This window comes from Carcharhinus amblyrhynchos, chromosome 8, assembly GCF_965287045.1.
Source record: "Carcharhinus amblyrhynchos chromosome 8, sCarAmb.v2.hapA, whole genome shotgun sequence".
NCBI lineage: Eukaryota > Metazoa > Chordata > Chondrichthyes > Carcharhiniformes > Carcharhinidae > Carcharhinus > Carcharhinus amblyrhynchos.
In genome coordinates, this window is record NC_137331.1 from 84,371,131 (window position 1) to 84,515,309 (window position 144,179).

The 144,179-nt window shown below is 43.8% G+C and overlaps 1 protein-coding gene across 2 annotated transcripts; it reads left to right on the forward strand.

Moving 5' to 3' along the window:
- The first annotated feature begins 38,791 nt into the window (after positions 1-38,791).
- ripk2 (receptor-interacting serine-threonine kinase 2) lies at positions 38,792-86,737 on the forward strand. 2 transcript variants are annotated; one of them, XM_080194375.1, is made up of 11 exons: positions 38,792-39,639; positions 52,790-52,943; positions 54,608-54,763; positions 59,215-59,372; positions 66,292-66,341; positions 68,618-68,779; positions 72,946-73,031; positions 73,907-73,984; positions 77,725-77,872; positions 80,476-80,679; positions 83,415-86,737. In XM_080194375.1, the coding sequence occupies exons 1-11, from the start codon at positions 39,449-39,451 to the stop codon at positions 83,771-83,773; spliced, it is 1,746 nt and encodes a 581-aa protein (XP_080050501.1). In that variant the 5' UTR covers positions 38,792-39,448; the 3' UTR covers positions 83,774-86,737. The 2 variants fall into 2 exon arrangements, with proteins under 2 accessions (XP_080050501.1, XP_080050502.1); XM_080194376.1 differs by having other exon boundaries at positions 80,485-80,679.
- Positions 86,738-144,179: the final 57,442 nt, after the last annotated feature.

Sequence of the window (144,179 nt, forward strand, 5' to 3'; positions counted from 1 at the left end):
CTGGAGGTAACCATTGGCCAGAGACTGAACTGAGCTTTCCATAAAAATACTTTGGTTACAAGAGCAGTTCAGAGGCTGGGGATTCTGTGACAAGTAACTCACTTCCTGAGTCCCCAGAGCCCGTCCCTGGGTTGAAGGGCACAAGTCAGAAATGTGATGGAATTCTCTCCGCTTGCCTGGAGGAGTGCAATTTCAATAACACTCAAGAAACTCAATACCACCCAGGACAAAGCAGTTTGCTTGATTGGCACCTCATCCACCAGCTTCAATGTCCACTCCCTCCACCACTGGAGCAGAGTGGCAGCGTGTGCAGAACATATAACATACACTGCAGTAGCTCATCAAGGCTCCTTCAACAGCACCTTCTAAACCTATAACCTCTACCATCTAGGAGGACAAGGGCAGTAGATATATGGGAACACCACCATCTGGAAATTCCCCTCCAAGCCACATACCCATCCTGACTTGAACTATCTTGCCGTTCCATTACTGTCAAAACCCGGGAACGCCTTCTCTAACAGCGCTGTGGGTGCAGCCACTACGTGGACTGTAGCAGCACAACATCATCTTCCCAAGGGGAATTAAGGTTAGACCATCTTAGCCAGCAGCACCTACATCCCGTTAAGAACAAAATAAAATATCCTGATGAAGCATCTGAAGATGATTAGTCCTAGGGTCCTTCCCTCAGGAACTGCTGCACTAATATCCTGGAGGTGAGATGATTAATTTCCAACTATCAAAACCATCTTCATTTGTCTCAGGTATGATTCCAACTTGTGGAGAGTTTTTTGATCTCCTTTGGCTTCAGTTTACTAGGACTCCTTGATGCCACTCTATGCCTTGATACGAAAGGCAGTCTCACCTCACCTCTGGATTCAGCTATTTTGTCCATGTTTGGACTAAGCCTGTAATGAGGTCAAAAGTCAAGTGGTCCCAACAGAGCCCTGGGCCTTAATGAAATGGTTATTGATGAGTAAATGGCCTTTGATAACATACCAATGACACCTTCCATGAGGCCAGATTGCATAGTGCATACTTGGATAATTTTCCACATTGTCAGGTTGATGCCAGTGCTGTAGCTGTACTGGAATAAATTGTTTAGCGCCACCTGTTATTCTGGAACACAGATCGTCAGCATTAGAGTCAGAATATTGTCGGGCCCATTATGCTCAGTTATTTCTTGATGATCGAATCCATAGAATCCCTACAATGCAAAATGAGGCCCATCGGATCGGCACTGACTCTCCAAAAGAGCATCTTACCCAGGCTCGCATCACATCACCACGGGTTTGCATGGTCCATATCCTGCCCACTACGGGCGGGACAGGAAAATTCCAGCTGAAGTTTCCATGTGCTGGTGTGGGCTTCCCCTCGAAACATCTTTACAGCAAAGTCTCAAGTTTAAATTGTTGTGCTGCACTAGGGATCCTTTTATCACATAGCCTGTTTCCAATTCATTCCTTTAATCTTCCATCAATGACATGGAGATGCTGGCATCAGACTGGAGTAGGCACAGTAAGTAGTCTTACAACATCAGGTTAAAGTCCAACAGGGTTACTTAGTAGCACAAGCTTTCGGAGCGCTACTTCTTAATCAGGTGAGTGGAGAGTTGTGTTCACCATCAGAGTATATATAGACACAGACTCAATTACAAGATAATGGTTGGAATGCGAGTCTTAACAGGTAATTAAGTCTTTACAGGTGCAGACAATGCGAGTGGAGAGAGGGTTAAGCGCAAGTTAAAGAGGTGTGAATTGTCTCAAGCCAGGATGGTTAGTAAGGTTCCGCAATACCAGGCCAAATGGTTACAGATTGTGTGACATGAACCCAAGATCTCGGTTGAGGTCGTCCTCGTGTGTGGAACTTGGCTATCAGTTTCTGCTCAGCAATTCATGTCTTTTGAAGGCTGCCTTGGAGAACACTTACCCAAAGATCGGAGGCTGAATGCCCGTGACTGCTGCAGTGTTCCCTGACAGGAAGGGAACACTCCTGCCTGGCATCCACTCACCCATTGTTGTAGTGTCTGCATGGTCTTGCTGATGTCCCACGCCTTGGGACATCCTTTCCTGCAGGTAGACAACGTTGGCCGACTCACATGAGTAAATATCGTGTATCTGGTGGATGGTGTTCTCACCATGAGATGATGGCATCCATGTCAATGAACCAGCACATCTTGTAAAGGTTGCTGTGGCAGGGTTGTGTGGTGTGGTGGTCACTGGCCTCCTGAAGGCTGGGTAGTTTGTTGCGGTCAATGGTCTGTTTGAGGTTGTGCGATTGTTTGAATGCAAGAAGTGGGGGTGTGGGGATGGCCTTGGTGAGATGTTCATCTTCATCAATGAAGGCTCAGAAGAAGATGTTGTAGCTTCTCCGCTCCAGGGAAGTACTGGACGACAAAGGGTACTCTGTTGATCGTGTCCTGTGTTTGTCTTCTGAGGAGGTTGGTGCGGTTTTTCGCTGTGGCGCGTCGGAACTGTCGATCGATGAGTTGAAGGCTTTATCATGTTTTTACTAGGGTGTCTTTCAGTGCCTGTAGTTGTCTGCTGCATTCCTCCTCATCTGAACAGATCCTATTTATACAGAGGGCTTGTCCATTGGGGGTTGTCTTCTTTAATGCATTTAGGGTGAAAGCTGGAGAAGTGGAGCATCATGAGATTATACGTGGGCTTGTAGTGAAGTGCTGAGGTGACCATCCTTGATGAAGATGTGTGCGTCCAAAAACGCAACCGATTCTGGAAAGTAGTCCATGGTGAGTCTGATGATGGGATGGAACTTGTTGATGTCATCATGTAGTTGTTTCTGTAATTCTTTGCTGTGAGTCCAAAAGAAGAAAATGTCATCAATGTATCTAATCTATAGCATTGGTTGAAGGTCCTGTGCAGTGAAAAGGTCTTGTTTGAACCTGTGCATGAAGATGTTGGCACATTGAGGTGCGAATTTGGTCCCAATGGCTGTTACCTAGAACTGGTTGTTGAAGGTGAAGACATTGTGGTCCAGAATGAAGTGGATAAGTTGTAGAATTGTGTCTGGGGATTGACAGTTATCAGCGTGTGAGGACAGAGGCAGTTGCAGCAATGCCCATCATCTGGGGATGTTGGTGTAAAGTGCTGAGACATCTATTATGACAAAGAGTGTTCCTGTTTCAACTGCTCCATGCATGCTGAGTTTCTGTAAGAAGTCCATAGTGTCGCAACAGAAAATGGGGGTTCTTGTATGATTGGTTTCAGGATGCCCTTGACAAAGAAAAAGAGTTATCACACAGGGTCACATTGCCCAATGTGATGAGACGGCCGGGTGTGTTGGCCTTGTGTATCTTTGGGAGGCAACAGAGATCTCCAACGCAGGGAGTACGTGGGATGAGAGCACGGGGGATGCTCTGAAGGCCCGAATCAATCGTCTTGATCAATCTGTTGAGTTGATGGGTGTGTCCTTTGGTCGGATCTGCGGGTAACTGTCTGTAGTGTTCCCCATTGTTCAATTGGCAGTACACTTCTTTGCAGTAATTTGTTCTGTTCAGTATAACGATGGCCCCTTCTTTGTCTGCTGGTTTGATGACAATGTTGAGAACGCGGATGGTGTGGCATTGTGCTTGGGTGATGTTTGGGGCTGTCTTATGAGTGCGGATGATGAATCTGCCATTGACACATTGACCTCAGTCCAACGTCGACTTCATCAAGGGCATCCTGAAACCAATCATATAAGGAACCCTCAGCTACTGTTGTGACACTATGGACCTCTTATAGAAACTCAGCACATATGGAGCAGTTGAACCAGGAGCACTCCTCATCACAATGGATGGCTCAGAACTCCACACCAGCATCCCCCATGATGATGGCATTGCTGCAACTACCTCAGTACTCAACACAGACAACTGCCAATCTCCAGATGCAATTTTACAACTTACCTGCTTCATTCTGGACCACAATGTCTTCACCTTAAACAACCAGTTCTTCAGAGCAGCCATGGGGACCAAATTCGCACCTCAATATGCCAACATTTTCTTGCACAGGTTGGAACAAGATCTCTTTGCTACACAGGACCTTCAACCAATGAGATACACTAGATATATCGATGACATTTTTTCCCTTTGGACTATGGCAAAGGGTCACAGAAGCAACTACTTGATGACATCTACAAGTTCCATCCCACCATCAGACTATCTCCATTAAGGATGGTCACCTCAGCACTTCACTGTACCTCAAGCCCATGGATAATCTCACGATGCTCCATTTCTCCAACTTTCATCCTAAACAAGTGAGAGACGCCATCCCATATGGACAAGACCTCTATATACACAGGATCTGCTCAGATGAGGAGGAATGAAACAGATACCTACAGATGCTGAAAGACACACACGTAAGAACAGAATATTGCATTCAACTCATCGATCGACAATTCCAAGACACCACAGTGAAAAACTGCACCAACCTCCTCAGAAGACAAACACAAGACACAGTCGACAGAGTACACTTCATCATCCAGTGCTTCCCCAGAGCGGAGAAGCTATGACACCTTCTTCGGATCCTTCAACATGTCATCAATGAAGTCAAACATCTCGTCAAGGCAATCGCCACACCTCCACTACTTGCATTCAACCACGCAACCTCAAATGGACCACTGATCGCAGCAAACTACCCTGCCTTCAGGAGAACAGCAACCACGACACCACACAACCCTGCCGCAGCAACCTCTGCAAGATGCGCCAATCATCGACACGGATGCCATCATCTCACGTGAGAGCACCATCCACCAGGTACACAGTATATGCACGTACAAGTCGGCTAACATTGTCTACCTGACATGCTGCAGGAAAGGATGTCCCGAGGCATGGTACACTGGTGAGACCAAGCAGTTGTTACAACAAAGGATGAATGGACACCCCTCGCCAATCACCAGGCAGCCTCCGACCTTCAGGTAAGCATTCTCCAAGGCAGCCTTCAAGAAACACGACAACACAAAATCGCCAAGCAGAAACTAATAGCACACATGAGGATGGTCTCAACCGGGGTCTTGGATTCATGTCACACTACCTGTAATCCCCATGACTTGCCTGGGCTTGCGAAATCTTACTAACTGTCCTGGCTTGAGACAATTCATACCTCTTTAACCTGTACTTAACCCTCACTCCACTCATATTGTCTGTACCTGTAAAGACTTGATTACTTGTTAAGACTCACATTCCAACCATTATCTTGCAATTGAGTCTGTGTCTAATTATGCCCTGTTTGTGAACCCAACTCCCCACTCACCTGATGAAGGAGCTGCGCTCTGAAAGTTCGTGCTACCAAATAAACCTGTTGGACTTTAACCTGATGTTATGAGACTTCTTATTCTTCCATCAACATATTGGGAGTGGGAACACATTCACCTCTGATTCAGCGATTGTGGGTTCAAATCCCACTCCAGAGACTTGAGCACGCAATTTAGCCCAGCACTTCAATGGAGCATGACGAAGTGCTACAATGTCAGAGGTGCTGCCTTTAGATAAGTTGTTCATCCAAAATCTCATCCTCCCTCTCATGGGATTCTACCTGAAGAACACAGCGGACCTATCCGTGTGTCAACCAATACCTGAAAATGATGGTCTGATATTTAAGTTTGGGTATAAATTGTCCCCTGAAATAGTTTGAGATTAAACATCAGGGTGTCTATACATCTCTTGTTTGAATCCAATGCTATAACTGTAAGCAAACCTTTTAAAGTAAGTTGTCTCAATGCCAAGCAATCTATTTATTTGCATTACTTTTGCTGATCCACATTTATTTGATTCTAAAATAGTCTATCAATCTGCAAGTTATTTTAATTGATATTGATCAGCTAAATCAAATTAAATAGCAATGTTCTCCCACTGCTAATACAGTGGCTCTGCATAAATCAAAAGGTCTTCTCTGAAAACAAGCATTTTTTCTCGAAAAATCATTCTTTAAAATAAAGGCCACTGATACCTCCTTTCAAAGCTGCTCTGATTAATATAATTCATTTCCTGGCACATCATCTCTGTTAATCTTTTAAATGTTCTGCACAGCCACCACTGATGCAGGGATGGGCTTGGAAATTTAGATGTGCTGAGATGAGGATTGGCTTGATAAATGAAAGCTGAGGTTTTAGCCTTTACAGGATGTCCTAATTTAACAAAAAAAATTCTCAGTGTAAGTGCATAACTGCTGTTCAATCATCTCTTACTTGTCCTTCAACGTTTAACTTTGGCTAATACTCAAAACAACCAAGATCAGGGAGGTCAGAACAAGCTCATCTGATTAAATGCATTGTTGTGGCAGCAGTAGATGTTAGATCTTCTCAGATATGCTCTTCCTGCCATTGATGGAGATATTATGGATATTCCTATAAACAACAGCGTTTAGTTATTCATCTGGATATGGCTGAATGTAATGGAACTCTAGCCAATTCATTATGAAAATGCTACAATCTTCTTTATCTATGTTTCCCCTGTGTCCTGTCAACTTCTTGATCTGAAGTAATTTTTATGCAACCTCGCAAGACATTTCTCATGTACAGCGAGGTTGACTCTGCAGTAATTCAGATTTTGGCAAAGGTTCAACAAATTCCCAGTTGCATATCTGTAAAAAAAGGAGGGGAGAAAGCTGAAATCATTGTAGAAAATAATAGATTAAGGCACAAACAGTACCTTTATGGACCAGGGTATTATGTACACTACAGAGAAGTTGATAAATGGAGAGGGTGGTAATTAAGATTTTTTTTAAATGTTACATTGTAACTTAACATCAAGCATCCTAGAAATGTTCTGTCAAAAATTGCACAAAGTGTTGAGTGTTGGAGTGTTGAACTGTTGAACTGTAGGCAACAATAATTGAAACTGGGATCAATGAACCAGAATCAGCTCCAATGAAGAGTTGTCCAGATTCGAAACATCAGGTGGAATTTTCCCAAAACATTACTAAGGCCATGATTCTCCTGAACTGGGACTAAGTCCCCCATGTGGCAGGAAAATGGGAGTGTTTCCCACTGGCATTGTCATTGCCTTTCAGGTGAGATTCATCCCCCTGAAAGAACATAAGAACATAAGAAATAGGAGCAGGAGTAGGCCATCTAGCCCTTCGAGCCTGCCCCGCCATTCAATAAGATCATGGCTGATCTGTCGTGGCTCAGTTCCACATTCCCGAAAGATGCTACTAAGCTTATTTTGAACAACTGCTGTCCAGCCCATGTTGTGAGAACAGGCAGCCCAATCTCCGTGCTGAGAGACAGGACACCCCCATTCTATCTGACCAGGGCAACACCACCAATCCCTTACCAAATAGGACCATCTTATCCTCCACTCACAAATAATAGGGTCACATCTTCCCCCAGCATCACAGCACCCAGACATGAGCATGACCTGACCCACCTCCCTACCTTTCAGACTCCCCCCCCCCCCCTCACATCCCCTTCTTCCCCAGACTGCCACAGTCAACCCCCTTTGCCCCTCAGACATCCCACTCAGGTTCCCTTCAGGCTACGCTCCTTGTGAGTGCACTCTGGTACTGACACTCTAGCATAGCACCTTGTACACCTTGAAGAGATGAGTCCAATGGCCATTTAGCCCTCTGCTGCTGCCAGACTGCAGAGGACGGTCCCTCAATGGTCCTGGGGATCGGGAGGACTCAGGCTGGGCCTCACCACTTTCTGCCCAGATGGGAGTGCCATGGATGGACTGTCCCTTCTCGCCCTGGCAGACCTGAAATTCATCCCTGGCAGGAAGATCTGGCCTCAGCCAGATTCTGTATATTTAAATGCTGATTTAGATATGCTGACCTGGTTCCCACCCAGATTAGCTTCAGGAGCTGATACAGAATTCATTGAACCACTCAGCCCCGGTTCTCCAACCCTGCTCCACTCTGTTCTCACACTTTCTGCACTGAGCACCATGTGGCTGTGAAATCACAGCCACATCCATCATGGCTGCAGAGTTCACTCAGCACATTGCTGTCAGACCTAAGATTTTCCAGCATTTTCTGCTTTTGTTTCCAATTCTAGCATCTACAGTAATTTGTTCTTATCAATTTTAACCTGGTTTGCTGGATTGGAAACAGGGGGTACGAGTTGGCTGCCTGTTTCTACACCCTGTCCCCAGTGTTCCTCCCCATTGACATCTACATGCCACTGCACATTTGTTGCCCAATGTCAAAAGTTAAAATTTATGGTCAGTGAAGGTCCATCTTGTGTACCAATAATGAACGCAATGGTACTTGTATATAAAACTTCAAGGGCTGCCAGGGCCATATATAGCATCTTGTCAGTGGTAGTGTATGTGGGAAGGGGATTTGTTTGGAGGTTAGGGGTGGAGAGTAGGAGTTCAGGAGAGGGGTGAACAATCTTGTCCCCATTTCTCATTAGGGACATGATCTTACTGACTCGCCATGCTGAAAGATCATCAAGGCGGGCCGATAAAATAGGACGAGAAGTGAAAAATTGGGTTCACACCCCCAGTTTGTCGCCTCTTGTGATCTTGCCAGCCCCATTTTGCCTGCAAAATCAGCCTCGCAACCAAATGGTGTGTTTACATGTTTAATCTTGGTGGGAAGACTGGCTAAGGCTACTGGGGGGACTTTAAACTAGAAAGGATGGGGGGGAGGGAATTGTGATGGGGAGACTGGGACGGAGGAGGTTAGCTCCCAGGTAGGGGAGGACTGCAGGCAGTATGGGAGGGAGGTTAGACAGGGGGTGGAGAAGGGTAATGTCCAGACTGAGGGGCTGAAGTGTATCTATTTTAACACCAGGAGTGTAGTAAATAAGGTAGATGAGCTTAGGGCATGGATTTCTGCTTGGGAATGTGATGTGGTGGCCATTACGGAGACTTGGATGTCTCAGGGACAGGACTGGGTACTTCAGGTGCCAGGATTCAGATGCTTCAGGAGGGACAGGGAAGGAGGGAAAAGAGGTGGTGGAGTGGCACTGTTGATCAGGGACAGTGTCATGGCTGCAGAGAAGGAGGATGCCGTGGAGGGACTATCTACAGAGTCTCTGTGGGTGGAAGTTAGGAACAGCAAAGGGTTGAAAACTTTGCTGGGTGTATTCTATAGGCCGCCCAATAGTGACAGGGGAGTTGAGGTGCAGATAGAGAAACAGATTCTAGAGAGATGTAGTAATAACAGAGTTGTCATGATGGGAGACTTCAATTTCCCAAACATCGATTGGAATATCCCTAGGGTAAGGGGTTTGGATGGGGAGGAGTTTGTTAGGTGTGTTCAGGAAGGTTTCCTGACACAGTATGTGGATAAGCCTGCGAGAGGAGAGGCTGTACTTGACCTGGTAATGGCGAATGAACCAGGACAGGTGATGGATCTCTTGGTAGGAAAGCATCTTGGGAATGGTGATCATAATTCTCTCTCCTTCACAACTGCATTGGAACGAGATAGGATCAGGCAGGCTAGGAAGGTGTTTGTCTGGAGTAAGGGGAAATACGAAGACGTCAGGAAGTTAATTGGGCAAATAAACTGGAAGGAGGCGTTCTTAGGGAAAAGTACCGAAGGAAGGTGGCGGATATTCAAGGAATGTTTGTCTGGAGCTCTGCATGACAACATTCCGATGAGACAAGGAGGCTTTGGTAGGTCGCGGGAACCGTGGTGCACGAAGGCTGTGGTGAACCTAGTCAGGAGGAAAAGGAAGGTGTACAAAAGATTCAGGGAACTAGGAGATGTTAAGGATCTAGAGGAGTATAAGGATTGTAGAAAGGAGCTTAAAAGGGAAATTAGGAGAGCCAGAAGGGGTCATGAGAAGGCCTTGGCGGGTAAGATTAAGGAGAATCCCAAGGCCTTCTATAAATATGTGAAAAGTAAAAGGATGAGAAGAGAAGGGATAGGACCTATAAAAGGTGAAGGGGGAAAGGTCTGTGTGGAACCAGAAGAAATGGCAGAGGTGATTAATGAGTACTTTGCCTCAGTATTCACGGTAGAAACTGATCTGGGAGATTTTGCTACAGGTTTGCAGCAAATGGAAAGGATTGAGTATGTGGATATTAAGGAAGAGGACGTGTTAGAACTTTTGAATTCTATCAAGATAGATAAGTCGCCGGGACCAGATGGGATGTACCCCAGGATACTGTGGGAGGTGAGAGAAGTGATTGCAGAGCCCCTGGCGATGATCTTTGCGTCATCGATGGAGACGGGAGAGGTTCCGGAGGATTGGAGGATTGCGGATGTGGTTCCTATTTTCAAGAAAGGGAATAGGGATAGCCCGGGAAATTACCGACCGGTGAGTCTGACCTCAGTGGTTGGTAAGCTGATGGAGAGGCTTCTGAGGGACAAGATTTACGAGCATTTGGAGAGGTTTGGCATGATCAGAAATAGTCAGCACGGTTTTGTCAAGGGCAGGTCGTGCCTTATGAGCCTAGTTGAGTTCTTCGAAAATGTGACTGAACACATTGACGAAGGAAGTGCAGTGGACGTGGTGTACATGGACTTCAGCAAGGCGTTTGATAAGGTCCCCCATGCAAGACTTCTTGAGAAGGTGAGAGGGCATGGGATCCAAGGGGCTTTGGCCTTGTGGATCCAGAACTGGCTTGCCTGCAGAAGGCAGAGAGTGGTTGTGGATGGGTCTTTTTCGGCATGGAGGTCAGTCACCAGTGGAGTGCCCCAGGGATCTGTTCTAGGACCCTTGCTGTTTGTCATTTTCATAAATGACCTAGATGAGGAAGTGGAGGGATGGGTTAGTAAGTTCGCCAATGACACGAAGGTCGGTGGTGTTGTGGATGGTCTGGAAGGATGTAAGAAGTTGCAGCAGGACATAAATAGGATGCAGGACTGGGCGGAGAAGTGGCAGATGGACTTCAACGCGGATAAATGTGTAGTTGTCCATTTTGGCAGGACCAATGGGATGAACGAGTACACTATCAAGGGCAGGAGTCTTAGCAGTGTTGACGAGCAGAAGGATCTTGGGGTCCGGGTCCACAGGACTCTTAAATCGGCCTCGCAGGTGGAGGATGTGGTCAAGAAGGCGTATGGTGTACTGGCCTTCATTAATCGAGGGATTGAGTTTAGGAGTCGGGAGGTAATGCTGCAACTTTATAAGACCCTTGTCAGGCCTCACTTGGAGTACTGTGCGCAGTTCTGGTCGCCTCACTATAGGAAGGACGTAGAAGCTATTGAAAGGGTACAGAGGAGATTTACAAGGATGTTGCCTGGATTGGGAGACATGCCTTATGAAGATGGGTTGAGGGAGCTGGGACTCTTCTCCCTGGAGAGACGAAGGTTGAGAGGCGACCTGATAGAAGTTTATAAAATGTTGAGAGGAATAGATAGGGTGGATTCTCAGAGAATATTTCCCCGGGTTGAAATGGTCGCTACGAGAGGACACAGATTTAAGGTGCGGGGAGGCAAGTACAGAAGTGATGTTAGGGGTAAGTTTTTCACTCAGAGGGTGGTGAGTGAATGGAATCGGCTGCCGTCAGTGGTGGTGGAGGCAAACTCGCTGGGGTCTTTTAAAAGACTTCTGGACGAGTATATGGGATTTAATGGGATTGGGGATTATAGATAGGTCTATGGATTGGTAGGTATTGATGTGATTGGCGCAACTCGTGGGCCGAAGGGCCTGTTTGTGCTGTAGTGTTCTATGTTAGATTGTGGGGGTGGGAGTGGGAGTGAGTGAGGGGCACTCACAGTTGGTAAATCATTGAAAGTCATGAAGCAGTGCAATGAGGACATGCCAGTAGGATCAACAGCATATACTTTCCCAGTGCATATTGCAGCATAAATAATCCGGCAGAAATTTCAGTCTTAAAGGCTTTCGGTAATGGCAGACATGGCAAATCCTTCAGATACTCAAGTTTCAACTCCAGTGCCGCTCAAAATCCAGCATGTTAATTCTAATCGCAGAAATCTCAGTGAATAAACTGACTTCCTGGCCCACAGTGCCCAATTTAAATGTAGGTAAGAACTGTAACTATCAAAGTGCAGGTCAGCATGCATTCAGCAGGCAGGACAGACAGACTGTTTCCATTCCAATAGCTTTCTGAGGTTCGGTGACATGCCAGCCTTAGAACAGAGAAATACGATAGGACCTCAGACTGAGCACAACAGGGGTGCTCCAATTTTTAAAATGTATTGCACCCTGGAAATGGCCACTGTTAAAGTGAAAAATTCAAAAAATATCAACCTTCAGTTATTTTACTTTAAAATTGCAAATCATGACTGCTCCCTGGTGGCTTCTGGCATATCAACAAAGCATTGATTTTGAGCAGCTGTAATCATTGCTGTACTGATTTTATATGTGCCCTTTCATACAATAAAGAACCGTATGAACATTTGAAATCACTTTGGATAAATTGAGGGGAATTTTAACAGAGTTGCAGGGGTGGGTGAAATCCAGGAAAGATACAAATGCATCGGGTAGAGAGATCTGCCCCACTCATGTCCGCATTCCACTCCAGTCCATTGCACTGTACATGTGTGACTCTCTCAGGAAAAGTGAGATATCAATTACAATAGGTTAACTACTCATTTACAAGCAAAATAACCTGGGTTCTGCAGTGTAACTTTGACTTCACAGTTTCCTGTCTTTCTAGAACCCACCAAAGAAAACGAGTTAAAAATACATATGGCAATTAGGAAGTATTCTTATTCTTTCATGAGGTATGAGTGTCACTGACAGGTTAAGTATTTATTACCCATCCCTAATTACCCTTGAGTAGATTATGGTGAATCACCTTCTTGAATCTCTGCAATCCACCTTGTGTAGATACACCCATGCTGCTGTCAGGAAGGGAGTTCCATTTTTGCACCAGTAACAATGAAGAAACAGTGATGTAGAAAAGATGGTGGTTCAGTGGTAATGACATTGATCTAGTGATCCAGGTGCCCAGGCTAATGTTCCGGGGACATGAGTTCAAATTCCATCATGACTGCTGGCGGAATTTAAGTTCAATGAATAAAATCTGGAATTGAAAACTAGTTTTGGTAATGGTGACCACAAACACATTTGTTAATTGTAGTGAAAACCCATCTGGGAAGGAAGCTACCATACTTAGCTGGTCTGGCCTGCAGACACACAACAATGAGGTCACTGCCTTCTGAAATGGCCACTCAGTTCCAGGGCAATTAGAGAACAAATGTTGGCCTTGTCAACGACAACCACATCCCTTGAATTTTTTTTTAAAAAACCTACCGAAATGAAGTCATAGAATCATAAAATCCCTACAGCACAGAGCAGGCCATTTGGCCCACTGAGTCTGTACTGACCACAATCCCTCACAGGCCCTTTTCCTGTAATCCTCATTTACCCTGCTAATGCCCCTGACACTAGGGTCAACTTAGAATGGCCAAGCAACCTAACCCACACATCTTTGGACGGTGGGAGGAAACCAGAGCACCCAAAGAAACCCACACAGACATGGGGAGAATGTGTAACCTCCACACAGACAGTGACTCGAGGCTGGAATTGAACCTGGGTTGCTGGCACTGTGAGGCAGCAGTGCTAACCACTATGCCACCGTGCCACCCTGATAACAAAAACTTCTAAATGGAAATAAACTAAAGATGTGCATTGGTTTGCAGATGATGGAAAACCAGACAAGACATACAATATGTAACACAAATGATTTTTGTAGTTTGTATGGAAGGCTACCTCATATTTTGTTTGTCAGTGTCTGCTGCTCTCATCCTTCTAGGGTGGCAGAGGTTACAGGTTTGGAAGGTGCTGTTGAAGGAAGCTTGGAGAGTTGAAGCCTTAGGAGAGAAATACATGACTAAAATATTCTGCATATTTTCATACCTGCTTGTGTGAAAAGATTTTTTCAATGTACTCATGCTGAGAGCTCACTTTATGCTTTGGAGGTTTGTACAGCTGACCTGCACATTGACACTCCGTTGATTAACATGGCTGTCACCTACACTGTGTTACTTTGGACTTCAGATATGGACCAAGGTGGCCAACAACTAGCAGCATCAGGAATAGGGAGACACGCACTAGTAATAACCTGCTGCTCATTGACCTGTAACTCCACAGAACAGAGGGAATCATCAGAGTTACAACTGGCAGGAGGCTGTACTCAGTTTAGTTTGGTGAAAACAGATCATTATGCAGCTCCAAATTAATATTCTAACATTGCGCAACAAATCCACACACACCCCTGTGCAGCCTGAAAACTTTACTCTTTCTCCTCCTGGACATCCTGCAATCCCCAGGGTTTTAACAGTGTGAAGCAGCCACACAGACTCCTGCTCTGACTGCTGAGATGTTCTTGGGAACAGTTTCTAGATTTTGGAGCCTATAAGGGCCATGCAAAAGACTGCTCCGACTGGAGCTGTGAAGGGGCAGATGTGGCCATCAGGGCAGGAGGCAGAATATTGACTGAAGGGGAAAAAATTGGTGAGAAGTGGAAGCCCAAAAGAGAAAATGCTGGAAAATCTCAGCAGGTTCAGCAACCTCTATAAGGAGAGAAAAGAGCTGACGTTTCAAGTCCAGACGATCCTTTGTCAAAGCTGTCAGCTTTTGACAGAGGGTCACCTGGACTCAAAACATCAGTTCTTTTCTCTCCTTACAGATGCTGCCAGACCTGCTGAGATTTTCCAGCATTTTCTCTTTTGGTTTCAGATTCCAGCATCCACAGTCATTTGCTTTTATTTAGGAGTGGAAAACCTTTGGGATGATCCCCTACTTCCATGTATCCTTTCACCATTAGCCCTCTCATGGAGTGCCCACCATTTCCTGCTTACAATGCGATGGAAGGCACTTCACTGCAGATCAGTGGGGCAATGAATAGATAAGGCTAGGGTTTCATTCATCCTATTGAAGCAACTACGATGTAGCTGGACCACTTTGCAAGTATGTCGCACATCCTCTATTTCTACTGTGTTCAGTGGTGGGTCCTTAAGGTATAACATCCATGCTCAGCTGAGCAGAGCTCAGATTAGGTTATCATCCAACGTGGATTCTCTACTGTTGTCCATCTCTGCTCACTTGTAATAGCTGAGTGGCCACGTGAAAAAAAAAGCTTCCCTGCCTTATGGACCCAGACCCCAAGGTCCTTCTGATCCTCTACACTGCTAAGAGTCTTAACATTGATATTATACTCCTTCATCCAACTGACCTGCCAAAATGGACCACTACACATTTATCTGGGTTGAAGTCCATCTGCCACTTCTCCACCCAGTCTTGCATCCTATGTCACGCTGCAACTTCTGACTTCCCTCCAAACTATCCACAACACCACCAACCTTCATGTCGCCGGCAAACTTACCAACCCAACCCTCCACTCTGTCATCCAGGTCATTCATGAAAATTACAAGCAGCTAGGGTCCCAGAACAGATCCCTAGGGCACTCCACTGGTGACCAACCTCCTTGCAGAAAAAGACCCATCTACAACCACTCTCTGCCTTCTGCGGGCAAATTGGGTCTCCTGACTCCCTTTAAGGAGCATGCCATGGACCTATCGGGGAGACCAAGGAGAGAGCTATGACTGACAGCCAGATAGATGTATGTCACAAAAGTGAGGAGCCACAAAATCTTTCTGAAGTAAGTTGCAATCTGCCCAGATACGTGTCCCTCTCTTGCACCGAACCATGTGTCTTGTTTGCAGGAGATGACCCAAGGATATCAAACCATTTATTGTCAGGCGCCACCAGATTTTTAGCATCATACGCTATTTTCCCAGCTCATTGTGCTAATTGCCGAGCATGGTAAAGTGGTAAAATCACGCCTTGTGTGTCATTTTGGGTGAGAAAACCAGCGTGATTTGCGTCAGATATGCCAGCGAGAATCAGATTGCAATTTTCCCACATTCAGTCCATTTGTGGGAGAGCCCAAAGATGTGTGGATGGGCCATGCTTAATGTCAGGGGGACTAACTAGGGTAAATGCATGAGGTATGGGGATAGGGCCTGGGTGGAATTGTTGTCGGTGCAGATTCGATGGGCCAAATGGCCTCCTTCTGCACTATAGGGATTCTATGATTCTCGTAGTGTGTTTTGCACCAGTTCTGACAGGGAGTGGCGTCTGAACAGTTTGTTTACCTACCCTGCCGCAATAAAGTTCACTGACATTGGGGCCCTCCCAATTGGTCCCCCATCATGGCCATATTCATGATCACCACCCCCTCGCCCTTCCCCACCCCCCCCTCCCCCTGCTTGATGCCCCTTTCAGGACCACCCCCAGCACCCTTGTCCCTGACCCAGCACTGTGGCAGTGCACATCATGCCGGGTTCCATTTGTGCAGACCGGTAGTGATTCTCACTGGGTTCCCACTTCTCTCGGGGGTTGGAAAATCCCGCAAATGGGTTTCCGCCCAGGTTACATCTGGGAGCAGTGGGATGGGAAGATACTGATGAGGTTTTACGCCACTGCAGATCGCACTAAACCATTCAGCAGCGATTCTCCGCCCTTGCTCTGTTCCAACAAGTTCTGCGCCAGGTGCGACGTGGCTGGAAATTCTGCTTGAAGAACTTTGGGATGTTTTTGTGTTAGAGAAGTATTTAAATATCAGTTGCTGCTGTTGCTATAACACATCTGCCTACCTCATTTAAAAGGTATGTTTCTGATTTACTTATCCAATTTCTGTTTCATAGTTCCCTGTTATTAACAATTTTTATCATTGGAAAAAAAAATCATTTTACACGTGAAAAGTATTTGTTTCAGCTTTTTGGCCTTGGTTGTGTCACTGTATCCAGCTGTTTGCCAGACTGACCAAAATGGCATGCAACCCGAGTATCCTTTTGACCAGGGCTCCAAGCTCCACATCTGGTTTAATACCAAGATTTCTGCCAAATCCAACACCTCCATCTGCACCTCACCCCCAGTATTACTGAAACACTTACTCATGTAATCATTTGCAAACCCAAATTTTCTAATAGCCTTCTCATTTTATCTCACAATCCCACACAAAATCCAGCTCTTCCAAAGCTATGCTGCTTGAATCCTTTCCCGCATTAAATCCTAATCACCAATTACACCAGTCCTTGCTAGCTTTCACTGTCCTATTGTATTTATTTCAAAATGCTTTTTCCCTTTACAAAAGGAGCCTGCGGGAATTTTATCCGATTAAAGGTACTATCAAGGTACCCGATCACAAATCATTGTAGTGCAGAAGGAGTCTATTCTGCCCATCATGTCTGCACCAGCTCTCCAAATGTGTCACTTTGTGCCATTCTCCTGCCTCCTCTGCATGCTTTTCCTTTTCAGATAAGTCTAATTCCCTTCTGAATGCTTTGACTGAACCTGCCTCCACGACACACTCAGGCTGTGCATCCCAGACCTCAACCACTCAGTGTGTGAAAATGTCTTTCTCATGTAGGTTTTGCTTCTTTTGCCATAAACAAGATGGACTGCAGCAGCTTGCCAAACCTCCACCTTCCAAATCGCTACCGTGCAGCAGTGCAAACAGTAGTTATTGTTCCTTCCATCTACTGAGGCCCAGTAACATCAATGGAACAAATGGCTCAGGCTGTGTGATCAACGTCAAAGAGACTTCACCATTCATAAATCAGAAAAAAAATCATTCTGATCTTTCAGTAAATTGTAAATTTTTCACTTGTAAAACCAGGAATTTTCTGCTGCTGATGCACTATGCTCCTTCAACATGAGTCTCTAAATAGAGGCCAATCTGATATTCAGATTGAACTGATATTTAGTGAACATGCTTGAGGAATCTAAAGGTCAAATCTTTTATCCGCAGGCCATCCACGTCAAGTGCCTATCTCATGAACATCAAGCTGTAACAGGCAGCCAATTCCCAACTTCTTCAATACAATAACTGACTGAAGCCTGCTGAGTCTCACTGAACTTTGACTGTCATTCAGCCTAATAGAAAAGCAGCTTGAGATGCATTTGATTTAGCTAGATCAGCACCATTGCATTGCTGAGCTTGTGCTGTCTCGCTGAAAGCTGTCAGGCAGTTGCCAGTAAACAGCCTAGGGCCTGCTGTGAGCATTCTCAACTTGGATCATTGCTTCAGATGACTATTTCCAGGCTGGTACATGCTGCAGCTTTCCTACATTATAATGCCATTAAAGGTAATTGTCATTTTCTTCCCCCCATCTGCCTGAAGCTATTAGTGAAAGTTACATTCTCCAATGATCCCGTGTGATTGGCACGTGAAGGCGTTTACCTGTTGCGAGTGTGAATTTTGATATTTCTGCTGGCAAATCAGTGGTTGTGGAGAAAGGCTCACACTAGAAAGCAGATAAGTGACAAAAATAATTTTAGTTGCATGGTGTCAGAGCAGTAAGGTCCCATGCCAAATCGAGCTGGATGACGTTTATGGCTGTAAGTTCTCTGCCCCTACATCTAAGGCAAGTTGCCAATCTCAGCCAGACCATCTGGAAAGACTATTGTGTAGCAGGGAAGCAATTCCCCACAGGGGAAAGTGGAAAATCGGAGGACCAGTCAACCTGGGTCACATTTCTGTCACTCCAAATGGCCAATGACGGAAAAGCAACGACAAAGACGTAGGAACAGCTTGTCTACTCACCTGCTCAGCGGCTGACGATGGATGCCTGGTAAATTTAAAGAAAATTAACTCCTAAAATTGGGGTGGCTAAGGGGTAATAAAATATAATTTTATGTTAGTGACTGTTCTCAAGGCAATGCAAAATTTGCTATTGTTGTCCTTCACAATAATTCCTCACTAAAAAACAATAATCATCACACCTTATTCACAAGGTGTATTAACAATGTCAACTTGCTACAATAACTTCCCACCGTTTAACAAAATAACAGCCTAACTCTAAATACTGCTGTTCACATCAAAAATTGTTTCAAACTGCTTCACAGAAGAATAATTTAAAAAACACAATTAGATCCTGAGGCAGAGAAGGAAATATTAGGGAGCTGCAATCAAAGCTTCCTCAATTAAGTGGCTGTTGACGCTCTTAAAGGAGGAATAACATTAAAGAGATTGAAGGAGAAAATTCCAGAACATTAGTTCTAAACAGTTGACTGCAAAGCCTTCAGTGGTGGTGGCAAGCACACTGAGTGGGATGCACGATAAATTGGAAGCAATGAGGGCTTCACTTTGATTAGTAAGGAAACATTGGAACAGTTGGTTCTGGGAGCAACAGTAGTTATAAATTTATGGTACAAAAAAAAGGCCATTCGGTTCTTTATGTCTGCGAAGAACAAAAAGTACCATGCAGCCCTAATGCTAACTTTGCAGCTCTTGGTCCATAGCCTTGTAGATTTGGGCACTTAAAGTGCATAGGCAAGTAATTTTGAAATGTGATGAGGGTTTCTGCCTCTGCTCCCCTCTCTGGATAAAAGTAACCATACTTTTCTCGAATTGTTCTATCAATTACATTAAATTGATGTCTCCAGGTTATTGATCTCTCTACTAAAGGTATAAGTCCTTCATATACACTCTGTTGAAGCCCATCATAATTTCACACCTCTGAATTAAGTCTCCCTTTAACCTCCTCCATTCCAAAAATAAACCCAGTCTATCTAAATTAAAATCAAAATACTGCAGACGCTTGAAATCTGAAATGAAAGCAGAGCATGCTGGGAAGACTCAACAGTGAAATTTTACTGGTTTGCCCAATCTAGCAATGGGCAGGGCAAGCTGGTAAATTCACGCAAGAGCCAAAATATCAGGGTCACACTTGATTTCTCAACTCATGTGACCTTACAAGAGTCAGATTGATGGCAAGGTCATCCTCTTGCCAGAAATGGACGAGACGCTGAATAAATTATTCAAATACATTTTAATGAGGATTTACATGGCATTCACGAGCCTGGTGCTGAATCACCTGTGCTCGCTTGCCTTTATGGCTTCACCGGGACAGCTTCTCTCCAACAAGGAAAACACCTGCTCCCCATGAATAGGGAGGACATCGAGGCCCCCAGGGAGGCCGAGGACAAGGGGAAGTGCCCCTTAAGCACTGCCAGCTTAGAAGTGCCAGCCTGGCACTTCTGGCAAGGTTCCAGGCAGGCAATGCCAAGGTGCCAAGCTGGCACCTTAGTAATGCTCACCATGCACCTTGGTGTTGCCCTGCATCATAATCATTGCGGGGCTGGGTGCAATTGGTCTGGGTGGCAGTAAAGGCAGCAGAGACTGCATTTCAAGTGGTTTGGGACTCGCAATCGGCCATGAGGCCCTCATGATTGTTTGGGGGGGGGGGGCTAGTTTGTTGAAGCTGCCTGTGGCAGCAGGGGCCTACCAGTTCTCTCTCTCTCTGTTAGATCTCTGGTAGTGGAATTGTGCATGTGCAGAATCAGCGGTCTATGCATGTACAATAGCTCCCTCTGCAGGCTAGCAGGTGAATTAAGCCCAGCCCACTGCCTGTGGTAGCAAGAAATGTTCTAGACTATTTTTCCATGCATTATGTACACAAGATTGGTGTGAAAGGTTGTCCAAAAAACAGATCTGCAACTCTCCCATTTTCATGCTAGCTGGACACTTAGAATCACTTTCATAAAATTCTGCCCAGTAGGTCTGACCGCAGCAGAAGAATCAAATGGACTTGAACTGTTAACTTTGTCTTTCTCTCTACAGATACTGCCAGATCTTCGAGTCCATCATGGAATCATAAAATTCCTACAGTGCAGAAGGAGGTCCATTCAGCCCATTGAGCCTGCACCAACCACAATCCTGCCTAGACCCTATTCCCATAACCCCGCATATTTACCCTCCTGATCCCCTGATACTAGGATCAATTTAGCATGGCCAATCAACCTAACCCACACATTTTTGGACTGTGGGACAAAACCAGAGCAGACACAGGGAGAACATGCAAACTCCACACAGACAGTCACCCAAGGCCGAATTGAACCCGGGTGCCTGGCACTGTGAGGCAGCAATACTAACCACTGTGCCACCTTGCTGCCCTACCTCTGACAATCACATCCTTTCTGTAATGTCGTGTCTAGAATTGTTTGTAGTACTTCAGCTGTGGCCTAATAATAGTTAATTTTCTAGTATAATCTCCTAGCCCTTTTATGCCTTGACTAATAAAGGGAAGCTTACCTTCATAACACTATTAAGTACCTATCCTATTTATATGGGTTTATCTCCCCAAATGCATTACTTCCCACTTCTATAGATTGAATTCCATTTGCCTCTTGTTTGCCCACCTGAGCAGACCCAGATATCTTCCTGAAGTCCACACTCTTTGTTCTCACTATCCACCACATGGTCAATTTTTGCCATGCAAAATCAGCAAACTTCTTAATCAACCATTCAGTTAAAATGTAAATCATTGATATATATTACAAAAATCAAGAGACCCATTATTGAATCTTGTGGAACTTTGAGTCACTAAGCCATTTGACAACACTTTGCTTCCTACCACCAAGTCAAGTTTTGGATCCAACTTGCAATCTCATTGACTTTTAATTTTCAGACTACCCTGTGATGCGGGACTTCCTGAAAATCTCACTAATGTGCATATAAACTAGGATAAACACATTTCATTCTTTGCCCTTCCACATTCCCTCAAAAAATTCAATCAAGTTTATCAGACACAAGGTTCCCTTAATCGGTGCATGTTGACTGTTCATGATTAAACTGTATCTTTCCAAAAAATAATTAATATTTTCTCTCAGAATTATTTCCAATAATTGACCCACCACAAGGTTAGGCTGATTGGCCTGTAATTCCTTGTCTCTCCCTTCCTTCCTCTTTAGATATTGACATAAGTTTAACAGTCCACCAGTCCTTTGGCATCACACGTGTAGTCAGTGAAGATTGGAAAATGATGGCCAGAGCTTCTGCTGTTTTCTCCCTTGCTTCAAAATCACCTGGTGATTTATCTACTTTCAAAGATGCTAAACCCCTTAATATTTTCCCTCTTGTGCATTGTTTATCACATTCAATATTTCACACACCCCCAAAGCTATGCCCATATAACTGTTGTGAAGACAGACATCAAATATTAATTAAGAGCCCTGCCAAAACCTCGCATCTCCAAATTCAGTATGCCTTTTAGTTTCTAAATAGGCCATACTCCTGAGGTTTCCAAACTGTGGGTCATGCCCACAAGAGTCGTAAGCTGAACAGTTGAAGTCACAAGCCCTGAGGCAGTAATGGCAGCTGTGGAATGGAAAGCAAGATTTAACAGCTCCCTGTTCGGCTGCAAAGCCTCTTTAAATGGACATGATTGTTTTGCTAGTGGGCAGTCAAATCCAACATGCTCTGAGGACTAGTCGCTAACATAAACTGAGCCTGCACAATAGTAGGTCTCTTTTGTTGTTTTTTTTTGGTGCATGTTTCCCTACTTTTTGAGCCTGCATCCCACTGAACAATTCTGCCCCTGCACCCCACCAATTTGCACTTTGTGGTTGCACCAAAATGAAGCATGAAAATGCACAGTGAAAATAAGGGCTTGGGAAGCAATGCACTACTCATTCCTCAGGGATGGCTGTTTTAGACCGTAGCAGGACCAGGGACAGAGGTGGGCTGCCAGAGGATCTTCCTCACTTTCCTGCTATGGCATCCTGCTACTACTTGCAAACTAGAAGTCCCCTGATTGATCCTCCAAATTTCAGAGACTAATGCTGTCCTTAACTGGGCACTGAGTCCACCCAGATTGTTAATTGGTTGCTCCAGGAAGAATTCCATTGTTTCCTGCACTGCGTTGCTCCTGACCCCCATTTGACCCTGACAGTGGGATTGAGAAGGCTGCTGCATAAAGCCTGCCCTTAGTCTTTTACTTTTTACACATTTAGAAAGCCTCTGTTGGTTTACTTTGCTTTTGCTTGGCATTATTTTTACACCCTTTCTTTGCTTTCCCAATTTCCTATTTAGTTCCGCCCCTGTGCTTATTCCTCTCGGCTTTTCACTGTATTGAGCTCTGTGTCTGACGTAACCCTCCCTGTTTTTTCTTATCCACACTATATATGCCTTGACATCCAGGAGCCTGTAGACATGGGAGTTCTACCCTTTCCCTTTGTCAGACCTTATCTATTGTGAACTCTCACCGTGTCTTCCTTTGAATGCCTCTCACTGCTCTGACACTGATTTACCATCAAATAACTGTTTCCAGTCCACTGTTGTTAAATCGCCCTTCAGCTTGATAAAATTGTCCTTTCCCCAAATGAGAACTTCTATTCTGGTTTCTCTGTCCTTTTCCAGAACTATGCTAAATCAACCGGATTATAATCACTGCCACCTAAAGGCTGTCCGATTGACAGCCCTTCCACTCATCCAGCCTTTTTCCCTAATACTAAATCCAGAACAGCCCCTTCTCTTGTAGAGTTTGCTACATACTGGATACAAAAAGTTCTTCTGAATTAATTTTAAAATTCTGTGCCCTCTATAAATGATACTGATCAGTACCATTTACTGATTTCATCTCAGTTAATTTTTTTTAAATTATTCAGTCGCAAGACATGGGCGTCGCTGGTTGGCCTGCATTTATTGCCCATCCCTATTTATCTAAGGGCAATTGAGAGTCAACCACATTGCTGTGGCTCTGGGGTTACATGTAGGCCAGACCAGGTAAGGATGGCAGATTTCCTTCTCTAAAGGACATTAGTGAACCAGATGGGTTTTTCCAACAATCGACAATGGTTTTACTGATATCAATGGACTCTTAATTTCAGATTTTTTTTTGACTGAATTCAAATTCCACCATCTGCCATAGCAGGATTTAAAACCAGGTCCAAAACATTAGCTACATTTCTGGATTAGTAGTATATGGTAGTTAAAATTCCCTTTATTCCTGCCCTCTTGTTTTTTTATTCACTTCTCAGCAATTTACCACCACATTTCCTTTTCTATGTCTGACTGACTGTCTGGGGATTCATAGTAATTACGTTTTTTTGGTTCAACCTATATATAGTCTTATAGTCTTATTTGATGATACTTCTAGCATGTCATTTCTCTCTCCTTCACACACGGACATTCACCCCTCTCTTCCTCACGCACACCCAGGTCTTCCTCTCACACACACATTTCTCACACATGCACATTCGCACATCCCTTGCACACACACACACACCCCTCACATACAAGCCCCCCTCTCTTTTACACACACTCACACATGCCCCTTCTCATGCACACGGGGGGATTTTACCATTTTTATTCCAAGTGCTGGGCAGACTTGAAACTGGGAGAGTTTAACTTCTGACTTTTCAGCCTGCTTTTAGTCCCCCCCATATACACTCTGCCTGCAAAATTTTGAGTGTGTCAGAGTCGCGCTGCAGAAGCTGGTGGACGGGGCTTAATGCGTCCAAGGGAGATAGTGCGCATGTGCACACCTCTGATGCTGCACATGCGCATTAGCAGTAGCAAGGATCTGTTGGACAAGAGAGAGCTGTCAGGCCCCTGCTACTGCAGGCTAACTGAAGCAGCTCCTCAGCGAAATTGTGGGGGTCCACTGCCCAAAATGCAGCCCTGCCGACACCACCCCCCCACTTCCACTGTGCAGACTGATTGCAGAGCCCCCTCTTCATCACTGATCGTGGACCCACCGCCCTCTCCTGACTGATCACTAACCTACCGGCCACCTACCCCCCACCCCCCCACCTGTCTGTCTTATATTTCCCCAAGGGAATATGTAAAAATATGTAGATATAAATATAAAGATTAAGAGTTAGATCAGAAATCACAGGTGTGTTGCAAATGCCAAATTCAAGTATTTTGACAGGATTCGAGAATTTACATCAGCAGTTTTATGCTTGAGGAAATTGTAATCAATTGGAACAGGTAAGCAGTACTGCTCAATTGGAGGCAGCTGTACAAAATCTACTATTCCTTCTTTCACCACATAGTGGCACACATGGCTCATGACATTCTCAGAGACATTACTGTGTGCACAGAAAAAAAGTAACCAGTTATATTTAAGTCACATACGCAGCTTTCCTTTAAAAAAGTATCCCTTTGTGTGAAACAAGCTCAAAAAAAAGGACAGAAGTTACAGTTACACACACCTACACAACTTTACACAAGTTGGGCCTTGAGGATTCGGGATTTCCGCTATGAGGACAGGTTGGAAAAGTTGAGACTCTTGGAACAAAGACTAAGAGGTGACCTCATGGATCTTTCAACATTTTGAGAGATTTAGTTACAGTGGATCGAATTAAAAATTCTTCTGATGATGTGGGTCATTAGCTAAAATTAACTGATTCAAAATCATTGATGGAGGGGTGATGAGGGAAGTTATCTTCGCAAGTTGTCAGGTTCTGGAGCACCCTACCCGAGAAGATAGCGGAAGTTGATTCCATAACCAATTTTAAAATGGAGTTGGGAAGGTATTTGGAGATAAGGAACCCACATGGTATAAGAAAAGTGGAGATGTTGGATGAAGCTTGCCTAATCCAGCACAGAAAAGGCTAAATGGCCTCCCTCTGTGCTGAGAGGGCCCTTGTTTCTATGATTCGAAACCCCTTTTATTCACATGAATGGGACTTCTGACAAATTACACTATTGAGTGGCACTGACTTGAACAAATTTCCCAGCATAGCGTTTTGCTTTGGTTCCTCTCTGTTCCCTCAGATGGGGGTGAGGTGGGTGGGGTGGTGGGGGCAGTGCGGGAGGGAGTTGGGTGGGGGACGGCTCGGAGCATGAAGCTACAAAGCTATCTCTGTTGTAAATACAGCTTTGACTTAATACTTAATGAAAGCAATTTCATCTCTGAGTCCAAAGTTCAAGTGCCACTCCAGAGATGTGTGTGTGTAATCCAGGCCGACATTTAGTTTATCCCCTCTTTGCAGGTGGACGTTGAAGATCCATGATACTGTTTGATGAGGAACGAGGAAATCTTCTTAAAATACTTGCTGACATTGAACCGTCAACCAACGTTTAAAAAAAACAAGAACAAAAGCAAAATACTGCTTATTTATCATCTTTGTCCCGATGGACATAAAGCAGCTATGGGCTTAAAAATCATAGAATCTTACATTGCAGAAGGAGGCCATTCGGCCCATTGAGTCTGCGCCGACCACAATCCCACCCAGGCTCTATCCCCATAACCCCATGTATTTACCCTACTAGTCCCTCTGACACTAAGGGGCAATTTAGCATGGCCAATCAACCTAACTCGCCCATCTTTGGGCTGTGGGAGGAAACCAAAGCACTCAGAGGAAACCCACACAGACACGGGGAGAATGTGCAGACTCTGCACAGACAGTCACCCAAACCGGGAATCGAACCTGGCGCCATGAGGCAGCAGTGCTGACCACCGTGCCACCTTTGTCCATTTTTCAGGTGGAAGGTCCAACAAAGAGCCACCAACTGGTCCTCCAGGTTAGGGATCAGTCATGGGGTTAACTATCCCATTCTGTTAAAAAATAATATCAAGTTATGAAAGGCATGAAATACTGCAAATGAGGGAAATCAGAAATCAAAGCAGAGGTTTCTGGGCATGCCTAAGATATTGATTCTGTATCTCCCTCCTCAGATGTTGCCAAAGCTGCATTTTCTGTGTATCACTAAAACAGCTTATCTGAACATTACTTCATTGTTGTTTGAGAGGCCTGGGTGTGTGCAAATCAGCGGCCTCATTTCCTACACAATCTCTACACCAAAATAATGAATTGACTGCAAAGTACCTGAGGATATATTGAGGTTGTAAAAGGTACATTATTTATGCAAGTTCTCTTCTTTCTGTTCTAGTAGAAATAGTGACAGGAAATATTATAGGAAAAAACTAGTTGAACTGCTGGCTTCTGGTAATATTAGTTACCTACACATTACAAGCCTTTCCTAATGTCTCCATCAGAAACAATTATCTCAGTCCCAAGTAAGCTGGAAATGCCAGCTTGGGACTGGGGTGGGCACAGTAAGCGTTGCACAACACCAGGTTAAAGTCCAATGGGTTTATTTGGAATCACTAGCTTTCAGGGTGCTACTCTTTCACCAGGTGAGTGGAGGTAGGTTCACAAACTGGTCTTCCAGGTTAGTTCGCGTACATAGGCAAAGACACAATTGCAAGATAATTACAGATTGGAATGTGAAGAATGGTTGAAATGCGAGTCTTCACAGCTAATTACAGGTACAAACAGTGTGCGTGGAGAGAGGGAGACAGATTGAAGAGGTGTGAATTGTCAAGTCAGGACAGTTAGCAGGATTTTACAAGCCCAGGCAGTATGGTGGGGTTACAAATAGTGTGACATGAACCCAAGATCCTGTTTGAGGCCATCTTCATGTGTGCGGAACTTGGCTATCAGTTTCTGCTCAGTGATTCTGCTTTGTCGTGTGTCTTGAAGATCGCCTTGGAGAACACTTACCTGAAGTCCAGTCTCAAATAATATTTATAAAATTAAATCATTATTGGCTTCAGCACACCAAACAGCTTGTTTTCGCATAAGCTTCAAGTTTCAGACAAATTAATATGCCATTGTTCATTTTTGTCAACAGAATGTGTTTATATTTTTGATGAAGCTTTGGAATTTATGTTTAAGTCCTGACTTATTGCAGTTTCTGAGCAGCAGTTCTAACGTTGATTTAAATCATATTTTCCTCTGGCAAACTATAATTGATTCTCAATAAATTAACAGCTTTGTTTTATTGATATGAATATGATTGATCTATATTTTCCTCAACTGTTTAGTCATTTGCTGACACAGAAAATGAAGACTCAACTGATGTTGAAAGACTCTTAATGCTGCTGAGTCTATTGTATTTGCATGCTCTGCGCTAGTGGCTTGAACTTAGAATCATAGAATTTGTACAATGCAGAAGGAGGCCACTCAGCCCATCAAGCCTGCACCAATTATAATCCCACCCAGGCCCAATTCCAATAACCACATTTATTTACTCCGCTAATCCCGCTGACATTAAGGGCAATTTAGCACAGTCAATCCACTTAATCTGACATCATTGTTACATTAAGGCTTTCTTTTTATTTCTGAGTTTTGGGCTAATCTAAAAGAGCAAATAAAGAAGTGATCCATGTCCTCTTTACCTATCACTATGATGTGATTTACTTCATTAACCTGCCCTCAATGCCTGATGAATAAAGATATTCTGAAGCTGACCACTGATAAACTTCGATTAGACCAGAGAACGGAACCGTACTTTAGATATAAAATGGAATTATTTTCGAAAAAGAAATATGGTTTTGTTGCTAGTAATTTCCCGATAACCTCACGAACCTTGGTTGGGTCACTGGCCCAACAATGTCAGCGGGATTAGCGGAGTAAATAAATGTGGTTATCGGAATTGGGCCTGGGTGGGATTATAATTGGTGCAGGCTTGATGGGCTGAGCGGCATTGTACGAATTCTATGATTCTAAGTTCAAGCTACTAGTGCGGAACATGCAAATACAATAGACTCAGCAGTGTTAAGAGTCTTTCAACATCAGTTGAGCCTTCATTTTCTGTCAGCAAATGACTAAACAGTTAAGGAAAATATAGATCAATCATATGAATATCAATAAAACAAAGCTGTTAATTTACTGAGAATCAATTATAGTCTGGCATTGATATTCACCTCATTTTCAGGGCAAGCATCTTTAAGATCTGGCCTGACAACAGCTTTAAATTCCCAAGGTAACTGGTGAAGCAACAACAGTGCTGCAGGGCTGGACTTTCACCTATCATTTTGTAAAAGCAAGTAGATAGGAATGAGGAGTTGAAGTTACAATCAGCTCAGCCATGATCTTATTGAATGGCAGGGCAGGCTTGAGAGGCCCACGCCTGCTCCTAGTTTATACGTAAAGGCTTAATCCTTGCCAGAGATTATAGAGTCATCTCAGCTTAATATTCCATGATGTGTGGGCTGTGTAACTTCAGCTGGAAGTTTGGCTACACTAGGGAGCAGGTGGGGAGGGGTGAAAGAATGTGGGGAGGAAGAAATTAATCTAGAAATTCATTGTGAATAGTTGGAACAAGAGTTAGAATGGTGGGTGGAATGGAAAATAATGCTGGGCATTAATGGGAGTATTGGGAGTTCTGGTGCATCAGGGGGATAAAAAAACCGGCTGCTATTTAAAGAATTAATAGCAGCACTGAAAGAAGGAACCCATTGGAAGCAACATAAAACTTTCAACTTCAGGGCTTCTATAGTTAACTTCTTGCTGAGACAGACTAAAAGGCAGCACGGCAATTTGGGGTAGGGACAAAAGGGCCTTTATGAAAGGAATCTGAAACTGAGTGGATGGAAATTTCAACATCATCCACTGACTCAAGTACAGTCATAGACCATTGGTTTTCGCAGTTTTGAACCCCTAACGGTTATGCCGACACACTGGCCACAAAGGTCAGTTGTGAAGCAACTTCAATGTGATACAATCAGAATAGTTTATTAAATTTTCAGATGTGATGCGGGCTACATACTTTCCATATTAGGACTGGGTGGGAGAGCATGATTACTCCTCCTCTTCTAGCTTTTGGTCTTCAAGTTTCTCTACCCCACCCCCCAACCCTCACCTTGTCTTTTGTCCCATTTCTTGTTTCCAGATTTCTGTGCTATGCAGAAAACAATTGAAAGATCACTTTTATCCTAGCTCGTATCCATGTAATCCTTCCCTTTCCCCAATCATCCCCAGTCCTTTGGAAATCATATCCTGAACAGGCTTTCCTTGATTAACCAGCTACCTTTCATGTGCGTATCACACCATTACATAGTCTTAACATCCACAGAGACAGTGTTTGGCACTGCTGACTCATTGTCAGGAACCAGCTTAGGTCACTGTCTGTGTGGAGTTTACATGTTCTCCCTGTGTCTGAGTGGATTTCCTCCGGGTGCTCCGGTTTCCTCCCACAGGCTGAAAGACGTGCTGGATAGGTGCACTGACTAGAACAGGCGCCAGAGTGTGACGACTAAGGCAATTTCACAGTAACTTCGCTGCAATGTTAATGTAAGCCTTACTTGTGACTAATAAATAAACTTTACTTTTACTTTACTTTATCTATATTTGAATGTCTGTTATGTTAAGGCTCTAGGGTTGCTTCTTTTAGAGGAGCTTAGACATTCTAATTTTGCGCTTTCACATGCACAAACAGTTCTCTCAAGCTTCAAGGTCTCAGCTTAACAAGCTGTTTTTAAACAGGGCGGCATAGTGGTTATCAACACTCCTCACAGTGCCAGGGACTGAAGTTCGATTCTGGCCTTGTGTGCCTGTGAGAAGTCTGCATGTTCTCCCCGTGTCCATGTGGGTTTCCTCCGGCTGCTCCGATTTCCTCCCACAGCCCAAAGTTGTGCAGGTTAGGTAGACTGGCCATGCTAAATTGCTACTTTGGGTGAAATTTACCTGTCCCGCCCACCATGGGAATTGTAGTGGGTGGGGGCGGACCATGCAAGGGTCTGCTGACCTCAGGTGGGAATTTCCAGCCTTGGGGGCAACACAACTGGAAAAGCCCGCCCTTAGTGACCAAAGATATGTCAGTTAGATGGATTAACCATGGTGAATGTGTGGGGTTACTGGGATAGGTCAGGGGATGGAAGCCTTGGAACAATTCAGCACAGATTCAATGGGCTGAATGACCTCCTTCTGCACAGTAGGAATTCTACGGGGAAAACTTGAGATAAATGTCACAAATCCCTCTGCATTGGCATATTTTCTATAATGTGCTTAATTTATAAGTTTTGTCACTCTACTATACTACCAATACATGGACTAATGAAGTCAGATGTTGAATTCTAACAATGAAGTTCATTTTAATGATGAATATTCCTGTTAGTCACCTAATAATCTCACATTGGTCACATCCAGGATTCCTGTCCAGTACCATATGAAATGTAATGGCCTCATCAGAACAGCAAAGGTAAAGAAGAAGCAACTCATAACACTTCCCTGTCCTCAGTAGATTTGTTGGTGTCGGCCATATTGGACCACCGTATTCTGCATGCATAACGTGTCATATATCCATTACAATCAGCAGTTGTCAGAAATGTCAACACCACAAGTTTAACCAGCATTCCTGAAGTGACATGTATTTTCATGCTTCACCAAATGCCAATACTTCAGATGTGCAGATGTCAGCTCCTGTCTGAAGATGATGAAAGATGGTTCTTTCAGAAGATGTTACACAGCCCTGCCGCTAAAAAAAAAACTATTACATTTTGGAACATGAACAAGAAATGCTGGGAGCACTCAGTAGGTCAGTTAACATCTGTGGAGAAAACAGGCAAGTTAATATTTCAGGTGCAATCTCGCAACATAACAGCAATAATTTACAAGGTAAGGAAAATTTAAAAAGGCGAGAAGGGAGTAGTAAACGCACACACTACTCACACAATAGATGAAGTAGAGTGACCTGTAAAGTGATGGAAAGTTAAAGAGGGGTTGTTTGGATGTCTCAGAGACAATAACAAATGAAAGGCATTGGGAGTATGTAAACTGCTGTAGTGTTGGGCACAAGTCAGGTCTGAAAGTGCAACTGAATCCAACAACTTAAGAAGAAAAGTTCAGATTGGCACCCAGGATGCAGACAGCCCTGCCAGCCCAGTGTTTTGCCAGAGGGTTCCCTCCCGCTCAGAGATGCTAACACACTTAACCCATATTACAAGGAGCGCTGCATGAAAGAAAATGGGAGAGACAGGCCGCACAGTGGTTAGCACTGCTGCCTCACAATGCCAGGAACCGGGGTTCAATTCCCGGCTTGGGTCACTGTCTGTGTGGAGTTTACACATTCTCCTCGTGTTTACGTGGATTTCCTCCAGTTTCCTCCCACAGTCCAAAGATCTGTGGATTGGGTGGTTGGCCATGCTGAATTGTCACTTAGTGTTAGGGGGACGAGCAGGGTCAATAAATGGGGCTACAGGGATAGGGGCTGGGTGGGATTATAGTCAGTTCAGGCTCGATGGGCCAAATGGCCTCCTTCTGCACTGTAGGGATTCTACGATTCTATTCAGTAATTTTATGACATGGATGCCTAAGAATTCAAATTGCTGGGCAACGTACATATATTCATTCCTTGCGGAAAGGGCACCACCTAAGTTATTGGATTGGGTTCCTCAACAGGATCTACAGCATATGCTGGGGGTAATAAAATAAAGAAGCATTTAAATAAAGATGCCACACTTGTTTCCCTGAGCCTAACATTCTTTCTTATTTATTCAATGGGCATAAACTGGAAAGGCCAGAACTTATTTCCATGCCAAATTTCCTTTGAGAAGACGGCAGTGAGTTGTTTTCTTCATCATGTGGTGAAGGCATTCCCACAATACTGTCAGGGACTTTAAAAAATCAGTTATTGCATGAGCAATTAATCACTCAGTAATCACACATACCTCCTTGTTCTAATATTCCTTCATGCTCCTTTCCCTCAACCACTTATCTAGCCAACTCTGATGTATTGACATGGTCTCTATGTGAATCATTAACTCAAGTTGTGCATTCCACAGCTCCTTAGCCATCCATGCTAAAGAGTGAATCGATGCTATATCCTTCCATAATTCTGAATCCCAAAATAGCACGGCACAAAACAAATTCCTCTGGATTAAGATCTACATTTACACATATTTCCTCAATGTTTGCTAATACCTTGAATTGTTGTCTAATGAGGGGCATGCACACGGTGGGTCATGCGTGGGATGCTCTTGGATGTTTCGAGAGTGGCCTAGTACTTCGCGTCGTTTGTGTATGCTTAAAACTGGACCAGCAGATGGGCACCACAACAGCTCAGTGACTATTACTGCTAGCTGTGCAGATACGTGGATTTGGGCCAGTGCCTGTGGGAGTTTGCGCATTCTCCCTGTGGTTGCATGGGTTTCCTCCGGGTGCTCCGGTTTCCTCCCACACCCCAAAGATGTGCTCTTAGGCCAATTGGTGTAACAACTTGTCCCTAAATTATTCTCCGCTGAATCTGGTTTCCAATGGGGGTACCATAAGCATAGACACGGGTCAAGGGAGGTGTAGGAAAAATACATTGTTAAGATGGCGGCGCGGGCTCGTTGGGCCGAGGGGCCTGTTTCCTGTGCTGTATTGTTCTTTGTTTGAATGTTTCATCACCAGTGTCAAGGATGACATCTGTTATGTCTCTCTACATTGGATCATTTTCTCTAGCTTCAATTTTTGATATAATTCATGACAGACCACATTAGAATTTCTTCCTTCTTAAGGCTAAATAAAGAGGTTTCTTGGTGATCTGACTCAGCTGTTATATTTCAGATGCTTATCAAGTGTTTGGAATTTGTTGTTGTTTCCCTGAGAATGTTCAGTGGGTCATATGGCTCATTTAAGGGTGACAACTCTACCATTTATGCAACATATTGAAGATGGTTATTTTTTTACAACACAATACTCGTATACTTCTGATCCACTACCAGTATCATATTGTGGGTCTGACTCATCATTCTGGTAAGGATCACAGATTTCAGCTTCCTTAAGGACCTTGTACTTCTACTTGCAGGACTGGTTCTTCTTGTATTGTCACTCTCTGTCAACTTCTTGTCCTCTTGCTTGAGCCTCTTCATCCTCCCCGATTGCTGCCTGTCACTTTCTGTAGAGTTCCTGCCTTTTTGCCCTAGAGTCACTATCTTCTCTGGCTGTGTGCCATCTGTCAGTTTCCCTTACCAGCTAATAATGTGCATCAACAACGATTTGTTTGACGAGTCAGTCTCCACACCTGCATTGCGCACGTAGGGTGAGGCTTTTCCAGATATCAGCAAAGGCCGATGTCAAGCGGGAAAAGTGACGTCGAAAATGCCTGTGGCAACTTTCTCTGCCATTTAGTCCGGAACTTAAGAAAACAACTTCAAGGGAGGGGTCACATGATGTATTGCTGATGGGGTGGCCTTTGATTCGTTCACCCTTCCAGCATCTTAGAAATGCGAGGATTCTGGCACCATTTTTAAAAGGCTCCCCCGCCCCAGTGCCCAGCAAGCTAATCAGTTAACCCTAGAATTCCACCCTGATACTGCCCGGGCACTACCCTGCCACCCCAACAGACCAGTCACTATCAGGGTAATCTAGGAGTTGCCAAGCTATTATCCAGGCATTGTCCAGGCATGACTCTCTCCCCAGTGAGCATGGCACTGATCTGAGCTCCCCTGGGAGGTCTGTTCACCAGGTGCACACATTCAGAGACCAGTTGGACTTCACACTGTCCTGCCATCATGCCACCGTAGATGGATTTTTTTATGATGAGGGATGATTATGATATAACCACCTGGTAATTACATGTTAAACTATTCAAATGACATTGAATGGGAGCTTTCTCTGTCATATCGTCCAGGACTTAGAAAAAGTGCTTCAAGGGAGGGGTCCCATGACACATCACTAGCGGAGGGGCAGCCTCTGATCTGCCCACCCTGCCAGCAATTTAGAAACACGCGGATTGAACCGCCATTTCTAAAGGCCACCCCAACACACAGGATATGGCTTTGCACGTCTTCTGATATTTCCCACTGCTGTCACTGAACCCATCCAATACAAACGAGAGCAGAAAATTCTGGCAACTTTTATATCATGCAGGTTTCTTAATGGCATATGTTGTCATTGGATATTCATCTGAATGACGAACCCTAAACAGGTAATATCATCCCCATAATATTTGTTGCCGAGATCATTTTGTTGTTCCATTGCATTTGTTGGGGACTCATGTATTTCTCGGATTGCTGGTGGATCTATACTCTACAGCAAGTGAGATCCCTTCTCCCTGATTGGCCAACTGTCGTGAAGGAACAGCTTTGCTAGCTGACTGTATACGCCTATGGTTGCTTTGGTATATTTGATCATTCACTTCTACAGTGGTGACAATTTCGCTATGCGTGTCCCAAGTTTCCAGGTGGTCTGACTCCTGTTGAGAATGTTGAAGGTTTGTACCCTGACTGGATCTCCAGTATTCAGCTCTGGTAAAGGTTTGGCACTCCTGTCAAAATGAAATGTAGCTTGTTGTCATTTCACCTTGATTTTTTCATATGTTTGGTTCTACTTTTGTTTTAAGTAGTTTATTTTGATTTTGAAAGAATAGTTTGGGTACGCTGTGTTTGAACTACTTTCCATTGTTTTGGACTATTTTCCATGCCTTTAGTTGGTGTCTTTCTCTACTTGAGGGTTGCCTTGTATACATCTGTGCTAAATTTGCTCGAATTCTCGATTATTCCTTTGACGATTTTCACTGCTGTCTCAGCCTTTCCACTCAACTGGGAATACAGCTGGGATGATGTGTAGTGCTATACTCCTAATCCTTTGTGAAGCAGCTGAATTCTTCACTTGTGACAATGGCCCTCAGTTCACTAATTACAATGTCTGGAATGCTGTAATGATTGAAGCCCGTTTTCATGAACCCTACTATTTCTCCTCCTGTTGCAGTCAGCTGGTCTAACTCCCAGTCATCGGAATAATAGTTGTCAGTGCAAGATAACAGTTCCTGCTAGAGTGAAGAGGTCTACTCTCAGCTTCATTCTGGTCTGTCTGGGATGTTGCGCGTCATCAACAGCCTTCAAACTTGGTATATTTGTTACAAATACCACAGTGGACAATATTCCCTTTATTTCACTTGTTTGTATTTGGCCTGTAGAGCATTTCTCTTGCCTTTCTCAGAGTGATTCAATTCCTTCACAACAAAAACAGAAAATGCTGAAAAATCTCAGCAAGTTTGGCAGCATCTGTGGAGAGACAGCAGAGCTAATGTTTCATAAATGGATGATTCTTTGTCATTTCCTTGATGGTTGGCTATGCTTCAGCATATCTCCTCTCATCTCCTTTGGGATAGTGACTATCTCCTTTGTACAATGTGCATCTTGAGATATCAATTCACCTCAGTATGCCCAACATGCTCTTCTAACCACAGGTGTGTCCTTGGTGCTCTCAGACCAACCTTTCATCAATGCTTTTTGTAGCGTTTGGAAAGTCACATCGTATTGGGTAGTTTGATTGGTTTGAGCAAGGTGCTTGCCTGTCAGATTCAATGACTTTCTTGGGTTAATGGCTTCCCAATCATGTCTAGCTGCTGCTTCATGTTGAACCTAGAAAATGTCAATTTCTGTTGTAGCCTCCTCACCTTTCTCCATGGGGAGTGCTGCTCCGGATAGTATGTCTGTGATGTATATTTGTTTCCCTTGTTTGTACGCCACCTCCAGATGATGGGTGGATACTATGGCCTTGCTCGAGTGAAACTGGAAATTCCAGCTCGAGATCAACAGACATTTCTGTTACCTGTCCCTCGCCCACTCTGATTCCGTGGCGGGCTGGATGGTAGAATTTTGGCAGATATCTCTGCAAATTATGTAACATTCTTTGCGGACTCTTTGGAGCAGATATGGAGAAAATACTTTGAAATGGTTTGTGGTCAGACTCCACTGTTACTTTGTCTCTCAGGTATTGGTGAAAACACTCACAAGCAAACACAATAGCCAGGCATTCTTGCCCGACCTGAGCATGGCATTGTTCAGCTTGCGTTTGTGCCCTGGATGCAAATGTTACTGCTGTTTGTCCTTGCTGCATTAGGATTACTCCCAGACTTGTCTCACTGGCGTCACAACACAAGATAATTTCGTCATTGTATTTCATCACTGGAGTTACAATCACTAGTTGTTTGATTTTAGTGAATACTGCTTGTTGTTCCCCACTCCCACAGCACCTCCTTGGCAGTGAGCTGCCTCAGTGGTTCACACACCAATGTCAAATTGGGCAAAAACTTTGCTAAATCATTCACAAATCCACGCACTGCTTTCACATCTGTTTGAAGCTGCATCGCTGATTCAACTATCATCTTGTCAGGACTTGGGCAAAGACCTTTATTCATTAATAAAAGACATACGTATTTGACTTCTGCATCTTCAGTTGCAAGATTTTTCTTGTTCAGCTGGCTGGCTGTCACTAGCAGTCATACTGAATTCTGATCATGCTCAGTTATGGTCTCTCCAACTTGTAGATCACCCACTATGGCTTCAACTCTGGGAAGATCTGACTATCTCAGGCTGTTTATGTTGACAGTTCCCTGAAAATATCAAACCCAAACATTCCCCTTTTCATACCAAAGGTACAAACTGTGGCCGCTTCAAAAAAGTACTTCATTGGCTGTAAAGTGCTTTGAGTTGTCCAATGACTGTGAAAAACCTGATATAATTGTATTTTTTTTACTCTATTTAGTTGTAGATCTATCATAGACAGAGTACAGGAATGAAGTCGAGAATCTGGTGAACTGGTGCTGCAACAATAATCTCTCCCCTGACGTCAACAAAATGAAGGAGATTGTCATCGATTTCAGGAAACATAAAAGAAAACGTGCCTCTGTCTACATCAATGGAGACGAAGTAGAAAGGGTCGAGAGCTTCAAGTTTTTAGGTGTCCAGATCACCAACAATCTGTCCTGGTCCCCCTCCACGCTGACACTATAGTTAAGAAAGCCCACCAGTGCCTCTACTTTCTCAGAAGACTAAGGAAATTTGGCATGTCAGCTACGACTCTCACCAACTTTTATAGATGCACCATAGAAAGCATTCTTTCTGTTGTATCACAGCTTGCTGCACTGCCCAAGACCACAAGAAACTACAAAAGGTCATGAATGTAGCCCAATCCATCATAAGAACATAAGAAATAGGAGCAGGAGTAGGCCATCTAGCCCTTCGAGCCTGCCCCGCCATTCAATAAGATCATGGCTGATCTGTCGCGGCTCAGTTCCACTTTCCCGCCCTCTCCCCATAACCCTTAATCCTCTCTCTTATCAAAAACCCATCAACCCGCGTCTTAAAAATATTTAGCGAGGCAGCCTCCACCACTTCAACGGGCAGAGAATTCCAGAGATTCACCACCCTTTGAGTGAAGAAGTTCCTCCTCAACTCCGTTCTAAACCGCCCCCCTTTTATCTTGAGGCTGTACCCCCCAGTCCTACTGTCTTTTTTGAGCGGGAAGAGTCTCTCCACCTCTATCCTATCCATCCCATTCATCATCTTATACGTCTCAATGAGATCTCCCCTCATTCTTCTAAACTCTAATGAGTACAAGCCCAGTTTATTCAGCCTCGCCTCATAGCTCAACCCCCTCAACTCCGGTATCAGCCTAGTAAACCACCTCTGCACTCCCTCCAAGGCCAAAATATCTTTGCGCAGGTGCGGCGCCCAAAACTGCACACAGTACTCCAGCTGCGGCCTCACCAATGCCCTATACAGCTGCAGCAAGACCTCCCTACTTTTATATTCAATCCCCCTCGCTATGAAGGCCAGCATCCCATTCGCCTTCCTGACCACCTGCTGCACCTGCAAGCTGGGTTTTTGCGACTCATGCACAAGGACCCCAAGGTCCCTCTGCACCGTCGCAAACCAGCCTCCCATCCACTGACTCTGTCTACACCCTGCTGCCTCGGCAAAGCAGTCGGCATAACTAAGGACCCCAAGCACTCCGGACATTCTCTCTTCCACCTTCTTCCGTCTCGAAAACCATACAAAAATCTGAGGTCACGTACCAACCGACTCAAGAACAGCTTCTTCCCTGCTGCTGTCAGTCTTTTGAATGGACCTGCCTTGCTTTAAGTTGCTCTTTCGCTACACGCTAACTTTGACTGTAACACTACATTCTACACTCTCGTTTCCTTCTTTATGAATGATATGCTTTCTCTCTATAGCGCACAAGAAACAATACATTTCATTGTATGTTAATACATGTGACAATAATAAATCAAATCAAATCATTTTAATTTGAGATCTGGGCTGGAATTTCAGAGGTTCGCAGACCAGCATTCTCCACTGGCCCTGGCTGAGATCTGGTGATTTAAGATTATTCTCACTGCAAATGGCGACTTAGCAACATATGTAAAGAGTTGGAAGCTTGACTGGCAATCGCTGTAAGTGTAATAACACCAACTGCACAAATAGAACATACATGACTAATTCTTTTGCATAAACCTCTTTCACTATTGAGAATCAAATTCTCAATTATTTCACTATTGAGAAAGTGACCACGCCCTTAGTAAGTTCTAGCTGGAGAATAAGTTTGCCATGACTTGTGAGAGCCACAAGCATGAAAGTTGCGTCACATTTCTTCTTAAAGTGACTCTTTTATTTTCACTTGTAGTTTTTACTTTAACACAAATCACAATGAACATACATTAAACATGAATTGAGTGGAAAATTGCTACCGGTATAAACTATAAATGACACGTAGGATAGTAGAAACAGCAAAGAGTATTTCACAAAGTTACAATGTTCACATCACTCCCTGAACAAATATGCAATCTCATATTATTTCTACCATAGCCTCCAGTAAAGTTTAACGCTTATTTATTAGTGTCCAAGTAGGCTTACATTAACAATGCAATGGAGTTACAGTGAAAATCCCCTTCAGACTTCATTCAGATCTCTTCATTCAATGGATTCAGCCTTCCAGAAAAACGAGTGAAATCTCTACACACCAGATCGTCAGTTTTCCGTAAAAGGCGTGGTCACTTTCAGGCTGCGTAGTGGCTGGTCCTGAAGAGCGGAAGAGCCCTGAGTTTGGGGAATTCTTGTGAGGAAGTGAGCTCGGAATAAGCGCATTCGCTGTCGAATCATTCATATGTTTGGGAACACTGGGGGAAGGAGTGCTGCAGACCGGTTTAAACTATCCCGCGGAGTTATTCACTTGTTGAAAATGTGTAGTCACTCCAGCAGCCGTGCTGCCTTTCAGCGATGAGGAAGGACTGGAGACAGGGGCTGCAGTGAGAGAGAGAATAGGGATCTGTGTGTGCCTTTTGGAAATTATGGAGAGTTCCCGGGGCAGCAGTTTCTCCAGTATCTCGTCCATCCTGGATGTGGTTCCTTACCAGAAGTTGGTGGATCTGCATTATATCAGCAAAGGAAGCTATGGGGTGGTATTCAGAGCGCAGCACACTGACTGGAGGATGACAGTGGCAGTCAAATGTCTACAGTTCGACTCCCCAATGGGTGAAGGGTATGATATTGATGGTGCCATTACAATCATTGCTTTGTATAATCTATGAGTCTGTGACCCGGGATGCAGTCTCTTTTGAAATACCATGTGAATTTGCGCACGTTCTTTATCCTCTGGTATGCGTGACCACATGTATACACAATAGAGCTAATAGGAAAAATAACACCTCTTAATAACTTCAGTGTCGGAATCTGTCTAAGACACCAAGTGGAATCACTGCTGCAATCATTGCATCTGAAATTCTGAATATGATTATTAATTTCCAGTTCCTAACCAACAGTTGAGGACATAGCTATCTTAATTCAATAGTTTACCACACCTATAACGTGGGTGGTTAAGGTCAGTTAAATTTTGTAGAGTTGACTGATTTGGAAATGAATTTAGGGTTGTTGTGATTGTAATATAAGGGTCAGGCGCATACAGGATTTGTGCGGTGATGTAGGAAGCACATGACCCAGGGTAGGTGTGGCGTTGAGAAGATAGCTGTTTTGGATTTAAGCATAGAGACAGCTGCTGGCCTGTATCCTTTACTGTACAGTAGTTAGTAAAGATGTCCAGAAAACTGCAAGACACATTTAAAGTTTATTTATTAGTGTTACAAGTAGGCTTACATTAACACTGCAATGAAGTTACTGTGGAAATCTCCTAGTCACCACACACTGGCATCTGTTTAGGTAAACTGAGGGAGAATTTAGCATGGTGAATGTATCTAACCAGCGCATCTTGCAGACTGTGAGAGGAAACCAGAGCAGATTCCACTCAATGACCCAAGCCGGAAATCGAACCTGGGCCCCTGGTGCTGTGAGGCAGCAGTGCTAACCACAGCATCACTGTGCTGCCCCATCTTGGGAAGATGGTGGTGTGATGATAATGTCGTGGGACTAGTAGCCCCAAGGCCCAGACGAATGCACTGGGATCATGAGTTCAAATCCCCCCAATTACCTCGGGGACCTGGGGTGGAGGGTGCTGCACGCAGCAGTGCCGCACAACAGTAGGATTCACTGGTTCGCGGGCTCCCGAGACTGCACTTTCTGTGGCCTTGTGGAATCCGTGGACCACGTCTACGTTTTGTGTTATAGATTGCACTCCCTTTTTGATTTTCTGAAGATCCTTTTATTGATGTTCTGTTTGCATTTCAGTCCCATGCTCCTGATCAATGGACACCTGGTGCGGAGAGGGGAGGGTCGGGATGCTGATCTCCTCGTGAACCTGCTCCTGGGCCTGGCAAAACGCGCCATCAACAGGTCCAGGCAGCGGGCGATCAACGGGGTTGTCCGTCCCAACTGCCTGCCCCTCTACCGTGGCTACGTTTGCGGCCGGGTGTCCCTGGAGAGGAAGCACGCGGTGTCCGCGGGCACAATCGAGGCCTTCCACGCCCATTGGGCACCACAGCGGCTGAGGTGCCTTATAGACTCGGATAATCACATTTTGATTTCACTCATCTTAAGTTTCCTTTATACTTTTTGTTTCCATTCGGGCTGTTCCCCCTCCTTTTGGGGAGCCGCCCCCTTTTTCTTTGTCCGAACGTAATTTAAGTTTGTTTACTTGGTTCGACCCGCAAGAACAAGAACAACAAAATAAAAGGTTTTAAGTCGGTCCACCTTGTTGTCCGACGAGGGGCATACACGTGATGGGTTGTAAAAAAAAAGAGTTCAAATCCCACCTCTACAATTTGTGGAATCTGAATTCAGTTAGAAAATCTGGAATTAAAAAACTAGTTGTCAGTAATAGTGACTAGGAAACCATTGTCATAGAATCTATGGCATGGCGATAGGTCTTTTGCTCAAACTGGCCCATGCCAACCAAAATGCCCACCTAAGCTAGCCCCATTTGGCTAAGTAGAATCTTGAACATTTCCAAATTGTGCCCCAGGTTGGGAATTAAACCTTACTGTGTTTAAAGTGTAGAAATGGATTAAAGCTTCGAGTTTCATCACATCACTCAAAAAAAATGATTTTTAAGAAGATATGTGATGTCTGTTCCATGCGTTTCCCCAACCCTAAATGGTTATGCTGCAATTGTGGGCAGCACGGTAGTACAGTGGTTAAGGGTGGCACAGTGACACAGTGGTTAGCACTGCTGCTTCATAGCTCCAGGGACCCAGGTTCGATTCACAGCTTGGGTCATTCTGTGTTGAGTTTGCACATACTCCTCATGTCTGCGTGGGTTTCCGCTGGGTGCTCCAGTTTCCTCCCACAGTCCAAAGATGTGTGGGTTAGGTTGATTGGCCATGCTAAAATTGCCCCTTAGTGTCCTGAGATGCATAGGTTAGAGGGATTAGCAGGTAAATATGTAGGGATAAGGGGTAGGGCCTGGGTGGGATTGTGGTTAGTGCAGACTCAGTAGGCCAAATGGCCTCTTTCTGCGCTGTCAGGTTTCTGTGATTCTATGATTCTAACTTCCACTGTCTTTAGGCAGTTCTTTATGTTGATTAGATTCACAAGAAGCTTTGGGAAAAGTTGCCATCATCAAGAAGGTTGTAAAAACTGGGATAAATCAGATCGAGGAAATTCTAGTCATCTGCATTTTGAAAGAACAATAGTGTACCAAATTTACCATCTAGAATGAAATGTTGCATGGAGTCTACTGTCGATTTGTCATGAGAACCCATCTGGTTCAGTAATGTGTTTGAGAAGGAAATCTGCTGTCAATGAAGCTTTCTGACCTTGCAGAAGTGTTCAGTAGAAGCAGAGGCACAGCGGGAAAAAAAACATTTGAAGGCAGAGATTTGTACTGCATCAGAAGAATCCGCTGACTATCCTTTAGAAGTCTTGCTTCAGAGTGCTGAGTTGTCACAACCTACGATGGTGAGCTAAATCTTTTAAAATTCCACGTTGCGGCAACCCCGAGAACCCTTTTAAGTAATTCAGTGTTGGAAGTGAAAGAAACCTATCATTAAAACCCGTTCCGCAAGTTGGAGCCTGAAAATGTGACCTCTGCACGCTTGGGGAAAATGAAAAATGAATTTTGGCAATGTCACAACTGCCCAAATCAAAAAAGGAAAAAAGGCTTCGCAAACCACTGCTCATTCTCTTTCACCTCTTCAACTGAGAGCTCCATGGTTGTCTCTCGGGTGGTTCGCTGGTCTGACTATTAAAGGTTTTCTGGGTGCTGCAGCAAGGAAACCTACTCCATACAGAGAGGACAGTTCAGAGCTCAAGTCCCAGTAAGGGTATGCTTTTGGTCTGTGAGTATTCGCGATTGAGCGAGCGATTGGACTGTCTCATTAATTGGCAAAAGAAACATTGAACAAAAGAAGTCAGTAGATAGCCAGTCCAGGCAGCTATCATTTAAACAAATCTTTTTGTTAAGAAGCGCATCATCGCCATTTTGCAGAATCTGTCAGAACCAGCAAGCATGGGAAATCCCTTTGACCTGGAGTTACAGCAATGCCATCTTGAAATTCAGACAGCTCTTAAAGCTGAACATACATTTTTAACATGGATTGCAATTTCACACTTCAAGTCAAGGCCCAGACCAATCTCAAAATTGGGGACAGTCGGGGAGGAAAGATTGTTAAGATTCAGTATCCCTTTAGATTTAAGTAAAAGGTCAGAAGATCTGCGTGTAAAGGAAGATCTAACCCTGGAAAGGGAAATCCAATAGTTAGACAATCAGAATTTTGTGAGCAACACAGGATAATCTGAAGGGGAGAGAATGAAAACATGGAGCCAAGGCAAACCCACAGTCTTGGCACAAAGACAAAAGGACAATCCACGGCAGGGAGAGCAATTCCTGATCAGACCAGCAGAGTGACCATGCTGACGTTGTGCAGTGAAGCGCCCTCACAGCAACATCATGTCCTGCATGTGTAGCCCAATGGTCCCAATGAAAAAGTGTGCAAGGTAAAATCTCTGAAATATATGAAAAGCCCAAAGATGGGTAGCACAGTAGTTAGCACTGCTGCCTCACAGCACCAGGAACCTGGTTCAATTCCAGCGTTAAGTGACAGTTTTTGTGGAGTTTGCACGTTCTCCCGGGTCTGCATGGGTTTCCTCTGAGTGCTGCAGTTTCTGTCCACAGTCCAAAGATGTGCAGGTTAGGTGGATCAGCCATGCAAACTTGCCCCATAATGTCCCAATTTGTGTAGATAAGGTGGACTAGGTGTTGGATCATGCAGGTGGGGATGTGGACCTAGGTAAGATTCTAAGTCATGGAAAGTCACTCAATGGGCTGAATGGCCTCCTACTCTGTAGGGATTCTATGATGATTCACAAGATTGAAACATCAAACCCAGAAGAGACACGACCACGCTTCTTGAGTGAGGTCAAAGATCTTGGTTTCTCATTTTGGAATGCAGGTATCTTTGTCAAAGGCTATTTAACAAATTTTATATTAGATTCAGGAGCCAGCATAATAGTGCTGTCTTACAAAGAATCATAGCTGAAAGCTGCGGCTCAATAGAATACCACTTTATAGTCTCAGAGACTTCAACTTATAGTCATTGTTGTGATCCTGCAATCACAGAGGATGATGACAACAGATCTTCGAGTTGGTGCCTTATGTTTCCTGAGCAGGGATGAATAGCCTGGGACCTCCTCAAAACAGCAGATGATACCAAGATGATCACTGTTGTTAAACTAACAAAACTGCACAATCGCGAATACTCACAGACCAAAAGCATACCCTTACTGGGACTTGAGCTCTGAACTGTCCTCTCTGTATGGAGTAGGTTTCCTTGCTGCAGCACCCAGAAAACCTTTAATAGTCAGACCAGCGAACCACCCGAGAGACAACCATGGAGCTCTCAGTTGAAGAGGTGAAAGAGAGTGAGCAGTGGTTTGCGAAGCCTCTATCTTCTGCCCTGAACACAGTACAATAAGCACATATTGTACTGCCAAAGACACAATAGATGCCACAAGCGCAGAGGTTAGCACTGCTGCCTCACAGCACCAGGGACCTGGATTCAATTCCCAGCTTGAGCCACTGCACTGTTAGGTGCAGGGTCTGCATGTTCTCCCCATATTGGTGAGTTGCCTCTGGGTGCTGTGGTTTTCTCCCACAGTCAGGGAAAAAAAGTGCTGGTTAGGTGCATTGGTCATGCTAAATTCTCCATCAGTGTACCCGAACAGGCATCAGAGTGTGGTGACTCAGCGATTTGCAGTGTTAATGTAAGCCTACTTATGACACTGATAAATAAACTTTAAAAAAAAGTTGGAACTTGGTAGCTGAGTTGCTCCCTCCACGCAACCTTATTCTCGAGACAAAAACGCTCTTCATCAGCCACAGAGGGCATCAAGACTGTCTACCCAATGAAAGAAGCACTAAGGAGACCAAATACAGTGTTTGTCCAACCTACATGCGACATAGTATGGGTAAACTCTGATTCCATTAGTGCAAGTTAACTGTTAAATTGTGTTGGTCATGAGTGATGTTGACTTATAACATTTCAGGGTTGATGTGCTTAATAAACTTTTTCACTGCTGTGGATACATTGTGCTGTTAAATAATTCAGGTTGCACTTTCAAAAGTGATTGAAAATGGAGCGACCAAGGACGGAGTTTTAGTCTTCCAAAGAGACTGAACTTATTATCTGATCAGTTACTGATTGATAGGTTAAGGTGTTTAATCAATACAGCGGGAATTCCCTCCTTGCTTTCTCACCTGAAGAACCTTTTAGGTTTTCTCCAAATGTAAATCTTGGAAGGATGTCATTGAATCCTCAGCTTGAAGGTGATTATATATTAATTGGAAAAAACACCACAAAATTTGTACTTGGAGGGTAGGATTTTCTGGTCATGTTCACCCCAACATGGGAGAATCCCGTCGAGGTCAACGGACCTTTTGCGTTTTTTTTTAATTCATTTGCGGGACATTGGGGTTAACTGGCTGGCCAGCATTTGTTACCGAGGGCAGTTGCAAGTCAGCCGTATTGTTGTGGGTCTGGAGTCACATGTTGGCCAGACCAGGTAAGGACGGCAGATTTCCTTCCCTAAAGGTCTGCTCCAATTCCCGTGGCAGGCGGGATGGGAAAGTTCTCCCACCGCCAAAATCTCAGCTTTGAGAGTAAGATAGTGAGAAGGACCTGCAAATTTGATGTTTGAGGATTGTAAACTCATAAGATAGAGGAGCAGAATTAGGCCATTCGCCCATCAAGTTCCCTCTGCCATTCGATCATGGCTGATATGCTCGTCATCCACATTTTCCTACCTTCTCCCTATAACCCTTCAATATGTTACCACTTAAAAATCTGTTTAACTCCTCCTTAAATTTACTCTCAGTCCCAGCATCCATCACACTTTGGGCTAACGAATTTGACAGATTCATGCTTTGAGGAAGCAATTTCTCCTCAACTCTATTTTAAATTTGCTACCCAAAACTACACTGACTCCAGTGTAGGTGACAATCAATGCAGAAACTGTTAAGCATGATGGTTCTGGGAGCGAGGGACAAGGTGATGATTGGGTGGACCAGTGACACCTTGTGGCCCCAGAGGAGCACATCTTCTACATGCATTCCACAGAAGTAACGTTTTAAAAAAAACTTACCTGGATCTTTTCTAGTCATTATGTAAGTCACACTGTGGTTGCACTGTCAGGATTGACTTAATGTGCGGCTCGCAAACTCCTAGTCAGTTCCATTGTACAGTAATTGCACCATTTGGCCACAACTTTAGATTAAAATAATGCTTCATTAGCCTGCAGCAGGAACCCCAATCGACTTCACAATCAGTAACAGGCAGAAACATCCCTGGATTCAAATAAATTAACTTCCTCCAACAGGCCATTCCCAGACGTTGGGAAGACCAAGGCAAAGCAATGGGGAGAAACAGCAGGAGGCAGTGCACTGACAGTGGGATGTTCCATTCTCGCCGCTGTTAATGGGATTTCCCATTGACTGACTGTGTCCTACACTGGCAGGAAAGCCACGACAAGGATGCACCATTGGACAGGATCAAAAATCCCACCAGAATGAACAGCCGGAAATTCCAGCCAATGTCCTCTGTCCTTGCCATCATTGCCATCTCCTTCTTTTGCTATTGTTTAAGGCAATCTTGATATCCCTCTTAACTGTAAACTGATCTTTCAACCCAATATGGTCTTCATTGCATAGTCTCAGCACTGACAGTCATGCCTCTACCTGCTGAGGATTTGTGCTGAGGAATCCCCTCCCTCAATCCCTTTGTTTCTTCATCTTACCTTATTCTTTGAAACCTACCATGTTAACTACCTTTTCAGCACCATCACCACTGGTTTACTTGAAAGCAGGTTGTGCATAGGGAAGAAGCTGTAAGTTTGGGGCAATGGTAATGGTGGAGGATTTGAAAGTAATTGAGGTCAATTTGGGGAATTATGGTACCAATAGCAGAATCATAGTTTGGGACAAGATAAAGTAGTCAGCCTCCAGGTCAGGGAACATCTACCGTTCAAATCTATTGACAAAGAGGCTGCTGTTATTGATGATAATGTTGATATGAGACTTGAAGAAAGAGAATGCTGCAAGACTGGGCAGCGATTAAATCAGAGTGAATTACGGGAGTGAAGAAACTGAAGAGAAGAGAGGAGAGCTATGGCAAAGGGTTCAGAGTGGAAACTGAAGTCAAAAGAAATGGTCCAGCATGCAGGACAAGCTAAGTAGGCACAAAGGTGGTGTAGCAAGTGTTAAGCTTGGTATTCATTGAGGTGGGAGGATTCGAGAATGAGCTGGTGATCCCTGTTATGGACTGAATTTTCAGGGTTGCACAATGAAGGATCAAAGTTTTGTGAGAACGCAGCAGAGGTGAGACTGGGAGGAATAAATGGATTTGGGAGGAAGTGCAGAGAAAAAATGAATGGCATCCAAGAATTGTTGAGGCTTGTGGTAATTTTTGTCTGCAGAGAGGAAGAACCGTTTTGCTGTGGTCTGGACAAAGAATGGTATAGAACTGAAGGCTGAGACAGCCCTTAAATAAAGTTGCTGTTGTTGAGAGAGGCATTGCTACATGTATGTAGCAGCACATTATAGATGGATTGCAGCAAAGTATCAAATACAGATATTAGAGGAATTGGTGATCGTAGGTGGACCTAACAGAAAAAGTGTGAAATTTGAATGGAATCCATGTGCAGAGATTCAGAACTGGAGTCAGAAATCTGTTCATTTGCTTGTTCTGCCAAACATCAGCTTGTCAATAGTCAGATAATCAAACTTCCCAGTAGTGTTGCTGTCATCTTTAAGCCATGGAAAGGTAGAATTGCTACATCGGTAATTACTCAAATTATTCTTTCATTGTGCATTAATGGAGATACGCAGTGTAATTGGTGTATATAGCAGCCTCTAAGCATTCTGGAATTTCTGAAGTTTGGTGTTGTTATAAATTGGTTGTTGTTCATCTTCGGAACTAATCACAACAAGAATGTTGATCAGAAAGGCACATCCATGTGTTGCACCCTTCATCTGAAATACCCTTTAATCCCCCTTTCAAAAGCTGATATTTAAGACAATATAATTGCAGTTAAGGCATGTAATCTTCCTTATGAAAAAGGAAGACAATGAAAAGAAGAAATTAAATAAAGCTCTAGGGACTAAAGGATCAAGGGATATGGAGGAAAAGGGGGAATCAGGACATGACTTTGATGATCCGCCATGATCTAAATGAATGATGGAGCAGGCTTGAAGGGCTGAATGGCCTACTCCTGCTTCTAGTTTCTATGTTTCTAAAATGTTTCCACATTTTTGCTTGAGTGATCAGACGCATGCAAGTAGTTGCAGAGATAAAATTCAGTCTAATAGCCAAATATTTTATCAATATACCTGTTGAGCATAAAGCTACTTCTCTTCATATTTCTTCTTTCCACCCTTACCCTGCCAAAAAAAATGTAAGGGTGCACACCTCTGGGAGAAAAGTGTATTTGTGAAAATGATAAAATAGAACATCACTAAGATTTGGGTTGTACCACGTGTCTTGACGGAGGTCTTATGGTGCAGTGGGTAACATTTCTGCCTCTGAGCAGAAGCTTCAGGTTCGAGTCTCACCCCAGGATTTGATGGGCAAGGAAGGTGAATTCATAATGCAGTCAAATAGGTCGAGTATCAACCTGCAAAATTCTTCCAGTTCATCAATGACATAAGACGAGTGGGAGACACTCCTGACATCTCACATCAAGTTTGATGTGGATTGATGCTGTTCAAGCTATAAACCTCTGGTGACAGATGAGCTGCTTGTTTGGGACTAACTACCTGTAGAAACAGACGAAAGTGTGCATTAATACACTACTGTGTGTGGAAAAAGAAAAAAGATATTTCTTCGTGGGGTTTATGTAAATTGCTATGTAGTCCAAAGATATACGGGTTAGGTTGATTGGCCATGTTAAAGTAACCCTAGTGTCAGGGAGATTGGCAGGGTAAATATGTGGGGTTACTGGAATAGGGCCTGGGTGGGATTGTGGTCAGTGCAGACTCGATGGGCCAAATGGCCTCCATCTGCACTGTAGGGATTCTATGATAAGTGCATTGAGAAAATGTTTTCCGGCTGTTTCTAGCTTTTCAGTTCAGCCAAAACCAACTTGTAGTCACTTGGGATCTTATCTTGCTCTTCCAGAACTATTTACAAAATGTTAAAGTGTTGCCATTGTTGCAATACTGACAATATCACTGCTCTTTTCCATACAACAAATTGCTTTGCTGATTGCGAGAGGAATGTTGACCAAGCATTAATATTAGATCCTGCACATGATATTGTTGTGGGATTTATTGTTAAGATCACCTGAGTTTGGTTAAACATCTCATCAAAGGGATGACATCTACAACAGTACTATTCTAGCTATGATGCATTGCAGCATTTGCTGAGATTGTGCACACTCAAGATTGTAGTGGGGTTGAAATAAGAACCTTCTAGAATTTAGAACTTGAACACAACTTCCACCAAGTGAGTCAAGCTGAAAATAGTAATTGAATATTTTCAAAAGTGATTATGTCACTTATCTTTGTACATTGCTGACGTATCTGTATTAAATAAAAAGACAAAGCATACCATACATAGAAAAAGGAAAGGGTGCAGAACATAACGTTAGTCATACCTAGGGTGTAGAGAAAGATCAGCTTATTATGAGGTAGGTCCATTCAAAAGTCTGATGGCAGCAGGGAAGAAGCTGCTCTTGAATCAGTTGGTACGTGTCCTCAGACTTTTGTATCATTTTGCTGACAGAAGAAGCTGGAAGAGAGTAAGTCCAGGATGCATTATGCTAGTTGCTTTTCCGAGGCAGCGGGAAGTGTAGACAGAGTCAGTGGATGAGAGACTGGTTTGCATGATGGACTGGGCTTCATTCATGACCTTTGGTAGTTTTTTGGTGATCTGGCAGAGCAGGAGCCATGCCAAGCTGTGATGCAACCAGAAAGAATGCTTTCTATGCATCCATAAAAGTTGGTGAGAGTTGTAGCAGACATGCTAGGTTTGCTTAGCCTCCTGAGAAAGTAGGGGCGTTGGTGGGCTTTCTTAACTATAGCGTTGGCATGGGGGAACCACCACAGCTTGTTAGTGACAACCAGGAGCATCATCAGCAGTGGTCACACACTCACAGCTGTAGTGCTCTTTTGTCTGCATGACATGGCTGGCCCTTGCATTTGCACTCACATACTTAGACTAGCTTCTGACCTTCAGTCTGGGTGTCCCCTCCTTCAAACATGAGACCACTGGGGGCCTTTCGGAGGGGAGATGTCTTCAGTCATCATGACTGGTCGTGGACAACTGCACAGTGTGGAGTTCAACTGCTTTCGAATGGAGGTGGCTGGGGATGGGGAGAGGCAATGAAAAAACTTTATTTGCATGTGTTGGGGAGTCTGGGGTATGCTATCCCCTGGCAATTTATTCCCAACCAGCCAATCTGACAGCCCTGACACGTAAAGCTGAATTCTAGCCTTGTCTCTGAGACTATGGAGAGCTGATGATGCCTAAGGGATAACTCCTGAGGGTCAATTACATGAAACTCCAGATTCTAATTGGACACAACTGGCTAGAAGCAGAGCTAATGGTATCCTGCTTAGTCGGCTGGAGAATTCATGGAGCTAATTGATGGCATCCTTTCTTACTCGGGCCTAATGGGTTGCTAACCCTCTGGTGGACTGGCTTAGATTGTAAACTAAAGGCTCAAATGGCCTACTCCTTCTGTTTTCTATGTTTTAAAAAAATCACTCTTAATTTGTATCTTTGTTCTTTAATTCTCACAACACATAAAGTCCAACACCTCAGATTTGACAAGTTCGGAACCAATGCTTGTGGTTCAGAGAAATTTTGCAGGATCCAAAAACACACTGGGAAAATCCCCTTAATTTTCCCTTTTTTCCTGTTTCAGCTGAGATGAGTTATGTGGAAACTCCTGTGTTAATTGGAAAATATCCAATTGGTTAGATGTAGGAATTTTCATCTGATATCTCAATTGAAAAATATTTTGTATGGGAGGTTCTGGGCAATGCTTAGAGATCCCGGGATCAGCTCTGAGCTGGCTTTTTAGTGGCAACTCTGTTGGAGATTATAATTAGCCATGGTGCTCCCAGGCTAAAGTGGGAAACAGTCTTTGACCCTCACAGAAAAACACAGCAGTGTATTTGGCCTTGGATCATCCTGCAGCTGAATAAAGAACACACTGCTATTATATTATACTTTTTTCAACCTTCTAAAGTGTCCCCAAGCACTTTACTAGCAATTGATTATTTCTGAAGTGTAGTCACTTTGGTTACGTAGGTACAGTAAATGTGACTGCTAGTTTGCATTGAGCTAACATCCTGCAAATGTTATCAAAATGATTACAGTTAATTTTACACCCTGTTAGAAATTGATACAGATATTGCAATACTGGCCATTTACACTGATTCTTATCTTCATTTACCTAAACTTATCTGTCCCCTGTTGTCTCTAATTTAAAATCTGTCTCTTCATCATTAAGTTGGAGGAACTTCTTCACTCAAAGGGTGGTGAATCTCTGCCCGTTGAAGTGGTGGAGGCTACCTCGCTAAATATATTTAAGTCACGGGTAGATAAGTTTTTGACAGATAAGGGAATTAAGGGTTATGGGGAGAAAGCGGGTAAGTGGAACTGATCCACTTCAGATCAGCCATGATCTTATTGAATGGCAGGGCAGGCTCGAAGGGCTAGATGGCCTACTCCTCCTATTTCTTATGTTCTTAAGTTCCTCCACAGTTATGTTGTACCCAATTTCTGCAAGAATCCTTTAGTTTGGTGTCCCACTTCAACTCTCCATTCCAGTCTCATTCACTTTTCGCTCCTCCATGTTCATGCCATTGGTGGTGGGAAGTTTAGCCAAAGAAGTCCTGTGCCTGGATTTCATGTTGGTGGTGGGGTCCTGCTAACAGCCCCGAAAGCTAGGATATTGAGGCGACCAGTTTGGGCAACAGGACCCGGGGCTGTATTGTCAGCAGAAGCCAATTAGCTCACCTGGGTAGTCAGCCCCATTTGAGGACGGCCACCCAAGAGTTGGTGGCCAGTCAGAGGACTGACAGTAGCCACATCATTTATTATTATTTATTTATTAGACACAAGTAAGGCTTACATTAACACTGCAATGAAGTTACTGTGAAATTCCCCTAGTCGCCACAGTTCGGCACCTGTTCAGGCCAATGCAGTTAACCAGCATGTCTTTCAGAAGGTGGGAGGAAACCAGAACACCCAGAGGAAACGCAGACATGGGGAGAACGCGCAAACTCCACACAAACAGTGACCCAAGCTAGGAATCGAACCCAAGTCCCTTGCTCTGTGAAGTAGCAGTGTTTTACCACTGTGCCACCATGGTGGGTAGCATCAATAAACATAAGTCTCATAACCAGGTAAGTGGGATGAAGGGGCACTGGAGCCAGTCAGGCAGTCTCTGGTGAATGAGGGGGAGATGTTGGAGTCAGTTGTGTGAGCAGCCATTGCCATTAGAAGGCCCAAAAAGAGGGGATTCTCCTCATGTCAATCCCCTTTTTCTATATTTTGACATTGGCAGGGTACTGTGTGCTCTCATCCTTTTTGCTTGAAGAACATTTAAAATCAGTAAGTCTTTAAATGTCTGCATGTTTCAGTGCAGCCCCATAATTGTTAATGAAACATATCTTTGTGCTTGAGCATCATCTCAATGCAAGAGTGTTCGATACCTCATGGCTCTTCCCCCCCCCCTTCCCCCTCAATTTCTCTCTGCCAAAGAAAATGGTTTTGATATTTGGTTTTTGTTTCCCACAGGGAAAGGAACAGTCTGTTGAAGGAAGCAGAGGTCTTGCATAGAGCTAGATTTTCCCATATAATCCAAATTTATGGCATTTGCAATGAACCTGAATTTATGGGTATTGTGACAGAATACATGAACAATGGGTCTTTGGATCAACTCCTTTATCAGGTATGGTGATTGAGTGAAGACAGTCCTATCATAGTTATTCCGTGCACATTATTCACATGCAATTCCTTGGAAAGAAATAACAATTAAAACAGAAAGAAAGCCCTGGATTTATAATATGTCTTTCATGACCTCGGGAAGACCCAAAGCATTTAAAAACACAAACACATTTTCAGGTTTATGTTTTTGCTAATGTAGGATGTGTGAAAACCATAATATGCTAATCTATGAGGAAACTCTGACTTTAAACTGCACTGCATAATTATAAGACCATGAGACATAGGAGCAGAATTAGGCCACTTGGCCTATACAGTCTGCTCCACCATTCAATCATGGTTGATATTTTTCTCATCCCATTCTCTTGCCTTTTCTCCATAACCCCTAATCCCCTTATTAATCAGCAATCTATGTACCTCTGTCTTAAAGATACCCTCTCCACAGCCTTCCTCCTCATCTCTGTTTTAAAGGATCGTCCCTTTAGCCTGAGGTTGTGCCCTCTGGTTCTAGATTTTCCTACTAGTGGAAATATCCTCTCCATGTCCACTTGATCCAGGCCTCACAGTATCCTGTAAGCTTCAATAAGATCCCCCCTCATCCTTTTAAGCTCCAACGAGTATAGACCCAGAGAGATGAATTTCTATCTTGACTAGTGGAAATTTATATTTAATCCTTTTAACATGGTTACTGAACTATTATATGCATTGTTACCACAAATGAGTTACATCACATTATTCACATCAGATCACATTAATTTGATGTTTTACTGGAGAAGAACTTTCCTCTCCAGGTGATTTGTTTTTTTGATGTTTGTATAGATTTTAAGTTACATAGGAATGTTAAATAGAGGAGTCAGGTAAGAGTTGTTTTCTAAATGCAGACCTGTATTTCCATTGGAGTTTATCCTTTGGTTTTAAAACTCTTACACTAGACTAGCTATACCGTTAGATCTTTCGCTGTCAGCACATTGGGTGGGATTTTCTGGCTGCACTTACCCCAAGACCAGAAGTTCCCATCCAAGGTCAATGGACCTTTGCATGGTCCTGTCCCATAAATCACATGGCGGGATGGGAAAATTCCATCCATTATTTCATATGGTCCCAAAATTGCTCTCAATTATGTAGCGTTTTGTTTCCATTGCTTTAAGGTATAGGTATTACAGATTATGCATTGGAGTTACTGGGTATAGGATTGTGCTATACCCATCTCCACCACCAGTGTAGTACTATTATGACGTGTGTTAAAGTGTATGCTAGATATTTCCTCATAGAGGAAATGCATGTCCGTACCTCCGCCTCTCCAGTGCCTTTTGTGGTGGCTGCTTTCAGTCAGGCATTGATTGGAATGTGGAAGAAAATTGCACAGTCACTCCCATTGACACATGGAGGGTGAAAAATACTTTCAAACAACCCTGTGTACTAGCAAGAGGAAAAGTTGGTGGAGGTGGAACACATTCATTTGTTAGTCATTACCTGAAAACTGGATTCTTCAACTGAACATTTTCAATTAATGTTTTAAACATGAGATGCTCTGTGGCTGGGCTAACAATAAACCACTTCTCGGTTTAAACTACTTAGAAATATTAATTTCTGTGGAGCAGTCAGGTGCACAATGAATTATCTTCCCAGATGAATTATCTTCTTAACGCAGACCTGCTTTTTCTGATGCAGAAAGATACTTATCCAACACTGCCTTGGTCGTTGCGACTGCGCATATTGCACGAAATTGCACTGGGAGTGAATTTCCTTCATAACATGAACCCACCATTACTGCATCATGACCTGAAGGCACAGAATATTCTGCTAGATGGTGAATTTCACGTCAAGGTAAGAAATGGCCTGTTCAATCAGAATCCCACATTGTGTAATAACAGTTAAAGGATATTTTATTGGGTAATTTTAATAATCTTTAATGGTTAAGGGCTGGGAATTTCCCATCCCACCTGCCATGGGAATTGTAGAGGTAGATCATGTAAAGGTCTGTTGATCTTGGGTGGGAATTTCCGGAGTTTGAATGTGTGCAGCTGGAAAATCCCGCCCAGGATCTTTTCTCAGTTGTTCACTTCTGTCAACACTGGCAGAAATTTACCTTCTCTGGGGTAGCTCTTTTTTGATTGATTGTTTGTTTGTTTGTTTGTTTGTTTCTGGATGTCAACGTAACTCAAATGCATCACCCAATCAACAAGGCCACATTTGCCAAGACACTTGCATGCAATTTTGCGGCTGATGAGGCCAGTCAGAATGAGAGGACATTCAGGTTTGCTAATCTAGGTGGATTGCTATAGGTATAGGACAGAAAGTAATGGATTTATCTACATAATCTTCTAAAGTCCAGCGTTCACAACAATTAATAAACATGAATCTGAAATGTGACAATTTCAGTCTTAAACAATGGACTGAACACCCTCGTGTAATGACAAATCCCTTTGATTTCTTTTCCTATGACTGTGCTCCTCCATAATGCAATTCCAGAATATGATGTTTGCCTGACCTAGAGGCAGGCTGGTCTGACTGTTCAGATGCTCCTGTCCAATGTCATGTGGATTTTGCAGTGCATAGGAGCCCCACCAAAGACTGCCCACCGACACTTATGTAGCATGTTTGGCCATTGAGAAATGAGTCAGTATGTGGGGCTCTGACTGAGGGTAGAACTAGTGGTAAGGAGTGGAAGCACTCCTCACTTCCATCTGGTCTTTCTTTCTCTTCCATCTCATGGCCCACCTGCACTTTCCTGTCAACCAAGAGCATTGAATGGCCAACATGAAGCTTTCATCCTACTTTAAGCTGTTAGCCTGAGTTTACAAACCATTAGTGGAATGGAAGCAGTCATCAACTCAAAGGCCAGAGACAATATGACACTCATTTTAGAGATGGACGAGAGGGATCTCTCTGCAATCTTACACAGCCTTTCTGGAAAGGCAGACAGAAGTCACACAGTTACCACTGCTGCACCAAAGTAGCTCTCTTCAACGATGGCTTCCAAGGCCCAGCTAAACAGATGTAGGCGTACTTATTCTCCAGTACTGTCCAGGACTCCATCCCCTGCTCCTGCTCAGTTGTGATGTGGTCTTCACAATGTGACATCCCAGCTACCACTGTTGGTGAGGGATGTGTATGTGTGCAGGAGTCTTGGTTTCCTCAGAGTGAGTGATTTCCTCTGTGAAGAATTTCTCCTCCTCCAGCACCAACTCCTGTGACATGTTGGAAGAATTTGTGGGAGATCAGAGCTGACAGTGAGAGGACTCCAAGTCATCACTGTGCAGGTCATATTTCACTGGTCCCTGACATCAAGGGCCCGATTTTACCATCAAGTTGAACTCATTTGCACGAAAACTTGGCAAAGTCAGGCATGAGGCGAGTTGTGCTATCTGTGCCCATCTCCACGCCAGTTCCCCTTTAGCAAGGCCTGAAAATGGCCGTGATCAGGACCACGTCTGAAACAGGCACGACGACCATTTAAATGTACGTGCATGCATTTAAATTGACTTAATGGGCTGCACCCCCAACCTCACTGGCACTCCCCTCCCCCCCACTTTACCACTGCGTTCGCCAATCCATAATTGGCGTGAAACAAACATGCTCCATCAAATTCGGACGCTCCAGTTAATGAGGAGGTAAGTGTCGAGCATCCAACAGCTCTCTGCTTGAGATTGGTAGGGGGGGATGAGGAAGGAGGGGTCTGCTATCGCTCTGCCTGAAATCAGTGAGGGTGGAGATGGGTCCGCTGCCACTCTGTCCGAGATCAGTGTGAGTGAAAGGGGGGTCTGCCTGAGATCAGTGAGGAGGAAGTGAGGAAGGGGCCCACAATCGGTCTGGGTGGTGGGGGGGGATGAGGGGGACAATAATGTAGTGTGTCTGGGACATTAGTCAGCTTGGAGGAATTTGGGAGGGGAGCCATATTCTATCTTTTTTTTCTGAGCCGATCGGAGCTGCAGGGTTTTGGACACATTAAGCCCCCACCCGCAGGCTTCTGTGGCGCAATTCAGAATTGCCAATATTTTTTCAGACTATGTGTGTACGTGGTGGGGGGGGGGACACTTAAGAATGGGCCTAAAAGTCAGATCAAAAACAATCCCAATTTCAAGTCACCCAGCACTTAGAATCAAAATGGTAAAATAGGACCTCAAGTCTATTATTGGTGTGTGCTGTATGTTGTTTGATTATGTTATATTTAATTCTGTCACTAATGGAGCTGGGAGACCCCCATCTCTCCATATCCATGGCTGAGCACGTGGATACCTGGTTTATCTGGAGTACCTTCTCTTCTGCAGCTTGGGAATGCCTGGAAGGTCACCACATCTCGGTTCCCTGGCTTTCCCTACTGTTCTGTTCTCTCTAGTGCAAGGAAAAAGAAGGGCCCTATCACTGTGAGCTGTGGAATGTTTTCAGAGGATGGAAGAACTGCACTTGTGGAGGGCCAGAGTGAGCAATGGCTGTGACATTGCAATAAGACAGAGAGCTAAGTGCCAGTAGTGCATGATCCTCTTGTCATCTTCCACTGTTGGCACTGGTAGTCAATTCTTCAGAGGCAACTATACATCTGGTTATTCTTGGTGAGAGAAATGTGCCAGTGTCACACAATAAATACAGCATGATGGGATGACCCATCTTGGCCTCCTCTGTAGCGGGCACCAGCATAGATGCCAGACTTAAGCCAATTCGGTTTACACAACATGATCTTAAGCGGCTGAACACTGGATACCTCAAGGCTGTGGGCCTCAGTAACATCTTGTGTAGTGATAAAGATTTGTACTTTCAGCACTAGCCTTGCCTCTGTTCTGGCTGGTTCGGTACAGCTGCATCACCGGCAACCACTCAACAAAAGTGTAAAATTGCCCAGTTGTGTCTTGCCCCATAACAAGCACAACAAATCCAATCCGGCCATTTACCACCCCATCAGTCTGCTTTTGATCATCAGCAAAGTGATGGAAGGCATTATCATCAGTGCTCTCAAGAAGCACTTGCATACCAATAACCTGCTCGCCGATACTCAGTTTGGGTTCTGTAAAAACTACATGACTCCAGAACCTATTACAGCCTCAGTCCAAGCGTGAACAAGAAAACTGGATTCTGGAGGTAAAATGAGATGACAGTCTTTGACATTGTGTTAACTATGTGTGGTATTAAGGAATCTTAGTAAATTGCAGTTATTAGATATCGCAGGTGGGGGCGGGGTGGTTCTCCATTGTGCATGGTATGACTTCAGTCAATATTCAGTCACATTGCCATCGTCTAATCCCAACTGATAACTTCTTGGTAAGATCACCATTGACCAGACACTTAACATAAATACTGTGGCTACAAAGCGCAGATCAGAGACTGGAAATTCCGTGGAGAGTAACTCACCTTCTGACTCCCCAAAGCCTGCCCGCCATCTACAAGGCACACTCAAGAATTCAATAGAGTACTTTCCACTTTACAGGACGAGTGCAGCTCGAACAACACTGAAGAAGCTCAACACCATCCGGAGCAATCCAACTTGCTTGACAGGCTCAAAACATTCGCTGCTGATATGATTGTGGCTGAAGGGTGCAGAGTTTACAAGACAGACCACAGCAATTTGACATAACATCTTCAAAAGCACCTTCCAAACCTGGGACTCCCAAAACCTAGAAGAATAAATGCAGCTGCATAGGAGCACCGCTAATTTCAAACTCTCCTCAAGGTCACACCACCTTTTACTTGGAAATCTATCACTACTCTTCACTGTTGTTGATTCGATTTCCTAGAACGACCTCAGTTACAGCTCTGTAGGAGTAACTTTATCACACGGATTGTACCTGTTCAAGAAAGCAGCTTGAAATGAAAGTCGCTATAGACCCAGGGGACTGTAGGCTGTCCACTGCTTTGTGAGAGAGCTGACGGGTGGTAATTTACCCTGAGGATCACCGCATCTCAGGCAAGAGATAAAGCTGAGAAGGCAGGGCCTCCGCAGATAAACTCAACTGTTACGGGAATTAAACCTGAGTTGAAGGTGTCATTCTGCATCGCTAACCTAAAGCAGCTAACTGTCACCCTCTCGAAGATAATTAGGGATGGGTATTGAATGCTGGCCTTACCATCAAAACCAATGGATTTTAAAAAATATTCAATCAAATTGCATTTATTTCCATCATTTTCCTTTAAAGGATATTTGGGCGTTCTGAAGCCCCTGCATCCTTGTAATGTTAACAATGTGATTTTCTTTTGTTGAAACAAAAGACTGATTTATTTAACGATTGAAGTATCAGCATATTTGGCTAGCTGAGTTTAATAGTGGATTTTTGCTGTTTGTTTAGATTGCTGACTTTGGACTGTCAAAATGGCGCCGTTTGACGATGAGTAAATCATCAGGCCTTAAATCACCCACAGCAGGAGGCACAGTTATCTACATGGCTCCAGAACAGTATGAGCCTAACAAAGCAAAGCGTGCAGATGTAAAACATGACATGTACAGGTAAAAGTTAGATGATTTCTTAACACTGAGTGGAATAATTATTTTGAATGGTTTTTCATTATTATCCCTCCCATAAGATTAGCACATCATGAAATTTGATGCATTTCCCTGCTCAGATCAAAAAGATTTTCCAAGGCACCTAATATTAGTCTAACTTTGCAATGTGGTAACTAGTAGTTATTTTAATACCTCCATCTTCTAAGTTCTGAAACACCTATTTTCTTGTAAAGAATCTGCTGTGCCTTTAGAAAGCAAACCTTGTCTGCTATTCCGACTCTTAAGTTTGTGATTGCTTAAGTGCTGATAGTCACAACTTCAACTTGCCTAACTGCCCCACATTCAACATACAGGAAAAGGTGGCGAGAAGGGTTAAAACCTTAAGTTGAATTCTGATTCCAACCCACCACGTGCGCAATTCAGGCCATCATTTAAGTTCCTGCTTAACCTAGGCAGAAAGTGAGTTCTTGAGTTCAACAGCATCACAATGTATCATAGAATTCTACATTGCAGAAGGAGGCCATTCAGCCCATCAATTCTGCACTGACCACAATCCCACCCAGGCCTATCCCTGTAATCCCATGCATTTACCCTAGCTAGTCCCCCTGACACTAAGGGGCAGTTTGGCATGGCCAATCCAGCTAACCTGGACATCTTTGGACTTTGGGAGGAAACCCACACAGACATGGGGAGAACATGCAAACTCCAAGCTGGGAATCGAACCGGGATCCCTGGTGCTGAGAGGTAGCAGTGCTAACCACTGTGCCACCATGCTGCCCAATGTCAATGTCAAGCCATGTGGAGATGCTTACTGCTTAACAGCAAAACCACGGTAGAAAGGTCAAAGTAAGTATAAAAATGCCTTTCTCTTGACCCTTGGAGTAGGAGTGCTCCCCTCAGGCCCTCAATCAATGCATAGCGTCCTCTCACTCTGAGTGCGAGGAAATCGCCAGCCATCTTTACAAAGACTGCAAAGAAATCCAGTCATCCTCAATGAGCAGCCAGCCTCATCCACTACTCAACCTCCTGCTGACTGCCAGGGACTGCTCCAAAGGCTGCAGCATCCTGTAGGTAAATCCTCTTGCACACCCCCTAATCAGGTGAAGAATCTGATCAAGTGATGAATTTGGATAAGTGCAAGGTGGAACTCTGGGAAGGTTTATTTTAAATGAGGACCTGCCATTAAGGGTATCAAGGTAGCCTCATGCTGGACCTCTTTGGGTGTCCTGCCTGTTAGTGGATTCACGTGCAGCATTCCAACCCTTGTAAAAGCAGACTCGCCCTTGATGTTGTGTTAGTGTGGTGAGGAAGGAATTAATTTGGATATTTGGTATATGATAACAGATGGAGAAGGAATAACAGTTCAGCATGTAGAATAATTACAGTAGAGAGGAGTCATTTAGGCTGTGATAGAGTCTTAGAGGTTTACAGCATGGAAATAGGCCCTTCGGCCTAAATTATCCATGCTGCCCTTTTTCTTTTAAAACCCTTAAGGTAATCCCAATTGCCTGCATTTGGCCCATATCCCTCTGTACATCATATCCATGTAACTATCTAAATGTTTTTGAAAAGATAAAATTGTACCCACTTCTACAACACCCTCTGTGTGAAACAATTGTCCCTGTGGGCACTTTTGTGTCTCTCCCCTCACCTTAAACCTATACGCTCTTGTTTTAGACTCCCCTACCTTTGGGAAAAAATATTGACTATCTAGCTGATCTGTGGTCCTCATTATTTTATAGACCTCTATAAGATCAACCCTTGGCCTCCTACGCTCCAGAGAAAAAAGTCCCAGTCTATTCAGCCTCTCCTTATAACTCAATCCATCAAGTCCTGGTAGCATCCTAGTAAATCTTGTCTGCACTTTTTCTACTTTAATAATATTCTTTCTATAATAGGGTGACCAGAATTGCACACAGTATTCCAAGTGTGGCCTTACCAATGTCTTGTACAACTTCAACAAGACGTCCCAACTCCTGTATTCAGTGTTCTGACTGATGAAACCAAGCATGCCGAATACCTTCTTCACCACTCTGCCTGCGATTACACTTTTTCAAGGAGCTATGAACATGTACCCCTAGATCTCTTTGTTCTGTAACTCTCCCCAACGCCCTGCCATTAACTGAGTAAGTCCTGCCCTGGTTCAGCCTACCAAAATGCATCACCTTGCATTTGTCTAAGTTAAACTCCATCTGCCATTTGTCAGCCCACTGGCCCAATTGATCAAGATCCCGCTGCAATTGGAGATAACTTTCTTCACTGTCCACTATGCCACCCCCTGTCATTGGGAAATGACACGGAGATGAATAGCCCATTCAGAGAACTATCACAGACAAGATGGGCCAAATGGCCTCCTTCTGTGCTGTAAGAATTCTATAATTCTGTGAGTTGGTCAGCTTTCTGCTTCAGAGAGCTCATCCCATAAGACCATAAGACGTAGGAGCAAAATTAGGCTACTTGGCCATCGAGTTTGCTCCACCGTTCAATCTTGGTTGATATTTTTCTCATCCCCATTCTCCTGTCTTTTCCCCATAACCCCAATCCCCTTACCAATCAAGATCTATCTATCTCTGTCTTAAAGACATTCAATGATCTGGCCTCCACAGCCTTACCACTCTCTGGCTGAAGAAATTCCTCCTTATCTCTGTTTTAAAGGATTGTCCCTTTAGCCTGAGGTTGTGCCCTCTGGTTCCAGTTTTTCTACTAGTGGAAGCAGTATCCTGTAAATTTCAATGAGATCCTCCCTCATCCTTCTAAAGTCCAATGAGTACAGACCCAGAGTCCTCAACTGTTGAATGAAGCGCCTGTCAATACGACAAGATCTTCATTCCAGGGATCATTGTAGCGAATCTCCTCTGGACCCTTTCCAAGGCCAGCACATCATTTCTTAGATATGGGGTCCAAAACTGCTCACAGTATTCCAAATGGCGTCTTATACAGCCTCAGAAGTACATCCCTGCTCTTGTATTCTAGCCCTCTCGACATGAATGTTAACATTGCATTTGCCTTCGTAACTCCTGACTGAACCTGCACGTTAACTTTAAGAGAATCTCGAACAATGACTCCCAAAGTCCCTTTGTGTTTCTGATTTCCTAAGCTTATTCCTATTTAGAAAATAGCCTATGCCTTCTTTCGTCCTTCCGATGTGCATAACCTCACACTTTTCCACGTTGTATTCTATCTGCCACTTCTTTGCCCACTCTCCTAACCTGTCCAAGTCCTTCTGCAGCCCCCTTCCTCCTTCCTCAATACTACCTGTCCCTCTACATATTTGTGTACCATCTACAGACTTAGCAACAGTGACTTTAGTTCCTTCTTCCAAATCGTTAATGTATATTGTGAAAAGTTGTGGTCCCAGCACTGACCCCTGAGGCTTACCACGAGTCACCAGCTGCCATCCTGAGAAAGACTACTTTATTCCAACATTCTGCCTTCTGCCAGTCAACCAATCCTCTATCCATGCTAGGATCTTACCCTTAACACCGTGGGCACTTATTTAACTGTCTCCTGTGCAGCACCTTGTCAAAGGCCTTTTGGAAATTTAAATAAATCATGTTCACTGGCTCTCCTTTATCTAACTTCTTTGTTACCTCCTCAAATAATCACACAACCTCATTTTACCAGTAGCATTGCAAATTCTTCCTTCGGTGCATGCCCAATTATTATCTTTTTAAAAGGCCATGAATAAATTGGCACTCAACGCATTCTCAGGCAGTACGTCCCAGATCCAAACCATCTTTATTGGATCTGCATTTGAATGTGTAAACAAGGATGGGCAAAGATCAAGTGCCCCATTCTGTAAAATTCCTCATCCCTATCCCCACGGATGCTTCCACACAGCCATGCAACCTGCTGGGAGAGACAAGACAAAGAAGTGAAAAGGTTCGAAGTTTGAATTTGAGTTATATCAGACCAATGAATTCCAAAGGATAGCACAATGTGCCAGTCATGAATATTCTGTGCAATAGGTGCCTTTTTTTTGCAGTTTAATTTCCTCATCAGTACACCACTTCTTTTGAATGATTTCTGTAGTTTGTTTCCTTTGATAAGCTGAGACATTTAAACATTATGTTTTTCAAGAATTAATTTTATCACTTTAACTGTGATGTGACAGAACTTTCTGATCTGGTGTAACTGCTAATGTGCTCACAGTCAATATGTGTACCCATTAATCTGTAAATTAGAGCAATAGCTTAATCGTTAAATATATATCTTCATGTGTGCATGTGTATACGTGTGCTGTGGTATGAATGCTATATATATGTATGACTATCCAATCATAGATTAATTAGTTTGACACAGGGCCGTTTGACAGGCTTACATTGACGCACATGATGAAAATAAGCCACTCGAACCCATTGGCTAGGTGTATCCTAGAGAATTTGAAGATAGAATTAAGCCAGATCCTGGATCGCTGGTCATTGGGAATGGTTGGAACGATGTTCAAATTGTGTACCTTCTAACTCCATCACTAGCCAAAGGCTTGCTTCATTCTAGTGTAATGGTGGCTTCTAAAAACATAATCCCATTGTTTTGAGGCGAATCCTATCACCCCTAGGACAGATGGGGGAAGCATTGTGGGATTAATTCAATAAATATGTGGACCTAGGCCCAAAACATTCACAAACACACCTACGTCATGTTTAATCATGGCAGGTTTGGAGCGGTCTAAGTAATCTTATGAAGCAAGTCTGTAATTAAATGAGGTTTTGTTCCTCAAAAAAAACTTAGAAGCCATGTTAAAATTAGTGATTTAAGCTGGGTTACCCAATACTCGTGGGGGGTGGTGGTGGAACGACTAGCTGGAGGGAGACAGACGTTCCCAAATCCAGTTGGGGGTAAGTGCTTTTCCAACAATGCTTCAAGGCCAGGAGGAGCACAGATATATTTCTAAGCATGCACAGCTGGCCCATTGAGCAAATCTTCTGCTACAGCCTGTCACTTCCCATGATCAGCTGATGTTCCCCCCCTCCTTCCCCTCCATTTGCAGTGTCTTTTCCCCTCCCCCAATACCTTCCCTGGGATTGACAAGCACCCCCACCCCTCCTTTCCCTCATTATTTCCCGCTTTTAACTGTGGTTTGCCGAACCATGTTTCCCACATGGCATGAACTGTCCCCAAAAGGGTCCCCAACTGCAGCTTTCTGTCACCTATTTTCTCACCCAGCAGCAGGACAGGAAACAGAGTAAGAAAATGCTAATAATATGCTGTGGTAAAAATTTGGCAGAGCCTCCACACTTCTCACATTTCTGTATTTCCCAACTGCAAACAAGTGACCCTAACTCTCTGTAAATATTGGGGCACTCGTCCTTAAGCTGTAAAGATGGCAGTTGTCAATTGACAGTAAGCACTATAAATGCAGAGGTAGTGGAAACTGCGTTGGCAGAAGTAGACGTTATTGAACCAAGTGCAGCCAAGGTTGTGAGAAAGAGAAGAATCAATGGCTCCCGTTGAGCTCGCCCATGTAAGAATGATGCAGCAATGTACGCCACAACCACTTTAGAGAGGCAAAACAATTAGAGAAATGTACCTAAGACAAATTCCTATCCGACTGCCTAAAACAGGCAAGTAAGTCCACAGGACTGCTCCAGCTCAATGTTCAAACCCCTAACCACCTTTAAACTTGGCAAATATTGCTTTAAAAAGAGACTCGTTGAAGCCTTGTGTCTTGCATCATCAATGACGATAAGCTTCAGCACCGTGCCTCTTGTTTCATCAATATTCAAATTCTGTACTACTGAGCGGCTGTAATTTCTGTAACTGGAAATACACTCTTCGCTCAGAAGTGGTGAACTTCCTGTTTAAAAAGGACTGGCATTTGTTACATGCATGTTGTCCGGTTAAGTTTTTCAAAGTGCAGAATTGGTTGAGGGGGTTGGTGGGGGAGCGATTCTCCCGAAATAATTCTCCGTGTCAAATTTGCATGAAAACTGGAGCTCCTACTGTTTTTATTCAGTGGGAGTTCCAAAATGATTCTTCCACACTCTGTGCACTGCTGATCGCACTAGCGTAAATCTCATGAAAATTTAGTGGGCGAGGCCTGTTCCCGCTGCAGAGGTTGGCAGCATGGCGCTGTGGGGGCCACTGCGCATGCGCCGATCTGTCAGTGTCGAAATTGGTGTGTACGCAGTGGCCCCTGTATACTGGCCTCCCGATTGTTGGCCAGCCCCGTGAACCCTGCGACGGCCCTCCGCCTCCCCCCACAGCCTGATCACTGGCCCTCTAAGCATGCCCTGCCAGCCTCAACCCTCCGCAGCTCTAATCTTTCCCCGCCTCCCCCCCCCCCCCCCCCCCCACAGTTTTTTTTTTGTTTTTTTTTCTCCGCCGCTTCTCTCCCCCACCAATCCTGACTACAGAGGGGCACTGGCTGGCACTGCCAAGTTGTCAATGCCCAGGGGACACCAACTCCCCACCATCTGACTCTCTGGGGGAGGGGTCCGATTGCCCTCCTTCACTCTAGTGGAGTTGGACGGCCAGCTCCCCAAAAGTAGGGAGCTCCTGTGAACGCCGCTAGAGTGAAGTACTCCTGGCAGGGTCAGTCCCGGGGCCCGCTAATGACATTTAAATAATATTGGAATCCTTATCTACGGAATTTATGTGGCTCCCTGCCACATTTCTGGCACGGAGCAGATGCCGCCGGAAATCCGGTGCTGGGAAACGCTGTTGAGGTGGGACACCCAGTGCAGATCCTGCGCATTGGGCACCTCTGGAATCTTCCAATGTGAGAATCATCCCCAGTGTTTTTGAAGATATTTGATTGTAGAATTATTCCACTATCATTGTATGTTCTAAATTGCCTTGAGCAGAGCTCACGCGGAGTGCATTGTTACCTTAATAATTAAGTTAAATAACATTTGTGCTTGTTAATTGTTCCAGGTAGTTTATAAATCTTGTGTCTAAACATACTCTGTTCCCTTCATAGCTATTCAATCATAATGTGGGAAGTTCTTTCAAGAAAACAACCGTTTGAAGGTCAGTTCTATTCAGTTTTGACGTCAGACCTTCTGCTTCTTCATCCTGTATCAATGTCATTTATAAATTCTAATTCATCAAGTTCTAGGCATCATTCTCAAGATGTTTAATTATCAACGGTGGAGGGGGAGAGAAATCCAGGAGGTACAGGCCAGCCAGTCAGCCTGCCCTCAGTCATTGGGAAAATGCTGAAAACTATTAAAAAAAAATGCTGCTTTGGTCAGAGTCAGTGTGGTTTTAAGATAGGGAAATTATGTTCAACATTTATAGTTTTTTGCGGAAGTAACAAACAGGAGAAGGAGGAACCAGTAAAAATTTCAGAACATATCCATTAAAGTGCCAGACAAAAGGTCGTGGGTTGGAGCAATATGTTAACATAGTGGAGTCAGAGATGCCTGCATCCAAAGGTTAAAGGTCAGTAAACAGAGTAGTAGGAATAAACGTGCAATTTTCACGTTCTCAAGCTATAACCGGTGGAATGTCACAAGGGTTAGTGCAGGGAATAAACACTCTGTATTAATACAGAGGAAGGAGAAATTAAGTGGAATGTATCCAAGTTTGCTGATGAAACAAGACTGGGTGTGAGGCAAATGTGTGAAGAGTCTGCAAAAGGTGAAAGAAAGGTTAAGTGAGCAAGAAAATAGCAGGTGGAGCATTTTGTGGGGAAATGTAAGGCATTCATTTTGATAGAATAGAAAAACAGATTTTTGTTTTAAATGATGAGAAGTTAATGGGAGGCATGGTAGCACCAAGCGGTTAGCACTGCTGCTTCACAGCTCCAGCGCCCTGGGTTCGATTCCCGGCTTGGGTCTGTATGGAGTTTGCACGTTCTCCTGGTGTCTGCGTGGGTTTCCTCCTACAGTCCAAAGATGATTGGCCATGCTAAAAGTTGCCCCTGAAGAGTCCTGAGATGCGTAGGTTAGAGGGATTAACAGATAAATGTGCAGGCAGATAGGAGTAGGGCTTGGGTGGGATTGTGGTCGGTGCAGACTCGATGGGCCAAATGGCCGCCTCCTGCACTGTAGGGTTTCTATGATTCCATGATAATTTATGTTAGGATAATACATGTTAGGATTTGACCTGGTTGATGCTGAGAGGCTGCTTCCTGTAGCTGGAGACTTGACTGAATACTCTAGACTGACATTTCAATGCAATACCGAGGGAGTGCTACATTGTTGGAGGGGCTGCCTTTCAGTTAAAATGTTAAATCAAGACCTCGTCTGCCCCCGCAGATAGATGTAAAAAAAATTGCTATCACATTATTTGAAGATTAATTACAGTTAAAATGGGCAGCGCAGTGGCACATTGGTTAGCACTGCTGCCTCACAGCACCAGGACCCAGGTTCAATTCCCGACTTGAACATAGAACATTACAGTGCAGTACAGGCCCTTCGGCCCTCGATGTTGCGCCAACCAGTGGAACCAATCTAATGACCCTCTAACCTAAACTATTCCATAGAACGTAGAACATAGGACTTGGGAGACTGTGTCTGTGTGGAGTTTGCACATTCTCCCCATGTCTGCGTGGATTTCTCCCCCTGTCCTTCGGTTTCCTCCCACAGTCCAAAGACGTGCGGATTAGGTGGATTAGCCATGGTAAATTGCCCCTTAGTGTCAGGGGGACTAACTAGGGTAAATGCATGGGGTTTTGAGAATAGGGCCTGGGTGGGATTATGCTCGGTTCATACTCAGTGGGCCGAATGGATTCCTTCTGCACTGCAGGGATTCTACGATGATTCTATGAAGTGCAGATTGACATTGTGCCAGTAACTTAAACATTTGAAAACTATCTAATGGTTGTGATGTTCTTTGGGATTTGATGAAAAGTGCTATGTAATGTCAGTTGTTCTTGTGTCATCTTCTACTTTGCAAAAAACTTACTTGAAGTGCATTGAAAAATTATTAACCTTGAAAATGAGGGAAGTTCTAAATTACTCCCATTGAAATTGCTCAGCATTTAATAATTCGTATTGCTGCAGCATGTATTTTGTTAAAACTGATCTTTTTGATCACCTGAGTGAAATCTACTTGAAATAACTTCTGTTCAGGACAGCCACAGGAGTATAAAACACAGAACTATTATAAAGAAACTTTGATTTTCTAACTTTTTCTTTTTAATCTGTTGTTTTGTTTCTCCAAAATCTTTCTTCTATACATTTTGAATGTAAAGTGTTTTCATTTGGTTAATGTTAAAATGCTGTATATTTTAATAGTGATGAGAAAATGTTTTGTTTGTACCTCGGTTCAATCTTCTCATTTGCTACTCTCTTTCTCAGATGCTACAAACCCAGTGCAGGTTATGTTCAGTGTCCTGCGGGGTTCCCGACCTGATACCAGTGAGGAAAGTTTACCCTTGGATATCCCCAGTCGCGAAACACTGCTTGCTCTAATGATTAGTGGCTGGTCACAAAATCCTCATGAACGGCCTTCCTTTATTAGTAAGTTGTTACAATTATGCGGTGGTGTATGCAAAGATAAGGTTGCAATAGTTTGGTGCCAGTATAGGATCCTCAATCCACTGCTAACTAACATTCTCCATTGCTTGTAGCAATTATTCCCTCATTCAATCGCAGTGTATTTCTCATTGTCAATTCAGTGAGGTTGTTATTGTATTGGTTTTAAACAGCCTTCCCCTTGTTCTACTGAAGTTGCAACACTGGTGACGTGGTTGGAGACTTGAACTAGTTCTGGCAGAATCTAGAATATGTGTCAGCAAAACTTCCATAAGCACAGCAGCACAATCTCACCATGATCCTGGTATGGATTTCCTGTCTGGTTCTCCCAGGTTCAGAATCCTATCTGCCTTATCTTCCTCTTGCTGTGAATATTCAGTTTATATTTCACTTATTTGTTCATGGCATGTGGGTGTCGCTGGTTAGACCAGCATTTTTCTTGTCCATCTCTAATTGCCTTTTCAAATTGCGGGAGGAAACCGAAGGGCAGGGGGAGAAATCCACGCAGACATGGGGAGAATGTGCAAACTCCACACAGACACAGTGAGGTTAGGGTTAGGGTTAATTTTGGCACAATATTAAACCAAATTTCAAAAAAAATGAATGAAAAAAACACTAAAGCAATGTCAAAGCAATAAATTAAGGTTTTATTTTTAAAATGTTATTAATAGAGATGACAAGTAGAGTATCAGATTCACTCCAAGTGTCAGCGGCTCACACCCTCACCCTCTGTGAATGGTTGTGGGTATGTGTCAGTGTGTTGGGGTGAGGGTGAGAGAGAGTCTTGGGATTGGGAGTAAGGCAGACACAGGCTCGCTTTCTTATACACACCCACACCCTTGCACATAACTGTCAGCGTCCCACACCCCAGGCTCCGGCAGCCTCTCCTTCCTGGGCCCCTCGCTCTCGTGCTCTCTGGGTGGGATTCTCTGGCCTCCCCACAGGGTGGCAGAAGGTGCTGCTGGTGTTCAGTGCTCCTCCAATCAGAGGCACGGTTCTCCTACTTTTACTACTGGTAAGCGGAAACGCGGGTGAGAAATGGCCTCTGATTGGAGAGCAGCCCCTGGCAGAACCTTCAACTCACATGTTGGTCTTGCCAGCATTTTGAGCTTTGTGGTCCACAATCTGGCCTGCGGATTGCGGGTTGGACAAGACGGTTTCATATGATATACGCTGCTGTTGCAATGGGTCGGCGGTGGAGGGAATGAATGTTGAAGGTGGTGTTTGGGCTGCTAACCAAGCAGGCTGCTTTGTCCTGGGTGTTGTTGGACTTATTCAGACAAGTGGAAAGTATTCCATCACACTCTGGAATGTGCCAAGTACATGGTGGATGGGGTTTGGGAAGGGAGTTGTTCTCCACAGGATTTTCAGACTCTGATCTGCTCTTGTAGTGACAGTAATTGAGTTTTAGGCTAGTGATAACCTCTCAGGATGTTGATATGGGGGGATTCAGTGCTAGTAATGTTATTGAATGTCAAGGGGTGATGGTTAGAGTCTCTTTTGTTGGAGTTTGCTGGTGTTTGTGTGACACAAATATTCCTTGCTACTTAACAATCCAAGCCTGGATGTTGTCCTTCTCCTCAAACTGAGGAGTTGTGAATGGTACTGAATAGTATGTAATCAACGGTGAACATCCTCACTTCTGACATTATGATGAAGAGAAGGTCACTAATGAAGCAGCTGAAAATGTTTGGGCCTTGGACACTACCCTGAGGAACTCCTGCAGTAATGTCCTGGAACTGAGATGATCCTGGGTATTGCTCAGTATGTGCCGTACAGCACTGTCAACAATGTTTTCTATCACTTCTCTGATCGAGAGTAAACTGAGAAGGTGGCAATTGGCTGGGTTGCATTTGTCCTTTTTATGGCCAAGACATAACCTGGGTAATTTTCCTTATTGTTGGGTAGATGCCAGTGTTGTGCCTGCACTAGAACAGCTGGGTTAAGTGCGCGGCTAGTTCTGGAGCACACCACGTTATTGCTGGAATGTTATTCGGTCTGATAGCCTTTGCTTAATCCAGTGTCTTCAGCTGTTTCTTGATTATCACGTGAAGGAAATCAAATTGACTCAAAACTGGCATTATTGATTCTGGGGACCTCCAGAGATGACTGGATTATGTTGTTAATCTTTTAACGTGCTCATTTATGTTTCCCTTCTGTCCACTTGACCAGACTTCAACCACTGACCCATCTTACCATTCTCCAGAATGTTTGTAGGTTTGCGAGTAATGCCATTCATGATAGCTTCCTGATCCCCCCCTCAATTTAAATCTCGTTGCCTCTGGGAGGAAAAGCCACTTTCCTCTTGGGGTCTCTCTTAAATCCAATCATATTACTCATTTATTAACCTCCTCCTTGCTGGGCCAGTTTGATACCTGCAACCGCCTGTAAACTAGATCATCAAAATAAGATTTCAAAATTCATTCGTTTAAGACAATTTGAATGTCCCTTGGGTAGAGAAATGTAACCACATTTTATTCAATTAAAGAACTGATGTACAATCCATATTTTTTCCATTTCTCTGAAGACGGAACCTTCTCAGTATCATTGTTTATAAGGTTAATTCAGTCAGGTAAAGAACCACCCTCAATTACTATAATGTGAAAATCAGTCATTTGTACACCAGCAGTAAACTCTGTAGCAAAATCAATTATGAATGGATAGTCATCCTTTAGTTACCTTATGGATTTACTGCAAAGATTTACTGGGGTGATTCCTGGCATGGCAGGAGGAGAGACCAAGTCAGTTAGGATTATGTTCACTGGAGTTCAGAAGATTGAGAGGAGATCTCATAGAGACTTATAAAATTCTATCACTGTTTGACAGGGTAGATTCAGAAAGAATGTTCCCAATGGTGGTGGGGTCCAGAACTAGGGGTCACAGTTTGAGGATAAGGAGTAAACCTTTTGGAACTGAGGGGAGGTGAAATTTCTTCACCAAGAGGGTGATAAATGTGTGGAATTCATTACCACAGAATGTAGCTGAGGCCAAAACATTGTCTGATTTCAAGAAGAAATTTGATACAGCTCTAGGGGCTAAAGAGATCATGGGATATGGGAAGAAGGGGGGAATCAGGATATCAAATTCAATAATCAAAGAACAAAACAGCCCGGGAAACAGGCCCTTCGGCCCAATGAGCCCGCGCCGCCATTTTAACACCACCAGTACCCCCCCTCCACCCATGACCCTTATCTATTGTTTTATGGCCATCCACATTGAGGGAAACTAATTTAGGGACAATTTATTACTGCCAATCAGCCTAACAGCACATCTTTGGGGTGTGGGAGGAAACCGGAGCGCCTGAAGAAAACCCACGCAAGCACGGGGAGAATGCGCAAACTCCCACAGACACTGGCCCAAATCCATGCGTCTGCACAGCAAACAGTGGTAGTCACTGAGCTGTTGTCTTGCCCAGTATCTGGTCCAGTTTAAGCACACACTAACGACATGAAGCACTAGGCCAATCTCGAGCAGCCCAAGTACGACGCATCGCGTGTATGCCCCTCGTTGGGCATCCAACATCGTTTAGCTTTCCATCAGCCATGATCAAAATGAATGGTGGAGTAGGCTCAAGGGCTGAATAGCCTACTCCTGCTTCTAGTTTCTATGTTTCTTTGTATGATTAAATGGTTAACAGAAGTTTGCAGATGAAAAGTTCAGTCTATTCCGTTATGCCACAGATCTTACAGACCTCGTGGTTGTCTGGTCAGCCCAGCTTGCACTGTTGCACATATGAATGGAGAGTAGCATTGCAAAAAGGAAGTACTTCCAAACCTTCCCCCTCATGTAGCGTTTAGAGATTATTTTACAAGTTACAGGTTTGCAGCAGTGTAGTGTGCTAAAGTCTTGGGAAAATTAGCATGTTTGGATAAAAAGTGGACTTCCATTGGGCTTGGATACGATACCTGATTTGTTTTTTTTTAAAACGAGCGCAGGAAACAGCAGAAATGCCATTTTGACAGATGTAATTTGAGTTTGAAATAACTTTGTTGTACACTGGTATGACGGATCCCAGATGAATTGCAGTTTAAACCAATGACATCTTGCTTTATGCATCTATAATAGTGCAGTGCAAAAAGAATTGGTATTAGGTTTCAAAGTTTAAAGACAAAATGAATGACCATTAATCTAAAACTTGTTTGTTTACAAAGAATGCCTCATGGAATTGGAACCAGTAGTTCGAGCGTTTAATGAACTGACTCTACTTGAAGATGTTCTGTATCTGAAAAGAGGCAAAGTAAGTTGATTTGAATTTGTTTCCTACAATTTAAAAAAAAATGTGGTCAGGGCTTTTACCTTAATTGCCAGGATGCTGTTGACAATTACATCCAACATGTAATCAGTATCACAATCAACCATAATGATTTTGATCCACTGTTCTTTTATTTGGCTCAGTGCATAGCAGTATTTCAATAAGTGTTGCATTTACCCAGTGGAGAAATGGCAGATAGAGGCCTTCTGTGAGACACAGTTTTGCAACTTTGATAGATGTATGAGGGATGATTTTGAAGAGGATTATTAGATAGCAATTGATACAGGCAATGTAAATCTGGAAACTCACTTTAATCTGTATGAGTAGAACTGAAGGATACTGTTTATTATGATAAAGCCAAATTTAAGAGTTATCAGGAAATTTTTCACACAATGGTCGACACTGGATTAGAGAATGAAGGTAGGACAGTGGAAGCAAAAACCAGGAATCATTTAAAAAAAAAGTGAATGCAGCAGGTAGGAAACGTTTCGGTATTTTAGATTATTCAAATAAGATGGACTGAAAGGTTTTTGAGTCCCTGAGTAATCTTGTAAACATCTTGAGGCTGGATTTCCGAAAGCATTTTCAAGTAGGTTAGAAGTTAACAGCGGGGTGCATGCCTAAATTGTTCCGTGATGGAAGAATATAATGCAATCCAGTACATGGAACACTATATTATTTTGCCATTGATTGGGGGGGGGTGGAGGTACAGAACTCCCTTGTTGCTGCCAAGCTGAATAATTGACCTACAATCTGGATGATTAAACTGATTGTTTAGTAACCTGATAAAATCTATAGGATGTTTACCTATTATTGAGACTAGATTTAATCGTATTCAAATATTTTTATTATAATTATAGGGGAATTGTGATCCGAACCTTTCCTCTTCATATGAGAAACTCAGTGGAGACTTGAAGTCACTTAACATATCAGGACAGGTAATAAATTCATGCCTCATTCAAAGTACCTTTGTTTAAAATGATGTAGTAAACCTAAAGAAATAGAAAACGGCCACTTACCAATTTACAGATTTGAGGCTTATCAAAACTAAATAGTCTGGATCTGTATTCCTTGGAATTCAGAAGAGTGAGGGGTGACATTGTTCAAACATATAAGATCCTGAGGGGGCTGACAGGGTAGATGGTGAGATGGTTGTCACTTCAACAACTTGTACATCTTCCTTGTTTAATTTATCCTTAATAAAAAAAATGCACTCTAATCACACTGTTAGGGTTTTATCCTGGAATTTTTTAAGCCAATTCCATTCCTGAACGGCGTTCCAAGGGATCTGTGATCAAGACAGGATTTTGTTTAAACAGCCATTCTCACAATTAGATCAGAAATATGCTCTGGATCTCACATTCATGAAAATGATGAAAGATATTCCCAAATTCCAAAAGGCTGTGCACTTGGAGGCATTTGCAACCATCACTGTGACATCTCTGTATGTGATGGATTGAAAAATCAAATGGGAAGGTTTGAACGAGGTGAAAAAGTGCTCCTCTGGGACAGACATTAGGCTGACAGCGATTCATTAGGGAATGGAACAGATTGTGAATGGGAGGAACTGGCAGGGAAATGGAAGGAGACAGCAGGATAATTTTCAAGTTTGTAGTAAAATGTGTAGTAAAAATTAATAATGCTCAAAATGAAAGTGGAAATTATCAACACAGGCAGCTTCCTGCATGCTCAAACGATGCCAGGGGCTTTTATGGTATCTGATTTCATTGGAAAGACAATCATGTGAGTTATACAATAGTGCTAAAGTTTAAAATGGCTTCAGGCTAATGTGACACCACTTAAACCATTGTTTAGACCAGAGGGTGGTAAGATGCCTTAAGACAGATCACAGAATCTTTACAGTGCGCAACACAACACAAGAAGTAGAAGCAGGAGTAGGCCACCAGGCCTTTCAAGCCTGCTTCATCATTCGGTATGATCGTGGTTGACCTATACTGACCTCACTTCCTTTTCAGTGCCGTTTCCCCATAGACCTCTATTCCTCGATCTATCAGATATTTATCCACTTCCACTTTGACTACTTCTAATGATCCAACCTCCTTCACCCTTAGGGCCAGAGAATTGCAGACATTCACCAACCTCCGTGACAAGAAATTTCTACACTTTAACCAGCCTTTATCTTGTAAGATCTTGTTTGAGACTCTCTCACTAGTGAAAACATCTCACCATCTACCCTGTCAGTCCCCTCAGGATCTTATATGTTTGAACGATGTCACCCCTCACTCTTCTGAATTCCAAGGAATACAGATCCAGGCTATTTAGTCCCTCCTTGATAGGAATTAGCCTGGCAAATCTCCTTTGGATTGCTCCCAATGCTACTATATATTTTCTTAGATAAGAGGACCAAAGCTGTAGAGAGTATTCCAGGTGATGCCGCAACCGTACAATTGCTACAAAACCTCTGTTTTTAAACTCCAACCCCTATGCAACATTTCCTACTGACTGCATCGACGCTGCCGGGAAACCCATGGAGCGGCTGCGCAGTCGACACGACCGGAAGCTTATGCTGGCATGAACTTCTGGAAAATGCCGACCAGCCTTTCTAACACCACCTCTTTCCCAGCTGTAAATTCCTCTTTCACCTCAGCCTGGGTAGTGTCCTCTTTCTTTATAAAGACAGATCTGAAGTACTCGTATAATACCTCCACTATTTTTACTGCCTCCTTGTGCAAGCTTTTTAAAAATTCTAATCAGCTACATTCTTTCTTCTCGCATCTTTTTACTTTTTACATGCTTATAGAAGAGCTTGGAGTTCCCTTTTATGTTAGCTGTTGAGGTATTCTTCTGGGTTTATGTTCAGTTTGTTTTTAGTGGAGGGAGCGGAGAGCAAGAGAGAAAAATCAGATCATAGAATAGACCTCTACAGTGCAAAAGGAAGCTATTTGGCCCACCATGTCTGTACCAACAACAATCCTAACTAGGCCCTATCCTTGCAACTCTTGTATGGACCCTACTTGTCCCCCGACACTAAGGGGCAGTTTAGCATGGCCAATCCACCTAACCTGCACAGCATTGGACTGTGGGAGGAAATGGGAGCACCCAGAGGAAACCCAAGCAGACATGGGGAGAATGTGCAAACTCCACACAGAGTGACCTGAGGCCAAAAATGAACACGGGTCACTGGCATTGTGAGTGCTAACCACTGTACCACCATGCCACCCTAATGGGAGTGAAAGGGAGATTTGAAGTGATGAACCACATGGCGATCAGTAGTATGCTCACACTAAACAGAGTGCTTCCCTAATATAGAGGGCACCACACTTTAAACAGCAAATATATTATGCAATGCATTTAATTTGCTGCCTCACATGGAAGAGTGTGATGATAATGTGGGCGAAACCTGGTAAAATGCAACAAGAATGAAGGTATTGGAGAGAAGTGGTCCTTTGGCAAACTTGGAGGATGAAGGGAAAAAAGTTAGTGTTGATGACATTACATTGTAGAGCATTATAAATGATCATATGATGTCGAGTCTATAAGAAAAGCGTAAATATGTCATTTTCAAACATAACATGGAATTCAATTGTATTATGATCATTATTTCCCAGCAGATCTTCTGTTATGGCACTGTTAATTAGCACTGCCTCATTATGCAATACAAGATCTAAAATAACTTTCTGGTCAGTGCTATTGCTCCAGACATTCGACAGATTCAGCTTCTAGACTGCCCAGGTGGTCATGAACAAGCAGAAAAGAGAGAGAAAGGAAATGGGCAGCTACTAGTGTGTGCTTTGTCTTGCACAAATGGAAGAAACCTTTTACTGTAAAGGAAGCAGTTAGTCCAGTTGTGATATTTTGTTTATATTACAAAAACTACCGTACTAGGTTATGAAAAGTTGTTTCAAATCCACGTGTACTAGATGAATGAAATATTGGTTGGACCACAAATAAACAATGTTTTTGTGAGATAAAATGCAGATTTAATTTCCCCATGCTTGCCTGTCCATCCTATTTCTGTAGCTGTGGGTGGGGAGTTACTGAGTGAAGATTTATGATGATTTAAAGACGGAAGGAAAACGCGATGTAGAATTGTCCCTAAATTGGTGTTCATCCAAACTAGGTAAGAGCATGGTTGATGCATGCCAAAGTCATTGCCTGCTCTCAAACGCAGTTGTTGCATCACCAGGGAAGAAAAATAGTATTTACCCAAAAAGATGCAATATTTTTGGTAAATGAATTGAATGAGAGTAATCTTTTCTTTTTATAATGCTTGGTATTGCAGTCTGTCTGAGCAACAGTGCATTTCCAATAGATTTGTTGACATTCAACATTGCACATCTTTTTGAGCATTCTGACTTCTTTTAATTACCGAGCTACTATAAGAAAGTGTTTCATCACATCTTTGGCCTCCTGTGCTGTAGAATGCACTCTGTGAATGAAATGTGATGGCTTCCAGAACGTTGATCAACAGAGAAATAATAGCCACAAATGTCATAGCTTTTCGGGCTGCCAAATGACTGTTTAGCTAGTTTATGGTCAGATAAAAAGAGGCAGCATGTGCTACCAATATTGTCTTGTAAAATTATGTCAGTTGGCAGATAAATGCTTATAATCTTCAAATATTTCAATCTCCCCTAATTTTAGAATAATTTGATAGCTCTTAAAATTGTACTTTTCTGTTGTTTCCTTTTTAATTTTGTGATTATGTTGCGAACAGGCCTTGAATCCAGAACCACACAGCTTATCCTCACACCAGGACAATGTCTCCTTTCAGCAATCAGCGAGAGTTCTCCCTCAGTTTCCCACAGCTCCCTCACTACTTCCAAGCAACATTATGCCGACATTATCAGACAACAGGGACAGCAGTAAGTGTGATTGATTTATTGTTGCTGTCCAGCTGGTGTTTGAGTCAGTCAGTGATGCAGATGAGGTGCAAGCAAGCAAGTATGAGATGCCCAATGGAAAATTGATGAACGAGGTAGAGGCACTAAGTGAATTACATTAAGAAGTGGCGAAGAGAGGTGGGAAGATCAGTGAGGTGATGCAGCAAAGGGAGAACACTCTCAAACTAAATTGATGGTTTTGCTGAAGGGAGTGAAGCTAATGAGAAAATTGTGAAGCTTAGATGGAAAAGGAAATAGAACCAGGGCAGGAGTGAAGATTTTATTTTGTTTCCATTAGCCTCTGTTATAAACTATGAATTTCTGAGTGAAATTTTCAAAGTGGAGTAAATGTTTAGACCAGGAGCTCTCATTCAGAAGACCCCTGTCTCCTAAGATCATGTGAGAAGATTGCTAGGGGCCTGCTATTACCACACTGTGACTTCTCCTAACTGTTAATCTAATCCCCACATTAGCTCTTACACTGACTGCTGATCACAAGCCATCACCATCAGCATTGTACTCATCATGTGATTCAACTGACCTTTCATCTTTTTCTCATACATTGTCCCCACCTAATACTGTATGGACCTCCCCCACCTACGCCAGCACGTCATCACATCTGTGGGGTTTACAACAGCTTTTGCCAAACAAGCATCTGGAGTGTTTGGCCCCTGCCAAGAGTGCACAGATAATAATAGCCCCCGGGGGGAAAGAATAACTCATGAGCAGTAGCTTGGCACTTCCCCCTGGCACTGCCAGAGGGAGCATCCATTGAGAGGTCACTGGGGTGACAGTTCTTCACTTTAGAGAGGTGGGGTGTCTCTGTGTCCATGGGGTTGGGGGAAGGGAGGGGTGGGGTAAAATTTTATATTCTCAAGATCAGCCAAAAGCTGCTGTTGCCAGCATGACAATGGGGGAATCTAGGCTGCCTCCCTGATTTTGTTTTGCTCAAGTGTCGAAATATATGGTTGAAAAAGCCAGCGATCAGGCCAGCGGGCTAACACTGCTTCTCCCGCCTGAGTTGATACGTAAATCGAAAAATTATCAAATTCCTTCCCATATCTCCATTTCCTCAGGTCAATAAACTCATCTGCCATTTTAAATCTCACCTGTTTAGCTGTGACTTTTTATCCAGTAAATACAAGTTACCTTTGGATTTGTAATTATTTTAAATCTGTGGCTTATGGGCCCCCAGATACTTACCAGTGTTTTTCAATTTCAATTTCTAAAACTAAAACGTATGAACTATCACATTAGGTATATGTAACAGGAGCTTATAGGTCCCTACAAGTAGTTATACCATGGACAGAGCAGTAAATAAGAAAATATTGGAGCTTTGAACAATGACATTAAAAAGTAACTGAAATAAATGTTGGATTCTTAGAAGCAGAAACAGGAGAAATTATCACGGCCATTTGAGGAAATGAATGAGAGAGTGAACAAGGAGAAGACAATCTCTTACCCCCACGATGAGGTTCTGTGCAGAGAAAGGCACACATGCACCAATGTGCTTCTGGCTACCAACCACCCATTTGAACTGTAGGTGCATACCAAGATTGAGATTTTGGCAGCGGTCTCTAGCTGTTTTGGTGGATGATGATGACCATGAAACCACCATAGATTATTGTAAAAACTCACCTGGTTCACTAATATCCTTTAGGGAAGGAAATCTGTCATCCTTAGCTGGTCTTGCCTTCTTGTGACTCCAGTGCCACAGCAATGTGGCTGACTCTTATATTGCCCATCCCTGAGGGCATTTATGTTGGCCCAGTCAGCGATGCCCACATCCCATGAGTGAATTTTAAAAAAAAAGAGAAAATAGTTCAAATCATTTTGGGAGAACATTGTTTCCTGGGGCAGACAGGACCATGAACCACACTGAAATGAGGAACATAATGTGGGCTCTCTAGATAGTGGCCCACAGTGCTGTCTGTACTTTGGGAAATGGGGAGTTGACATAAATGAGCTGTATGAATAAATTTCTTCCCTTTATGTATTCTCAAGGCTATTTGTAATACTCATGTACATTGCATACTTGAGTGCCAAAGCAATATAAGAGAGAGGTAATGAATCCAGTATGTTTTTAGTCTTTCATGGGACATGAGCATTGCTGGCAAGGCCAACATTTGTTGCCCATCCCAAACTGCCTTTCAAAGTGGTGGTATGCTACCCCCTGCAGCTGCTGCAATGCACTTTGTGCAGATACACATACAATGCCATTAGGAAGGGAATTCCAGGATTTTGATCCAGCGACAATGAAGGAAGAGCAATAAAGTTCCTAGTCAGTTTGTGCAATGTCATGTGGATCACCGTACATCGATGCACCATAGCTATTTAAATTCAGGTCTTTCAAATGTATGTTTTTCCTGTATATTTATGCTAATTAATCCCTAGTATAGCTCACAACTAGCCCACACTTTAACCATTATCTTTACTATATTTATTCCATTAACGTCTTGTGAACTTCCAAAAAGATGTGATCTATATTTGTGAGTTTGAAAAGATTTTACATGTAAAATAAGAAAGGAAACATTTTAATCTTTGCCCATAACGCTTACATGTATTTTATGGATGTTCCTTCATAGAAAACACAGATGAAAATGTTCTGTCTAGCATGAAATGTCAAGATGAAGAATTGTACACGCCATCTTCAGTTGCGCCCAGTGAAGAAGACAATTTGGCTCAGACTACTATATGCCAACCAGAAGAAAATTTTACACCTAGAAGGGGAATTCCTGAAAGTGAATTGGACTGTGGACGGGGATTATTAACATTCCAATCTTCCAGTGGTGAGTGAAGACATTTTATAATTACGTAGGAATCAATCTGTGTCACGTGATTGAAGGCACAGAGACAGGAATGCTGATGGCGCGTCCCCATCATGGGTTTCACATCGATAAGGGATGCATTCAACAGGAAACAATGAGAAACGTCATTGACAGTGGCAGGACCAGCAGACCCCAATGGTGGCCTGCCTTCCACCAATGCCAAACACGCAGCGGGTTGCCCAGTAACTCCTGCCCAGAGATTTTCTATTCATCAAGAAAATTTCAGCTGAATATAAAATGTATGTATACCATTTGAAAAATATTCACAGGTTTAGATTGATGAGGTTTAGCATTCAAACCAACCTCTGCAGACTTTGAAAGCAAGTAAAACTTGATTTATTGGAATTGTGTTAGAAAGGAAAATTAGTGGGGGAGTGGGATTAAAACAAGGGAGATTCCCTCCTTAGTATCTAACTTCTACTTTTTGCATAAGAGATGACTGTCTAGGCTGATTAATGACTTCCATGGGCTGGTCTGGCACTGCTGTAGATATCACTTTGATCCAAATCAAAATATATAATGAACGTTTATTTCCTGGGTGGAATTTATGGCTAAGCTAACTATAGAGTATTAATATTAATTAAAACTACTTTATGAATTGATTCCAGACTATATTATAACTTTATTAAATGATTAGAAACCTGTGGTTTAGAAGTCTACATTTGCAAAGTGTTGAGGGCGATTTTCCCGAAAAAAAAAATCAATGTCAATTTTGCGTAAAAACTGGAGTAAATCATGTTGATTTTTTTTTTCAGTGTAGTTTCAAAATGAATCTCCCTTATTCTACTGAGTGCATTAGCGTGAATCATGCTGAAAATCACCAGTTGTGATCACTGGCCTCCCTCCCTCCCCCATGCCTGATGGGCAGTGCCAAGGTGCCCCCTGGGCATTGGCACTTTGCCTCTTCGGTAGTGCCAGGGGGGAGGTACACAGGCAGACACTGGCAAGGTGCCAATGACCAGAAGCACCCTCCTCCCACCCCGCAGCCTGACCCTCTGATTGCCTCTCCTTCACCCCAAAGGGGTCGGGCCACCAGCTCCCTGAAAGTGGGGTGGTACTGTCAACCCTGCTGGAGTGGGAGAGGCTAGCGGGCCTGGAGACTTCAGTCCCGGGCCTGCTAATGAAATTTAAATTACATTGAAGTGAACCCCCCTGAGGATGTAATGCACTTCTGCGTCTATTTCCAGAGCTGATGGCTCCAGAAATCTGGCACAGGGTGAGGCGCTTGGGGCCGGCTGCCCAGTGCAGATCACACTGTTGTAGATTATCATCTGATCATATTCATATCAGACAAAGTTGATCTGACATCTAGAGATGCAAATGCAGCTTTTGAGCAGCTGAAGTCTTGCACTTGGTTCAATTTCTTCATCATTTCCCCTGTAATCTCAAGATACGTCTCAATACAGTGGAAGCATTATATTGGAACACTTGAATACGTATGTCGCTTTCTTCTTCATAACTTGTAGGCAGATGAAAGTTCTTCCCAATTTTGATTGCAGCTGACCTCAAAATGATAAGCAATAAACCTGCAAAAGTTTAACAAGCTTGCCCTGAAATTCCTAAAGGAAAGCATTTGGGAGTAGATCCAAGCTGGAATGAACTTCCATTTTTAGCATCTTAAATCCTTGGATCGTACACACTTACATATTGCATGTATACTTCCCCAAGCGAACAATACATCTGGGGTGTCTGCCTCACTAAGGGATAGGATTTAACTGCAAATCTGGTGCATGTAAATGGATTGCTGAATCATGAAGATTAAAACATGGTACTTCTTTCTCCAGAGATTGCTTTTTCTCATTGTCTGGAAAAATAGTCCCTTAAAATTAGCTCTTCCATGCTCCTATGCTCTTAATAATGATGGTATCAAGAACACACAGACTTTTTTGATGTCTATAATATTTCACCAGTTTAAGATAAGAAATAATGCCCCTGATTTTACTGGCACAAGGAATAGCATTCTCCGTTGGCCCCAGGCGTGCCGGTAAAATAGCACCCAATGGGTGTGCCTGACCCCAGATTCGTGTGAATGACCAATGGTGACTGGGGGCTGGAGGGGTAGGGGGTGGGGTTAAATAGAACTGAGAGTAAGTATTTGGGCGGCATGGTAGCACAGTGGTTAGCGCTGCTCCTTCATAGCTCCAGGGACCTGGATTCGATTCCCGGCTTGGGCCACTGTCTGTCTGGAGTTTGCACACTCTCCTTGCAACTGCATGAGTTTTCTCTGGCTGCTCCGGTTTCCTCCCACAGTCCAAAGATGTGCAGGTTAGTTGATTGGCCATGCTAAAAATTGCCCTTTAATGTTCTGAGATGCGTAGGTTAGAAGGATTAGCGGGTAAAAATGTAGGGATGTGGGGGTAGGGCCTGGGTGGGATTGTGGTCAGTGCAGATTTGATGGGCTGAATGGCCTCCTCCTGCACTGTAGGGTTTCTATGATTCTACTCCTTGGACCCACCACCAATTCTGTCCCTGCCCTCATATCACAAACTCCAGTGTTCCTTATACTTTGGACACTGTGCAAGTCTGCACTGAGGCCTCGTGCTGTTTTCTGTCACGAAGTATCAGAGCAAAAGTGCCAAATATTACCATTGCAGTCATTTGCTCAAGTGTGAGCTAATGTTGAGACCACAATCCTTGAACTGTTGTTAATTGTCTGCTGTGCTCCATTTACTGATAAAATTCTTATTTACATGCAGGTTACTTCACAGAGAGCATCTCTCAAGGTGTGGCTCATCAGTGGATTCAAAGCAAAAGGGAGGATATTATCAATCAGATGACAGAAGCATGTCTGAATCAAGGCCTGGATGCTCTGATTGCCCGTGAACTCATAATGAAAGAGGATTATGAGCTCATCAGCACCAAACCCACGAGAACTGCTAAAGTCCGACAACTCTTAGACACTTGTGACAACCAAGGAGAGGACTTTGCCAAAATTGTTGTTCAAAAGTTAAAAGACAATAAGCAGATGGGCCTTCAGCCTTACCCAGAACTAAGCATAATATCCAGTCCAATCACTTACATGAGCCTGATGTCGACACAACTCAAAAACAAGTGACTATTATTTTAACGAAAGCAAAAAGCTGCAAAAGCTGGAAATCTGAAATAAAAACCGAGAATGGTGGAAATAGTCAGCAAGTTGGACAGTATCTGTGGAGGCCGTTGAGAGCCTGGCACTCTGTGACTATTACTCACATTTATTTCTTCAGGTCATTTGTTGTCCTGGGTCACTTAAGTTATTCTGTCCAGGATTGATTCATCTTCAGTGGTCTTTGTACTGTGCTGCAGATCTCACCTAGTGACAGTACAATGGTTTAGTAGTTGAAATTATTCTCCTTCGACCATGGACTTGTGAATTTCATCACAGATAACTCCCATTTATTCAGGTTATTGCTCCATGCTGTTGCCAGTGGCTATGGCCATCGAACAATTACAAAATGATGCCTGATGGCCTTTTACCATGCTGTTACGTTGAATGTCACCACAAAGTATGAGTGTCACATCTGAAAGGAAATAGAGGCTTTTATTCTCAATAAACTCCATTGAATGTCTCGTATAAAGATGACACTACAACGGCGATGAATTAATATGAATGTTTATACCTGAACTTTTAAAATGGATTTTAGATAGAATCAAATGGAAGTGTGTTGTTTTCACCCTGCTTAGAGAGGTTAGGACATTATTACTTTATAAAAATGCATAATTTCCATTTGTAGATTTTGATTTATGTGGGGAGCACACGAGTGATTGGAGGCAAAAACTAATATATATAGTGCATTTTAATTTGATGGGGAGATTTAAGCTGGCAGCATTCCAGAAGAACAGCAGAAATTCTGAAAGCTTTCAGAAATGCTTGAATGGTAACTCAAGCCTTTAAATGGCCATAGAGAAAGCTGAAGGAAAGTCAGACATGACCAACAAAATTAAAGGGAGGGGAAACCAAGATGCATGGTGCATCTGAAGAGCAGGTGTGGTCCTGCCAAGCACTCAGCCCCCACCTTAACTGGTGAGGTGGGAGGTCCTCTTTTATCATTTTGTGCTAATGTTCCCATCAACATTGCAGCACACCCTACAGGAGTTTGAGGAAATCTTGGGCCGCAACTACCTGTTATTGTCACATGGATTTTCCTGTTCTATCTTGATAGGATACCTGCAGTGCATCCAAACTTCAAATAGCACTGCTCTACATTTGACTTTCTGATCCATTCATACATCCATGCTTGGGGAAATATGCAATGCTTCTAAAGCAAAAACAAGACATCCTTAGAATAAGCACACATTCATTAATAATGACAATCATAGACAATGGCAAAGATGTTTGCCATTGACTATAACACTTCTGACCAGCTGACATTTTGAACTTTTATCTTCAATCTTTTCATTGTGTTAACATGATAGTGGATCTATGGACTCAATTTCCTTTGTGAATGGAGCTTTTAGCTTTGCTAATGGTGTGCCAGAGTATGAATGTTCAATTCTACCTGCAGAGTGCGTGCTGATGTATAAGCGCAAACCACTTCTTGTATCACTTAGCCTCTTTCTCTAGGTCCAAGAAACTTGAGAACAAATATTTGTGACACTCAGTGCATGTAGGAAGGAAAACAAAGACAATTCATAGAAAGCTTCAGGCATTTCTGAGTTAGCTCTCTATAAGAGTAATGTGCCTAGAGCCAATCCCCATAATCTTGTCATTTTTTTCCTCTTCGGATAATCTAATTCTCTTTTGACTGCTAAGATTGAATCTATCTCCAGCGCAGTCCAGATCCTAACCTTTTTATCACTGTATTTTTAAATCAACTGTGTTTACCAGACAACCCTAGGTGCTCAGTTCAACTATGAAAAGGTATCTTGCATATGCAAACATCAGGAAAGAAGTTTTCATTCACATTTTGCTGTCTAAATCCTCCAGTAAGCTCAAGAACCTGTGTCTCACTCTTTGATGTATTGCATGCTGGAAAAATGTCTATTGCAGAGATCCAGAGATCTCCACCCACTATTCTAAATTGACATGTCTGATCTGAACTCGAATTAACAAAAATTGAGCTTTCTTGACCTTCCAGCTAACAAAATTTTAAGCTTGGTGAAATATAAATAGGATTTGATTTCTGAAAGAAAGAAAAATAACAGAGAATGAGTGTAAATTTGACTTATCATTCACTCATCTGAGGGAGTGGAAAGTTCATTATGATAAGTCTTTTAGCATTTTTTTCATCTATAGTGATGAATAGTATGAGAGCTGCTATTCTGAAGTGATTTGTAGTGTGCACTGTTAAAATGTAATCTACTGAACATTTTTATTTATGAATTTAAGAAAGTACTAAAGAATAGCGCTTTAACACAAATATTGTTGGGATTCTCCACTGCATGTAAGAATGGAGAATTTGGCGCTTAGCCAAAACTCCATTCACTTCAGTGGGATTGGAGAATCCCAGCCATGGGTGAGATTGTAATGATGTTCTTTGTTGCTGAAATAGGACTAATTCCCTTCCCTTTGTGTTATATGTTCATGAACAAAGTTCTTTTTTACAGGTCTTGTCATCAATGTTTCTCTGCTAATTCATCAGTTGCTCTATCCTAAATATAACATTACAACCATGTGCCAAAGAGAAACTATCATTGCAGAGCTTTATTGCAGCTCTGGCTTTTTATATTGTAAGCTATACTGAATGTATATGCTGAGCAGAGTTTGTCATGTTTTGATTTAATGTGTGCCATTCTTAGGCCCACAATTCAAAAGCAGTGTGATATCAAAGCCTGAGTTTATGATATTATAAAAGGTGTTCCCTTCTGCTTGGAATTTAATACAGATACTGTAACTTTTTTTTGGAAACTGTCTGCATTGTGGCTGTGTTACCCACATAAACTTCAAACATAAATTCCGATTAGTGTTTGTTTGACCTTGTATTATGTTTTACAGTGGTTTAGTTTACATATCAGATAGTGATGCATGCTGACATGATTTGCAACATGGTGTTGTGATAACAAGTTACGAAAGCCTTTCCAATAAATCATTGAGAGCTTAGTTGAACTTTCCTATTGGAGAATCTACTTCTGTTTGACGCAAATCAAAACCTAGACTCTCTAAACTGTTGTTTTGATGCCAACAGTACTCCCATTTATATGATGAAATCAAAATAGTGCGGATGCTGGAGATCTGAAATAAAAGCAGCCAAGTGTTGGAAAAACCAGTCTGGCAGCATCTGTGGAGAGACAAATACAATAACACAGATCAAAATGACTCTTCACTACTCTATAATGGGTTGGTGCTGCTATTATTATAATAATCTCAATTGAAACATCTAGGCTATAGTACATTACACATTACTTTTAAAAGAAATGAAAGCTTCAAGTGGTTACTAGCTCAAGAAATGTTATCTGCCTAATTATACAATAAAATTATTAAGGAGCATATTTTGTTTCTTTCAATTCCATGATCCTTTTTCTGTAAGCTCTTGGCCTTTATGAAGCTGCTGTAAAGTTTATTTTAGTGTCACAAGTAGGCTTACGTTAACACTGCAATTGTTGTGAAAATCACCTAGTCGCTGCACTTTGACGCCTGTTGAGGTACACTGAGGGAGAATTGAGCATGGCCAATGCACCTAACCAGCCCACCTTTCAGACTGGGAGGAAACCAGAGCAGATGGAGGAACCCCATGCAGACACTGGAAGAATGTGCAGACTCCACACAGACAATAATCCAAACCAGGAATCAAAGCTGTACTTCCAGGATTTTCCAAAAGAATGCAAAATAATTCCTGGAGTGAAAAACGATGTTGTGGAAATTTGGTGCAGATCATAATCCCTGTCCCAGAATAGTGAAGCTGCTGGCATCTCCGATATTGTGCCTGTCATTATTTCCATGATGCAGCGAGTAAGAGATAGTTTTCCCAGAGGTGCATAGAACACTACAGCACAAACAGGCCGTTCAGCCCACAAGTTGCACCAATCATATCCATACCTACCAGGCCTATCTATAACTCTCAATCCCATTAAATCCCATGTACTCATCCAGAAGTCTCTTAAAAGACCCCAATGAGTTCACCTCTACCACCACCGACGGCAGCCGATTCCACTCACCACCCTCTGAGTGAAAAACTTACCCCTGACATCTCTACCTGCTCCCCAGCACTTTAAACCTGTGTCCTCTCGTAGCAACCATTTCAGGCCTGGCATGTTTGAAGCTTGGACTGCTATGAGGAAGCTATGTGGTTATGACTGGGTCAGGAGGTAACAGTGGTCAGGATAAGTGATTGGTGGCTAAGGGGATCAGTAGCAGGGCTGCAGAATAGTGTTTTAAGGAGGAATGGGGGCGTGCACTTCTTAGCTTTACATTTAGGTAAATATATTATTAGAGGTTACCTTGTTGACTGCAGCATAGTCTTAAGGACAGCACATTAGGCTACTGTAAGCTTAGCTTTCCTGAGTAAAGATGATGACACATCAATTTTTCTTTGCCCTTTTTACCAGTATAGCTGACAGTGCATTTCTGACTCACAGTAAGCATGTTTCCTGCCGCTCCATGGGAGATTTGATTTAATTTATTTTTGTCGTATGTATTAGTATACTGTGAAAAATATTGTTTGTTGCTTGAAAGGCAAAATGTGCTGTACATAGGAAAGGAGAAAGTAGAAAATGTAGTGCTACTACATTCAATTTAGTGCGAGGTAGGTTCATTCAGAAGTCTGGTGGCAGCAGGAAAGAAGCTGTTCTTGAGTTGGTTGGCACTTGATCTCAGACTTTTGTATCTTTTTCCTGACAGAATAAGGTAGCAGAGAATATGTCCAGGGTGTGTGGGGTCCTTGATTATGCTGGCTGCTTTTCTGAGGCAGCAGGAAATGTAAACAGTGTCAATGGATGGAAGGCTGGTTTGAGTAATGTACTGGGCTTAGTTCACAACCCTTTATAGTTTATTGCAGTCTTGGACAGAGCAGGAGCTATACCAAGCTGTGATATAACCAGAAAGAATGCTTTCTACAGAGCAGCTGTAGAAGTTGGTGAGAATTATAGCAGGCATACCAAATTTGCTTAGCCTCCTCAGAAAGTAGTGGCATTGGTGGGGCTTTCTGAACTGTAGGTTCAGACAACTGTTTAGCACCTAAAGGATAGATGATGTGATTAAATTTCTAGGCCTGTAAGTCCACACCAGGTCAGTCAGCAATTGAAGGAAAAAAAATTGATATTACAGCAGTGGGAACACTTCATAAAAACTACAATCATGAATGTGATGTAATGTAGCCTTCAATGCTCCAATCTTCCAAGAATCTAACTGAACACTCTGCAATTTATATCATTGAATCACATTTACACAAATCTAGCCTCCAACTCTGTCCCTAGTAGGTACCAAAAGTAAAATGAGTTGGAATAATTGGCAATCTGGCCATTTTAGTTTGACCAGTTTTCATACCTCCATGATTCAAGTTGATCCCAATTTCTAATTTTCTCCATTTTCTTTCAAATCAGCCGCTGTGAAGTAATGGGAGTGGGAACAGTATCTAAGCTAATTTACCCAACATGTCATTTTAAAAAATTCAATTACTAGAAAACGTTAGCTGTGAAAATGTTATTTTCTAAATGTATCATTATCAGACTGTTGTGCAATAGAGAGGTTCATGATCTCAGAGAAGAGTCTGAATCTTGTGCTAGAGTTGTAGACAAGAATAACCAAGTGTTGCTTAATAGTACACATCCTGCTTTAGTTACAGTTAATTTAACTGCACAAATGTACAATTCTGTTTTGGTGTAACATTAGATCAATGCACATTGAATTCAGATATTTAAAAAATATATCTTTCAAGTCTTCACATCAGATCTTGAACTTGGAACGGGAGAGTATCAAATTAGAGATTGAGGCTGGAATTTGCCAGTCTCCCAAACCCACGGTGAGGCTGGCAAGCCATCAAACTCTCTTTACAGATCAGAGGGACTGGAAGATTCTACCAGCCTGAAGGGCTGGAAAGTCCTGGCTTATCAGGTTTAAATAGTCAATGCTCACTGAGAGGTTGGAAATGGTGGGAAGGGTACAGTGTTGATAGACAATTGCTTTTGTCTTGATGCTAATAATTAACTGGAAGAAATTGTGCTTTTTTTGTTAGAAAGCCAGTTTCTTTATTCTAATGATTGTAATGGACAGTATTAATTTCCTATTTCTGGCTTTAAACACACTATTGTTATCTGGTTAACCTTTTCCTTCAATCAACTTTAATGGTTGGTATTTTTCAAGCTTGTAATGCAATTATTCAAACTAATGGCAATTTGTTGGGAACTTGAACATGATGATCATAGAATCCTTACAGTGCAAAAGGAAGCCATTTAGTTAATCGAATCTGCACCAACAACAATCCCACCCTGCAATTCCACCTATTTACTCTGCTAGTCCCCCGACACTAAGGGGCAATTTAGAATGGCCAATATACCTAATGCGCACATCTTTGGACTGTGGGAGGAAACAGGAGCACCTGGAGAAACCCATGCAGACATGGGGAGAACATACAGATTCCACACAGACAATGATCCAAGTCAGAATTGAACCTGGGTCACTGGAGCTGTGAGGCAACAGTGCTAGCTACTGTGCTGCCCCTTCATCGATCCAACTATCTCATGTGCAAAGCAAGTGCCACACCATTTGAGCAAATTCCTCATGGCAAATAATGATGTCCCCGCACATCTGGTGACCTTGATTTCTAGGATTCAAAATATTCTGTTGAATTCACTAGAGTAAGGAAGGAAGATAAAGACTAAAGATGGAAGTAAAATATTCATTTCAGCACTTTAATGTTCATATTAACTATGAATGTTATATCTGTTTTAAAGGATCCTCTTTGTAGCAAAGTTCAAGTTTAGTGAATTAAAGGAAGTGAAACCAGGATATGAATAATATTGCAATATAAAATGCAACAGTATTACAGCACTCATACCTTAGAAAACATGACCCTCCCAGAATCAATCATTTTAACACCAACTGTCATTGAAAAAATGACAGATGTGGCCTCAGTGTTTGACTGAAGCAATATTAATACCATTTTCAGAAACGAATGTACTTCAGTAATAAATGTTTATACCTGTTAGCCTAAATATTGAGCCTATTAATGAGAAGTAAACCAAAACATGTTATAATGTCAGTGTCTGTGCATGGTGGCACAGTGGTTAGCATTTCTGCCTCAATGCCAGGGACCTGGATTTGATTCCTGGCTTGGGTCACTGTTTGTATGGAGTTTGCATATTCTCCCCATGTCTGCATGGGTTTCCTCCCACAGTCTGAACGCTGTGCTGGTTGATCTGAACAGGTGCCGGAGTGTGACGACTAGGGGAATTTCACAGTAACTTCATTGTAGTATTAACGCAAGCCTTACTTGTTACTAATAAATAAACTTTAACTTTTGACACTGCTGTTCACAACACTGTCACCATAAAATGTTACAGGCAGAGATGCATGAGAACTACAGAAACTCCTGCCCTTTTGCCTTACTGTCTATAATTGACATGTTTTGTAAAGGAAGTCGTGTGTACTTCTTAATCCTGAAGTTTGTGGGTAATTTCAGTGACCAGCAGCAAGCTCGTTCTGGGTTTAAATAAATAGGATTACTTATTCACCTCAAAAATCACTACGTCAGAGTTGTCATTCACATTTAAGTACCTTTTTTTTTTAAAGGGGCAGCAAAAATGTCTGCCTTACCACATGGTCCTCCACAGATGGTGGAGTTAATTAAGTAACACTAAGTTAATTAGCCACAACCTGGGTCTGTATGTGCAGACAATTCACCCTTAGAGTCTAAGGCACTTTCGTTCTGAAAAGACCCCTTCAAGATAGGAAATACTTTTTGGATTGTTTCAGGTATTGGTTAATCTGGAAGGTGTTCTTTTGCCCCTTCATGGCAGTGCAACCCATTTTCTTCATTCATTTATAGGATGTGGATGTTGCTGGCTGGCCTGAGGGCAGTTAAGAATCAACCACGTTGCCTCTGGAGTCACATGTAGGCCAAACTAGGCAAGGACAGCAGGTTTCTTTACCTAAATGACATTAGTGAACCAAATGGGTTTTTCCAACAATGATTGTTTTATGGTCATCAGTAGATTAATTCCAGGTTTTTTTTATTGAATTCAAATTCTACCATCTGCCAAAGTAGGATTTGAACCCTGGTCCCCAGAACATTAGATGAGCTTCTTGATTGTAGTCCAGCAATAATACAACTAATCACCTCCCCATTAGAATTTGCCCTGCCAAGTCAGGTGATTCTCTGAAACCATGTTTTACAGTATTTTAATGTCCATTTTTTAAAGAAACATTGTAGAAGATTATAAACTGATTATAATTCATGTTTAATAAGTTAAATAGGACACCTTTAATGGGCATGATATAATGGGTGCAGCATGATGGCACTGCTCCTGGTTCAATTCTGGAATTGGGTATCTGTGTGAAGTTTGTATGTTCTTCCCATGTTGCCTGAGTTCTCTCTGGGTGATCTGGAGGATACTGGTATCCTCCCACACTACAAAGATGTGCCAATTAAGCGGGTTGGCCATTATTGCAGGGTTCTCTGGAGATGGAGTATTGCCAAAACTTCAGCCAATGCAAAGACTCATGAAAGCCAGTGTCCCGGTTAAAGATGCATCTTTATTAACCGATGGGGGGGAGACACATTGGGTAGTCCAATACCTTTCTAAAGAGAAGGCTGAGCTTTCCAATATAACTCTGAAGTTATAATGTTTCAAACAAACAATTATACATTTCTTAAATCAAATGTTCCCACCTTTGTCAGCTACAGTCAAATCATCTTCAGTATAATCAATCATTAATAACACTTGACACATACTTCAGCCAATTGCATTCCACCCTCTGACATCATGGGATTTCATTGGTCCATAGCATCCAGATGCTTCCTCCCCCTATTACTGACACTTCTTCCTCTATTGCCTAGTAACCCCCAAGACCATAAGACAGAAGTAGAATTAGGCCACTCAGCCCAGAGTTTGCTCCACCATTCAATCCCTGACATATAGCTACAAAGGTCAAAGTTATTGTTCCCACCAACTCGTGCTATGTCACTGGCCAAACCAGAGAGATGTACATTCTCATGTCTGAGAAGAGACCTGTCTTATTTGGATAGTGTGAAAAATCCTATTCATAAGTAGCCTTGAGAGCATTACTGCTAGCAACTTTCACTGATAAAAACTAGCACACTGAGGTTTCATTCTTTCCAAAGAATGTGGTTCTGTCTGCTAAAGCTTCATTCCATCATCCCTTGCAGGAGGCTGCTCTTGGCTAAAGTGTATAATAACATTTATAAAATATAGCTAATACATTTAAAATACCCAACATGTTTAAATCAGAAATACTTATTCAAACCTCATTCTTATGTGCCTTTATGCAGGCAGTTTCTTTGTTCTTTGTTCAGTTTCCCTATTAAATTGTTAGGCTGATCTGAGCCCATTTCACTTAGTGTCAGTGGTTTGATTAGAGCCTTAACTCCCTAATTTAAAATCTCTCTAACCCACTCAGATTTTCTCTCCAACAGCCATGATAAATTGCCTCTTATTGCTCCCTGATCCTCGCACATTAGGCGTAGACTAAAATCACGAATAGGACACTGACAGTGGGATGGCGGCATGGGCTCGTTGGGCCGAAGGGCCTGTTTCCCATGCTGTGTTGTTCTTTGTTTTTTTTTGTTGTTTTTGTTCTTAGTGTCCCAAGGTATGTCAGTTAGATGGATTAACCATGGTGGATGAGGGGGGGTTACAGCAATTGGAGGGGTAGGGGGCTGTGTAACACACAGTTGGAGAATTAATGCAGTCTCAAGGGGCTGCATGTCTTCCTTCTGCACTGTAGGGATTCTATAAAATTATATTTGCTTAAGATATGTATTATACTTTCATATTCTAAGTTGAGCATTAGAGGTATTCTGTAAGGAAGTTGGGATACTACAGCAAGTACGCTTCATGGTATTCCCCTTATATATTTTTATGTTATACATCCAAACAGCGTTTGTATTTGACCATTAGTCTATGGAAGGAATTTGAGCTGAAGCACAGACATTTGAATATGATGAAATTCACTATGTATAATTTAAATTTTTCAGCCTTTTTGATATTGTATTGATCAGCATTATAGAAACAGAAGAGTTTTACAGTTACTTGATTTTGATTTATTGTCACATGTATTAGTGTACAGTAAAAAGTATTGTTTGTGCACTATACAGGCAGAACATACCATTCATAGAGAAGGAAACAAGAGAGTGCAGAGTCATAGCTAGGGTGTAGAGAGAGAAAGATCGACTTAATGCAAAGTAGGTCTATTTAAAAATCTGATGGCAGCAGGGACAAAGCTATTCTTGAGTTGCTTGGTACATGACCTCAGACTTTTGTATGTTTTCCCCGATGGAAGAAGGTTGGAGAGAACATCTGGGGTGCATGAAGTCCCTAATTATGCTGGCTGCTCTGCCAAGACAGTCAGAAGTGTAGACAGAGTCAATGGATGGCAGGCTGGTTTGCATGATGGATTGAGCTACATTCACAACCTTTGTAATTTCATATGGTCTTGGGTAGAGCAGAAGCCATACCAAGGTATGATACAACTAGAAAGAATGCTTTCTATGGTGGGTGCATCAGTAAAAGTTGGTGAAAGTTGTAGCCGACATGCCAAATTTCCTTAGTCTTCTGAGAAAGTAGAGGTGTTGGTGAGCTTTCTTAAATGTAGTGTCAGCATGGGGGGGGATTAGGACATGTTTTTGGTGATCTGGACACCTAAAAACCTAAAGCTCTTGACACTTTCTACTTCCTCCCCATTGATATAGACAGGTGCATGTTCTCCACTATGCTTCCTGAAGTTGATGCCAATCTTCTTCATTTTGTTGACATTAAAAGAGAGATTGTCACAGCACCAGTTCACCAGATTCCCTATCTCATTCCTATACTCTGACTTGTCATTGTTTGAGATCTAACCCACTATGGTGGTGTCATCAGCAAAATTGAGTTGGAGTGGAATTGGCCACAGTTATGTTTGAGTGAGGAGCCAACATTTGCTGAAATTACACTTGTTACAATGAGAAGATGTAATTAATTAAAAACACACAAATGTTGAACCAATTGAGAATTATTGACAGTATTCAACACTTCCAAGAAATTTCCATCAAAATGGATTTTAACAAGGCATAATCAAAGTGGCAATAGCTTTTCAATTTGAGTAGGCAATTAGCAATCAGTAATCAAACAGTACCTTTGCATTTTGGATTTTCATGATAAATGGCCACGTGCTAGACTCCTGAAGTTATGCTGCCAAAGCTGACTCCAATATTCTAATATTATGAGTATGTCTATCTGCTTATGATTCTGTTATCAGGACAAAGGAACCACTTTTAGAAATATAACCATCAAGCTGAACAGGCAGCATAGTTGAAGATACACTAAAGTAAGTACAACTCAAAGGAAAGCTTGTAATGACATTCCAATCAGTCTCTGAAAACTGAAGATGTTTAGCTTTAATGTCAAGGGCATGCAGTGCATTCTTCATGGAATGCCCATAGTGCAGGAGGCAGCCATATGGCCCATTGAGACTGCATCAACAACAATCCCACCTAGGCCCTACCCTGTAACCCCACATATTTACCCTACTAATCTCCCTGACACAAAGACAATTTAGCACTGCCAACCAACCTAACCATACATTTTTGGACTGTGAGAGCAAACCAGAATATCTGAAGGTAACCCACGCACATGGGAAGAATGTGCAGAGTCCACAAAGACAGTCACCCAAGCTGGGAATTAAACCTGGATCCCTGGCGCTGTGCCACCATGTCACCCTAACTATAGCCTAATTATTTTACTCTTTGGATCTTTGTTATTCTTACTCTGGACTCCTGGGTTCACATTACTTCACAGGTGATTTTCAACTCCTGACCCCTGTAAGAGTATTTAGACTAAGACCAATATCCTGATAAGCTTTCAGCAATATACTAAAGGTATACTGAGGTCACGTACCAACCAACTCAAGAACAGCTTCTTTCCTGCTGCCACCAGACTTTTGAATGGACTTATCTTGCATTAAGTTGCTCTTTCTCTACACTCTAGCTATGAATGTAACACTACATTCTGTACCCTCTCATTTCCTTCTCAAATGAATGGTATGCTTTGTATAGCACACAAGAAACAATATTTTTCACTGTATGCTAATGTGACAATAATAAATCAAAACAAGGTATCAAACAGAATAAAATCTCTCTTCATTGTTGTAGCCACCATGCTTCAATTTATGCCTTCATCAGCTCCTTCCCAGTTATGATTACGACTAAGCACCATATTAAAATCTCTTCAAAGTTTAACTATTTAACAAAAGATCTACAAATACATAACATATGTAATAAAGTATTACACTAACAATCCTTCTATTTTGGCTTTTCAAAACAAAAACCATACAATGTCACGACCTAAATTTTTGGCACCCCACAAGACTTTGTTCTCAGCCCCCTTCTATTCTCCTTATTCAGCAATGACTGGCCAAATTCACCTCCAATTTGATTTTTAAGTTTGATGACATTATCGTAGTGAGTCAGATCTCAAATAATGATGAGACAGAGTATAGGAATGCGATAGAAAATCTGGTGAACTGCTGCAATGAAATAATCTCTCCCTCAGAGTCAAAATAAAGGAGATTGTCATTGCACTTCCTGAAGTCAGTGAAGAACATGCCCTTGTCTACATTAGTGGGGACGAAGTAGAAATTGTCAAGGACTTAGGGTTTTTAGGTGTCCAGATCACAACCTGTCCTGGCCCCCCCATGCTGACATCATAGTTAAGAAAGCCCACTAATGCTTCTATTTTCTCAGAAGACAAGGAAATTTGACATGTCAGCTACAACTATCAACTTTTACAGATGCACCATAGAAAGCATTCTTTCTGGTTATATCACAGCTTGGTATGGCTTCTGCTCTGTCCAACACCACAAGGAACTACAAAAGGTTGTGGATGTAGCCCAATCCATCACACGTACCAGCCTCCTATCCATTGACTGTCTACACTTCCAGCTGCCTCAGCAAAGCAGCCAGCATAATTAAGGACCCCATGCATTCTCTCTTCCACCTTCTTCCATTGGGAAAAAGGTACAAAAGTCTGAGGTCATGTACCAGCTAACTCAAGAACACTTCTTCCTTGCTGCCAGACTTTTGAATGGCTCTATCTTGCATTAAGTTGATCTTTCTCTACACCCTAGTTATGACTGTAACACTACATTCTGCACTCTTTCCTTTCCTTCCCAATGAACAGTATGCTTTACCTGTATAGTGCACAAGAGACAATAGAACATAGAAACCCTACAGTGCAGAAAGAGGCTATTTGGCCTATCGAGTTTGCACTGACCACAGTCCCACTCAGGCCCTACCCTTATATTTACCTGCTAATCCCCCTAACCTACGCATCTCAGGACACTAAGGGGCAATTTTAGCATGGCCAAGCAACCTAACCCATACATCTTTGGACTGTGGAAGGAAACTGGAGTACCCAGAGGAAACCCATGCAGACACAAGGAGAATGTGCAAACTCCATACAGACAGTGACCCAAGCCAGGAATCAAACCCAGGTCCCTGCAGCTGTACCCAGGTCCCTGGAGCTGTGAAGCAATAGTGCTAACCATTATGCTACCGTGCCACCCACAATACTTTTCTCTGAATGCAAATACCTGTGGACAGTAATAAATCAAAAATTTGTTATCTTGCACTAACTTTTGTAAATGCCTCTTTCTAAATACTGCAGAAGCTGTGCTGCTTTGTTTCTTGAAGCTTCAGATTGACAAAAAAGTGGAAATCATTACATTATCCTCAAACAATTGCCAACACTTCTTGAATTTGAATCACTGTCGACATGAAGTAGGCCAAGGTCATTTGACCCTTTGATCCCACTCCACCAATCAGTAAGATCATGGCTGATCATTTTGACTTTAATTTGCTTTCCTGCTTGTATCCCATAACTTTTTGGCTCCCTTCTCGTTCAAAACCCTATCTCACTCATTCTAGAATATATGCTTTGACAAGGCCCCCACTGCTGTCTGGATTCCAAAGATTACTGATCCCTAAAGAAAAGAAGTTCCTTCTGATCTCCATCATAAATGGGACTCCCTTTATTTTGAAACCCTGCCCCTGTTTCTAGATTTGTCCTTGAGGGGGTTCATTATCAAAGTGGCTGTCAGATTATAAATTGAACAAGTCACTAGTCTGCATTTATTCAAAAGTAGTTTGACCTCCCCCACACCCCACCCCAAGCTTATGGGGAAGGTTCTAAGGAAGAGTATACACCCAAAATATACTTTTCCATGCAGAATTGTGACTTGTGCATTTCCTGGTTTTGTTTCAGAATTCTTGTGCCATTTTATTTTACTTGTTTTTAAATTCTTGCACTGGGTCTTAATTAGAAGTCAAAGCATGTCAGAACAGCTTCATTTTTGGCACAACAGCTATCCTCCACGTAATACAGCTACCAATAGTTATTGTGACATCTACCAGTGTGGAACTCTAGGGGATTTCCAATGGTCATTCCAAAAACAGAGCACATGAACACTGATCACCACCCCACCTTCCACCCCACCAGGGCCCCTAACTTCTAATAGGCACTGAGTAAGCAGCTTATACATCCCAACGGCTGTTAATAGCATTCTGAACTGTTCAGAATGAGCAGAGAGAGCAGAAGGCTACTTCCTCTTCCTCCCCTCCTTTTTGGGATTGCTAACCCTCCAACATTGCCCTGGCTTAAGGAAATATGATCACAGCCTACCTGTTTCTGGCACAGCATTTTCACATCTCAGGAACCATTTCTGTAACAGTTTCAATTTTTGCTTGGTAATATATAAAAAAGTTGAATATTACTGAAAAAAGGAGACACATTGCCAAAGCTTTTCTTCTTTGACAAACACAAGAATGCAAAATTTCAAATGATCACAATTTATACCATAGGAGAAAAAGGTGTTTTTTTTGGCAAGTTGACTCCAATTGGACGAAGTGTTGCCATGGAGGAAGCAACTTGAATCTATAGGCTCCCCCAATTCCCAGATAATTCAGAAATATATTCCTTTCCTGGGACAGCAATGTGGCACAGTGCTTAGCACTGCTACCTCAGTGCTAGGGGCCTTGGTTCAATTCCTGGCTTGGGTCACTGTCAGTGTGGAGTTTGTACATTCTCCCTGTGTCTGCATGGGTTTTCTGCAAGAGTTCTAGTTTCCACCCACAGTCCAAAGTGCTGGTTAGATACATTGGCCGTGCTAAACTCTCCCTCTACGTACCCAAACAGGCGCCGGAGTATGGCAACTAGGGGATTTTCACTAACTTCATTACACTGAATGTAAGCCTACTTGTGACTAAAAATAAACTTACTTTCATTTGCAGAGAAGAGTTCCCTGTGTTTGAATGTATGTCACCTTTAGCAAGTATAAAAGTGCCACATTATGAGCTTAACCAATTAGTACTCTTTTCTCCTATAGTATAACTGGTTGTGATCATTTGAAATTTGGCATTCTTGTGTTTGTCCTGATCGAAAGATGGAAAATCAACCTGGAGTAGGCCATTCAGCCCTTTGAGGCTTCTCCACCATTGAACATGCTTATGGCTGGTCCTAGTTTGGAAGTCTACCTATTTCCTTAACTATACTCAATGACTTGGCCTTTTATGGTAGAAAATTCCATAGGCTCATTGCCCTTTGAGTGAAGAAATTTCTCATCAGTCCTCAATAGCCTACCAGATATCCCAAGACTGTCCCCTTATTCTAGACTCCCCATCCAGAGGGAGCATCATCCCTGCATCCAGTATGTCCCACCATCTCCAAATTTTTATGTTTCAACAAGATCTCCTCTCATTCTAAGTTCCAGTGAGTACAGGCCCAGTAGATACAATCTATCCTCCTACAACAAGCCTGCCATCCCAGGCATCAGCCTGGTAAATCTTCACTGCACTCCTTCTATAGCAAGTATATCCTTTCTTAGGAAAAGAGACCAAAGCTGCACAGAATACTTCAGGGATGGTCTGATCAAGACCCTGTACAGCTACAGGAAAACATCCTTGCTCTTGTACTCTAATTCTCTTGCAATGAAGACTATCATACCATTTATCTTCCGAACTGCTTGCTGCACCTGTATACTTGTTTTCAGTGATTGATGTACTAGGAAACCAATTGTACCCTTTGTATGTCAACATTTCCCAATCTATCACCATTTAAATAACACTGACATTCTGTCTCTCCATCTAAAGTCATGAGCTTCACATTTATCCATGTTATACTGCATCTACCATGTATTTGCCCTCACTCAACTTGTCTAAATTACTTTGCAGCCTCTTAACATCTTTCTCACCATTCACATTTTATGTCATCAGCAAACTTGGAAATATTACTTTTGGTTCCCTCAACCAAATCATTGATATATATTGTGAATAGTTGGGGTCCAAACATTGATTCTTGCAGAACCTCATGAGTCACTGCCTGCCATTTCAAAATGACCCATTTATTCCTACTCTTTGTTCCCTGTCAAAGAACTGTCTGAGGAACAGCTTTGCAATGCAATTGTACTTGTTGTTAAGTAAAGCTTTACACTTGTAACAAAATCAGAGGGTAAATTACCCAACCGTGCAATCCAAGTTGGAATACATGTTTGGATCTCATGTCAGAAAAATCCATGCTGCAATCTCTCTTCAAATACAACTGTTCACACCTTCACTTGAGTTTGTGACTGAAATCACATCAATAGCTGCCTGCGTAAGAATGCAAACTATGGGGGCGATTTTACCATTGCATTGTGCCTGTTTTCGGGCGTAAAAACTTGGTAAAGTCGGGTGTGAGGCGAGTAGCGTGATCCACGTCTCCCTCCACACCAGCTCCCCCTTTCCCAAAGCCCAACAATGGCCACAATTGGGACCGCACCCAAAATGGGCTTGATGGCTGTTTAAAAGTATTTGCATGCATTTCAATCCACTTAACAGGCTGCACCCCAACTTTACTGGCACTGCACCCTTTATCACCACATTTGCCAATCTGGAATCAGCATGAAACAGACATGATCCATAAAAGTTTGATTCAGGCGGTCCATCAACGACGGTTAGCGAGGTGGTAAGTACTAAACATCCGACAGCTTTGTGCTGCTTACCACAGAATCAGAAACCCTACCTGCAGAGAGGCCCTTTGGACCATTGAGTCTACACTGACCACAATCAAACCCAGGCCCTACCCCCATATCCCTACATATTTTATCTGCTAATCCCTCTAACCTAAGCATCTTAGGACACTAAGGGGCAATTTTTAGCATGGCCAATCAACCTAGCCTGCACATCTTTGGACCTTATGGGGATCTTAATGGGATCCTTAACCTGAACCCCCAGATTGGTGGTGTTGGGCCTATTGCCCAGCAGGGTGTTTGATGTTTGATTTTCAGCATGGACCTGGGTCTCAGCACTGACCTCAGGCCTTATGGATACTGCTGGGTCCTAGTGCACTCAGCACTCTAACAGCTGAAGGATGTGCACAAAGCCTTTGCAAATTGCACTGCTGCAACCTCAGAACTTTTCAAGGAGTTGAGATTCTGGAGAGCATGTGGGTGGAGGAATGGGCAATATGGACAGTGTATGTTGCTGGGCTAGGAGCGAGAAGCATTTCTTAACCTTTACATGTGTTCCTCTCCATCTCCAACACCCCTCCTTCAGAGTGAAGAGATGGCTTTTGCAATGCAATTGATCAATGTTGCTGTTCTTTTGGTTGCTGTTGGAGCTGAGGAGGAGGAGGGAGAAGGGAGAATTGCAGACACAGGAGGCCCAGGCCTTACTACTTGCAGGAGTAGAGGGAGATGACCACCAGAGGCAGGAAGTGGCCACCATTCGCCCAGGGGGGGAACACAGGAGCAGAGACCTTGGCAGTTCCATACACACTGTCATTTGACCAGATGTCAGACACCATGTACCACTGATGGCCCTTTGCAACCTGTTACAGGACCTGGCACCTCAGGGCATGGGGGCACCCACTCCTGATGGTTGTCAAATTGATCTGGCTCCACTCTGACTGGATCCTTCTAGACGTCTAGCAGAGATGTCTGTGGCATTTCCTGGTCAGCTGTGCACACCTGTGTCAAGCAGGTCATAGAAGTCCTGAACACCCGAGCTGGGCAGTACATCAAATTTAACCTGGGCCAGACCCATCAGGAAGCTCAGGCTGCAGGGTTTGCAGCCATTGATGGTCCCCTGTACATTAGGCACAGCCTAATGTACGGAGGCCATCGATTGCACCCATGTCACCCTCAAGGCCCCAGTGCAGAATCCATGATTTGTCAACAGAAAGAGGTTCCATTCCCTAAATATTCAACTGGTGTGTGGCCACAATATGAACATTAGGCATGTCTGCATGAATGACAGCTTAGTTCTCAGGAGCTCTGACACATTGGAGGCCTTTAAGAAGGAGCCCAGGCTGTGGGGGTGGCTCATGGGTTACCCGTTTCAGACATGGCTGATGTTTGTGCAGAGGCCTGTATCTGAGGCAGAGACTCACGATAATGAGGCTCATGTAGCCACCCATGAGACAGTGGAGAGGTGCATAGGGCTCCTCAGAATGCAATTCCTGTGCCTGGACCACTCTAGTAGGGCCCTCTGATCTCTTCCCACATTGTGGTGGTGTGCTGTGCCCTGCACAACCTGGCACAGCAGAGAGGTGACCTATTGGAGGAGGAGGAACACCACCACTCAGGCACTGGAGGGCTGGCAGCTTGAGTGAGGCATGCAAGGGCAGCTAGGGAGACCCAGATCACCAGGCACTTCAGTCACTAGGGGCCTGTGTCTGTGCACATGGATTTCATTTCCCCACACCCTCTCCCCCAACAAAATTCCTTCAATCTCCTACTACATTGTCACACCAGAGTGGTGGGCCTGGGTATGTTGTGTTAGTGAATTTTTTGGCAGGCAAGAGAGTGGAGAGACTTGCTAAGCACCATTATGATAATGACCTGGTGCAAACTAATCTGACTCCTACCTGAGCCGCTCATGTACACTGGCACCTGAGTCCATGTCTGTGTAGTGGGTAAGGGATCTGAAACCCCCAAACAGGACCTTGGAGCAGGTGGGGTGAGGGAGGGAATGACATAGTCATTGGTTCCCCAGAACCTTCATTTTCTCAGCATAGCACTAAGGGCCTCCCCAACTGACATCAACATGAAGCATCCCTCTGGCAATCAATTAAAGAGGATTCCTATTTGAGGTGGGTGGTGAGAAAACATTTAATAACAATAAAGGTGTTTAAATAATAAGTTTAACATAAAAACATCTGAATGGAAAATGTTAAGGATCTAACTAGTGCAGCCTTCACCCATGCCAACTCACTGCAATTATAACTTCCTAACCTTGTGGCCTACCACTGTCTGTCACTCCAGAATGTACATTGGAGGTAGAGGGGGCCCAGCTGTCTACATTGGCCCATTGCCTGTGGGGCACTTGGCAGGCATCCTCTGGAGGCCCCAGATTTTGAGGGCCCTGGTTAGCTTCCAAGTGTCTGGAATGTTTCAATGACACCCTCTTCATCCCACTGCCCCAGAGATGCCCTGGTGTCAGGAAGAGGGGAGACAGAAGGTGTAGCCACAGCCATGGTGCCCTGGCTGGAAAGTCCTGGCATGGGCTTGAGCCCTTCCTCTTCCCTTAGGGTTCCTGTGAGCCCCTGGGTCACTCCATGGAATAGCAGTGCTTCTGCAGTGTTACCTGGCCCTGCCAGCCCTGGAGGACCACCTGCATCCTACCCATGGTGGTGGAGCCTTCAGCAATGGCCACCTGGGTCAGGGGCCATCCATCAATGCCCTCAGATTGGGCCATGCTCTCAAGGGCTGCTGCCATAGCCTGTTGTGTCTCAGTGCTGTCCCACTGCAAGCTCTGCAGCCCCTCAGCCATAGCTGCAGCCCTCTGGGATTCTTGTTGCCATTGCATGGAGCCTGCCACTTAGTGAGGATCCCCAGCCCCAGGCTTTCTACTGTGGATGCCACCCTTCCAATGTGGGCTGGGAACCATGCAAGATAGGCAATAGCTGGTCTGCCTGAAAGCTTAGGGACTCCTCCCAACAGCCTCACAGTCAGTCTAGTGTGGCCATCAGCCCTTCCTGCTCCCCTGGCTCTGTTGCTGCATTGCCAGTTGCTGAGGGAGTAGGGATCTCAGAGGCCCAGCACATAGCCTAGGGCCAGCTGAGTCCTCACTTCCAATAAGCCACCGCATGCCAGAGACCTCAGATATTCCCTTCTCCACCCGATGTACATCAGCAGATGTGTCATGTTCACCAGAGAATGACCCAGAAGCCTCATCACTAACTGGACCCAATAGTGTCAGTCTCTGGGATGGTGAAATGCAAGGTGGAAGCTGACACCCACTGACATTCAGAGATCCCTTCACCCATATCCTCTGAGGACTCATCTGAGCTGTCTGGAGCAAGATGGATGGGATCTGCAGTGGGGGCCACAATGTCAGAAGGCCCCAGGGCATATGGGCCTGTTCCTGCAACTTAGAACACAAGGTTAAGTGCAAGGGAGGGAGAGGAATCCAGGATACTAAAAAGTTGATTCACATTTCTCCATTGAACACAGAACAAAGCACAAAGAAAATTACATCACCCAAACAGGCACTTAGGCTCTCCAAGCCTATAGTGACCAGGCTACCCATCTGATTTGTCAGCCCCTATGCCTCTATTCCCATCCCATTCATGTAGCTGTAAAGATACCCCTTAAAGGTCATTCTCATATCTACCACCACAAACACCCCCAGCAGCAAGTTCCAGGCACCTAGCACCCTCTTTTGATAATAAACATGCCTCATATCTCCTTTAAAATCTTGTTCCTCATACCCAAAACTCATATCCCCAAAAAGTTGCCTCAAATTGAGTGAAGGATTGACTGGTGCTCACACCTTGACTCCAGCCCAACTATGCTGTACCACATCTCCCCTTTCCTGGGAAAGTCCAGTGCCCACTCTCCAAAGGGGGGGTAAGAACCCAGAGATCTGGCTCACCACCTACTGTGCCCATCCTCAGGTGAGATGGTGGATCTTCTCCTGTGGGGATAGAAAGAGCCATGAAAGAAATGTTGGTATGACTCTTGCAGAGTGGGGGTGGGGGCAGTGGTGGTGGGGAGATGTTAGATGGGATTAAGCACACACCCTTGCTACACAGGTGAAGTCATTGACCTTCTTGCAACACTGCTTCCCCATTCTGGGGGTCAGTGCTATGGCACTGATGGAAACAGCAACTGCCTCACAGGATGCATCACCATCAGCTTCCCCCCTCCACCAGCTCCACATCCTGCTGGGCAAAAGAGGGTGTCCTACCTCACCTTTGCCACATCCAGGAGCCTCCCAAAGTCACCTTCAGTAAATCATGCAGTCATTTTGTCCCTACACTACCTACCTAGCCATCCTTGGAGTTTTTATGGAGCTGTCCCTTATTATGGCAGAACAGCTGCAGGCAATTTGTCAGAGCATTCCAGCAAGTTCCATGCAGTTTGCTTGTTAACATTGAGGGAAAGGCAAATGAGCACTTACAGGTGTACTGATAGAGGCAGGGTAGGAGGGGAGAGAGACGGAGGTGTCATACAGCCATCGGAGTCAGGAGGAGATGGGGGCCTTGTGTGGGAGGGTCTGGGGTAGGGAGGAGGGGGGAACTGTCTGCCTGAGATCATTTGGGGGGAAGGGGGGCTGCTGCCAATCTCTCTGAGATTGGGCGGGGGGGATGGGGGGCTGCTGCCACTCTGCCTGAGATCAGTAGGAGGAAGGGGGAGGGGGCTGTAATCGGTCTAGGTGGCAGGATGTGCAAGTCAGTAATGTTGTGGAGGTGGGGCAATGTCTGTGGGGGCTAGGGGGAGGCATTATCCAATCCGGGAGTGATGCGGCAGGGGGGCTGCATTCTATCTTTTTTTTTGCTCATGCGCAGTTGGAGGCATCGATCGGAGCTGCAGGGTTTCGGGTGCGGTAAGCCCCGCCCACAGGCTTCTTGCGAGTTGTGCAAAGGGCCTGTTTCCATGCTGTAAACCTGTATGACTCTCTGATTTGGAATCACTGATATTTTTGTAGGCAGGGTGCATATGGGGACACCCGAGAACGGGTTTAAAAGTCAGATCTGAAACACTCCCAGTTTCAAGTCCACCCAGCGCTTAGAATCAAAATGGTAAAATAGGGCCCATTGTGCGTTTTCACACTGACTGAGCAAAATATAGTCACAAACCACGAAAACCACATGCTAAAGATAGAATGGATGCATACAGATAAGATGGAGTTACAACACAGCAACAAGACGTGGCATCAAGCAGTCTGAGAAACCACATTAGCAAACTTTGAGTAACTTAACACTCAAACTCTTACCTATGATATGCTCAATAAATAATTAATCTTTATTCACGTAAGTTGTAAATTGTTACATATAACCTCAATCAAGAAAGCTTTCTTTCATTTGCTGCTTTATAAATCTAATGCTGCCTTTAATTCAGGGCTCTTGCGTCCAACAGCCCTGATTTTTTCCAGCATGGCTACAAGATGAAATAGCTGACGCTTTGACCCCAGTGACTATAACTATCATCCCAGGAAGTGCTCACTTTGTACTAGACGGAGCAACGTAAGTGTGAATAAGGAATGTAAATGGCTAACCGTGGTATTGAAAATGGTTGCTGTTTTTATCCAGTTGGCACCCACACCAGACAGCAATATGGTCTTCACATTGCTCTGTGTACCGCCAGTTGCAAAGATACACACAGCCAGAGATTGCAGCATTTAAATATCTGGAGTTGCCCATATTTGCACAAATGCAGAATGTTTTGTTTTTAACAAAAGGTCAAGGAGCACCATCTAGTTCATCATTCTTCTTATTCATTCATGGGATGCAGGCGTCGCTGGCTGGGCCAGCATCTGTCGCCCATCCCTATTTGCCATTGGTTTGCTAGGCCATTTCAGAGGGTAGATGAGAGTCAACCACATTGTTGTGGTCTGGAGTGACATGTTGACCAGACCAGGTAAACACGGCAGATAATCAACAATGGTTTCATGATCATCAGTAGATTATTAATCCTGGATATATTTTATTGAATTCAAATTTCACCATCTACTATGGCAGGATTCAAACCGGGGTCCCAAAAAATTAGTTGAATTTCTGGGTTAATAGGATAGCGATAATACCCCATCGCCTCCCCATTATACCGCTGGACGTTGAATGATTTCCAGAGTTTCTGCTTCCACAACCCAGTCAAGAAAAGCATTCCAGGCATGAAGAAGAGCTGCCTGACATCTGTCTTGAACTTGCAGGCATTTCCGCTTATTCTGGTTTTGCAATGTAATATGAGATACAATTGACACTTCCCTTTCACTTGGGGCCCAGAGTTGCACAGGGACTGTGATACCAGCAGAAGAGTAACAGAATGAACCCTGCTCTGCATTTGCAGTCAGCTATTGATCCAATTACATCCTAAATTGTGGGCACGCGATCTCAGACAAAGTAGCATTAATGCATTGTTTCAAGGGGAAAAATAATCTTGTTAATGCTTTAATATTTACAAGGAAAGATAGCAAAGAAAGCATCAATCCAATACCCATCTAATGCCACGGCATCAATAATCATAATATGATTTAAATTGTGATGTATGTTTGTTACAATGCATTTCTTTCATGAGACAAAGGTAGTGCAGCTTTGGGTAACTGGATGTCTTGTTTCTGGACTGAATGAGAACGTTCTAATGCCATATTCTAGACAAAAACACTTAGACCGTAACTCATTAACATGTTTCTCTGACATTTTTTGGGGAAGAATCTAATCTTCCTTTTTAAATGTACACAAAAAACCTTATAAATGGCTGCCAAAGGATATCTGACCTTTTTAACCGCAATGAGGTCAAGCTGAATGGTTTATAAGCAGAATACTCAGGAATGAAAAGACTTTTGGAATTCAATAAACCCTCAATCAGACAATGGTTTTCCTTGAAGTTGAAAATCTTAGCCCCTTTGAAACACTGCAGCTGATAAGGAGACTTCAGATTGCTAAACCTGTTGGCGAACACTTCAGTGGTCACAGGCATTCGGCCTCTGATCTTCGGGTAAACGTTCTCCAACTAGGCCCTTCACGACACATGACAGCGCAGAGACGCTAAGCACAGACTGATAGCCCAGTTCCGCACACGTGGGGACAGCCTCAACCGGGATCTTGGATTCATGTCACACTATTTGTAACCCTCATGACTTGCCTAGGCTGGCAACTTCTCGCTTATTGTCCTGTCTGGAGACAATGCACATCTCTTTAACCTATGCTTAATTCTATCTCCACTCATTGTCTGCACCTTTAAGATTGATTAGCTGTAAAGACTCACATTCTAATCAGTATTCTCTAGACTGAGTGTGTGTCTTTATATGCTCTGTTTGTGATCAGAACTCCTTACTCACCTGACCAAGGTGCAGAGCCCTGAAAGCTAGTGGCGTTTGCTACCAAATAAACCTATTGGACTTTAACCTGGTGTTGTGAGACTTCTTACTGCGCAAACTCACACAGTGATCCAAAGCCAGAATTGAACCCAGGTCCCTGGCACTGGGAGGCAGCAGTGCTAATCACTGTGCCACCATGCCACCAAATGATGCAGAAAACAGCATTCTCAAGGGATATGCTCACTTCAGCATTTCATCCCCCCAGAACGCAGCATTTCATGGAGTTCAGTGGCACTACTGAAGTGGAGAGTGCAATATATTGAGGAATGTTGTGACCAGCTGGCTTTCTCTGCAGCTGGCTATTGACAGGTTACTGAAAAGCTGGAAACCTGTAACTATCTAGTTATAGATGTAGGAGAGGAAGAGTACCCCATAAAAACATTGAGCTGTTTTGCACTTTGCTTTCGCTTTCTCAATAATGCTGTAAAATTATTCACAGACTGTATTGAAGCTTCAGAGGCTCAGTCATTCAACCTCCAGTTGGTGTATGAGCTGATGAGTGATATGCATAGGAATCTGGACAGAGAATTTGGAACAAAGTTTTTTGGGGTTGCAGTGAATGAAGCAATTAACTTCAGATGCGACAGCAAAATGTGAGAGAGATTTTTCACCTTTCTACAAAAGATGGACCTGACTTCTCTGAAAACAGTTTTCACAATAGAACATCCAAATTAGCCCTTGTAAGTGGTGTGTGTCCTGAGAAGAATTTTGCAATGGTGTGGCTAATGGGATGCTGGTCTTCATAGCGAGGGGGATTGAATATAAAAGTAGGGAGGTCTTGCTGCAGCTGTATAGGGCATTGGTGAGGCCGCAGCTAGAGTACTGTGTGCAGTTTTGGTCGTCGTACTTACGAAAGGATATTTTGGCCTTGGAGGGAGTGCAGAGGAGGTTTACTAGGCTGATACCGGAGTTGAGGGGGTTGAGCTATGAGGAGAGGCTGAATAAACTAGGCTTGTACTCGTTAGAGTTTAGAAGAATGAGGGGAGATCTCATTGAGACATATAAGATGATGAATGGGATGGATAGGATAGAGGTGGAGAGACTCTTCCCGCTCAGAAAGGACAGTAGGACTAGGGGGCACAGCCTCAAGATAAAGGGGGGGTGGTTTAGAACGGAGTTGAGGAGGAACTTCTTCACTCAAAGGGTGGTGAATCTCTGGAATTCTCTGCCCGTTGAGGTGGTGGAGGCTGCCTCGCTAAATATTTTTAAGACGCGGGTTGATGGGTTTTTGATAAGAGAGGGGACTAAGGGTTATGGGGAGAGGGCGGGAATGTGGAACTGAGCTACGACAGATCAGCCATGATCTTATTGAATGGCGGGGCAGGCTCGAAGGACTAGATGGCCTACTCCTGCTCCTATTTCTTATGTTCTTATGTTCCAGCATGTAATCCTGAAGAGAATAGCTTGGAAGCGCTCTCTGAAGAACTCAGTATTGTAGAAAGCATTGAATCCTCCCCAGAAATGAAACATTGCTGGATCAGTGAGGAGAGGTTCCATGAAATGTTTGAATAAAGCTTGCGGGGAAAAAAAATCAAGAATATGAAGAAAATCAGCTCCTATCGCATTTCCATCCCATGCAGCAATGCACACACACGCAGGGGTTTCACCATGATGACCACCATTTGGAAAAAATGTAAAGAAATTGCTGGAAGTGGCTAACATGAAAGCCGAGTTACAGAGCTGCATCACGCCATGCATGGCAGCACAGTGGTTAGCACTGCTGCCTCATAGCGCTAGGGATCCAAGTTTGATTCCAGCCTTAGGTGACTGTTATGGAGTTTTGCATGTTCTCCCCATGTTTGCATGGGTTTCCTCTGGGTGCTCCAATTTCCTCCCACTGCCTCCTATCCATTGACTCTGTCTACACTTCCCACTGCCTTGGCAAAACAGTCAGCATAATTAAGGGCTCCACGCACCCCGAAAATTCTCTCCTCCACCTTCTTCTGTCAAGAAAAAGATACAAAAGTCTGAGGTCACGTACCAACTGACTCAAGAACAGCTTCTTCCCTGCTGGCATCAGACTTTTGACTGGACCTATCTTGCACTAAGTTGATCTTTTTCTACACTCTAGCTATGACTGTAGCACTACATTCTGCACATTTTCCTTTCCTTCTCTATGAATGTGTAGCACGCAGGAAACAATATTTTTCACTGCATACTAATACATGTGACAATAATAAATCAAATTAAATCAAAGAGGTGCAGGTTAGATGGATTGGTCATGTTAAATTGCCCCTTAGGGCCCTATATTTTACCCTTTTGATTCTAAGTACTGGGCAGACTTGCAACTGGGAGTGTTGAGATCCGACTTTTAGATGCGTTTTCAGGCGCCCCTATATGCACTCTATCTAAAAAATCAGCAATTCCAAAGTGCGCTGCACAAGTCTGCGGGCAGGGCTTAACACGCCTGAAATCCTGTAGCTCCGATTGGCGTCCTCACCAACTGCGCATGCACAGACCAGAAGAGATAGAATGCTGTTTCCCTGCCACATCCCTCCCCAGCCAGATAATGCCTCTCCCTGGCCCCCACAGACATTGCCCCACACCCCCAACATTACTGACACCCTTATCCCCCACATCTCCGTCACTGAGACCAAACACAGGCCCCTCCCCCTCTTTACCCCACCCCCCCAATCTCAGACAGAGTGGCAGTGAACCCCTCTCCCCCTCACTGATCTCAGGCAGAGTGGCAGTGGACCCCACATTCCCACTCACTGATCTCAGGCAGAGTGGCAGTGGACCCCACATTCCCACTCACTGATCTCAGACAGAGTGGCAGTGGACCCCACATTCCCGCTCACTGATCTCAGGCAGAGTGGCAGTGAACCCCACATTCCCACTCACTGATCTCAGGCAGAGTGGCAGTGGACCCCACATTCCCACTCACTGATCTCAGGCAGAGTGGCAGTGGACCCCACATTCCCACTCACTGATCTCAGGCAGAGTGGCAGTGGACCCCACATTCCCACTCACTGATCTCAGGCAGAGTGGCAATGGACCCCACATTCCCGCTCACTGATCTCAGGCAGAGTGGCAGTGGACCCCACATTCCCGCTCACTGATCTCAGGCAGAGTGGCAGCAGACCTTATCTTCCCACTCACTGATCACAGGCAGAGTGGCAGTGGATCCCCCTCCCTCCCCCACCAATCTCATGCAGAGAGTCATCAGATGCTCGGCACTTACCTCCTCACTAACTTGAACGTCAGAATTGGACTTTTGTAGAGCATGTCTGTTTCACGCTGAATTTGGATAATCGAACGCAATGGTAAATGGGGAAGTGCTGGTAAAGTTGGTTGTGAAGCCCATTAAGTCAGTTTAAATGCATGCAAATGCATTTAAATGGCCACCGCAGCCATTTTGGGCATGGTTCCGATTGTGGCCATTTTCGGGCCTTGGTAAAGAGGGAACCGGCGTGGAGGGGGACACATAACATGCTACTCACCTCACACCCGGCTTTACCAAGTTTTGCGCCCGGAAACAGGCATAACTTGATGGTAAAATTGTGCCCTTAGCGTCAGAGAGACTAGCAGCATAAATACATGGGGTTATGGGGATAGCGCCTGGGTGGTATTGTTGTCAGTGCATGATCGATGGACTGAATAGCCCCCTTTTGCAGTGTAGAGATTCTATGATTCTATTCAACTCAAAGACATGTACACCAAGTTCTTGGGAAACAAAACGTTTCTGAATGCCACCAGGACTGACCAACTTACAAATACTAGTCATCCCTGTCCTCAATATACTGCACTGGATAGCTTGTTGGATTTAAATTGTTGATGTCGTTATTAGTTATTATACAGTGAGTTATTCCACTAGATTGGCTGTTTGCATAGTTACCATTGGTCATTATTACTGTAATTTTTTTCTAATGTCCCAAGTTATTTTTCAGAGAAGAGACACTTCCTGAATTTCCATGGGGAATTTTCTGAGGTACTGTTTTAACTTTGTTTGAATATTCCCAGAATCTCTGGAGGCATGTGAAAGTTCCACCTCAGTGGAATTTTCTGAAAGTGAAGTTCCATGAGGAACTTTTCCTACTGTGGGGAATGTTGGAAAATGATAGGCACGTTCCTCGTGCGTTGAAACTCATTAGTTATATCACATGAATAAGACGGGATAACCTTTTCCCCTTTTCTCCAAGCCAAGCTGATTTGATTTGATTCATTATTGCCACGTGTATTATCATACAGTAAAAATTATTGTTTCTTGCGCGCTATACAGACAAAGCATACCGTTCATAGAAAAGGAAATGAGAGATTGCAGAATGAAGTGTTACAGTCACAGCTAGGGTGTAGAGGAAGATCAGCTTTATGTAAGGTAGGTCCATTTGAAGTCTGACAGCAGCAGGGAGGAAGCTGTACTTGAGTCAGTTGGTACGTGACCTCAGACTTTTATATCTTTTTCTCGATGGAAGAAGATGGAAGAGAAAATGTCCGGGATGTGTGTGGTCCTTAATTATGCTGGCTGCTTTTCCGAGGCAGCAGGAAGTGTAGACAGAGTCAATGGATGGGAGACTGGTTTGAGTGATGGACACTAGCTACCCGTTTTGCTACCCGTATTATCACAGAGTTTGATGCATTTGTTTCAGAGTTCAGGAGAAAGAAGTTCTGGAGGTTGATCCAAATCTCTTACTCAAATGATTCACCAAGCATTTATGTTCTATTGCTAAGCTCTCCCACCAATGTCATGCCAGGTAAGTGGAGTATCACACTTATGGGAAATCAGGGGATTCCCTGAGTTCCTTAGTACATAGGCTCAATCGTATGCTCCCAACAGCAGTGAGAATCATGGGGGGGGCAGAGGGTGCAATCAATTTGGCATGAATCAAAAAATCAGTTCCCATGAGGGGGGAAAGATTTTTATATCTTTTTCTCTTGACTTTCAAGGCAGTTTCTCAACGAAAAAGGTCAGGTTGGCACAGTAACACAATAGTTAACACTGCTGCCTTACAACGCCAGAGACCCCGGTTCGATTCCTGGCTTGGGTCACTGGCTGTGGGAGTTTACATGTTCTTCCTGTGTCTGCGTGGGTTTCCTCTACATTCTCCAGTTTCTTCTCATAGTCCAAAGATGTGCGAGTTAGGTGGATTGGCCATGATAAATTGTCCATTAGCGTCGGAGGGATTAGCAAGATAAATATATGGGGTTACAAGAATAAGGCCTGGGTGGGATTGTTGTCAATGCAGGCTCATTGGGCCGAATGGCCTCCTTCTGCACTGTAAGGATTCTTTGATACTATGATTCTAACCTATTTGCATCATCAGCATCTCATTAAAAGACCAACTATGGTCTTTTAGAGGGATGTGATGGCCTAGTGATATTATTGCTAGACTATTAACCCACAAATGCAGCTAATGTTCTGTGGACCCAAGTTGGAATCCTGCCATGGCAGGAGGTGGAATTTGAATTCAATAAAAAATATTTGGAATTAAGAATCTACTGATGACCATGAAACCATTGTTGATTGTTGGAAAAACCCATCTGGTTCACTAATGTCCTTTATGGAAGGAAATTTGTCATCCTTACTAGTCTGGCCTACATGTGCCTCCAGAGCCATAAGAACATAAGAACATAAGAAATAGGAGCAGGAGTAGGCCATCTAGCCCTTCGAGCCTGCCCCGCCATTCAATAAGATCATGGCTGATCTGTCGCTGCTCAGTTCCACTTTCCCGCTTTCTCCCCATAACCCTTAATCCCCTCTCTTATCAAAAACCCATCAACCCGCGTCTTAAAAATATTTAGCGAGGTAGCCTCCACCACTTCAACGGGCAGAGAATTCCAGAGATTCACCACCCTTTGAGTGAAGAAGTTCCTCCTCAACTCTGTTCTAAACCGCCCCCCTTTTATCTTGAGGCTGTGCCCCCTAGTCCTACTGTCTTTTTTGAGCGGGAAGAGTCTCTCCACCTCTATCCTATCCATTCCATTCATCATCTTATACGTCTCAATGAGATCTCCCCTCATTCTTCTAAACTCTAACGAGTACAAGCCCAGTTTATTCAGCCTCTCCTCATAGCTCAACCCCCTCAACTCCAGTATCAGCCTAGTAAACCTCCTCTGCACTCCCTCCAAGGCCAAAATATCTTTGCGCAGGTGCGGTGCCCAAAACTGCACACAGTACTCCAGCTGCGGCCTCACCAATGCCTTATACAGCTGCAGCAAGACCTCCCTACTTTTATATTCAATCCCCCTCGCTATGAAGGCCAGCATCCCATTTGCCTTCCTGACCACCTGCTGCACCTGCAAGCTGGGTTTTTGCGACTCATGCACAAGGACCCCGAGGTCCCTCTGCACCGTCGCCTGCTGCAGTTTTTCGCCCCGTAAGTAAATGTGATTAACTCTCAACTGCTCTCCAAGGGCAACTAGGGATGGACAATAACTGCTATCCAGCCAGCGATACCCACGTCCCATAAATGAATGAAAAAACTCACCAGTATCACATCCCCCTCCAAATTAAGTTCCCCACCAATGGGTAATTAGAATGTTCTGATTTGCAGTTGTATAGAAGTGGCACACATTTCGCTTCACTTCATCCACAAATCTGAGATCAGTAGATGTTGCCGTTGTCTTATTTTTAAACGTTTACCACTACATGTTGGGTGCTGGTGGCAGAACGGCACCAAGGCTGTGCACAAACATGCGGGGTGGGGGGGGAGGTGAGTGGGGCAGGGGGAAGGGGGCTGGCTAGGTGAGGAGAAGTGAAATGAGAGCAAGACTAGGAAGGACCACCAGCAGCGAGGGATGAGACAGAAGCAGGACTGGGAAGGGGGTGAATGGGGCAAGACCAACATGGAGTGGTGAAAGACCATCAAGGGAGCATGTTGATGAGATTGTCTAGGAAAGGTTAACGTACTGTCCAGGAGCAAGACACTGCTCTTGGACATGAGGTCAGACTGTTGAGGGGGGGACATGTTTAAGAGACTGCCATGGGAATGAGGATACACTGTCCAGGGCATGTCACTGGGCTTTGCAAGGTATACATTTCTTGGTCCCGGTCTTGGGTGGGGAAAGTCTCTCTGGGCAGTGACAGCCGTGCACAGAATTGTGTCATCTACAGCATTTGATACTGGGGCTTCAAGGAAGCTTTGGGACACAGAGGCACATTCAGGGGAGGCATTTGGATACAGTATGGTGGGAACTCTAACATCAGAGAACATATTGGATAATTTTATGGATGTTGGGGGGGTGGTCTCTGATAATGGTTTAGGTGGCCTAAAGAAGGGGTAGCATCAGAATAATGAGGGACATGGAGGCTTCAGTATTGAAGAACAGGAATATCCACATAAATTTTAAGAGGGTCAAATGTAATGGGGGTGACTGGATGGTCACAATGGGGTCAAGGCTAATGGTGAGGCTGGACGTTAACAATGGGGTCAAGGGTAACAGGGAAGGCTGGATGGTCACAGGAGGAATTGGAATTAGGAGGCAGTAACTGTGGAGGAAGATAGGCAGCAGAATTGTCTTTATTCAGCAATGACACAGATGGAAAATCAAACATGAGAAAAACTCCTCTTCTGGGCCGAGCGAAGGATCACCCTGTTAATCATTGGCTCAAACTATAGCTAAACAGGCTCAACTGAGTGCTGTTCTGTAACACTAACTGCCCAGTAAAGCAGCGTTACTCCATGGTTAATGAGGTGCATTCATGCAAGAATCTATTACATTTTGGGGCCATTTTGGGGCTAGGTATGATTGGCCATCTGTTCCCGGCAGAGGCATATAGAAAGGAATGCAGATTAAATGATTCCAGGGGCACGGCTGCTGGATAGCAGCCCGATGCACTTTCCAAGCCTCACTCATTCCAGTTAAGTGGGCATGGCTGACAAGGCACAATGACTAAATTCTTCACATAATGATAAGGCTGTGTACTCTATACAGAGTGTATAGGGTCACGCTGACTATTGTCTGACAGAGGGTTCTTGTTTATGACTGTAATCCTCATGATCAAGGCTCTGTTTGTCAAGGCAGGAAACTTCTCTTTCTGAAGGAGAGAATCAGCTACCTGTGACCCTCCAAGATGTGATTCTTCTACAAGCAGTTGGCTGGAGATAGGTGGATACCAGCAGTGGCTGGCAGGTGAAGGGAAACTAGTCTAGGAAAAGTTCATATAAGTTCTCAATTGTTTTTGTTAGTGAAGACAAAGAGTTTAAGTTTATTTATTTATTTGTGTCACAAGTAGGCTTACATTAACACTGCAATGAAGTTATAGTGAAAGTCCCCTAGTTGCCGCACTCTGGCTCCTGTTCGGGTACAATGAGAGAGAATTTAGCATGGCCAATGCACCTAACCAGCACATCTTTCAGACTCTTGGAGGAAGCCCAGAGCACCCAGAAGAAAGACCCCACTGCCAGGTATTGAGTCCCTGCCATATTTTCAAATGCACTAATGTGACATCATTCAACACGGTTTACAAGAGGTTCACCCAGATGTGAACCTGTTGTGGAAATCCCCCCCACCAGGACATAAAGGTGAGTATAGCCCCTGGGGGAGAGGGGACATGGCCAGGCAGTATTCTGGCAATGCCCTTCACAGAGGCTGGCACCATGCCAATGCCAATCTGATAGCGCTAAACTGTGTAAGAAGTCTCACATCAGGTTAAAGTCCAACAGGTTTATTTGGTAGCAAAAGCACTAGCTTTCAGAGCGCTGCTCCTTCGTCAGGTAAGTGGGAGGTCAGAACTCCCACTTACCTGACGAAGGAGTAGCGCTCCGAAATATAGTGGCTTTTGCTACCAAATAAACCTGTTGGACTTTAAACTGGTGTTGTGAGACTTCTTTACCCCAGTCCAACACTGGCATCTCCATGTCGTGCTGAACTGTACCAGTGCGCAATGCCAGGGGCAGTGGGACCCTCATGGGGAAGGGGGAATTCATGTATATGTGGTGGTGGGCGGAAGCGGGCATGGGAACTGGACTGTTTGGGAGAGCTATGTACCGGCAATGGGTGGGGTGGGTGTTTCAGGAGGGGTGGTCTGTTCTTCAAGGGGAAGGGCAGCGGTTGCTGTCACTGACACTTGGAGGAGGGGAGGGAGTCTGATGTTTGGGGGAAAGGGTGGGGTGCCAGGTGTGGAGAGAAACATGCCATTTTTCTCACCAGAACCAACACTCCACCATTTTTTAGGAAGATTTTGCCCCAAAGCTCAGACTGCTTAGTTTCAAGTTGGATTGCACTCTCTCCTAGCATCAAAATATTTGATGGTTTTTGGAAGGCAGTGTGTCCATTTTAACTTGAGATACTGACCAATGTGATTTCGTGATGTGGATGTGCCGGCGTTGGACTGGGGTAAACACAGTAAAAAGTCTGACAACACCAGGTTTTAGTCCAACCGATTTATTTGATAGTAAACGCACAAGCTTTCGAGGTTTCCCTCTTCGTCAGGTGAATGGAGAGTTCTGGCCTCAGACAGAGCATATAAAGCACAGACAGTTTAGAGATTACTAATTAGAATGCGAATCTTTACACCTAACCTGCTGGTCAAGCCCTAAAGTGGCCGACAATGTGAGTGGAAGGAGCACTGATCACAGGTTAAAGAGATGTGTATTGTCTCCAGACAGCACAGTGAGTGAGGTTTTGCAAACCCAGGCAAGTCACGGGGGTTACAGATAGTGCGACATGAACCCAAGATCCCTGTTGAGACCGTCCTCATGTGTGCAGAACTTGGCTATCAGTCTCTGCTCAGCAACTCTGCGCTGTCGTGTGTCGTGAAGGCCGCCTTGGAGAACGCTTACCCGAAGGTCAGAGGCTGAATGCCCGTGACCACTGAAGTGTTCGCCAACAGGAAGGGAACAGTCTTGCCTGCCTATTCTGACATCCTTATTTGAAGAACACAGCGGTGCTGCCTCAAATAAGGTACAGTATTAGAATAACAAGAAGACTGGACTAGAGAAGAAAAACAGCAACTCAGAGTCCTCAAATAATTCCTGGGCCCGCCGTATTCTGGCAATCAGCATGCTGTTGGCACATGGTGGGTCCCATGGAAACCTAGGAGGTGATCTTGCACTGTCAATCACCATCCAGGAGAATGTGACCTCTGTGGTAGGCTAGGGAGCGGTCATAGTCTGGTCTGATTGGGACACCCTTTAAACAGGGTGCCCTGATCTTGGTTGCAGCTGGGCTTTGCTGGTGTGTCAATGACCCCCTCACCACCACCCCCCCCCACCCCCACCTGCCCCACTCTCCATCCCCCCCACCTGATGGTGTTTCTTGTGGCAGAGCGTGCTAAGATCTGGAGAGGAGGCGATTCTCCCAGGCCGCTGCACTGCTCTAATGGTACAAGGCCGGGAGACAGCAGAGGCCATGTTGTGGGTTTCCCCTGGGTGTCACAGCCTCCGCAAGTCTCCCAGGCATCGGTTTTGAGCGTCATCAGCTCCGGACTAAAAATCAGCGCGGAGCTAATTTCAATATATAAATTGCAATTGGCATATCATTAGCGGGCCAAAGACTGACGTCTCTGGGCCTGCTAGCACTTCTGCCCCACCGCCAAGAGTCAGTCATTCCAACGGGGTTTACTATTGCTCCCCACTGATGGGGAACAGGTGGCCAATCCGGCTGGAGGGGACAGAGGCCATTGAAGGCCCCCAGGAAGTTGGGGTAAGGGGAGTGCCCCCTGGACATTGCCAGCCTGGCAGTGCCAGACTGTCCCCCTGGCACTGCCCAAAGGACACCTCAGCACTGCCTGCCAGACAATATGAAGTGCCAAGGGGGCAAGACCAGAGCGGGCATGGCCTATTGGGTGGGCGGGGCCCATTGGGGGGGCAATCGGAGGGGGTACCACTCTGCACTTTGGACCAGTGAGGACAGTGATCGGGGTTGACCACCTGGGTGGAAAGGTGGTCAAGGCTGCTGAGGAGTCGGGGCTGCTGCGGATGGGTGGAGGGGGATGGGGGGAGGGGGGGTGGTCAGAGTAGCCAGGGTGGAGCTGTCGGGGAGATCAGGACTACCTGGGGGAGTTTGTTGGGGAGATCAGGGCTGGCCTGGAAGGGGGGACATCAGGGCTTGTCTGGAGTGGTCTGGGAAGCCAGCAATAGGTTGGGGGGGAGGGGATAGTCAGAAGGCCAGCAAAGGGGAGTCATGGGGCTGGAGAGTGGTCAGTATCTCAAGTTAAAAGGGGCACACTGCCTTCTGAAAACCACCAAACATTTTGATGCCAGCTTCCTGTTGGGCTGGCCAGCGATCAGGATGCTGACAGTGCGGGGCCGCTGTGCACATGTGCCGATCTTGGCTCTGACAGATTGGCACGTGCGCAGTGGCCCACTCAGCACTATGCTGCTGGCCTCTCCAGCGGGGGCGATAGGCCCCGCCCGTGATTTTCAGAGTGAATCTCGCCAGGACTGTCTCCAGTGCTCAAAGTGTTGGAGATTCAATCTGACAATCATGCTAAAAAAAACAGTGGGCGTTACCCCTGTTTACACATGAATTGAGAAGTTAGAAATTTTTTTGGGAGAACCCCGGCCACTGTTTTTCTTGATAGCACTAACACTCCGCCATTGTTTGGTATGGTTTCACCCTTCATGTCAAACTGTATTGTCTGTATCTTCTCTGCATAAGAATTGTTATTGCAAGTATGAAAAACATCCCCAAACTTTCCCAAAGTCGAATCTGTGCTTCAGTGACTAAGTTCAGCAAGCGATGGTTAACAGGATTTGAATTTCTTCGAGTAAGGAGATATTCCAGACAGGAAGATGACGGTGGGAGTAATTCCGCCACTGGTAATGTTTGAGTTTCATCTTTGGTATTCTGAATGCATTTAGGATTGATTCAGAATGCTGCAGTGTATTTACTCTCTTTTTTCCTGACATAAATATACTAGGCTAGATTCTATAAATTAGGCTGGCAGTTGGGATTCCCCAGTCCCACTGCAGTGATTTGGCTGAACACTAAATTGTCCATTCCTGCTGCAGCAGCAATGGGGCGTGAACAGAGGGAGAATTCCAGCCGGCGGCTCTGTTTCACTGCTCAACCATAATGGACTGAATGGCCTCCCTGTGTGCTAGATGATTCCATGAACTTATGGTCATGGACCTGAAGAGTATCTGGTTATGTCTTTACAAAATGATAGAAGAAAGCATGGTATTCCGAACTACGTTCCAATGAACAATATTGCCTGGGCCACTCTGGTCTGGTGGGATATTTACAATCCTGCCAAGTTTAATAGCAGTTCGAATGATCTGCTTCATGTACTTGTGGGGGACATGCTGTGATGGGGCCATAAAATCCTGGCCACGGATGGAATGGTTCCAGAGAAACCATTTTCTCTATTGGGAAATCATGATTTAGGGGAAATAACTCAAAAGCAAAAGACCATGCAAGAATGAAACGGGGAAGCACTTTTTCACACAGTCCGGAACCTTCTACTCCAAAAGGTTGTGAAAGTTGAGTTAACTGGGGCGTTGGAATTCTCCCAAACAGCATGTGGAGGGTTTGGTGCCGGGACAGCGTGGCAAATCTAGCAGCGGCCAAAAGAATCATAAACCCACCTACATAAACCCAAAAACCCACCTACATGGGCGGCACGGTAGCACAGTGCTTAGCACTGCTGCTTCACAGCTCCAGGGTCCTGGGTTCGATTCCCGGCTCGAGTCACTGTCTGTGTGGAGTTCACACATTCTCTTTGTGTCTGCGTAGGTTTCCTCCAGGTACTCCGGTTTCCTGCCACAGTCCAAAGATGTGCAGGTTAGGTTGATTGGCCATCTAAGAAATTGCCCCTTAGTGTCCAGGGATGTGTAGGTTAGCGGGATTAGTGGGTATAATATGTAGGGATATGGGGGTAGGACCTGGGTGGGATTGTGTTCAGTGCAGACTCAATGGGCCGAAAGGCCTTTTTCTGCACTGTAGGGTTCTATGATTCTAAAACCTCATCACAATTCTCGGAGGGTCGGTTTTCCTGCTGGCTGGTTCCTTCATTTGCATCTCATGAATGCTTATTAAATCAGCTTCCCTTCGGCATTCCATTAGGCCTTTCAACCTTGTGTCACGCCAAGGGGAATTTATATCGGCATCAATCTCGATTGATAAAAAAGCAGTGTGCACAAGGCAGTGCTCAGTTCAATTTCAGAGTGAGTGCAACTTTCTGCTGCAGGGTTGTGTCGATCTGACGTGCTGTTCACCATTCTGCCGAGCAGGCCAGTTCCTGCCTCCATCTTCATGCTGCTGGACCCACGGGCTGGGATTTTCCAGCCACGGTCTCCCCAAGGCCGGAAAATCCCGCCCGAGGTCAATGCACCTTTGTATGGTCCTGTCCAGCCAGCTATGATTCCTGTGGCGGGTGGGAAAGGAAAATTCCATCCATGGTCCCCCCTGTTCATGGAGTTAATTCAGTACTGAGCCTGGGGTTGAGGAGTACAGGGGTCTCCTTGCCCCTGGTGCCACGCACCAGTGTTTAGCTCGACAAAACCGTATTGTGGGACGCATGCAATCACCACCACAAATGTTGAAAGTTCAACGGGGGGGTGGAGTGCGAGATGAAGGGGGGAGTGAACTAATAAAGACAAGGGGAACTTTGTGGACGGAGAGCTGTGCAGGCAGGGATAGGATTTACGATGACAGGCAGGGGGGCAAGGAGGTGGATGAAAAGGGCAAACAATGGGAGGCAGAACGAAGACCGAAGGGAGAGAACATTGATCCAGGCAAAGCTGCATGTAAAGCTCACAAACAGGGAGGGGATGTGGGGTGGGGGTGGGTGTCAGAGGAATACCAAATTGCCTGTAGTTTACAAAGGCATCATGTGTTGGCATTGGCTTGGTGGGCCAAAGAGTACACACTGTACTCTCCTTTGCTCTTTGTTTACTGGAAGGGGATGAAGAATGACTCCCAATCATAGATAATCATAGAAGCCTACAGTGCAGAAAAAGGCCCTTCGGCCCATCGAGTCTGCACTGAACACAATCCTACCCAGCCCTACTCCCATATCCCTACATATTATACCCACTAATCCCTCTAATCTACACATCCCTGGACACTAAGGGACAATTTCTTAGCATGGCCAATCAGCCTAACCCACACATCTTTGGACTGTGGGAGGAAACCGGAGCACCCGGAGGAAACCCACACAGACACGAGGAGAATGTGCAAACGCCACACAGACAGGGACCCGAGCCGGGCATCAAACCCAGGACCCTGGAGCTATGAAGCAGCAGTGCTAACCACTGTGCTACCGTGCCGCTCAACGGTGAGAGTCGTAGCTGACATGCCAAATTTCCTTAGTCTTCTGAGAAAATAGAGGCATTAGTGGGCTTTCTTAGCTATAGTGTTGGCATGGGGGGTCCGGACAAGTTGTTGGTGATCTGGACACCTAAAATCTTGAAGCTCTCAACCCTTCTTCCTCCCCATTGATATAGACAGGGGCATGTTCTCCTTTATGCTTCCTGAAATCAATGACAATCTCCTCCATTTTGTAGGTGGACATGGGCAGGAAGTCAACCTCCCTGTCATCATCTCCTGGGGTCAAAAGTTTGAGTGCTACATTTAAAGGGCAGCCAGATAATCTCCCCCCCTCCCCGCCCCAACACCTTGCCCCCTTCATCCAGTTCCCAGGTCCAGCCTCCAATCATAGAATCCCTACAGTGCAGAAGGAGGCCATTCAGCCCATCAAGTCTGCACCAACCACAATCCCAGCCAGGCCCTATTCCCGTAACCCCACATATTTACCCTGCAACTCCTCTGACACTAGGGTCAATTTAGCATGGCCTATCAACCTAACCCACACATCTTTGGACCTTGAGGAAACCCACACAGACACAAGAAGAATGTGCAAACTCCACACAGATGCGGTAGGTTAAGGGCCAAGTGGGAATGGGCACCTCACAGGTGATGGACTCAGTGGGAGGGTGGTTGAATCGAGGAACAGACTTCCTCTTGTGCCTGTTAGCCTTTTCCCTCTGGGTTGCTGATGCTCTACACAGTCTGGTGAAGGCAGGAGGGTTGGGAAGTGTGATATGAGTGTTCTGGACTAGTATTTAAATATGGCGCCTGGAAATTTGGACCTGAGAGCTGGCAGCAGGTGGAAGAATTAGCAAACGGCTACCAAGATGGTTTGGAGGGCAACATGCCTGCACATACCTAATAAGCTTCCAAGCACAGAACCTGGTGTGGGATCTCACCATTTTGGGTAGAGGGACAGGCGTTACCGGAGCCATCCGCCACCGCACATAGTCTCAAGACCGGTTCAGATCAACCATGATCTAACTGAATGTCACAGAGAGGCTCGAGGCCTTTTCTAATAAATGATGTTTCCAGTACTTCTATCCTGCTTCCTTTGCTGCCTGCCAAACACAGAAACAGGATTGCCTGATGTAACAAACTGAAACGGTTTTCCTTAAAATCTTCAATCTTTCAAACTTTCAATGTGTAAACTCATATCACCTAATTGCATGTCCTTTGTATCAAAAACCAGACAAATATTTCTGTGATGGAACAGAATTTGATGTAAGCTGGTGGGAGCTGGAAAGCATCTCAGCCAAGATTTGTGGATAGGTTTGATAGTTGTTTTTTTCATTTCCAAGTCATGACTCAGTGCTTACAGTCACGTCTTGCACTATAATAGAAATGACAATGCTCAGAAAAAAAGACTGGGACTTAGTTACATGTGTGCACTAATCCTGATGAGTTTCATAAACTGAAAGCTACAATGCTTATCCTTCAGGAGAGCGACTGTTAAGACAAAGCACTGTGCCCAACCCAACAGTTGTGTTATTTCTTTATTCTTTTTGTTGGGGACTGTCTCAGTCCTGGTGCTGATGTGTTCAGTTTGCAATTATGCACAGGAAATGAATATGACAACTATCCACTCATAAACTCCTTGAGTCAGATACCCCAAGAATTTTTCAGCTGCACTGTACAGCATAAACTAGATGATCAGCATGTGACGATTGCTTCATCAAAGGAACATTACACTGAAACATCAGGGGAGCCAGGAGCTAATAATACACCATCTCAGTAAAGAAGTTGGATTTTTCAATTTAACGTCACTTCCGGTGCATAATGCAAATTTTGCAATGATGCAATGAACAGTTGTGGAATAATATTAACCTTTGAAAATAATGTCATGAAACTAATAGATCAGGAATGTTGACCTCTTTTCCATTTGGTTGTACTGTTATTTTGCAACTGCACATTGATGTCACTTTGACTCAGTTTCCTACTTAGTTTAAAGGTCACTGAACAGTAAGGTTCTTTTGAAGACATTTTTTGAATGAAGGAAGCTGGAAGAGCAAATATGGATTTCAGCATTTAGTATGGTGATATATACTGCCCATTAATTATAGACATCAAACATTGTTATAATCGATCATCTGTACAAATTGCAGTCGAGATGCTGGCAGAGTGTCATTTCTCAACTGTGTTTTTATTTTCTATCAATACAATAATTACTTTTCCTGGAACCTCTAGAATGGCAGAGTGGCACGGTGGCACAATGGTTAGCACTGCTTCCTCACAGTGCCAGGGACCCTGGTTCAATTCCAGCCTCAGGTGACTATCTGTGCAGAGTCTGCATATTCTCCCTGTGCTTGCTTGGGTTTTCTCCGGGTGCTCTGGTTTCCTCCCACAGTTCAAAGCTGTGCAGATTGGGTGGATTGGTCAAGCTAAATTGCCCCATAGTATCCCAACATGTGTAGGTTAGGGGATTAGTGGGGCAAATACGTGGAGGGGTAGGGACTGGGTAAGATATAAATGTGGGCTGGTGCAAACTCAATGGGCCGAATGGCCTCCTTCCACATTGCAGGGATTCACTGATTCTAACATCTAATTAAATATATTTTATTAGCAGCCTTTTCCCAATATATTGGCTTAGGCATTTTGAAAGTTAGATTCAAGAATGAACACGTTGCATTGATTTTGCCAATATGAAATTACACTCAAGCATCTTCCCAATCTCTGGAATGTGGCCAAACCTAACTGGTGTAAAGTAACATAAACAATCAGAGCCCAAGGAATGGGCTAGACCCACACATACATTTATATGCTTGAAGAAGAAATGTAAGTTCCAGCTCATTCCAGTCATCAGGAAATGACTGCTGTGTGTGGCAATGTTTACATTATCTAGACCTTCATCCTTCTGATCTTCTCCACCAAAGCCTCCAGCACTACATCAGAAAATCAAGGTGCCCTTGTCGTTTCTCCTGTGCCCAGTGTTATCAACAGTCTTTAGTCACAGATGTTTGCAGCCAAAGTGCACCTCCTCAATCTTTAAGAAGTGTAGGCTGCTTTTAAGTAGCAACAGCAATGCATGATACGAATTTTCCCCATTAGGCAAGCTGTCATTAGACAACATGGCTTAGTGCTGGCACCTCACCTATTGTTTCTAAGATTGCTGGGGGGTGGGGTGGAGGGCTACTTTGGGGCTTTAGCTGTGTCCGTGTGATCAGAAGCTGTCTCTGAATACAGCACCCACCTACACCGAAAACAGAGGATGGGGCGTGGGGCTGATTGGGGTATATTTTAAGAAATTGGCATAATCAAAATCCATTAGTGGGAATGAAAGAAATCCAGAAATAGTAGTTGTAATAGATAGGTAGTTCTACATCATTTCTAGCTGTAAAAGGAAGTCTATAGATTTTAATATTTATTTATCACTTGTGTTAGTTACTTGCAGTGTAACATTTTCTTCTGAAGTCTGAAGTTCAATGGTGAGAAAAGTTATCAGAGTGTTTCCCACGGGGGGAAGGCTGGCTGACCACGTGCAATCTTACGTTGGTCAGTTTGTTATTTCTGCATCTGTGCAGAGCGAGGAGAACTTCATAGTGATTTGATTTGATTTGATTTATTATTGTCACATGTATTTACAGTGAAAAGTATTGTTTCTTGGGCGCGATACAGACAAAACATACCGTTCATAGAAAAGGAACGAGAGTGTGCAGAATGTTGTGTTATAGTCATAGGTGGGGTATAGAGAAAGATCAACTTAATGCAAGGTAAGTCCATTCAAAAGTCTGACAGCAGCAGGGAAGAAGCTGTTCCTGAGTCGGTTGGTACGTGACCTCAGACTTTTGTATCTTTTTCCCGAAGGAAGAAGGTGGAAGAGAGAATGTCTGGCATGCGTGGGATCCTTAATTATGCTTTGCCGAGGCAGTAGGAAGAGTAGACAGAGTCAATGGATGGGAGGCTGGTTTGTGCGATAGATTGGGCTACATTCAGGATCTTTTGTAGTTCCTTACAGCTTTGGGCAGAACAGGAGCTATATCAAGCTGTGAAGAAACCAGAAAGAATGCTTTCTATGGTGCATTGTAAAAGTTGGTGAGAGTCGTAGCTGACATGCCAAACTTCCTTAGTCACCTGAGAAAGTAGAGGCGTTGGTGGGTTTTCTTAACTATAGTGTCAGCATGGGGGATCAGAACATGTTGTTGGTGATCTGGACACAGAAAAACATGAAGCTCTCAACCCTTTCTTCTTCCTCCCTATTGATGTAGACAGGGGCATGTCCTCCTTTATGCTCCCTGAAGCCAATAACAATCTCCTTCATTTTGTTGGTGGAGGTGGGCAGGAAATCAACTCCCCGTCATCATCTCCTGGGGTCAAAAGTTTGTGTGCTATATTTAAAGGGCATCCGGATAATCTCCCTCCCCCAACCTTGCCCCCTTCATCCAAATCTCAGGTCCAGCCTCCAATCCACTCTTACACAGTACATCCTCTCCCACCCTACTTCCAGTCTTTGCATAGCTTATGTTATGTCTCCCTCAAAGAGGCAAAAACAGCAAGCACTCATCTCAAAGATGTGGAAGAAGTCACGTTCGCCAGGTGCATACCACTTATATACAGTGAACATTTTAATTTCTCACTGATGGGGAATTTAATTTGGAGGAGGAATTTAATCCCAATGAGGGTGCTCTTTTATTGACCATGTATGATAACCTAACGTTTGCAAAACAGCGTTGCTTGTCCCACCTTTAACCCAGTTTGAAAGTCCCAAGAACAGAGTTTCTACTGTCCATCCTGCCAACAGGAAACTGATTCTTGGCCTCCCGCCAAATTAAGTTCCCCCCCCCACTCGACCTCTGCGGGTTATCTTACAAGGAAAGGATGCACAGGCTGGGCCTCTATCAATTGGAGTTCAGAAGATTGAGAGCAGATCTTACTGAAACATATTCTGAGGGGACTGGACAGACTGGATGCTGAAAGATTTCCTCCCACACCTCCCCCAAAACCCACAAAGGGTTCTCCAGTGGCAGAGGCAGCTTGTCATTATCCGCCAGCAGGATATTCCAATCCCATCGAAGTCAATAGTCATTTGCATTACTCACCGGCCATGCCACCAGGAAACTGACCATGGGAGGTAGCCTTTGGCAGGACCAAAAGACCCCCACCAGCGGGAAGGGTTGGAAAACCCTGCCACAGGTAAACACAACAAGAGTGCACGGGTTCTTCAGTGAACCACTGGCCTGTGTTTGTCCCTGGTCCAATTGAATTTTGTGGAGCGTAACATCAGGCAAAGTGTGAAATAGATGCCCTACCAGAGCCCTGCTTCCACCAAATAAGATCGGTTAAGATTATTCCTTTATTTGGACCTCCTGGATAAGAATAGGTAAAATGCTGTAGGGAATAGATAAACTAGAGTAAAATATTGGAGGATTTGATTTGATTTATTATTGTCACATGCATTGGGATACACTGAAAAGTATTGTTTCTTGCGCTATACTGACAAAACATACCATTCGTAGAGCACAGAGGGGAGAAGGAAAGGAGAGTGCAGAATATAGTGTTACAGTCATAGCTAATGCCTATGTTTATGGTAAAATACCTCACCATGAGTTATTTGGCTTAAGTAGGGGAGGGCATTTGATGCTGGGTTCTTGTATGGAGCTTGTTGCCTCAATACATTAAAACTTAGTTTTATTAATCCAGGCTTGTAGTAAAAATTCATTTGTAATGATCAATTGGAACCAATAGCCCGTATTTTCCTGTATGATGAAATCCACCTCTAATACATTTGCCAACTCTAGGTGGGTACATTCCTGGAAGCTCAGTCACATGACCTGGTGCTTCAGTTTGCCCCATTCCCAGACATTTTGTTATTTGCTCAGCCGCTGTGCTCACTCCAGTACACATTGATTCGAAACAAGTGATCTTCTTGATTCCCAATTGGATAAGTTTGACTGTCAGTCATACAGATTTTTCTCCCAGTTGCCAATACTTTTCTAATCAATAAATGAAAGTGTTCACAGAAATATAAAACATATATTTTTTAATGCCCTTATAATTCATCTCCTGGATTGCTCATAGCAATGTCCTAGAGATTAGTCTTCGATAACTTGAGACTACAGGGTAACCCCTGGAAAGTTAGCAACCCTAATTTCTAATGATCAGTCAAATATCGTCTATAAGGAAAATTCCATTCTGACTGTCCATTTCCCTTCACAAATGTTTTGGTGTACACAAATACTTCATAAAGCTAATGTCAGGAGGGGAGCTGTGCACAGTGAGCATCAGGTCAGGACTTATTCCATCTTGTAGGACTGTCAAGACATTGCCCATTGTGAGAACAACGAGGATAAAAGACAATCTAATCCCCGTGTCTGTGTGGGTCTCCTCTAGATGCTCCGGTTTCCTCCCACAGTGCGAAAGACATGCTGGTTAGCTGCATTGGCCATGCTAAATTCTCACTCAGTGTACCCGAACAGGCGCCAGAATGTGGCAGCTAGGGGATTTTCAGAGTAACTTTGTTGAAGTGTTAATGTAAGCCTACTTATGTCTAATGAACAAACTTTTAAACTATATCGAGTCAACAGTACGCAGATGTGGATGCTATCAGAAAATTGTGTGATTATGTGTGGGAGAAGGCAAATGTTGTAATCTCTCGGGGAACCAAATGCAGATTAAACCGGTTAGAAAGTTGCTGACTGCTTACTCAGTGTGGTCAGCCTGGTCTGTGCCCAGAATTTTCTGTTAAAACTTGAATTTAATTTTGTAAATTAATCTTTAGCGAATCAATAGTGACAGAAAAGTGAAGGGGAGCATTATCAGTAAAAGGGTTTTAGGATTGTCAGAATATTGATATCATTTATCAATATGTGTAAAAGAGGTAAAGTTACGTTTAGTACTGCTGGAGAATGATAACACTCCTGGCATTGTTTGAGACACTTCCCTCTTGGCACTGTTTTTAGAAAACTATAGACTCAAAACAGAAGTGCTACAGGATCTAATAACTTTTCATTTTGTCTCCACGTGGCGCTATCAAATCAAATGTGTTTTTATTCTCAGACTATGACTTGTTGTTAATCCTTCCAGCTTGGAATTTCTGGGGGATTCTGTGTCTCTTGTGTGAGAGTGTGTTCACACAGTGCCTGCAATAGTTGTTAATATAGATGCATTTAATCACACAGTTAAATGTGGATTACTGTTCCAATAGTGCCACCTAATCACTCCAAATGAATTATCACTGCAAGCAGAGATCACTAATGCTGAACCCTGATGTATTGACAGTGGCTGGTATTTTATGACCTTGCTTCGGTGAGATTCGTAAAATCCCGCCTGAGGCCAACGGAGAATTCCATTCTGTGAGCCATGCCCGCTGCAATTCCGATAAAGTGGTGGTAAAGTTCCAGCCAGTGAGTTTCCAAACAGCCTCAATACCTTAAGACTGAGGTGGAGACCTGTTATAATGAAGACCACACTGCCAACCAGTCTGTCGCGAGAGGTGCATCAGGCTCTTGAAGATGCAGTTCCGCTGCCTGGACCACTCTGCTAGTCCTTTACAGTACAGGCCCCTGAGGATCTCCCACATCATCGTGATCTATTGTGTGCTCCAAAACTTGGTGCAACAGCAGAGGGGGGGGAGGTGTGGGACCAGACAGATGTGCCCAAGGAGGAGAGGGTCCAGAACGATATGGAGGATGAAGGCAAAGCTGAAGAGGAGCCGGAGGATGGTAGAGAGGCTGTGGCAAATATCCAGCAGGGCAGGATAGTGAGGGAGACCCTCATCACCACTAGGATCACTCAATAGGAGACATGAAGTCCGCAGATCCGTCCACCCACCCTCAACTCTTGCCCACAGATCCTGACAAGGTCTCATTGACATTACATCAGGGTGATAGGCCTGGGTTTGCCAGGTAAGAGGGTGATGTGGCACACTTAATGCTGCCCTAGCACAACACAAGCCTCACTCCTACCTCCACAGTGGCATCCAGGCCCCCATCTGAGTGAGGGTCGGGGGCAGCATCATGCGGCCCAGTGATCCGGGGGTGTAGCAGGAAGATTGGTGGGATGAGGAGGGCCAGGCTTAGCCTCCAGTGGTTAACGAGGATGCATCTGGGGCCAATGCCATTTTTAATGCCTGCCCAACACCCTTCAGTTACACGACAGGATGGGAAAATCTGACCCTCCATCTTAGAATCAGTAATGAAATTGTCCAATATACTAACATGTTCCAAATGAAGTCTTGCAATTTTTTTGCATGATCAGGTTTAAAAAAATTACTTAAAATCATCACATTGTGCGTCCCTTAAGATATAGAGCGAGATTTGGAGGGCCCGTTCTCTTCAAGCAAAACTCACGTTATGGCTGTGAAATTTGGGGAGGCAGCCATAACAGGAATTGTGTCAGCGAGATCATCCCCCCCACTGCCGTTTTTGAAAATCTAGTCAGGGCGGAATATCTGGCATGGGGGGTGGTTAATGATATTTAAATTTGTTGAAATGAATGCAAATCATAGGTTCTGAACCCTAATGAGCAAAGACCTGATTACATTGCGCAGCAGTTCTAAAGGTTCTGACATGTCTCTGACAGAGTGAGAAGTCTCACATCACCAGGTTAAAATCCAACAAGTTTATTTGGTATCGCCTGATAGTGAAACCAAATATACCTGTTGGATTTTAACCTGGTGTTGTGAGACTTCTTACTGTGCCCACCCCAGTCCAACACTGGCATCTCCACATCATGTCTCTGACAGAATAGTTTCAGATTTTTTGGTCAATGTTTTGGTTCTCTACACCTGTGTAATGAAGTGTGATGTCCAACTTCGAGCAAATCAATAATTTAAGGTGGCTCAGGTGCAACGTTTGATTAGAATTGGTAACATTTGAGATCTTCATGTCTTATTATTTAATATTTATTTTTACATTCCATTGTAGGTTCACTAGCACTCAGCAGCAATGCTTATGTAAGATAGAGAATCAGTCCAAAAGATTTCTTAGCATATATAAAGATTTAGTTTTCATTCTGATCATACTTGTTGGCTTTATCAAATGGTCCAAATCGTCCAGTTTCCAGATTGCCAGAAATGGAACATCTGACCGAAGATACACATTGATACCCTGGGGAACTCCTGATGCGTTGACCTCTGTGGGAATTGCCTGGGAAATTTTAACTTCCAACAGGCAATTCTTCTGCTTTCTGGCAATGCCTGCAAATATATCAACCTCTGAGTTAGAATCAGAGACTTTGGATAGTTCTGATGTACTTCCTTGGATAGTTAGCCAGTAAGTGTTAGAGAGATTAAGACTCAGTCTAATGCTTGGGTAACTACAAAACTGGCCCATCCATACCTCCATCACTTCTGTCACTCACTGGCCACCTCCCAACTGCGCCCCCCCCCCCCCCCCCCCCCCCCCGCCCCCCAAGACACATCTACCACCTCTTCTCTCCATCACCTCACCCACCCTCCTCCAAAAGTCCAATAAATTAGTTTTGCTTCCATGGAACTAGCCTTTTGCTTTGGACATCAAAATATCGTATGTAACTGTTGGTTACATCCTGACTAATGGAGCATATAATGCAGATTTTGAATTTCAAATTTCAGCCCAAGTAAAAGTGATAATGAAACTCAATATGAATCTTCAAATAAGCATTTGAAATATTTTGTGAACTTTGTTGGAATGAAGATCGAAAGTGGTGGAAAATCAGCTGCCAATTCACTACGATGTTTCCCTATTTCACATTAAGAAAGGCAGCTGGTTGATATGTGTGTGTTTACTTTGTATAAACTGAATGGTTTGTGCGTATCCTTTAAGATGCTCCAAAAAACCTTATGTGGCTCAGTATCTAATCTTACCCTGTGTTGCACCTTGAAACATTTGATTATGTTAAAGGTCCTGTATGATAAATATGTGCTGTTGCTGCTGATCAACTCACCCTAGAAGTGTGTAGGATAAATAAATGATAATTTTACGGCTGTGCTTCCAGCAAGTAAACATGTCCATTAGAGCACATAGTGAAAATGCGGAATACAATTTTCTGCCTATTTTTTCATTTAACATCATCAAAAGTTTATTTAAGTGGACTTTGTAAGAAGGGATAATCCATCTGTGGATTCTGATAATCCTTGTTATTCTATAAAGATTAGAAAACTTTAATAAAAAGATGCCTTCGTGGAGACACTTGCTCAGGGAGCATCTCATGCGGGATTACACACGGCAGGAGATTCTCGAAAATAAATGATCATGTTTAACTCCAGGCCAGACTTGTTGCTAAGCAGCAATCAAAGAAGGAACAGTTTGAAATATGATCACAGGAATAAGCAGAACTATTTAGCAGATATTTCAAATACCCTGAGACCAAAGAATATGAAAAAATAAAACCCAAGCTGATGATTATGTTAGCTAACTGATGACCCTTTTATTGTATTTAAAAGGAAAGCTGAGTGTTAGAGCAGTGTGGAAAGGTGAATAGCTGTGATGGGATCTTGAGCCCACTCTCTGTCCACGAGAAAGGTGATGTGGGCTCAATATGCAGAGAGTTCAGAAAAACATGATTCTCGTTGGCGGTGATGAGATGTCATGAAGTGGAGATGCTGGCATTGGACTGGGTTAAACACAGTAAGACAGAAATCTCCATTCACCTGACAAAGGGGCAAACCCCGAAAGCTTGTGGGATTACTATCAAATAAATTGGTTGGACTTAAACCTGGTGTTGTCAGACTTCTTACAGTGATGAGATATGACAGGCATGGGGCTTGAGTGGGATATGGAGTGTGAGGAACATGGCAGTGGGTAGGGGGGAATATATTGATTGGGGAAGGGTGGACAAGGAAGGCCTCCTTATTGGTGCTGTCAAAGATCCAAGTGACTGAGTGAGAAATGAAGGTGGAGGTGTGAGGGATGGGCAAGGGGGTCCAGATAAAGACCACTTGAGGCTTACGTACCTTGGCTGAATGCAGAAGATCATTCATCTTCTTGTGGCACTGCTGCCCCATCCTCTTCTGCGGTGAGCTTGCACTCACCAGGGCTGTTACTGCAGGCCACTGGCTCCCTTCAGGCCTTGCCCATTCAAGACCTGCCCCTCATAGAACCCACCCCCATAGGCCCCGCCCCCCTTAATGGGCAGGGCGAGATGGTAAAATTCTGCCCTCATGTCTGTTAGAAATGATACCAGAGCAAGTCGGCGGAGTTCCCTTTGGTTGAATATGATCCAGTATCACTGCCTTTGTTAGCAGCTGGAGAAAGGTCAGTTGCGTAAAATATTAGACCACTGTTGTGGTCATGTTCCAGAAAAAATCAGCACTCTCAGGAGATGATGGAAGATGTTGATCTTACTCTATTCTTTATTATTTCCTGAGTCCTTCATCTGGCTGTTTTTATCTAAAGCTTTGTTGATGCACGTTTGTCATTTTCCACAGCAGCATGGTAGCAAAGTGGTTAGCACAGCACCTGGGATCTGCGTTTGATTCCTGGCTTTGTTCACTGTCTGTGTGGAGTTTGCACAATCTCCCTGTGCCTGTGTGGGTTTCCTCCGAGAGCTCCAGTTTCCTCCCACAGTCCAAAGACGCACAGGTTAGGTGCATTGGCCATGTTAAATTGCCCCTAGGGGGACTAGCTAGAGTAAATGCATGAAGTTATGGGGATAGGGACTGGGGGGATTGTGGTCAGTGCAGACTCAATAGGCCCAATGGCCTCCTTCTGCTCTGTAGGATTCTATGATTAAGATTCTACACCCATGCTCCCAATCAGGAAATTGCATTTGAAGAGAATGGAAGATGGATCCGGGACTAAATTATTGTTTCCCTACTTTCTCAACCCATAGTCTCAACATGGGATACAACATCTTGCAATTAGCTGAAGTTTTTAATCCATTAAACCATTTTACGATAGGTTTCTCTAGACTCAAGCTCCTCTACCTAATCTGTTTCTTAACTATTTGACAATTACCTAGCAGTCACAGACTTCCTCCCTTTTTGGCTTTGAAACATGCTTTAAAGTCTGTTTCTTCAATAATGCTTTTGGTTCCTTAAATCTTACTTCCTACTCAATGGTCACCATTTCCTCTTTAAGTTCTTCTTTATATAGATGCTGGCAGTATGTTAGTTGCTGTTTGTTGCTACACTTGATCCATTTCACTATCCTAACATTAAATCTTCAGTGTAAATTTGGAGAAGGTGTTGCAGTGAATGAAAGGTTGGGCGGCACGGTAGCACAGTGGTTAGCACTGCTGCTTCATAGCTCTAGGGACCTGGGTTTGATTCCCGAGCTTGGGTCACTGTCTGTGTGGAGTTTGTACATTCTCCTCATGTCTGCGTAGATTTTCTCCGGGTGCTCCGGTTTCCTCCCACAGTCCAAAGATGTGCAGATAAGGTTGATTGGCCATGCTAAAAAAATTGCCCCTTAGTGTCCTGAGATGCCTAGATTAGAGGGATTAGTGTGGGGGTAGGAATGGGTGGGAGTGTGGTCAGTGCAGACTCAGTGGGCTGAATGGCTTCTCCCTGCACTGTGGGGTTTTATGATTCTATGATCTAGATTTCAATGAACAAGATATATTGCACAATATTAATATAGCATTAAATTCTGGTGAAATTAAAAAATGTATCAGTGAGGTTATTAAAACAGCACTATATAGCGGACAGGGAGAGCAGGATAGGTACATACTGTGTTAGCCAGTATTCTTATAGTGTTATTAGGTTCAAGAATTCACTGACACCTCATCGGTAAATTGTAAGAGTTTATTAGAAGTTCAGTCAGTTGTATCATTATAAGGTGACCACCAGCTTTTGAGTCTTGTTCACCCTCTCTCTCTCTCAAGATGTCATTAGTCTTTCTGCCACAAGATGTCACCAGTCTCCCTGCAGTCTCTCGTTCTCGTAAACAAGATGTCACCTACCAATCTCTCTGCTGTCTCTGACTATTGTTCTTTGTCTTACAAGTATTATTATCCATTATTTCAGAGGACAGCCATTTACATTCTTTAGTTAATTGAACACACCACATAAGGTGGCCGACACTAATTGGTTTGAACCTCTAATCATGCATTGTGTTTAAGGTAAGGGTCATCTGTCAAGGTTAACTGAGAGCTGGGAATGTGCACAAGAAGACCAGCACATGTAACTTTCAGCAGAGTTTATTCTGTGTGAAAATGTTAATAAAAACATACTGTAGAAAATGTTACAGAAATGTTGTATAAAAAGGTAAAATAATAAATAAAATAATAAAACTGACTTCCCACAGTAGTTTGCATCCATCTTGGATAGTTCTGGAGGAAAATTGTCCAAACCAAGCTTTTTTAAAAATTCATTTTAGGGGTTGTGGATGTCGCTAGCTGCACCAGCATTTATGGCCCACCCTAGTTGCCCTTGAGAAGGTGGTGGTGAGCTATCTTCTTGCAGTTCCTGCAGCCCCTAAAGTGTAGATACACCCACAGTTTGGGACAGAATTTCAGGAACGGTTTGAGACTACTTTGAGAAGATAGTCTTTATTTTGTCTTTGCATCGGCAGAAACACGTTAAAATTCATTTTCAGCTCCTTAAGGATACAGTTATCAACTTGGACACCACAGGATGAACTCCATTTTTTCTGGCCAGAGGACAATGCGGAGCCAGCAGTACAACTGGGTGCTGTCAGCCCTACATCATTCTAGGCAAGGTATTGAACTTAGATCTGAATTTGTGGTATTATGCCCTAAGTGCATTTAGGTCCAATTATGTCAGATGAGCACTGTATCCTGTTCATTACGTTTTTGTGGCTGAGTACATACCAACTGTAAATTCTAACTGAGTTAAACTGACTTGGGGGAAGCCCCAAAAAATCTCAGGGGAACTTTAGAAAACCTCAGACAACAGATTTCTGCCACCAATTCCTCTTTGCCGGCTGAGAACTAAAATCTTCCCAGGTGCAAAAATGATGAAAATTCACTATATGTGCACACTTTGCTCTTCACTTTTCTGCTTTTAACAAGGAAGGGAGCTGCTTTGCGATTTCTGGCGATTCTGCAGAAGCTGAGAGTGGATGTGGGGGAGCAGGAAGGTGGAAGGGAGGTGGCGATAGGTAGGGGGAGGAATGGTGGCGACAAAAAAAATCTTCACTGTGATTTTCTTTCTGTTGACAAAGTGTCCTCATTGAGTACTTTCTTGACATCTTCAACCAAGTAGGACAGTCAACTTCAATAATATTATTTTATTTTTAATTCTGACTTTTATCACTTTATTGGTGGCAAACAGAAAGTACAACACCTATCACTGACTTTCACTTCTGTAAATGAAGACAACCATTTGCCTGTTGTGAAACTCAAACAATTTGCATTTTTTCTCATTTAACTTGCCAGTCTTTTTTTCTACCCCATTAGGTCTGTTGCTTTTTAACATTTCGGGAATTCTTCTGTGTAGTGACACAGAAGAGTTCTCTAACCGGAGTGGGCGCAATGCTTTCTGAAAACCTGATCTACCTTATCGCTGTTTATTTTCAACAAATGGCCAAAGTAATCTGTTCATTATTGGTTAAGAGCCCGAAAAAATGAATTTTGCCTCATTCATGTTCAATGCAAAAGACTCACTGTATCTTTTGACTAGGCCTGCCATCCAGTCTCTAGCTCTTCCTTTGTCCCGGCAATGAGTGTGATATCATCTGAACATCTAAGATTCCATATATTTTGACATTCTACAATGCAGTCATATCTTTCTGGTATCTCCTGTTACACTGTAGCCTAAGGGCCTGACACATCAAGAGTTAACATAGGACTGAGTGCAGAACCAACCGCACAGAAAACACTGAGGAGTCAGTCAACTGTTGGATAGAACTGTGTGCACAAGCAAGTATGGAGACAGCACCAGGTTTGAACCCTTTATGACATATGTACATAGTTCTTGTAATCAATAAATACTTACAGTTACACTACTTAAGACAGAGAAAACATTATTATGGATTACCAAATACTAACACCCTACAACATGGCAAATGGAAAAACCCAAAACCTAGCATGGCAAGGGCAGCAGAGTGGCACAGTGGTTAGCACTGCTGCCTCACAGTGCCTGGAACCCGGGCTCAATCCTGGCCTTGGGTCACTGTCTGTGTGGAGTTTGCATGTTCTTCCTGAGTCTGCATGAGTTTCCTCCAGGTGCTCCAATTTCCTCCTACACTCTAAAGATGTGCAGATTAGGTTGATTGGCCATGCTAAATTGCCCTTTAGTGTCTGGGGACCTAGCAGGGTAGATATGGGGGGTTATGGAGATAGGACCTGGGTGGGAAAATTGTCAACGCAGGCTCGATGGGCTGAATGGCCTCTCTCTGCACTGTAGGGATTCTATGACTCCAGCAAAACAAAGCACACAAAAATTAAAATGCTGCAAGACTTAAAGAAAAATTCAAAGAACACACAAGAAAAGCTCAAGAAGCAAATGCACAGTGAAAAATTGCCAGGTTAAAGCTCCAAAGTAAAGTTTGGAAGCTAAAGACAGAACTTTAAAATTCCTCACTGCAGCAGAAGAGTCCAGGGAACCTCTTGGAAGTTTAGCTTCAATTCTGAAAGAGCAAAGCTAACAGGGGTGAGTTAAAGCTTTTAAACGCCAGGATGCAGCATGTCCTCAGAAACCTTTAAACAGTTCAGTAGCCATTAATGGCTATTCAAAAATTCCTTCAGAAAAACTTAATGATTTAGCAGTGGAACACATGACCCTGAAAGTCCAAGTTTGCTCCAAGAGGAAAAAATATCAATGAATACAAAAGAATCATGGCTGAAGAATCAGCTTTCAAGACCAGCAAAGGCCAGGCGTTGAAGTGGAGGAGTCTGCAGCCAGTGGATCCAAACAGCTATTGTTTAATTTTTTTTCAAACTCAAGTGCAGTGCAGTGAAAGCCTACCAAAACATGTGAGTGTGGGTAAACCCTTTGTTTTCAAATGAATGGTGGCATCATTCTGAATTTTGGCACATTCTTAAGGCTGAACATACACTTTTAAAAGGTTTTTAACTATCGATCAGAAATCTATTACTCCTCCAAGTCAATTTGGATTTAGAAACCATTGAAATCACAGAAACATTACAGCACAGAAAGGGGCCATTCAGCCCACCCTGTCAGTGCCAGCTGAAAGGAAAACTAGCTGTCCATTCTTATTCCATTTCCAGCACCCAGTCCATAGCATTGCACATTACAGCACTTCAGTTGCCTCAACCATCGACTTAGGCAGTGAATTCCAGAAAGCTAGAACCCTCTGCGTGAAAAAGCATTTCCTAAAATCTCCTCTTATCCTTCTACAAAGCACCTTAAATCAGTGGTCCTTCATAATTGACCTGTCTGCTAGAGAAAACAAGTTAGGGTTTTAGAGGTTTACAACAAGGAAACAGGTCCTCTGGTCCAACTTGTCCATGCTGCCCTTTTTTTTAATGACTAGGCTAGTCCAAATTACCTGCGTTTGGCCCATATCCTTCAATTGCCATCTTATTCATGTAACTGTCTAAACACTTTTTAAAGACAATATTGTACCCACCTCTGCTACTACCTCTGGCAGCTTGTTCCAGATACTCATCACCCCCTGTGTGAAAATATTTTGCATCTCTCCCTTCTCACCTTAAACTTCTAATTTTAGATTCCCTTACCTTTGAGACAAGATATTGACTATCTGGCTGATCTATGCCCCTCATTATTTTATAGATTTCTAAAAGATCACCCCTAAGCCTCCTATGCTCCAGAGAAATAGTCCCAGTCTATCCAGCCTCTCCTTACAACTCAAACCATCAAGTCCTAGTAGCATCTTAGTAAATCTTTTCTACATTTTTTCTAGTTTAATAATATCCTTTCTATTATAGGATGACCAGAACTGTGTCTAAACCCCATGTAGTTATGTACATTTTAATCATTTCACCATTGAGCTTGCACTTGCCTAGGCCCAGATCAATCATATAACTGGGACTTTGGAGAAAGAGATTGCTTTGACACATGATTGCTTCAGGTCTGGTTGGCAGCCAGTGACTAGTGGAGTCCAGCAGGGGTCAGTGTTGGGATCACAACCTTTTGCTTTTCGATGATTTAGATGAAGGAACTGAGGGCATTGTGTCTAAGTTTGCAAGCAATGCAAAGATAGGTGGAGGTACAGGTAGTATTGAGGAGTTGGGGAGACTGCAAAAAGGACTTGGGCAGGTTAGGAGAGTGGACAAAGAAGCCAAAGAATGGTGAATCTGAGGAATCCATTGCCACAGAAGGCTGTGGTGGCCAGGTCATCAAGTGTATTTAAGACAGAGATAGATAGATTCTTGATTGGTAATGGGATCAAAGGTTATGGGAAAAGGCAGGAGAATGGGGTTCAGAAACATATCAGCTATGATTGAATGGCTGAGCAGACTCGATGGGCCGTGTGGCCTAATTCTGCTCCTATATTTTATGGTCTTATGTAAGAAAGATAGAAGTGAACAAATTATCACACTACTTCATTCAGTAAGCCTGAGAGCAGATTGATATCATTGTTAGACAAAGAATCAACAAATCACCTGAAGAAGTATTAAAATTCCTCAATGTTTATTTTGACCTAAGAAGCAACAGAATCCTCAAAAGGTCTAAATTTATTAAGCCTTCCCAGCACGCAGGAAAACCTGTCAACTTATTCATTAATAATCTGTACAGGATGGCAGAAGACGCGAATACAGGGTCCTAAAATCTGGACATATCAAGACAGTGTTGTCGTAAGACTGGCGGATGATGCACTCTCGAACAGACTGCAAGTGAGTGATGACTTAACCCTGGGTGTGGTCCTATTACAGCAACAGCTGGATGGAAGTTGCCATACCAAAAGAAAAGACTTTCCCTCAGCACTGCTCAGGTACAAATCCATTCCATTGCAATACATCCCGGCCCCCATCCAAACGCTTGATGGACAGAAAACTCTGCAGACAATTTTCAATCCCACTGAAAAAAAAATTACATCAGATTTGGTAGCCAAGGATATCCAAAAAAGAGAAAAGTCCTACAGGCAGAAGCAAGTTCTGACTGCAACAAAAGGTGCCACGCTAGACATTTGCCACAAATATGAAAGGACAACCAGATCTGGATTAAGAGCTTTGAGGCAGAGGGTACTATCATCAGGAAGGACAATAATCAACCTCGGTCCTAGCTGGTTGGCACCCCAGAGGATACAGTCAAGAGAAACAGGAAAAGGCTCCTTTTCATTCATAGACTGCCCACTCCCACAGTACAGTGGAGGGAAAACTAGGAAGGTATCCAAATGCCAAAGCAAACTACAAATCAACATAGTTTATTTGTATCGACGGAACCTATCACTCTGACAGTGGTGTAAACAAGATATGGGAGTGTGAAAAGCCATATAGACCACATGAACATACAGAGGCTTGAAAGAGGGGGATGGGGTGGTAATCATGATGAAAATACATGGAGTAAACTAGAATAGCGTGAAATACATTGGATAAAGTTTTGGGGGAAACACATATGGGTTAAACATATGGGACTGAGTACAGTATCACCTACACAGTGATATAAGAGACCACATGGCCTGCACCTGGAGGTCAGTGTAGTATTGTACAGGGTTGTGTGCACAAGCAGACATGGAGACTCTCTATTGTACAAATGCCCGTAGTTCTGGTAGTTAATAAATATACACAGTTAACCAACTTAAATCTACGAAGACTTCATTAAGACCTAATGAATGGTATCCAACATTGTACAACATACCCCATCCTCATTATCCTCTCTCCCACACTATTAAACAGCAAGGGTAAAATAACACACCCCCGCTTGATTCCCATCCCAAACTGGAATTGGTTTGTATGCCTATCACCAATTCTGACAACTCCTGTAGCATTTCTGCATAACTCAAGGTCTATAAGTGTCTTCTATAGACAATCATGCTAAATGGCAAGGGAAGCACTGAGATAGAGACAATGGGCAAACTCACCTTGGGCAACAAGGTGTGATCTTAAACACCACAATTACATCCAAGTGAAATCCAGGTTAGATTATTTACAGTGAGATGTGGCTTAAACAGCCTCTGGATATCAAAAACATCAGCACGAAATGAAAAAGATCTAGTCTGATCACTAATGTGGAGAGTTGCTCATTATGAATACAAGAACACAAGAAGGAGAAGCTGGAGTCGGCCACTAGGCCCTTCAAACCTGTCCCACCATTCAAATCAATCGTGGCTGATTTATGCCGGCCTCAACACCTTTTCTGTGACATTTCCCTATAGCCCTTTATTGCTCAATCTATCAAATATTCGTCCACCTCCACATTAAATACTTTGAATGATCCAGCCTCCACCACCCTTTGGGTGGAGAATTCCAGACATTCACTACCTTCCCAATCCAGAATTGCATCTCCTTTTTTTGGCTTGCCACAAATTGTTTTTTTTTAAAAATCCTAAACATGGTACATGAATATTTCACTCTCAATGCTCCTTATATTGTTTGAAATCCAGATGACACTGGGGATAGTTTAAGTGTCCTACTATTATTGTCCTCTTGTTCCTACAGGCAGAAATTTATAAGAACATAAGAAACATAAGAACATAAGAAATAGGAGCAGGAGTAGGCCATCTAGCCCTTCAAGCCTGCCCCGCCATTCAATAAGATCGTGGCTGATCTGTCATGGCTCAGTTCCACTTTCCCGCCCTCTCCCCATAACCCTTAATCCCCTCTCTTATCAAGAACCCATCAACCCGCTTCTTAAAAATATTTAGCGAGGCAGCCTCCACCACTTCAACGGGCAGAGAATTCCAAAGATTCACCACCCTTTGAGTGAAGAAGTTCCTCCTCAACTCCGTTCTAAACCGCCTCCCCCTTATCTTGAGGCTGTGCCCCCTAGTCCTACTGTCTTTTTTGAGCGGGAAGAGTCTCTCCACCTCTATCCTATCCATCCCATTCATCATCTTATACGTCTCAATGAGATCTCCCCTCATTCTTCTAAACTCTAACGAGTACAAGCCTAGTTTATTCAGCCTCTCCTCATAGCTCAATCCCCTCAACTCCGGTATCAGCCTAGTAAACCTCCTCTGCACTCCCTCCAGGGCCAAAATATCCTTGCGCAGGTGCAGCGCCCAAAACTGCACACAGTACTCCAGCTGCGGCCTCACCAATGCCCTATACAGCTGCAGCAAGACCTCCCTACTTTTATATTCAATCCCCCTCGCTATGAAGGCCAGCATCCCATTCGCCTTCCTGACCACCTGCTGCACCTGCAAGCTGGGTTTTTGCGACTCATGCACAAGGACCCCGAGGTCCCTCTGCACCGTCGCCTGCTGCAGTTTTTCGCCACGTAAGTAATAGTCCTTCCTACCATTCTTCCTACCAAAGTGGACCACCTCACACTTGCCAACATTAAATTCCATTTGCCATTTCCTGGCCCATTCGCCCAGCCTATCTAGATCCTTCTGCAGACTCTCCACACCCTCCGCACAATTTGCCTTTCCCCCAATCTTGGTGTCATCAGCAAATTTCGACACCCTGCACTCGGTTCCCTCCTCCAGATCATCTATATAAATGGTAAATAGCTGAGGCCCCAGCACCGACCCCTGGGGCACCCCACTAGTCACCAACCGCCAATCCGAATAGCACCCATTGACCCCCACTCTCTGCCTCCTATTTGACAACCAATCCTCTATCCACGCTAACACCCTACCCCCAACTCCATGTCCCCTGACCTTCTGCAATAACCTCTTGTGAGGTACCTTGTCAAACGCCTTCTGAAAATCCAGAAAGACCACATCCACCGGCTCTCCTCTATCCACTGCCCTAGACACATCCTCATAGAACTCCAGTAAATTTGTCAGACACGACTTCCCTTTAATGAAACCGTGTTGCGTCTGCCCTATCAAGCAATTCCCTTCAAGATGCCTCGCAATTTCCTCCTTAATGACGGATTCTAACATTTTACCTACCACAGACGTTAAACTAACCGGCCTATAATTCCCCGCCTTTTGCCTGGCACCCTTCTTAAACAACGGCGTAACATTAGCCGTTTTCCAATCTTCCGGCACTTCCCCGGAATCCAGCGACGTCTGGAAAATAACCACCAAGGCATCCACTGTCACCTCCGCCATTTCTTTCAGAACCCTCGGATGCATTCCATCCGGTCCTGGGGACTTGTCCACAATCAGCCCCTCCAGTCTGTCGAGCACCACCTCTCTAGTAACAGTAATGTCATTAAGACCCTCCAGTCCTACCACCTTTCCATCGCTAACACCCGGCAAACTATTCACGTCCTCCTCCGTGAAGACAGAAACAAAAAAGTTATTCAAGACCTTAGCCATTTCCCCATCCCCTACCACTAGGTCCCCTTTCTCATCCTCTAAGGGACCAACGTTCACCCTAGCCAGCCTCTTCCTTTTTATATATTTATAAAAACTCTTGCTATCCTTTTTTATATTAAGTGCTAGCCCAGCTTCATAGCTTTTCCTACCCTCCTTTATCAACTTCTTTGTCAATCTTTGCTGACATTTAAACCTCTCCCAATCCTCTTCTCGCCCACTGCTCTTAGCTACTCTAAATTCCTCCGCTTTTAATTTAACACTTTCCTTCACCTCCTTCGTTATCCACGGCTTATTACCTCTCTTCCTACTGTCCTTTTTGACCATCGGAATAAATTTCTGCTGAGCACCAAGAAAGATCTCCTTAAAGATCCTCCACTGCTCCTCAGCAGACCTACCTTCCAACACATTCCCCCAGTCCACATTCGCCAATTCTTCTCTCATCCTACCGTACTCCCCTCTATTCAAACAAAGGACGCGTGTCCAGGAACCCACTTTCTCCTCCTCCATCTGCAACAGAAACTCTACCATGCAATGATCACTCTCTCCAAGAGGATCCTTCACCACAAGGTCCCTAATTCTACCCGCCTCATTACATAGCACCAGATCCAAGATAGCTCTCTCCCTCGTCGCCTCCAACACACACTGTTCAAGGAAATTATCCCGG

Bases quoted from the DNA above. Each gene is read 5' to 3' on its own strand.
- ripk2 (XM_080194375.1), top strand. From the start codon at position 39,449: ATGGAGAGTTCCCGGGGCAGCAGTTTCTCCAGTATCTCGTCCATCCTG. The intron at 66,342-68,617 runs GTCAGTTCTATT...TCTCTTTCTCAG, and splicing joins AAGAAAACAACCGTTTGAAG to ATGCTACAAACCCAGTGCAG. The intron at 77,873-80,475 runs GTAAGTGTGATT...GTTCCTTCATAG, and splicing joins ATCAGACAACAGGGACAGCA to AAAACACAGATGAAAATGTT.